At 37.0% G+C, this 102,231-nt stretch overlaps 1 protein-coding gene across 1 annotated transcript; it reads right to left on the bottom strand.

Moving 5' to 3' along the window:
• Nucleotides 1-6,359: 6,359 nt before the first annotated feature.
• On the bottom strand, nucleotides 6,360-68,912 carry NME8 (NME/NM23 family member 8). Its single transcript, XM_063114702.1, has 15 exons — nucleotides 68,880-68,912; nucleotides 68,744-68,801; nucleotides 68,441-68,547; nucleotides 57,670-57,741; nucleotides 53,558-53,674; nucleotides 50,354-50,420; nucleotides 49,421-49,488; nucleotides 47,128-47,220; nucleotides 45,799-45,989; nucleotides 37,922-38,097; nucleotides 15,957-16,101; nucleotides 15,190-15,297; nucleotides 13,241-13,392; nucleotides 8,328-8,472; nucleotides 6,360-6,597 (listed from the first exon to the last, which is right to left on the bottom strand). The coding sequence occupies exons 1-15, from the start codon at nucleotides 68,910-68,912 to the stop codon at nucleotides 6,360-6,362; spliced, it is 1,770 nt and encodes a 589-aa protein (XP_062970772.1).
• Nucleotides 68,913-102,231: the final 33,319 nt, after the last annotated feature.

Here is a 102,231-nt window from a genome sequence, read left to right as displayed (position 1 = left end):
AGCTTTTCATGTGCTTGTTGGCCATTTGTATCTCTTCTCTGCGGAAATGTCTATTCATGTCCTTAACTGAGTTGTTTGTTTGCCTTTTGCTGTTGAGTTGTAGGAGTTCTTTATATATTCTGATATTAAAACCTTATCAGATCTTATCAGGTACATGAGTTACAAATATTTTCTCCTATTGGGGGTTGTCTTTTCACTTTCTTGATAATGTCTTTTGATGCACAAAGTTTTTTATTTTAAGGAAGTCCAAGTTTTCTTTTATTTTGTTGCCTGTGCTTTTGGTGGTGTATTTCATAAATCAGTGTCTAATCCAAGGTCCTGCAGATTTTCCCTTGTGATTTCTTCTAAAAGTTTTATAGTTTTAGCTCTTTAATTCATGTCTTTGATCCATGTTGAGTTAATTTATCTATGTGGTATAAGTTAAGTGTACAATTTCATTATTTGGAATGTGGGTAACTGGTTTTCCTGACACTATTTATTGAAGAAACTATTCTCTTCTAGTTGAATGATCTTGTACCCTTGATGAAAATCAACTGACCACGTATGTGAAGTTTTATTTATGAGCTCTTAATTCTATTCTGTTGGTTCATATGTCTGTCATTGTACCTGTATCATGCTGTTTTTATTACTGAAGCTTTGAAATAAGTTTTGAAATCAGGAGGTGGGAGTACTCCAACTTTGTTCTACTTCAAGAGTATCTTGGCTATTCTGAGTTCCCTGAAATTCCATTATGAGTTTTAGATTTTTCCATTCCTGTAAAAAACATCATTGGGATTTTGTTAAGAGATTGCAATGAATCTGTAGATCACTTTGGGTAGCATTGCCATCTGAATAATACTAGGTTTTCCAATTCATGAGCACAGAATATGTTCCCACTTATTTATGTCTTCATCAGTTTCTTTCAGCATTGTTTTGTATTTTTCAGTGAAAAAGACTTCCACTTCCTTGGTTAAATTTATTACTAAGTATGTTATTCTTTTGGATACTATGGTAAATGAAATTATTTTCTTAATTTCCTTTTAGATTTTTCATTGCTACTGTATAGAAACATAAGTGATTTTGAGGCATTAATTTTATATTATCTGCCTTTGCTGAATTAGCTCAACAGTTTTTCATAGTTCTTTTTATTAGAATTTTAGAGTTTTCTAGATATGACATCATGTCATCTGCTAATAAGAATAGTTTTATTCTTCCGTTTCCAATTTGGATGCTTTCATTTATTTTTCTTGCTTAATTGCTCTGGCTAGAACTTCCAATAAAATAGAAGTGGCAAAAGTAAAAGATCCTTGTGTTGCTTCTCATCTTAGAGAAAAAGCTTTCAGTCTGTCACCATTGAGTATGATATTAATTGTAGGATTTTCATATATAGCCTTTATCATGTTGAGGAATTTCATTATATTCCTAGTTTCTTGAATATTTTAAAATCATAAAATGGTATTGGATTTTGTCAAATACTTTTTCTGCTTCAATTGAGATGACTTCTAGCTTTTTTCCTTTCTCAAATTAATCACACTGATTGATTTTCAAATGTTGAACCATCCTTCCATTTCTGGGATAAATATCACTTGATCATCATTTATAATCCTTTTAAGATGCTGTTGAGTTCATTTTGCTAGTATTTTGTTGAGAATTTTGTCATCAATATTTATAAGATATATTGTTCTGTAGTCTTCTTTTCTTGTAATGCCCTTTGTCTGGCTTTGGTATTAAAGAAATGCTGGTCTTAGGAATGAGTTAGGAAGTGCCTCCTCCTTTTCAATTTTTTTAATGACCTTGAGAATTGTTGTTAATTCTTATTTAAATGTTTAATAGCATTTACCAGTGAAGCCATCTGTTTCTCACCTTTTCTTTGTTGGGAGGTTTTTGATTATTGATTTAATCTCCTTATTTGTTATAGGTCTATTCATATTTTCTATTTCTTCTTGAGTCAGTTTCAGTAGTTGATGTCTTTCTAGAGATCTGTGCATTTCATCTAGTTTATCCAATTGGTTAGCACACAGTTGTTCGTAGTATTCTCCCACAATCCTTTTAATCTCTGTAAAGTGGGTAGTAATGTCCCTTCTTTCACTTCTGATTTTAATAATTTGCATATTGTCTCTCCTTTTTTTCTGTTAGTCATTCCAGCTAAAGGTTTGCCAAGTTTGTTGATTTTTTCTAAAAACCATCTTTTGATTTTGTTGATTTTCTCTATTTCATTTATCTTCTCTCTATTATTTATTCATTTTTTCTTTCTGCTGAATTTGGATTGAGTTTGCTCTTCTTTTACTAGTTCCTTAATGTGTACCTTTTGTTGATTGATTTGAGATTGTTTTTCTTTTTAATGTGATCATTTACTGCTCTAAATTTCCTTTATAGCATTGCATCTCATAAGTTTTGGTATGCTGTGTTTTCATTTTCATTTCTCTCAAAGTATTTTCTAATCTTTCTTCTGATTTCTTCTCTGACTCAGTTTTAAAATTGTGTAGCTTAATTTCCACAGATTTGTGAGCTTTCCAGTTGTGTCCCTGTTATTGATTTCTAGTTTTATTCCATTATACTTGGAAAAGATACTTCATATGATTTCAATATTTTTTAAAATTATTAAGACTTTTTTAAAACATATGGTCTGTTTGTTGAATGTGATATGCACAGTTGAGAAGGATGTGTTTTCTGTCTTTGCTGAGTGGAGTGTTCTGTATATGCCTGTTAGGTCTAATCGGTCTATAGTGTTGTTAATTTCCTCTATTTCTTTATTGATCTTCTGTCTGTTGTATCCATTATTAGGAGTGGGATATTAAATTCTCCTACTGTTGTAGAACTATTTTTCCCTTAAATTCTGTCAAAGTTTGCTTCACATATTTTGGGGCTCTTTTAGTTCATATATGTTTATAATTGCTATATCTTGTGATGAATTGAATATTTTTCAGTATACAATGGCCTTTTTGTCTCTCATAAACTTTTTTGACTTAAAATATATATTTTTTCCTGACGATAATAAAAAACTTTCTTTTCTGTAGTTTTCGAAGTTATTTTCTTAGTGGTTACTTTGGGGATTATAATTAACATCCTTAAATTTATAACAATCAAGTCTGAATAATTCCAACTTGGTTTCAAAATTAGATTTTCCCCCTTCCCCAGGGTTTTTATTTCTTGATGGAAGAAGAATTTGTGTTCAGCCACTGTTTTGACAGATTTTCTTGAAAGCCAGCTTAAAAACAACAACAAACACAACAAAACATCTCTCCACTCTTTGCAGATGTGCTGGAGCACATCTTTAATGCTTAGCCAGATAATTTACGATTCTCTTTCAGCCCTCACTACCTACGTGGAGTTTACAGATCAGCCAGTGGTGAAAACTTAGTCTTCTCAAGTTTTTTTTTTTTTCCTGAGCATTCTTTTTTGTCTTAGGCATGTGCATAGCTTTGAAAATTCCCAGGGGTGCACTAGAGCCTTTAAATGCCCTAATTTCCCAAAGAAAATCTTTCCCTAGGTTTTCCTCCCTGGCTTTAGGTTGAGACATATATATATATATATATATATGATACATATATACACACACACACACACACACACACACACATATCTCAACCATAAACTTTGGCCCTAGGTGACTGTAGGTTTTTCAATCACTGTACAACGTTTTCAAGCAATGCCCACCACTTTTCCGTCCTGAGTGGTTTCCAGGTTAGGTAAAACAGACATGAGGGCCTTGTTCAGGCATCCTCCAGAAATGTTAAAACAGACAAGCACAAAATTAATTTATCCACATAAAATAATTTGTGAGTAAGATCTGCTCTGTTCTCTCTGGAACCGGGATTAGGGTCCCATACTGCGAATGTAGGCTTCTATCTTCAAGACTGTCACCAAGCTGCAGACATGGTGGGACAAGGGCAAGTGAAAATGGCACAAAGTTTTCATATCATTTCAAAGTTGCCTTTGTGTTGAGTCACCATTCTCTTGGTTACTGTGAACATTCGATCATTTTCCAGAGTTTGGACAAAGTTGGTCTCAAAGTCTCTGGTTGTTTTTTCCATGTTTGTGCAGAGGGATGGGAGCTTGGAGCTGGCTACTCCACCACTTTCCTCACATCATTCCAATGGAGCCTTCTTGATTCTCTCACTCTGGACGGTCTGACTTACTCTCCATTCAGATGTTCTTTACCCAACATGACCAAAACATAACTCATGGTATTTCCTTCTAACCTGCTTCTCTTTTCTGGGTCCCCTTTCTGGGAATGGTTAGATAATTGTCTCAGTTATTCAAGCTGGGAAGCTTTATCTTTTCTCACTTCTTTGGTAGGGTGATAGTCAATTACCAAGTCCTGTGGATGTAATGCAGCCTTTGCAAAATTATCTGATCATTCCTCTTATCACTAAGCTCACTATTTCTGCATTAGCTCAGGCTTCTGTCATCTTTCACTTTGATTCTTGCAATGCCTCCTGCCTGGCTGGTTTGTATCCCCTTCTCCCTCTCTCCACTTGTTATGTGTATCTGCCCAAAGCAGTCGTGCTTACCCCTAGTAATCCTAAAATAAATGTTCATTTTCTATCTCCTGCTCGTAGAGGCATAAGCTCCTTTAGGACAAGGTCTGTGTATATCCAGCCCTGAAACAGTGTCCAGCATGTAGCAAGATCCGATTCCTGAATGTCTGAAACAGATCCACATACTAGCCCTTAGAGTGATACGACATTGTGTAGTATACAGATAGCAAGACAGAAACCAGCAAAATGTCTTCACTCACAAGCACCAAGAGTATTATATATATATATATATATATGAGGGTACTGAAGAAAGTTCATGGAAAAATTAGAATTACAATAATACAAATATTTTCATGAACTTTTTGAAGTATACATGACTGTTTAGAAACTTTAAAAACTAAATTCTCTTTCTTGCTTCTTCATCTTTGATTTTGAAAATCCTACTCATTTTTCAAGGTCAATTTTATTTTTGACCTTCGCTAGCCCCTACCCATGAAACATATACTTGCCAGTTCAGCACTAAATTACACAATAATTGGAAAATCCCTTTATTGATCATAACACTCCTCCCACCACAAAAGGGAGGGATGCAAAGATGTTAGGAGAGAGGCTCATTGTTAACAGAAGCTACAAACAAAATGTAGATTCACTGACAGCGCCCTACCCCCACCAGTCATTCATCACTGACTTGCTCCATAATGTACTGTCTTATGGTGGTTATGATTAGATATTGACTGTGAGTTTTGTCGTCCTATTAGATTTGCATTCCCTGAAAGTAGTAACCTTCATTCATCAGTTTTGTATTTACCAAGAATTCACAGTTCAAGCAGACATACAATGCATATTTCCCCACATGAATGTTCATGGGTTGTGCAATCATGCCTTGGTCTGTAATTGACTCAGACTTATGGAAAAACTGTACTATGCTAGAACTTACTTTTATTTTATATGTCTAATATTTTGATGCAGTGTTCTTATACCTGAATAAATCATAGCCTAAATGACAGTGTTAAGAGAACAATGCGCTCTTCGCTCCCTGAGGAATCTTGTCAGCTGTAGAGGGGTTCCTGCATTGCACAGTGCTTTCTCGTTATGCTCTGGAGGCTGATCCCCAATTTGGCCCGTCCAGGTGGGGAGAGCACCCCGCACATGAAGAGGCTCTGCTCTCATACTCAAGGCAGCAGCCAGAGCCACACAGTGGACGTTTGTGAGCCTGCTCTTTGAAAATAAAGAAAGAGAACATGTTTGACGGGAAAAGCCATCCGTTTTACACTCCATCTCCCACACTGCTTAGTAAACAATGAGACTCGATGCACATACATATTATGTAGCTACTTGTACCCACTAAGTACCTTTCTGCCAAAAAATAGAAATGGTTTCCATTTATTTTATAATTTCTAATACTCAATTTTACGACATTATCATATATCACCCACAGGTAGTTTGTAGGTTCCAAGTTCCCAAATACTTAGACAGTAGAGTTCTGGCTGCTGAATGAGACTGGCCATTCACAGTGGAGAAGTGCAGGGGACTCGAGGAGAGGGACTGCATGAGACACTTTGTGTCATAGCAGATGACAGAAACAGCTTGAGACCAAGGCTTGCAAACCCAGGAGTGCCTCTCTCACTGCACTGTCTCCTTTCCTGCTGCCTGGATGCAGCTGCCTCAGCCTCGCTACATGACCCTGGAATGCCCCAGGCCACTGGCATCTGCAAGGCTCAGCTTTGAGGCTGTGAGGCTGCTATGGAAAAGCATGGTGTGTCTGGCAGCAAATAAAGTTTGATTTAGGAATATGGAAAATTTCTGTTCTTGCCCGGACAGGCTTGTCCTAGGCTCAGTCACTACCAGAAACAAAGAAGAAATAATAATTAAAGAGGTACACACTTCATAGTACATACTTTAGTTTTTCTCAGGATTCTGAGGAACAGACTCTTCAAACAATCTACCAATGCACTCAAATGCATCATAGGCAGTAGATGACCCATGGACAGCATTTTTCAAAGTACTTATTCCAAACTGGGCTCGGATGGAGTCTGGAGACAGTAGTCGTGCTTCTTCTGGGTCTGTTGGACCCATCAATCGTCTCCACTCTGCAACTGCATTCCACTTGGTCATAGCCATGACCAAGGATGGACCCCTGCAAATAATGATACTTTTGGAAGATGTGGGCTATTTACAACTGTAGAGATTACATACACAGCTAAAGATAGAGTGCCACAGCTTGGTCCCCAGCATTGCAACTTTGTGTTCCTTTTTCTTCCTCTTCTAACTGGTTTTTGTGCTAGATGAGTGCTTGAGTGTTGTAGTTTAATTCTAGAGAATATTTGTCAGTGGAGTCTTTATTTTTTTCTACTTTGGGGTCCAGAAATACAGACATTGTGGTGGACCCAGAACTTGTTGCTTCATGGTTGCCCTTCAGCGTCTAACCCCTTCAGGGATTGCCTCCACTGCACAGAGCTGCCTTGCTCAAGCCACCCTCACTTCAGGTGGCCCACCTCCAATGACTGATGTGATTGTGTAGAAGCCTGTTCACTTCAGCCAACACAGGACAGCTCTCATGGGCCAATCTAGCTCTGGTCCAGCCTGCACTGCATCGTGACATCCCCTTCTTCCCCGTCCTGTTTCCTTACCCTCCTTACACACAGTGCCCTTAATCAACAGCCAGAACACGAAACTCTGTCTGCTTCCCAGGGAATGCAACCCACAATAGAAATGAAAGATAATGTGTTTTCTAAACCATCATGGTACAGTTATGCAAAGACCCTAGGCTTCTGCTTATTATTTATTTGTATCTAATCACTATTTATATTCCATTCAGTCTTTTGTCTGGACTCTATACATTCAACTTTTCTAAACTCACTGACAAATGGTGAGGGACTAAAAAAGAAAGATGTGCATTTAAAGAGGCCTCTCTCTTTCTCTCTTGCATATATTTGCAATTATGTATAGTTTTTGCATATATATATATATATATATATATATATATATATATATATATGCAATAAATTTTAACTCAAAGTAAATTAGTAAGGGTGTTCAAATAACTGTGAACTCTAGCTCCAGGCAGCAGGCTATTAAGAGGACACACTCTCGGGCTCAAGGCCCAGCCATGCACTAGCTGTGTGACTGTGAACGAATTCCAGCACTGGTCCTCTGTTCCCTCATAGCCAAAGTAGAAATTTTAGTAAAAACTACTTCCTAGAGTTGTCATAAGAGCTAAATGAGATAAAGTGTATATAGCTCAGCACAGGCCTGGCATTAAGTAAACACTCAGTAAATATTAGCCTTTAATTCCTATGCAGTGATTGTAAAGGAATGTGTTGCCAGGAACAGATCCGTAATGTGGAAGGAGGAAGTTTTAAAACAGCGTATTTAGTATCGTAATATTCATATATTGTGTATCCATAAGAAATTTGACAAAGTATCTACACATGTAAAAGAGATGTGAATAATGACAGCTAACGTTTGTCAAGTGCTTAATATGTGCCACACACTGTTCCTAGTGCTGACAATGTGTCAATTACTTAGCCTGTGGGGAAGTAAAATTATTATCCCCATTTTACAGATAAGAAAACTCAGGCACAGATTAAGCATGTTAGCAAAGCAGGAATTTAAACCACAGCCTCTATATCTAACGTGAAGACCTAAAGAAAAGAGGAAGGAAGGAAGAGGAAGACGGAGAAGAAGGTAGAAAGGGAAGGAAGGAAATAGAAAGAAAAATGAACCCTGAGAGTTAATAGGATGTCTTTTCATGAATGAGATTAGACATTGTTTCAATTAATTTCTGTATCTTCAAAGTTTCTATAGTGAACATTTACTACTTTTATGATGCAAAGAAGTATATATATATATATATCAGAAACTTACTCAGATAGCATTTCCAATACATCTTTATAAAAGTCTTTTCCTGTTATTTTTGAGTAAACTTTATCTGCTCGCTCTCGAGTTAGGAGCATTTCCTTCACCTGTGTCAGATCAAATCCATTCTCCTTAATACTCCTTAGGATCTCCTCTAGGGAAAACAGATATTTGGTAATCTTGCAGATTGCTCCACTTTTGCTTTATATTCAAGTAGATTGCAATAACTAAGGAAAATGATAGTTTTACTTGCATACTGTGTTTTAAAAATCCAAAACTATGCTAAACTAAATTAAACTTAAAGAGCACCAAACTGACATTCAGAAAAACTTTAATATGTTAATATAGATGTTCAGTCTCTGAGATCCACCTTTCCAGAAACCACCTGAAACACCTGGTGGACTACAAAAGGGGGAGGAAAAGGGATGGGCTCTCATGCTAAGAATAAAGACATGTTTTCACCTCCATACTACAAATGCTTACGAATTTCTTGCTAGGTATGAATTGAAAGGGAAATCCAACCTGAACTCTTCTCCTTCAGGAAGCAGAGTGCCACCGAGGGAATTAAATAAAATAAATCTCATCGAAATCTTGCCAACAGCCTACATTGTAAGGACTACATTCTGGAGACAAAGTTGAACCAGGTGAGAGACAGAACTTTCTGGTAAAGCAGCCTGTTAGCTCCAGATCAAAAGACTTAGAGGTCCTGGGGTAGGTGCTGAAGGCAAGCGTGATCATAAGCCACAGAAAGCCTGAAGAAGGCTGGACTTCTGCTGAAAGGGAGACAGCCAGGATCTTCCCTGAGACAGGCAGTGCAGATACAAATGTGTGTGAACAGATATTAATTGTCTGATCAGAGAGCCAGGCCTCTGAATGCATCATGAGAAGGTGATCATTATTACAAAGAGTATTGTAGGACGTTCCTGGAACCACAGGCAAGAAAACTATGAACTGTCTCTGGGGAGGTCAGGGATGAGTTCTCAGAGATGCTGCCTTTGTGTTAACAATGGAGGAAATAAAGTGTGATCACCAAGCAGACAAATAGAAAAAGACAGTGCCCTCAGCGTGAGCAACATACACCAAGTTCAGGGGGAGAAAGAACGTGACAGAGTGAAAACCTACTGAAGCTGAAGTTGGTTAAGTAGTTAGAGGAAGGATTAGGAACAGCTATGCCTTGTAAAGAAATCTGGACAACAAGGAACATTTAAAGCATTCTAACTAAGCAGGAACATATTCAGATTTGTATTCTGGAAAGGTAATTTCCTTTTCACCATGAAGGATAAATTAGCATGGGGATGGGTACATGTGACATTGCAAGTAGACTGCAGACACAGTGTTTGAAGGCAGACACAGTCCTTAGAAGGCACTACGTCTCAAAAAGGAGGCATCTTGGAAAAGAAAAGTCACTTGCAGTACATGGGAATGGACAGAAAGGAAGCAAGTGGCTGAGGTTAATGTCCTAGATGAACAGCATTGCAGAATTAGATGGATTCCCCTCTACCAGGTCCTTACCTATCACAGAACCAAGAGAACATTCTGAACTGAGAAATTGAGCCAGACAACCCAAACCCTCACAAATCTTTACCGAACTGCCATAGAAGATAAAATTAAAATTAAAATTATTTTGCTGGTTAAAAAAACTTTTCTTCCTCCATCAAAGAAAATAAGTAGGAAAGAAGGAAAGAAAGAAAGAAAGCAGAAGGCTGACAAGTCCAAAGAAAACTGCAACACACACTCTAACATGAATTAAGCAGTTGGGACATAAAAAACACCATAAATCAGAACATCAAACTCAAAAGCAGAAACAGCCAAGCAATAAGTAGATGTGAAATAAAAGCTGACTGCTCTCAAGAGATAAATTAAAGAAAAAGATAAAATAAATAAACAGGAATAAAGACTAAAAGTTCTTAATAGAGGATATGACTTAACATATCCTGAGGAGATAGAGAACAGGAAAAAAAAATAGCCAAAGGCAGGAAAAACAAATAACAAGACTATAATATGGAAAGTGATGGATATAGAAGTTAGGCAAATTGTGTGTGTATTCGTATGTGTGTCTATGTACACATATGTGTATATATAAAATTAAATACTTTATATTTATTTAAGAAATTTGACTTTATCATACCAGACGAAGAGAATATTTTGAACTACAAATTAAGTCAATCCAAACCCTCAGAAACTGTGAGAGAATCCTCTCTTATATCCAGTGAAGTCCAGTAAAGGAGAAAATCAGAACAATGGAACAGAACTAATATTTGAAGTTATAAGCCAAAAAAAACCATCTTGGAATAAACGAAGACATTAATCCAGACATTGAAAGGGGCTAACATGGAACTAGAAAAATAAACCAAGAATAGTCAAATCTCAGAAATATTTTAGTAAAACTACTAGAGAGATAAGAAAAAATTCCCTGTTCTTCTGGCAAAACACCATTTCATTTAAAAAGGAAGGAAAATCAGGATGGCATCAGATCTCTTAAGGGCAATACACAAAGCAAGAACAGAAGTCAAGTAACTCAAGGAAAAAATGTGAGCCTAGAATGTTATAACTAGCAAATATATAAATAATGTATTTTCTAACAAAGTATGTTTAACACAACTTTAAAAGATGGGAGAACAGGGAGAGGGGAAAAAAAGTAGATTAAGTCCACTAATTGTCACAAAGGTCATTGAACATCATTTAAAGCAGAAAAAACAAATAGAAGCTCAAGTAAGGAAAGAGGACTCAGGTGTTTCTATGAAAGTAACTGCTGGAACAAACAAACTTCTCAAACACAAAAGAAACTGGAAAAGACCCACAGTGCAAAACGACAGGACATGAAAAATAACACATGAAGTAAGCATAACTTAAAGTAATGACAGAGTTTAAGGAAGGCATGTCATTTCACAAAAACATAAATAAGTTTATCTCGCCTATTAAAGTATTTTCAAAGCGATTCATAAACAAAAATCCAACCTTATTCTGTATATAAGAGATACACCTCAACAACGTGATTCAAAAAGTCTAAAAATAAATAGACAAAAATGTACCAGGCAAATGCAAGTAAAAAGAAAGAAGAGTGTGTGGTCTTGATGTCAAACAAAGCAGAGTTGAGGTTCCAAAGCATTAAGTGGGACAAAGAAGAACCTGTATAACGCTAAATGCCAAAATTCACCGTAAATAGTTATGAACACAACAGCCATCATTATAAATCAGAAACTGCAGAACAGTGAGCAACATACTAAAAATAGGTGGCTACCGCATCACCAGGAGACAAAGTCGTAGCAAGATGGCAAAAAATAAAGAAGATATGAACCCAGCAAACAGCAAGGTAAGTCTTATATTCAAACTTCACACCACGATATTAGAGAACACTCTATTTTCTCACACACACAGAATCTTCACAAAAATTTATCATATGACAGTTGAACAAAAAAATATAATTTCAATAAAGAAATAATGCAAACAACATTCCCTAACCACAACACACTAAAGATAGTAATAACAAAATAAAATTTCTCTTCCACCAGGACACGTTTTTAAAAAAACTTCATTGAAAATAAATTTATTTACTGAATAACTCAAAGTCCCAAGGGAAAAACAAACCAAAATTGGAAAACATCTAAAAAATAATGATAACGAAAATGCTATGCATTAGAATCTATGGGCTACACTTAAAGCCGTAATCAGAGGAAAATGTATAACCTTAAAATTTTATATCGATAAAAACAAAAGAATGAAAATAAATGAATTAAATATCCAACTCAAAAAGCTAGAACAACACCATCAGAAAACTACTAGAAAGTAGAAGAAAGAAAATAATAAAGATAAAACCAAAAATAATTTCTTAGAAAAGAGAAAAACAATAGAACTCATAAATCAAATTCTTGTTTGAAAGAAAACAAAATAAGAAATGGCAAAGTAGAAATAACCACAGAAACAGAGGAAATGTAATAATTATAAGAGATTACTTTGCAAACTATGTAGATGGAATGGATCATTTCCTAGGAAAATATAATTTAACAAAATTAACTCTTGGAGAGATGGTTTAAATAGATCAATTACCATAGAAGAAACAGAGAAAGTGGCCAGAACATTATCTCACAACAAAGCAATGGGCTCAGATGTTTTCAAAGAAAAATTCTAGCAAACCAAATACCAACTCCCGTGCTGCTAAAATTCTTTTAGAGCACTGGAAAAGAAGATGGTCACATATTTAATGAGTATGCCATTGTCATCTAAACCTGATAAAACCTTCACCAAAAATGAAAAGTACAGATCAATCTCACTTTTAAGTTTCAATGCACTTATCAAATGGCTAGAAGAGAGGAAATCAAATGTCCTCTTCACAAAGAAATGATTAAGTTTGGTAATGATGAATGTGCTAATTATTCCAATTTGATCATCACGCTTTGTATACATATATTGAAATTTAAATTCAACTCTGTACCCCACCAATATGTTTAATCAATACATTTCAATAAAAAGTTTCAATGCAAAAAATCTCAAATTAAATATAAACAAATAGAATTCAAAAGCATATTAAAAAATACATCATGACTACATGGAGTTTATACAGGCATGAAAGGATGGTTGAATGTTAGAAAGTTCATTAACATAATTTTCCATATTAATATTATCAATGGAGAAAAAACCCATCATCTCCATCAACTCTGGAAATAACTTCAGCAACATTCAATGCCATTTTTGATGACAAGAGAGACAGAGAAAAGGATGAGGAGGTACAGAGAGAGATTAAGATCGCAAACGACAAAGTTAATTGTTGGGTAGGGATGGAAGGATTCATTATTCTCTCAACTTTTCCGGTTTTGAAATTTCTATTTCTTTTCTGTTGTCTGTCCTTCCATTTATGAATTTTGAAAACTTTCACAAAATTTGGACAAAAATGTATAGATTTGCTTTTATGTTTAAATATCTACCTCTTTGCTCACGTGTTACATGAGGTTTAATCACTGCTAAAGTGTTCTGAGGAGGAAAGAAATGCTGTATTTCCCTTTCAGCGGTTTCCGATGAATCGCTTCCGTACAACTGGTTGACAGGCAAGCTTTCCATTGCAAACTGTGCACATAAACTTTGAAAAAAAAAGGCAGGTTCAAAAGCTGTTATAACATAGCATCATAATGTAACACTATTTACATAAGTTGTTCAAAAGTTATCAGGCCACTCTTTCCACATCTAGGCATTGTGCAAAAGGAAGTAATTACAGACTGGCCTGGGGCACACTACTTCCTTTCAAGGAGGTGATATTCATTGGGATCAAATCATCACGGTAATGGGTACTGACAGACACCTGTGAAAAAACGAATGGCTGCCCTGTGCAGTGAGAAAGCTTAGACAGTAGAATCCTTGTTGCGCTACATGCTGGCTGTGTGATATCCAGCAGTTACTTAACTTCTCTGTGCTTTAGCTGTCTCAAACATAAACATAATGATAAAACCCATCTTTGAAGTTGATTTTGAAGATGCAATCAGATGATGTATTTGAAATATATGTTGCATATTGAAATCTCAATAAATACTTCTTCCCCTGCTTTCACCTTTAAATATGATCAAACATTAGATGGCATTTGACTCTACTTCAAAGACGCCAAATTATAAATCTTGAGTCCAGGAGACACTGTAGTGGAACCCTCCAGGTGAGCACGCACAGCAAAACAGAGGAGCTGTATACACACCTTAGTCACTTAGTTGCCTTTTCGGTTATCATGTTGACTGTCTCAGTATCACAGTGCTTGTGTGCAAGTGACCCTTATTTTACTTAATAATGGCCCCCAAGTGCAAGAGTAGTGATGCTGACAATAGTTATAATTGTTCTATTTTATTATTGGTTACTTTTAATATCTTAAAGTGACTAATTTATGAATTAAACTTCATCATAGGTATATACTTATATGAAAAAACATAGTATATTTACTGTTTGGCACTATCAGCAGTTTCAGGCATCCACTGGGCATCTTGCCTGAGGGGGAACTGTCATACTTGTCTGGCACATGAGCAAAGACATAAGTGAGTAGGGCTAACTTAGGGGAAAACGTGATCATAACCAGTCAGATTCAAGTATATTCTACCCAAAAGAAAGCACTTGAAATTTCATGTCACTGATGCTTCATAAGCACTGTTATTTATTGTGTCAACCTGCGTGTCAAGTTTGCTGTGCCTTAGAGAATGTCCATGTTCTTGCACACTTGAAGGGAGAATATCTCTTCCCCTGAATTGAAACCTACCCTGAAATCAGCACCAAGAATTCAAGTAAATTGAAATTCAATTTGTTTACATCAGCTACATGCTAAGTATGGAGATGCATGAGATACTATTCCATCCTCCAGATGATACCAAGCCCAACAGCTAAGATATAAAAAAAAATATTGAAAGAGTACCACCATGTGCCAGGTAATATGCCAGTTGTTGGGCTAATTACAAAGTTTAGCTGATTTCTGGGACTCATCAGTGAACTAATTCAGTAAGTGTTCCCACCAAATTGCAAATTTAGTGAGTCATCATTGTCTTGAAACTCTTGTGATCAACTAAAGACCCTGCAGCTGCTGCCATGGCCCTTCTCAAAGGAATTTCTTCTAAATTGTGGATGGGGTGGATATTTCTCCCAAGAGATGGCTTGTGGGCTGGATACCCACTTCTTAGCACCCACCCCCAAACCAAGCATCCCACAACCTTCTCTTGCAAAACTCTGGCTATCTTCAGGTGGGCATTGGGCTGGACCTCCCCTCATAAGCAATCCACTCCTTCCCCAGGAAAGTAGCTTTCTAGAGAAGCACCCTTGGACTAGAACTGCGGTTCCTGTGCCCTGCACCTAAAAAGAAATTAAGATGGATCCCATGAAAAAAGTTAGGGACTCATGATACAAATCCTACCTCTGTGGGAAATGTTCATTAGCTTCTGCAACAGTTCTTGGACCCAGTAACTGTTTCCAGTGTTGCAAACCATTGCCTCTCAATAAAACAAGGGCGAGAGATGGACCTCTGTTAGAGAGGAGAAAAATTAGTAAAAAATTTCTAATAAAAAATGATGAAAGTATGGTTCAGCAGCTAATTATATATAGGCAATACACATGCATGCTGATTAAATAGACTAAAAACATGTCAAAATCATCCCTTTACAGCATTCTGAAGTTAATTTCTGTTGGTATACTTTCAAGAGCACATGTGTAAAGGGTGGAAGCAGAGAAAGAAGGGGGAAAGGAGGGTCTGGGTCCTTGCAGGTGGTTCCTTCGCTGTTCCCGTGCTGTCTGGATTTCTGCCTCAGTTGCTATTTCAGTTATTTTTCTAGAAACCAGACCGATTTCTAGTATGTCATTCTTCTCTTAGAACTAGTGATCTGCAGGATTACAAAGGCCTTGAGAATCGGTCTGTCGTCTGCTTCAGTTGGATTATGTGGCACACCCTGGATTTCTGGCATTCAACCCAGCTGGACTCCAGCAACTCCCCCTGGCACCTTCCCATTGCTCCAGTGACATTTCAGGAAGACTTGAGCAGTGATAGGAGCGGGACTTATGTAAGAAATAGACTAAGAACCTATTTACAGAATTGAGAGGTTTGGCAACTTGAACAGAAAGCAGAGTTAAGAGAAATTTTAAACGACTCAAAAATAAACCAGACCACTTTCTAAAGCTGAACTCTACCTGGTCATGTTTTCTATAAGTTTCCCAAAATAGTCTTCATTTTCATATTCCTTACACAGTGTTGTTGCTTCTTCTTCTGATAATACTACTTGTCTTTGCATCAGTATTTTAAAGCCTTCATTTTCAATAATATTCAAAACTTCATCTAAATAAAAACAGTTACCTAAGTTTTAAACTGGTAAGTTACTGATTACATACACAATACATAATATATTATCATAAGGGTATATAGTGCATTTCATTCTCATATGAAATTTAAAAGTTTGCAAAAATAGCTCGTTAGGTTTTCATTTCATTTAAGGTGAATAATACTTTTTATCATATCAAATTATAATGTTATTCCCATTTTTTTTTTTTGTCACACAGGGATCAAACACACACACACACACACACACACAGAAGTATCCTAGTAAATACTTTCTCTGGATGTACATGTGTGTGTGTGCCGATAATAACTTAATAGCCAACCAATGCAAGTATATAAATCTATAAATAATTTTTATATTAAACAGTCCTTATTTTATTTGTCTTTTGGGGAGAAATAAGTTGACTGGATACCCAAAAGTATTTCTCAACCACCTTCTCTCTTGCTTGATTCTCACTAGAGAAGCCTTGAAAATCCAATACCCACATCTCCATCCTTTCTTGTGGATAGTACGGCAACATGATCCAGACACAGTCAATGACATATAAAGGAGATATGCTTGGGATTCTTCTGAGCGAGGCGCCCAGGCAGACCCTCTCTGCCCTATACCACCTTCTGATTCCTGCTTTTGAGCACTGGAGGGATGTTGCTGGAGGGAGCTGTGGAGGCCACCCTGCACCAAAAGAAATAAGCCCAAGCACAAACGTTGACTCAGAGCCCAGACAGCTTTACGCCCCTGATCAAGGCCAAAAAATGCATCCTGACTGATATATTACCTCTCTCCCACTGGATAGGAAATAAGGTCAATAAACTAGAACTAAGAAAACAACTGTGGAGTTTCCCAAAGTAGCTGACTAGAGAGGTCTGGTGCTAGTCCTCTCCCCATAAAAAGAGACCAAAGCAACAGACAAACAGATATGTTTTGACCAGAACAATGGAGAAATATGCTGCAGAGCACCAGGAAAGTGAAGAGATCCTTGTGAAGTGTGGAAGAAGGGAAGGACCATAGAGAGCAGAGGAGGGCATCCAGCCTTGACCTCCCATAAGGACCTGCCCATAACCAGGTGGACAGAAGGTAAGCTGAAAAATACCCCAGATGTTCCTACTACCTCAAGAGAGTCCCCCAATCTTTTGGGACCCAGACCTAGTTGGAGAGTAGCTGGAAGTTAGTGCAGCTGCAGGCTTATAGTGAAAGCCGAAGGAAATTAAAACCCCTCCTGCCCTGAGCGACTGAGACACAGCACTGCCTGGGAGCTGAAACCGCAGAGGGAATGCACCCTGCCCTGGACCCAGTGAGTCTGACTCCCTTTGTCGGGAGGCCCTGCCAGCATTCTACTGTGTTCATGTGGGTGCCAGCGGGACCAAGGCACAGGCTGCCTGGAGCCTAGGACAGACAGAAAGACCAAGACCCCAGCATCTGAGCCCACACAACCCTTCCCCGTTAACTGCTACCACCCTCCCCCCTGACCTGGGGTCAGGCCAAGCAGCTGTGGGTGGGGAAGCTGCTAGTAAGCGGTTATTCCCCGTGTTTGCATGTACCAGTCCTGCACAACTCTTGGTCCTGGTGAGTCCACAGGTGCCCACACTGACAGCCAGCCTAGCAGTGGTCCCTCCTCCCCACTCCTCCACAGCTCTAGGAAGCTGCTGAGTCCTGCAGCATCTCTGCAGGCTTGCTCCAGACTCAACAGCCAACCCAGTAGCCCTCTATAGAGCTGCCAGGACCTGCTGCAACAGTATACACCTGCTCACCGACCAACAGCAGACCAGGTAAGGGCTCTGACACCCCAAGTCAGGCCTCTGCAGAGCTGCTGGCCTTGGCTGCACCCTTGCAGGCTTGCATCAGGCTCAACAGCTGATCATGCAGCCCCCTTCAGAGCTGCCAGGCCCTGGAGCAGATGTGTACACCTACTCCCAAATCCACAGCTGATTTGGTAGCAGCTTTTCTTCCCTACAGCACCCATCTAGAAAGCCACTGGATGCTGCAGCATGTATAAAGCCTCGATCCAGGCTCAACAACTGAACCGGTAGCCCTCTACAGAGCTGCCAGAACCTGCTGCAACAGTATACACCTGCTCACTGACCAACAGTGGATCACCTACCCCAACAGGAAGCTGCCGAGGTCCCTACCACCTAGGCCACAAAGACACCCACAGACAACTTTAAGATTGAATACAGTTGAAGAAGTCACTCACCCAGATCCAAACTTAAAATGCCCAGCCTGACTGTTGATACAGAACCCTTCTACAGGAAAGAGTCTCCCTTCAAAATCTACTCCTAGAATTAAAAGAAGTGACTACACTGCCAGATGCCCAGACATCAGCACAGAGGTATGAGAAACATGAAATAACAGGGAAACATGACTCCCCCAAAAAAGGACTACAATTTGCCATGACCAGACCCCAAACAACAGGCAACTGATGAATTGCCTGGAGAGGAATCCCAAATGGCAATACTAAGGAAACTCAAAATGACAGATGAAAAAATAGAAATCACAATATAGTCAAAAAGAAATTCAAGGACATGTAAGAGAAATTCAACGAAGAGATACAAACAATAAAATAAATCAAGCAGGAATGCTGGAACTGAAGAATTCATTCAAAGAAATAAAAAATACAACTGAGAGCATAGGCAGCAGGCTAGAACAAGCAGAAGAAAGAATCTCCAATCTAGAAGACTGGCTTTTTGAATTAATACAGTTGGACCAACAACACTGATTTGATCGTCACATATTGTACACAAATACTGATAGCCAACTCTGGACCCCATAAATATGTAAATCCATTATGTTTCAATTTAAGAAAACATCTGTAAGGAAAGAGTAAAGCAAGCAAAGTATTATCCATGTTAGCAGTTTAAGGGATAACTTTCCTCAGAAGTACCTCACATAAGAAAAAGAAAATGAGAGTATTTATATGGTACTTAACATTCAGAAAGGTAAATCACATCCAGTCCTAGAGGACACTGAAGTGGATTTTTTTTTTTTTTTGCATTACTAAATTTTTAAAAAGTTTTCTCATAGACAGCTTAAAAGGTAACAACTAATTCTCAAGTAATTGGCACATGATAGCTTCTTGTAATGACTCATGATAAAAGCTGAGGGGAAGTATTCAGGGAAGGTAAATCTTCATAGAGCTAAAGAAACTTGACTTAATGGCAGAGTGGATGGGTTGAACACCCTTGAGAATCCTTCATAAAGCCTTATCTCATTTGTTCTCTCTGTTAGATGAACCCAAAAGAATTATAAACCAGGTATACAGAGGGTCCACAGTATCCAACTGTTAAATTAAAAAGTGTTGGGGAGTACCATTATTTGCAAGATGATATTGAATTCCCTTGACCTCACCACTAGAGGACTAAGTTCCACTTAAAATTCCATTTTACATAATAATAAATATTGTATTTTGTTTTTATTGTTTGTATAGTGTTAATGAGGATTTTCGAACATCATGTCCAGCATTCCAGTGATGCCATCTGAAACACTATTCAATGACACATATGGAGATATAGATAAGGGCATGTTACAGTTGTATGGAAGTTTCGTGGACTAACCTGATCCATAAAAATCACACTTCAAAGCCCAGACCACCTTCATCTTACTTCTCATCAATCACAGACAAATTGCTAAGCACGGTAGTTAGCAGTCAAATAAATGTGTAAAAGTCAGTTCCATCTTCTGTATCTACATGATCTTGAAAAAATTTTGAAGAAAAAGAAAGGGGAAAAAATTCTACAAGAATCTGAATGAAACACCACCATCAGCAACAACAAAAACTGAGCTATCTACAAAGAAACAAAAACCAGGCTGACAGCAAGTTTTTCCTCGGCAATACAAAGGGCCACAAGTCAATGGACCAAAGTCTGTAGGTTTGGGGTGGGGAATTTATACAAAAATAAAAAATATGTATAGCCAAACACATTTTCTTTCACATATAAAAGTAATCGAAAAACATTCTCAAATATGCTAGAGCTCAGAAAACAAAACAACTAGGCACATATTTTTTTTTAAAATGTGCTTAAATATGTGCTCCAGCTAATGAGAAATTAATGGACATTTTAAAGACTCTGAGAAGCACGAAAACCAGTTCATACAGGGAAAATTCTAAACACCTCTGTTGTAAACCTGATTATAAACAAAATCTAAATCGCAAAATTTTATCAAAAGATAAAACATGTATTATAAAAATAACTTAATAACCACTGTTGGTGTATTAAAGCCTCAAACAACACTAGCAGAAACAAAGAGCACAGAAATTGGTAATGTGGTTGGATTGAGAATGGAGAGAGAAGAAAACTCTACTGAACTTACAACATAATGGTTCGCTCTTGACTTTGAAAAATAATTAAATATGAGTATTAATATTCTTCAAATAAAGTAAAACCAATCATAAGTAGAACTGAAAAAGTGACATTTATCTTCCAAAACACTAGAAAAGATAACACAAAAGATTCTTATTCCTTATAGCAAAATACAGAAACTGAAGATTACAATAAGGAAGCATAGAAAACAGAAATAATAAAAACAGCTGCACTAATAAAACTATATGAACTAAAATCCTCTACTAATTAAAAAAGATTCCCAGATTAAGTCCAAACCTTTTCCAAATTGTATAGGTAGAACACTGAATACTAAAATTTATGAGTCAAAGCTAATGTAGGAATGTTTTCATTACCAAGCAAAAAGAAATTATAATAAATGGATGAAAATGCGATGCAGTTACAAAAGGAACAAAAATAGAAACCTAAGATATCAAAATAAATGTAAAGGGATTAATATAAGTAAGAACAAAATTAATTACGAAAGAAAAACAATCAGAGTGCTTTTTGAAAGAGATCCTAATGCTGTTGTTTTTTTAAAAGTGAGCTTCTAGCAAATCTAATCAAGCAAAAACTGAGAGCACCCAAATAATCCCCATTGTTAGTAAGAAGTGGGTGCAATGGCCCGTCATGATGTTAGTACAGTTTTTGGTGGAATGCTGATACGTTTGAAAGCCAAGAAATGGGGTCCTGCGGCTTGGATCCAGGGACCCACCCCTCCTCCTGCAACCAGGCAAGGAGCATGCCAAAAACACCACTTCCGTGTGGGTGGCCCACCACAGCCACCACCATAGCCATGGCTGCCGCAGAAGCAGCTAGATGCCACAACCACCTCGCAGATAGCCTGCCAGACACTCGAGTGCATTGACACAAGGAGAGTCACCAATGGAGACCAAAGAAAAGAAAAGGTCCTCTCTCTCCACAAGGCCCATTCCAGAGTGACAGAAGAAGCATATGTTCTCTGATAATAGTGGGGGACCTGAACACCCCTCTCTTAGCACTGGACAGATATCTAGGTAACAAATCAACAAAGTAACTGTTACTCTTGCAGAAGGATAGAAGAAATCTAGGGTTATCAGAGGTGGGAGGGTGGAGGGAGAGGGGGATGAGGAGAGATTGGATGAGGGGCATAAAGAATAAATATGATTTGTAATAATATATATGCTAATAATATTGATTTTATCAGCATACATCAACGTTGAACCCCCAAAATACGTATAATCAATTATGATTGAATTAAAAAAAAAAAAAGAAAACCAAGAAATGAATGAATTTCAAGAAATGCATGAATCGCCAAAAACTGACCTAAAAAGTTTTAAAAACTGGAACAGATAAGTAACCATGGGAGAAATTTAAAAAGTTGTGTAAAAGCCTGCCTGTCCCCTCTAAATCAGGAATCAGCTTGCATTTATTAATACATTTTAAGTTATGTATAATTCATCGTATGTATAAAACTCTCCCAGAGTGCTTAATACAAAGGAAGGTTAGAGTAATCCTACCACAATACCTAAAAGACTAATGAACAATATTTTAACTAAAATAAATACCTGTCCTACCAAATGAACTTCAATAGCATGGTGTATACCATGAGTTGGTTATTAAAGTTTATTCTAGGAACCCAACACTAGAACACTAGAAAATCTGTGACCGTCCCATCAATAAGTCAGTAAGTCAAAGAAGAAAGAGTATTTTATGTTCATCTTATTAAATATTTTTTAAAAAGCATTGGATTACATTAAAAATCTTTTTATTTTACTTTTATAGTAATCTAAGAATAGAAAGATATTGCCTTAAGCTGATTTAAGAAAATGTCCCTGAAATCAAAAGCCAATGTCATAATTAAGAACACTTGAGATATTAATAACTGTCAGAGAAAAAAAAAAGGCAAGATGTGACCATAACTGCTGTTAGCTATTTAACATTTTCTGAAAGTAATAAACAATCTGTAAAGATAAGAAAATTGAACAAAATGGATAAAATAAATGTTTGCACATAATCTATGTGGAAAAGTCAAGAGTCTATTTTAAAAAGGTAAAACAATTTAGAATCAACATTAATTCAGTAAGGTGGCCAGTAAGAAATAAACAGAAGCCATGGTCTTTCTTGTACAGGAAAAAAAAAAACAGGTGGAAACGATGACATTCACCATTAACAGCAACAACAGCAAAACTAAGAATAACCCTAAAAAGAAATATCTGGGCACTAAAACAGCAGCTATAAACAACTGACATTTACTGAGTGCATACTTTGGAGTAGGGCACTTTACATTTATTCCTACATTTAATTAAACATAATGCTATAAACTATGTAAAGAAAACTGTTATACTGAAGTAAAAGATATAATAGATGAACTGAATAAAGGTACATTATATTTCTTGAAAGTAAATGAGAATAAATGAAGCTGTCAATTTTACCTAAGTTACGTAATCCACATAGACTTTGCTCTAGAATTTCCTGGAATGATCCAGAACAATAAAATGTCAATAATAGCTAAATATTTATTGAAAAAAAGGTGATGGATGACCACTTGCTACCAAAAGGCAAACACAGGTAAACCTGAAATGACCAAAGTTGAGTCTGGAAGTCAAGCTGTGGATCAGTAGGGAGTGATGTCTAACAATTAGTCGCACATTTTGCTTTTCCTCACTTTAATATCTTCATTGTCATTCTCAAACAGTAACATTTGCATATCACAGTAGCAATATGCTATTAACAGCTACTATCAAAATTCTTCATATGAGAAAACAGTATTTGTTTGGGAAAAAGTATTTCAACAAACTTTTAAGAGTAGAAGGTGAGACCTTTGGAACTTGGTTAGAGTGGGTATACTTTGCTTAGAAAAAAGGAAAGGATGTGTTTGCTGCCCGGGAGCGGGAGTCAGGATGTCAGTGGCTACCCAAACCAACAAGACCAATTTGGACACAGAAAATGTGCCAAATACTGTTGAGAGCTCAGAAAGGAGGACTGATCATTTGAAACTTGGATCTGGCAATCTGGAGGTCACTGGTGCACTTGACCAGAATAGTTCTGGCAAAAGGGAGAGGATAAGAGTTAAAAAGTCAATTCAGTGAGTATAGACCAGCCCTTGAAAAGTTGCCTATTTTAGGGAAGCATAACATCAGGATATCAGCTGAGGGAATATTGGCATCCAAAGAAGTTTTTCTGGTTTTGTTTTTATTTTATTAAATTATGTTTATTAATATGTAGAGCATGTCTCTGTGCTAATAGGAAAATCCAGTCTTGAAGGAAAAAGTGATGTTGCAAGAAAATAAGTGGCCTTTGCAGGTGTGAGGTACGTGGAAAAGCGGGCAGAGATGTCACTCATGGAACAAGAAAAGGGCCTGGCCTTTGGTAGATCACGTACACAACAGGGTTGCTTGCCTTCTCTCAGACAATAATATTGCTTTTTACTTTACATAGAAACCAGGAATCAACAGATTAGAAACTCCCTCAACTTCCTCCCACCAGACACATAAATTGGACCTGCATCTATCTGGTTCTCTTTTCCTCTTGCTGTATGGAAGGGAAATCTCTTGTCTCTAAGGCCAATCCCATACCTTTGCTACAGAAATCATGTCCTTCTGGCTCTCAATGATCTTGTCCTGTTCTCTTTCTTTTGTGTATCTTTAACTGTTCCTTCTCTACTGGTTGGTTCCTTCCCACAAGCATTTATATATGATCAGATTTTTCCAATCTCAAATAAAATAAATAAAATAGGTCAAATATCACTTATTTAATTATGGATAGCTCTGATTATGTTTCCTTTAATCTCTCACCTCAGTTTGTAGTCTAACTTCTACAGCAAGCACACCTCTGAAACTGTTAAGATCCTCTCTTCTTGGCTAGCTCAAACTGAGCTTTTCAGTCTCGGCCTAAGCCATGCTTCCTCCAAGAAGCTTTATGTAGCTTTCCCTTTGCTTGGCTAAGCCATCCCATCCTTATCCTTCCAGTTGAATATGGGCTACACGACCCAACGAAGTGCTCACCCAGTGCCATGGCCATGTCTTATCATAGCACTTTCCAAACTTTACTGTAACTACCTACTTATATGGCGTATTGTGCAACAGACCATTGTTATTAATCAAAATATAGGTTATGCTGTTTAGCAAATTAAACCTAAAATCCTAGCAGCTTAGCCCAGCAGAGACATTCTCGTTGCCTGTATGTATTCCATGTTCATAGTAAAACTGCAGGGGTGGATCTGCTCTTCACAGTCTTTCATCAAACTGAGATTCTACCATCAGCACTTGCATCAGCTGGAAGGCAAATCCTCCTTGGTCACCATAACAGGGGACAAGGGAAGAGAAATGGAATATTAATTGTAACATGGGCTTTTTATTGCCTTAGCCAAGAAGTGACACACACTGCTTCCCCTTACAATTCATTGGCAAAACTAATCACATGGCACCATTCAAGTGCAAAGGACTGAAGAGTACAATCTTCCATTTGCCCAGATTGCAGGCTATGGGGGGTGAGGAGTGGGGTGGGGAGAACAGTCATCTACCATGACACTAATCTCAGCATCTGCAGTAACTCTTTCTTGACATTATATTTTCAATACCTAGGACAGTATTATTGGCCAACTGGTAAGTGCTCAATAAAAAATTTTAATTAAATAAATGAGCAAAGACTTTATAAGCGTAAAAGAATTAGAACTTTACATGAGTGGATTGTGTGGTATGTAAATTATATCTCAAGAAAGATGTTATAAAAAATCATTAGAAAAAAGAATTAGAAAAGTCTCAAGTAGACTGATAGGCTCAAGTAAATAAAATTTAAATGAAAATGAAAATTAAGGTCAAACATTAAACATACTAAAATGACAGAATTGTTCAAAACAATGAGAAACACACTAGCTCCTGATTAATAGGACATTATCAGCAAACTGAGATAAAAATCATTTTAAGTTGCATAGAAAGATGTCTAACCTCATTTTTAATCAAGACACACATATTTAAACAAGGCAATTCCATTTTCTAATTAAACTGATAATGACCATGAAGGTAAATTACCTAATACTAACAAGGTTGTGAAAAGACAGGAACTCTCAATATTTGGGGTGATAGGGAACAAATCAGTATCACACTTTCAGAAAGCAATGTGACAGTATATATAAAAGTCTCTATAAATGGTCACATTTTTTCACACAATAATTTTATTTCCAGTAGATTAGAAATAGAGTGAAAGCCATTGACAGATAGTCATTAGAGCATTAATTCTAAAAGTAAAAATTTGAAGACAACTTAAATGGCTAACAATAATGAAATGGTTATGTAAGAACTTAAAATACATACAATTTTGTAATATATGAACATTAATATCTTGTTTTTAAAGAATATTTAGATACATAAATAAATGCTCAAGATATAATGTTAAGCTGAAAAAGGCAGTATACTAAACTCTGTGTGTATGTACACATATATGTGTAAAGTCTAGAAGGAAACAGACCAAAATATTAATAAGGTATTATGGAAACTCATTTCTGTTAAATTTATCTGTTTTCCAAATGTTATTTAATAATGACTTTTACTATTATTATTAAAAGGTCATTTAAATGATTTTTCAAACGGAGTCTGTAAAGACTTTTTAACAACACAGAAAATATGTTTTTAATTTTATGAAGTTGCTAAAGCAGGATGCAAAATTGCATAAAGATGTTATTTAAAGTATTAGTTTATAATTATACATAATAAATCACTGGTTTAAAATACAGAAAAATGTTACTGAAGAGTTAGTTCTGGGAGGTGGATGAAAATTGTATATAATGAGAATTTACTATTTTTCTAATCAGAAAAAAAAAATAGTAATCTTTATCTTTTCAAAAAAGAATTTGTAGGAAGTCCAGCTAAGATAGAGTAAGCATGCTCCGACTAATTAAAACTAAAATCCCTGCACAGAATATATACAATGAGTGAAGAAACTGAAAAATAAATAATTGCAGGTATATTAGAAAGGTAAATGAAAACCCAAAGAAAATTCAATATTGAGATGAATTTTCTGGGATAACCCCCCACCCCCCATATCTCTCAGCTTATACTAAAGGCAGATCAAATACTGGAACTGTGCAGAGGGCATGGACAGATACATGAGAAGCTTTCTCTTCTGGCAGAAAACTAGATTAATAGATTTACAGCCAGAAAACAAAGGAAATGAGTCCATGAGACAGACCCAGAGAGGATGGGGGCTAGACAAAGTAATTCCTGAAATCTGTTTTGACATAATAGTCTCACCCCTGAGGTGTGCATGTGCTATGCTAATATAAGGAAATGCAACAAAAGCTTGAGAACTGAACAACAGTGTAGACCACTACCCAGGGGATTTGGTCCCTGTGTTGTGTACAAATAAGGCAGTCCAGAATAGCATTGCAAAAGCTTTGAAAATAGAGCTAACATTGGAAATGGCCCACAGTAGTGGGTTGGGACCTGTGGTCTGAACCCAACCTGGCTAACTTACTTATAAAACAAACAAACAAATCAATGTTCTCCAGGAGATTTTAAAGAGATTCAGTGTTCCGTAACATAATATCCAAAATAACCAGCAACCAGGATACAATCCAAAATTATACAACCTATAAAAACCTAAGCAAATATTAGCAACTATAAAGTGAAAATACAATTGATAGACAGCAATCCCTTCCTTACCTATAGGAATTTTCAGATAAAGAATTTAAAGCAGCTTTTACAACTATGTTTCATGAAGTAAGGGTAAACACTCTTGAAATGATTGAAAAGATAAAAGTTCTCAGCAGAAAAATAGAAGCCCAAACTCAAAGATAAGCTAAAGAAAAGTATGCTCAGATACATTGTAATACAACTGCTAAAAATCAAAAATAGAGAAAAAAATCTTGAAAGCAGTCAGACCAAAAAAAAAAAAAAAAAAAAAAAAAAAAAAGAAGGCATACATATTACTTATAAGGAAACTATGCTCCTAATGACTGTGGATTCCTCATTAGGAAGCAGTGAGGGCAGAAGGCAGTGGCACAACACTTTTTAAAGTCCTAATACCAAAGAACTGTCAACTCAGAACTTTTGGGGGTAGTGGGGTGGGGGGTGGTGAGCCAGTACAGGGATCAAACCTTGGACCTTGGTGTTGTATCAGTACCACGCTCTGACCAACTGACCTAACTGGCCAGCTTCCCCAGAATTCTATATCAGTAAAAATATCTTCTAGGAATGAAGGCAAAGTAAAGATATTCTTTTATGAAATAAAACTTGCCAATAGACATGCTCTTAAAGAAATGCTAAAATTCTTTAGGTAGGAGATAAATATTGGAGGAAATGTGGAATTTCAGGAAGAAAGAAAGGATGACAGTAATTTTCAGGGTAAATATAATAAAAAAAGTTTTCTCCTCTTAAGTTCTATAAAATATTCATCACTGCTAAAAAGCAAAAAATTACAATATAGTCTGGTGGAGTATTCAATATATGTAGGGGTAATACACATGACAACTACAACAGATCGGGGAAAGAGTAGAAGGATTTATATGGTTTTAAGTTACTACATCTCACTTTAGTGATAAACTTGTAGCTGTATGTACTTTTAAAGTTAGGTAGATACATTGTAATCCATAGAGCAACCACTAAAAGAAATAAACAAAATATATATAGTTAAAAAGTCAATAGATAAATTAAAATGGGACACTGAAGAAGTATTTAGATTCCAAGAGAAGGTAGGAAAGAGGAAACAGAGAAAACAGTTCCAAACTGTATCAGTTAATGGCATTTAATGTAAGTGGTATAAACATAGCAGTTAAAAGACAGATTGTCAGAATGGATGTTTTTTAAAAAAGAATACATTCTATGCTCATGGACTGTAAGGAGAGACTTTAACAGGTAATGGAAATGATTATGACAAGCCAGATGCAAAATGGGGAGAAGGGAATGCAGCAGTCCCAGAGGAAATAAAAGCAATGAAAAATAACTATGTTTTTCACCTCTTTTTCTTCTACTACAAAGGAGAGGTTATGAGTGCTCGATTTCAAATTTACCCAGAATTCCAAGCTTTGAGCTAAGATATGGCTTAGATGACAGATTTGCTTGGAGGTGACGTCCTAATCTGAGGCCTCTGGGTGTTGTAGGCAGCATCCAGGAGACGCCAGCCATAAACCAGACCCAAGCGCTTCTAGCCTCTTTGTCTAACATGAAAGAGGCAGCAGTCATCCGCCGACTCAGGCTGAAGATTCGTGGCTCCAATTTTTTTATATCATCTGTGTATTTAATGCTTGTCATTTCCCATTAATGGGATGTTCTTTTCTAGAGAACATGAATGCTAGGAAATGGATTAGCCAGAACACGTCTCTTGCATATTTCAAGTATTCCTGAGTCGGGGTGGAGACATGTCCAGTCATGTGAAATTAACTGTTTGCAGAATTCAAGAATTAAACTGTATTAATAAACAGTTAGCTATTGTTACTGTGTATAATATAAACCTTTCCATAAACTTTTTGAAGGACCTTCATACACCTATACACAATAATAATAGCTAACACTTATTAGGCATTTACTTCGTTTCCAGAACTTTAAATGTGTTATCACCTTTAAGTCTCACAACTCAATGAAGTAGGTACTGTTCTTATCTCAGTTTCACAATAAAAAAGAGTAAAGTATTGATACATATTGCAACACAGTTTAAAACATCATGCTAGGTAAAATAAGCCAGACACAAAAGGACAAATATTGTATGACTTCACCTGTATGAAATACCTTAAACAGGTAAATTTATAGAGACAGAAAGTAGATAAGAGGTTGCCAGGGGCTGGAGGGAGAGGGAAATTGAAAAATGATTGTTTCATGGGTTTTACCTCTAGGAGACCCACTGGGTTGTCATCAGGAAGATCAAAGAATAATCCCCTCATTTTTGAGCAGAGGGAAAGAAAAAGTAAACGTTTAAAAATAATGCCCAGAGGAAATTTAATCATTTTGAATACAGCCCAAGAGTTCTCATAAAAGTTTCTACAGAGAAGTACTTTACCAGAGCCTTATCTGATCTGGGGAAAGGGCAATCAGACAACCGCAATCCCTCTAGCCTTCCTGTCTCACATAGGGAAAAAATAAAAAGGCTAAGAAATGCTCTGGATTTCATGGTCCAGGGATTCAGACTGACTGAAAGCTTGGATTTAATCATAAGATTACAGAATGCTTCTCCTCCACAACGCCTTACCAGTACATCAACAGGACTCCAGTATAATAACAATGGATTTCAATTGACAGAGTTACAAGACACAAACTCTATTTAAGGAAGAGTTCTTAGGGAAACCCAAAGACAACCCAGGGGTGGGGGGAACACTAAACTAAAGGGAACTGAGGCTCTGGAACCTATGGCTACAGTAAACATAAAAGTTTAGTTACCTCAGTTCCTGTTATCTGATATATTATGCTTGGTTTTCAACAAAAAAATTTCAAAGTATGCTAAAATGCAGGGGAAAACCCACAGTTTGAGGAGACAAAGCAAATATCTAAACCAAACTCTGATAAAACAGATTTTAGAATTAACATAGCAGGTAGGGAATTTAAAATAATTATGATTAATATGTTAAAGGTGGTAATGTAGAAAGTAGACAACATGAAATAACAATGAGTAATGTAGGCAGAGAAGAGGGAAACCAAAAAAAAAAAAAAAAAAAAAAAAAAACCAAAAGGAAAGGCTAAAAATAACAAAAACACTAATAGACATGAAACTCCCCAAACTGAAATAGAAAGAGAAAAAAAGAATTAAAAAAAAAAAAAAAAAAAGAAAGAAAATAATATCCAAGAATTGTGGGACAATAACAAAGGTATAATATATACATAATGGGAATGCCAGAAGAAGAAAAAAGAAAAAAGCCAAAGAAATAGTTGAAATTGTAATGGCTGAGAATTTTCCACAACTAATGACAGACACCAACCCACTGATGCAGGAAGCTCAGAGAACATCAAGCAGGCTAAATACCAAAAATTTAAACCTATGCATATTATGTTTAAATTGCAGAAGAACAAACACAACAGAGAAATCTTGAAAGAAGCATAAAAAACAAAAAACTTTTCTGTAGAATAGGATAAGAATTACATTGGACTTCACATCAGAAACCATACAGGTAAGAAGAAAGTGGAGTGAAATATTTAAGGTATTTGAAACAAAACCCCACCAAACTGGAGTTCTGTACCCAGAGAAATTATCCATCAAAATTAAAGGATAAACAGAGACTTTCTCAGACAAGCAAAAACTAAGAGAATTTGTCACTTGTAGACCTGACTTACAAGAAACATTAAAAGAAATTCTTTAGGGAGAAAAAAATAATATATGTTAGAAACTCAGTTGTACAAAAAGAGAAGAAGAGTATCAGAGAAAGAAAAAATAAAGGTACAATCATATATTTTATTTTTCTTACTCTTTATCTAATAGATAACTGCTTGTTCAAGGTAATAATAGCATCAATGTATTAGGTAATTATGACTTATGAATACATGAAATGAATTAATACAATGTTATAAGGGACAGGATGGAAAAATTGGAAATTCTCTGTTATATATGCATTATGCATGAAGCAATATAGTGTCATCTGAAAGTGGACTTAGATTAGTTGTAAATATATATTACAAACTCTAGGGCAACCACTAAAGTTTTTTAAAAATAAAGTGTACCTGACATGTGTATTAGTGTGCTTGGGTTGCCATAATAAAATACCTCAGACTGGTGCATTTTCTCACAGCTCTGGAGGCTAAAAGCCTAAGATCAAGGTGCCGACAAGGTAAGTTTCTGGTGAGGCCTTTCTTGCTTGCCTGGAGGTGGCTGCCTTTTTGCTATATCCTCACACGGCCTTTTCTCTGTGTGCATGCATGAGGAGTGAGCTCTGGTATTTCTTCTTAAAATGACAACAATTCTATCAAATTAGTGACCCACCCTTATGACCTCACTTGACCATAATTAATTCCTTAAAGGCCCTATCTCAAAATACAGTCATATTGGGGGTTAGGGCTTCAACATTATGAATTGTGGCTGGGGGTGGGCAGGCAGGCAATTCAGTTCATAATAAAAAGCTAAGAGAGTAGAGAAAATAGAATAATATAAAATGCCCAATTAAAATCAGAGAAGGCATGAAAAGAGTGAGATTAAAAAAGAGAAAGAAACCAAAAAGAATTGCAATAAGTAGAAAACAGTCACAAGCCTGGCACATGTTATTCCAACTGTATCTATAATCACTTTAAATGTTAATGGTCTTAATATGCCACTTGAAAGAGATTATCAGAGTGAAATAAAACAACTAAATAATATGTTGTCTACAAGAAATCCATTTGAAACATAAAGACACAGATTAAAAGTAAAGGGATAGGGAACCTTATACATGCTATCACTAATCAAAAGAAAGCTGAGTAGCTATATTAATCAGAATAAGAAAAATTATCAAAGAGGGACATTTCACAGAAAGAAACAAGTCAATTTGCCAAGACATAACAATCAATAATGTACATGTACCTAACAGAAGAGCATCAAATACATGAAGCAAAAGCTGATAAAATGCAAGAGAAATAGGTAAATTCACTATTCCAGTTGGAGACTTCAACATCCTTTATGAGTAAATGGCAGAAACAGCAAGCAGAAAATCACTAATGATATAGTAATCAATCAATTTGATATAGGTGACATTTACAGAGTGCTTCATCCAACAACAGCAAAATACATATTCTTCTCAAGCTCTCATGGACCATTCACCAAGACAGACCACATTTTTGGCCATAAACCACATCTTAACAAATTTTAAAGAATAGAAATCATAAAACATATGTTGTGAGACCACAAAGGAATTAAAACAGAAATCAATTACAGATAGCTAGAACATTCCAAAATATTTAGAAATTAAATAATGCAATTCTAAATATCATATGGGCTAAAGATAAACTCTCAAGAGAAATCCAAAAGTATTTTGGATTTCTAAATGAAACTAAATGAAAATGAAAACAGAACTTATCAAAATCTGTGGTATGCAGCAAATGTGGTGCTAAAAGGAACATGGAATGCATGTATTAGAGAAAAAACAAGATCTAAAATCAATAATCTAAGCTTCCACTTTAAGAAGAGCAATATAAACCTAAAGCAAGTAGAAGAAAAAAATAATAAAAATTAAAGCAAAAAGCAGCTGGATGGGCCCTCTCACAGCAGGCCTGCCTAGCTGCCCTGCCCACTGCCCAGAAGCAGCTGCACAGGCCCCCTCACTGCAACCAACCTAAGTGTCCATCAACAGATAACTGGATAAAGAAAATGTGGTACATATGCACAATGGAATACTATTCAGCCATTAAAAAGAATGGAATCCTGCCATTTGCAGCAACACAGATGAGTTTGGACAAAGTTATGTTAAGTGAAATAAGCCAAGCACAGAGAGAGAAATATGTTCTCGCTCATACGTGGAAGCTAAAAAATAGTTGATCTCATAGAAGTAGAGAGTAGAACAGTGGTTACTAGAGACTGGTGGGGGGAAAGGGAGGGGGATGAGGTAGGAGGAGAGGGTGGTGAGTGAATAAAAAATAGTAGAGAGATAGGAAGAATGGATGTAGTGTTCCACAGTAACATAGGGGACCTACAGTTAAGAACCAAACACTGTGTATCTTTCAACAGCTAGTCAGGATGACTTTGAATGTTCTTAAAGCAAAGAAATGACAAATGTTTGAGATGATGAATATTCTAAGCCTGATATGATCATTGCACACAGTATGAACATACCCAAATATCATATTGTACTCCATAAATATGTACTATTATCATAGGTCAATTAAGAAAAATAAATATAAAAGAGAGAGAAATAGAAAGTAAAAGAGGGGTTACCAGAGGCAGGGAAAGGGAGGTGGGGGAGGGGGAACCAGAAGAAGGTTACTAGACCATTATAAAGTTATAGTTAGATACAAAGAATAAGTTCTGGTGCTGTAGGGTGACAGTAGCTAATAATAATGTATTAAATGAAAAAAGGACCTTGGGTCCTCAAAACAAAGAAATGATAAATGTTTAGGCAATGATAGGATTAGCTCCTTATACAATATATGCATGTATTAAAAAACAAACTGTACCCCATAAACATGTACAATGAAAAGAATAAAATTTTAAAAAAAGCAAAAATAAATCAAATTGAAAACAGAAAGCCAAAATAGAAAATTACGAAAACCAAAAGTGGCTCCTTGCAAAGACTTTAAAAAAAAATTATGAACCACGCTAACCAAGAAAAAGAGGAAACCCAAATTAATAATATTGGAAATAAAAGAGGGGTCATCATTACAGATTCTAAAGGCATTAAAAATATATATTAAGAACAGGTCTTTGCTCACAAAATTGCTAAATTTAGATCTTCATCTAAGTTAGATGAAATGGACCAATCACTTGAAATACACTACATAGCAAAACTCACATAAACAGAACCAGATAATATGTATAGGCATATGTTTATTAGAAAAATTAAATTAATCATTAATAACATCCCCAAAATTAGAGCAGCAGAACCAGATGGTTTCACAGGTGGGTTTTACAAAACATTTAATGAAGATATGATGCCAATTCTCTACAATCTTTTCCAGAAAATAGAAGTAGAAGGAATACTTTTGAACTCATTCCATGAGCCCAGCATTACCATAATATCAAACGAGATAAAGACATTGCAAGAAAGAGAAACGGCAGACCTATAGCTCTCATGAATGTAGATGCAAAAATTCTTAACAAAATACCAGCCAATCAAATCCAACAATATATATACAAAATCACACACCATAGCAGAGCAGAGTTTATTCCAGGTATGCAAGGCTGGTTCAACATTTGAAAATCAATGAACATAATCTCTGTATTAATAGGCTAAAGAATAACAATAATGTGAGGGTATCAATAGATGCAGAAAAAGCATGTGACAAATCCAACACCCATTTGTGACAAAAACTCTCAGCAAACTAGAAATTGAGGGAAACTTCCTCAGTTTACTAAAGGACGTTTTCAAAAATCCTACAGTTAACATCATACTTAATGGAGAGAAAATAGAAGATAAAAGGTAAAGGTATTTCCTCTCACCACTCCTATTCAACATCATATGGAAAATCCTAGCTAGAGAAATACAATAAAAGGAAATAAAAGGAGCAGAGATTGGGAATGAGGAAACAAACCTGTGTGTGTTTGTTTCACAGATGGCATGATTGCCTATGTGGAAAATCCCAAAGAATCACCAAGGACAAAAAAACTGGAACAAACAAGAGACTATTATAGCAAAGTTGCTGGTTACATTAACATACAAAAGTTAACTACTTTTCTATGTACCAGCAATGAACAATTGGAATTTGAAATTTAAAACAATACCACTTACACATTAGCACTAAAAAATCAAATACATGGGTAGAAATCTAACAAAATATGTAAAGGATCTAAATAAAGGAAACTACAAAACTCTGGTTAAAGAAATCAAAGAAGATCTAAATAAATGAAGTGATGTTCCATATTCACAAGTAGGAAGACTCGATATTATTAGGATGTTAATTCTTCCCAACTTAATCTACATGTTCAACATATCCCAGTCAAAAACCCTGTAAGTTATTTTGTGGATATAGACATTAAAAAACTGATTCTAAAGTTTATCTGGGAAGACAAAAGACCCAGAATAGACAATTCAATATTTAAGGAGAAGTACAAGGTTGGAGAACCAACACTACTTTAAGACTTACAATAAAGCTACTGTCATCAAGGCACCTTGGACTCAACAAAAGAAAAGCCACATAGATCAACAGAACTAGATGGAGAGCCCACAAAGGGACCCACAAAAATATCGCCTACAGATTTGTGGCAAGCAAGAGGCCATACAGTGGGGAAAGGACAGTCATGTCAACAAATGATGCTGGGACAACTGTACATCCACACACAAAATAATAAATCCAGACATACACATTACATGACGCACAAAAATCAACTCAAAGTGGATGACAGACCTAAATGTAGAACACAAAACTATAAACCTTCTAGAAGATACACAGAAGAAAATCTAAGTGATTTTGGCTTTGGCCATGAGTTTTTAGATATCGTACTAAAAGCCCAATCCAAAAAACAAAAAAAACACAAAAAAAACAAAAAAAAACCCCACCAAAAAACTAATAAGTTGGACTATCTTAAAGATAAAAAACTTTTCTGTGAAAGACACTATTAAGAGGGCCGAGCCCGTGGCGCACTCAGGGGAGTGCGGTGCTGGGAGCGCGGCGACGCTCCCGCTGTGGGTTCGGATCCTATACAGGAACGGCCGGTGCGCTCACTGGCTGAGTGCCTGTCACGAAAAAGACAAAAAAAAAACAAAAAAAAAACAAAAAAAACACACTATTAAGAAACCACAGAGCCAAAAACTCAAAGAAAATATTTATTAAAATGTGTGATAAAAGACTTGTACTAAAAATATACAAAGAAATTTACAACCTGGCAATAAGAAAAAAAAAAAAAAGACTCAATTAAGAAATGGACTAAAAAGATCTGAAGAGACACACCCCCAAAGAAGATACAGAGATGACTAGCAAGCACATAAAAAGATGCTCTGAATCATAGGTCATTAGGGAACTCTAAATAAAGGCAACAATATACACCTGCAAGGGGTCTTTGAAAATTTCATGGAAAATGTATATTATGAAGAAACCATGCATGGATTGAAAACCTTTTTTCACAAAATAAACTCCTGCTAACTTGTTATAACAGATCTAAACAGAAGGTAGTTTGAGGCACTAAGAAAAATAAGGCATCAGTTTGAAAAGAACACCTATCAGAGCAACATGAATGCTGCTAACACTGAAGCAAGAACAAACCTCAAATTTATGCTGAAGCTTGGGGCAGGTAAATGGCAACTCTACTATTTCTTAAGTTTTCTGTAAATCTTAAATTATTCTAAAAAACAGTCTATTCATTTAAAAAATACTATGTATGTATTAAAAGAGATTCAAAAGGCAAAAAGACAGAGACAAAACAAAACAAAACCTTCTAAAAAAGAAAACTGAAAAAGATTTCACTGGTAAATTCCAGGAAACATCTAAGAAAAATGCAGTGCCAATTCTACACTGTCTCTTCCAGGAAACAGAAGAGAAGTGATTACTTATCTCATTTTATGAGGACTGCATTACTCTGACACCAAAACCAGATGAAGACATTACAAGAAAAGAAAATGACTATCCCTCATGAATACTGACACAAAGTCCTCAAAAAAAGATTAACAAATCAAACCCAGAAATCTGTAAAAACAACATACACAATAGCCAAGCAGGGTTTATCTGGAGAACTGCAAGGCTGCTTCAACATTTAAAAATGAAAATAATCCACCACGTTATCAAACTCAAGGAAAAAAAGACAATCATATTGATACAGAAGAAAGTATTTGAGAATATACAACGTCCATTCATGATAACAATTCTCCCCAAACTAGGAATAGGAGGGAATTTTCTTGACCTAATAAAGGGCGTGGATGGCTAACATTACATTAAATAGTAAGAGACTGAATGCTTTCACTATCAGATCAGGCACAAGGCAAGTGCGTCTCGCCACTCCTATCAGCATCATACGGGAGTGCTAACTAGTCCAAAGAGGCAAAGCAAAAGAAATAAAAGGCATACAGATAGAAAGAAAGACGTAAAGTGTCTCACTCTGCAGATGACATTATTATGTACATCAGTGGTTCTCAGCCAGAGAGATCTTGCCCCGCAAGATTCATTTGACAATGTCTGGACCCATTTTTGGTTGTCACAACTGGGGTTGGGGTTTATGATACTGCCTCCAGAGAACAGAGGCCAAGGATGCCCTAAACATTTTACATGCACATGACAAAGCTACCCTCTCCCACCACTCCAACAAAGAATTATGTGGCCCCAAATGTAAGCGGGTCTGAGATTGGGAAGCCCTGGTCTGCACAGAAATTCCCAAGACAACTAAGTCAAAGCTCCTAGAACTAAGCGAGTTCAGCAAGCCGGAGAATAAAAGGTCAATATATAAATATCAATTGTGTTTCCACACACTAGTGTAAAAAAAAGAATTTATACTGTTAATTTATGACCTGTGTTCTCACTCTGTCATATTCACTCTGCTACGTGAATATGGGATGTGGTTAAAAACAACTCGCACTTAAAGTGACAGGCGCTTTATTTATGTTTTCTCATTTTCATCTTCTGAATTTTACCGATGAATAAATAGATTTTGTAAAAAATCTTCTTCAAGTCATACTATTCATTAAGGTTAAGCCAAGCTTTGAAATGAGGCATCTTCAGACAAGACATCTCCCAATCTTTATTTTGTAATAATGCCTGCAATGTCAAAATCTACTCCAACAAATTCACAGTTTAGAAAATGGTTTGTAAGCTCTTTAACTCCAAAATGTTTTATTCATTATTACTAAAAAATTAGTAAATTAATCTTAACCAAATTTCTTACTTAAGGTGCTTTGTCTTCAATGTCAAATTTTAAAATAATGCTTTTTCATGTAATTATACTAGGGTTTATTCAAATCCCATCTACAAAACACGTAAACAATTCACACTTTATTTTCTACCTGTTCTTTCTTGAAAAAGATCTGGTCGAAGTAAAGCCAGTGTCTTTTCTAATTTCATGCCTTTCGTTTTTTTAAAATCAGGGAAGAAGAGATCCATGAACTTAGAAACATCAGCTACATCCTCTTCAACATCACAAAACTGAGATACGTGTTGTCTTTCCAGATATTCTTGTAAACTGTTGAAATCCAAGATATAAGTATTATAATCTGAAGTTTAATAACTGTGCCAACAAACTAATCTGATAGTATGTTCAAAAATTACTTGAAGTTGAGTATAACAAATAAACATTGAATTTCATGTAAGGATAAATTGTATGTCCCTATAATATCCAAGAATATATTTAATTCAACGTTTCATTGAACTACTCCAAAAACTAGTTGCATGATATCATCTTTGCTTGACTTTATGAGAGAATAAACAAAGACTAAGATAAAATACGTTACGTTTTTAGGGGAAAATTTTTTTCTTTCCTTTATGTAGAGCTTTCCAGAGGGTTTTTCTCCCCCTGTCTCTTTTTTCTTTTAATTTTGTCTTTGAACTAAGGGTTATTCAGAAGGACATTTCCAAATATACATTTTTGGTCAACTTTTTATGGTTTATTTCCTATTTCACTAGATTATAATCAGCAAATGTGTGTTGGAAGTTTTGAATTAAAAATTTTGCTACGATTTTCTTTGTGAACAGAGAAAATTTATTTGTGATGTGTAAGGCTGTATATAAATTTATTTTTTATATATTGTAGATCATTTGATTATACATTCTTTATGAACTATGTATATTTCATTTCGCTATGTCCTTGCTTATTTTTATCTGCTAACAGGTATTTTTATCAAGTTCTTATTTTTTGAATACTTTTATCTTTATATACTTAACTGGGTACAGAACTCTTCGTTGGTGAGTTTTTATTTCGATTCGATACTTTAAATATTTCACTCCACTTTCTTCTTACCTGTATGATTTCTTTTTTTTTTTTTTTTTTTTTTTTTTTTTTTTTTTTCGTGACCGGCACTCAGCCAGGGAGTGCACCAGTCATTCTTATATAGGATCCGAACCCGCGGCGGGAGCGTGCCGCGCTCCCAGCGCAGCACTCTACCAAGTGCGCCACGGGCTCGGCCTTACCTGTATGATTTCTGATGTGAATTCCAGTGTAATTCTTTTCCTATTCTATAGAAAAGCTTGTTTTCTATGCTTCTTTCAAGATTTCCCCGTTGTGTTTGTTTTTCTCCAGTTTAAATATAATATGTGTAAGTGTAAGTTTTTGGTATTTAGCCTTCTTGATGTTCTCTGAGCTTCCTGGATCAGTGGGTTGGTGTCTGTCATTAGTTGTGGAAAATCCTCAGCCATTATAATTTCAACTATTTCTTCTGTTTTTTTTTTTTTTTTTCTCTCTCTCTCTTTTTTTCTTCTGGTATTCGCATTATGCATATGTTACACCTTCATTATTGTCCCACAGTTCTTGGAGATTCTTTTTTCATTCTTTTTTCTCTGCATTTCAGTTGGAGCATAATTTTTCTGTTACCATACCTTCATAAATGTTGCCTTCTACACTATGCCCTTTTTTAAAATCAAGTTTAGCTCTTTTAATGATCAATTTTAATTCATTATTTTTCCTGTTTTCTTGTCATCCCTTTATTTTCCCTTTGTTCTTGTAAACAGAACATAGAGGAGTAAAGCTGTTTATTTTGAAAAAATTTAATTTGACAGAGAAGTTGCAAAGAGTCCAACAATGATCTGCCATGTATGCCCCTCATCTAGATTCTCCAGCTGTTCTTTGTCACATTTGTTCTCTCTCCCTCTCTCTCTTCTGCTCTCATCCCCTTGTTCACCTGTGTGTGCATATGAGTGTGTGTGTGTGTGTGTGTGTGTGTGTGTGTATTTTAACCATTCACCTTTAAACGCTCCAGGGAATTTTACACTGATATAAAACTATTATCTCATAAACAGTCCATATACAAATTTCATCAATTTTCTAATAATTTCCTATTTATAGTTTTTTTTTTTTCTAATCCTGAATCATACATGTAATTGTCCTATCTCCTTAGTCTCCTTTAATCTCTAAGAATGCCTCAGTCTTTTTGGTCTTTCATGATATTGTTGATACTGTGTTTTTGAAGAGTCCACACCAGCTGCTTGGTAAACTGCCCCTCATTTTGGATAGTTTCAAACTATTGGATGGCCCAGTAGTTTCCTATTACATTCAAGTTATGTATTTTTGGTAGGAATACTGCCTAAGTGATCCCATGCCCATCTTGGTCCATCACAACAGGAGGTCATGATGTTGGTTTTTCCCATTAGTCATGATATTTATGGGGTTATGGTGGTATCCCCAAGTTTTCTCCACTAAAATCTACAATTTCCCCTTCACAATCATTAAGTAATCTGTGAAGACATGATATGAAACTGTGTACATATTTTTCACACAATGTGGGTTTAGCACCCCTAAATGATTCTTGTCTGTATCACTAAGGTTTTTAATTTAGTTCATTTTTTTTTTACCTTAACCTGGTAGTCTCTATATTTAATGGAAGAATTAATCTATTCATATTTAGAATAATAAGCATACTCTTGACTTTAATTCTTCCGTTTTACTTTATACATGCTAGTTATTTTAAATTGTGGTTACTTGTTTTTCCCCCTTATTTTGCTGTTCTGAGCAAGTTGCTACTCCTTTCATGTTTTCTTCTTGTTGTTGTGGAAGTCCCACTCTACCTGTTTCCCACCTGTCACCTGCTCTCATTGTCAAGCATATATGTTGCAAATATTTCTTGCATTCTGGCACACTAATTCCCAATTTAACATCTCATCTATGCACCCTTCTGCATAAACAAAAACCTTACACGACTCAGTCACCGTCTTCACCTCAACTTTCCTCTCCCCTCTCTGAGTCCTCCAAACCATTTTGCTGCACACACCCAGCACCTGCTAGGTTTTGTTCAGATAATTTAGAATATACCAGAATTTCCTTCTATTTCAAGAGTCCTTCATTTGCTGTTATATTACATAACACAAAATTATGTGATGTGTGTGTGTGTGTGTGTGTGTGTGTGTGTGTATCGACAGATTTCAAGGTTCACTGATAATGTGTATTTTTTGTGTCTTTCCTTTCCTGTCATATTTTTTTGTTTGGTTGAGTCTTTCCTCAAACATTTTCCAGAGAAGGGGTATATAGGTGATATATTCCTAAGCATGTCTGCGCTCAGTAAATAATGCAGGGGTTGTAATCTTTTTCTCTTGACAGGAGTCTCGTGAGGAGTCCCGTGCCAGTCAGGTGTTTCTCCCTTGTAAGTAACTTATTCTCAGGTGTTGCCAAGTGTGGAGTTGGTGAGATGGAGCCACATCGAGTGCAAGGGGAAATTTTAAACCAATAATAAATCCAACTAAATGTCAGACTGCTTTTTAACATTACCACGCACCAACAATTCTAAACAACGTTAGCAATAAAATACTCTGCGAAAAAATTTTCGTTCATCTACATTCTAAATAATTCCTGTGGTTAGTGTTGAATTTTAATAACATATGTATGCTTCGAGTTCACACATCTTTATTACTTGTCCCTGAATAAACAATGTACTCTACAAGGTACACTACATGAAAGAATAAGTTCCAAAACAACGAAGCGAGTGGCAGTATGGTAATTTCTGGGAATTTACTGTGAAATGGGAATTTTATATATCTCTGTCTATTAAACATAACTACAAAGCAAAAATCAATTTTGAGAACATCACTAACAAATCCTCAAAAATTAAAGCTTTTTAAGAACAAAAACTGCACTTCATTTCTGTGATAGACTTATATAGATATAGATGTTCTTTTCTTTATAAAAAGCACATTAATATAATTAAATAGTACTCATCTATCAATTTTTTCATTTTGGATATCGTAATATTTACTTATGTTTTTTACTCATGTTTATACATATATACAAAAATCCATAAAAGACCATTTTCACTGTCCACATTTCTCTTCTGGTATTATTATTTACCTTATTCAATGATTAGTACTTTAAAATAATTTGTCATTTAGAGGAGGGGATGTTAGGAAAATTACCTAGTGCGGGTTTCAAACATATTCATTGTACCACTGCCCCCTTGTTCTGTCTGGAAACAGTATGTAGTGTTTCCTCCTAGTATATTCCTGCATTTGTGGGTTTTTTGCATCGATCAAACCTGGACCACATGAGGCCTTGCAATTGACACACCCACATGTTTCTTCATTCCAGGGAAAATTTTTTTCCTATTATTTGTTGAATTATAGCTTGTCCATTTGTTCTTTCTTTTCCATATGGAATTCTTCTGATAAGCACATTGGTCCCCCCCAGTATATTCTCCCAATTAATTATCTCTTTCCCCTTGATGTCTTTCTCATATATTTTTCTGTACTTTGAGCTACTTCTTGCATTTGATTTTCAAGTAATTAATCAACTTGAACTCAAACAACTATCACGCCCTTAATTTCTCCACCTAACTTACAGTTCAAATTACAATTTTTATAATTCAAATTTGAAAGTTTTTTTTAACTATGTACGTGTAGCATTTATATCTCAAGCACTATTATTATTATTATTATTATTATTATTATTATTATTATTATTATTATTATTATTATTTTATTTGGGGATGTTTCTGTCTCCTAAGCAGTTCTTTTTCACTGTGTTTGTGTTGTGATTTTTGGGTAAATCTTTCTTCCTCTGGCTGCTAGGCTCCCTTGGGTGGGTAGTGGCTTTTCTTTGTTGGCTCACTGGGGCTTACGTCTGGTTTTTTGTGTTAAGCGGTGTAAACGCTGCTGCAGTTGGAAGGCAAGGTCCCTCCAGGCTACAAGCTTGTGCTGTAGACGTCAGCAAGCCATTGTTCTCCTGCAGAAACAATTAGAAAAAGCCCCGAGAGCTGGACTTCAAGGGCAGGGAGTTTAGAAATCCTACTCCACTCCATCTTGGCCTTTCAGGAGTCAGGAAGACCCAGTGAAGTCTGCAAGAGGTCCCTTGGGAACCACAAGTCTGTGTTTGTTGTTCCCAAGTTCTGAGGTTGTCTCCCGGTTCTTGCCTCCCAAGTTTAAACTCAGGCACTGCCCAAGCTCTCGGCAGAGAAAACACCACACCGTCCTAGGCTGGGGTCTAAACAAAGCTCCAGGCCTTACCTCCCACCAGCTGCTTATTGGTGCAGGTTCCTTTTGATTTTGGAGAGGCAAGAGAGTTCTGGAGATAGGAGCAGAGAGTCAGGGTACAGAATTCAGACTGCTTTGATCCCAGAAACACATTTAAAAATTATTTTAAGAATTGTATCTATTACCTTTAGTTTACATGAGAATTTCACAGAAGAAAAAAACAGCCTTCTATAACTAGACACATACAGGGAATAAGAGAGAGGTTACCAAGAATAAAATACAGTTGTCTCTTGGTATCTGTGTGGGACTGGATAAAAAAGTCCACAGATGCTTACGTTCCTTAATGGCATAGTATTTGCAGATAACCTATGCACATCCTCCCATATACATTAGAATATCCCTAGATTACTTATAGTACTTAATACAATGTAAATGCTATATAAATAGTTGTTATGCTGTATTTTAAATTTTATTTTATTTCTTATTATTGTATTGTTGTTGTTGTTGTTGTTGTTGTTTCTGAGTATTTTTGATTTGTATTTGGTTGTGGAACACCTGGCTGTGGAGGACCAATCGTCGGCAACTTCTATGGACGGAGAAATACAAGGTATTATAGTTTTTCCTCTTATGGGTAGAAAATGTCATCTTTACTCAGTCATAAAGGTATAAACCTGAAAGCCACCTCAGAGATTATCTAATTCTTCCCTGTCTTTGTACGTCCAGGGCTTGGCACATAGTGGGACTTGAATGAATATGGGGTGAATGGATGGATGTGAATAAGTGAGCCAGAACGAGTGAATAAGTGAGCCAAGAGGTCACCTGCAAGTGCTTGTGTGACTCTGGGCAAAGCAGCTAAGGGAGCCTGCCTTCCTCATCTGCAGAATGACCAGAAAGCAAAGACAAATGACGTTGTCTTTTGACTTATTAATCACAGGCTGAGTAAGAGTCAGACATGTAAACAGAAAATAAATAATGTGGCAAACAGCAATCCTGAAGGAATATGGAAGGTGCATGAGAAGGTGGGTGCCTGTGCCATTTCCCTGGACCTCACCTGGTCCTCCCCTGCTCCTCCTGGCCAGCCACCAGAGCGGGCAGGCCATCACTGACATGGAGAAATTGTTCCCAGGCCATGTAAATTCACATACTGTGAGTGTTTCTCTGCAGAAATAACCAATCCGACAAAGCCCTGGGCTCTGCTGCCCTGGACACAGCCCACATCCTCAGACAGGACCACCGATCACTCCCAGTCTAACTGCTTTGATTCTAACTTCCCTTCTGCCTCCGCCTCCACCCCACCACCCAGAGAGAAGGGTGAGCGGGCTCTGAGATGGTGGAGAGGAAGCAGTTAGAGGAAAGGGAACAGATGTGTAAAAGCCCATGAGAGTCTTTGTCTTGCATCCTCCAGGTTCTGGGTCTACTTAAAAGACAACAGACGAAAGTGGCAGCACCTATCAGGTCCACACTCCAGAACGAGCACAGGCAGAACCAGCAAGACCAGAGCACGTGTCACGCCATCCCATGCAGCCTCGCGTGGTCACTGCGCCGAATAAACATGGGCCGAAGGCAAATGGGGCCTCTAAGTTCAGAAAGAAAATACTGCAGACTCTGCCAAGCAAGGTCCGCACGTCTTGTTCCACCCCGACCCTGACAGTGAACGGGCCTAACTTGCTCATGTGGCTGTGGGTGTTAAGCAACTGGAGTTAACAGCTCCTTGAAGTTGGACGTCTGGAGACGTCACAACAGAACCAGTGGAATACCAGTCGCATTGATGAGTGTTTTACAGAACACTTTTAGTTTTTTGAATAGCTCACAAATTCTGGTGTAAAATCTATCTTTTTAAGCCCAGTAAAGCCCATGCCAACCTTCCCTCTGTCCGCTCATTACCATGTTCTCTTAGAACCCTGAAAGTAACTACTACTGTCACAAGCCCTTGGTCACCAGTTGGTTTACCTTAGGAATCCCTCTATTCTGCTTAAATTAATGATATTGGGACTAATGGTACTAGGTTGTCCCGCTACCTACAGAGCAGGACATAGCAAGGAACCAGCAGATGCAGCTAGTCAAGAAAAGCCACTAATTCATTGATAAGAAAGCAAAGAACTTCCTGGAGATTCTCAGCCAGAAAATACAATGGAGACGTGCTGCCCAGCAGGGGGAGACACACCCCGTGAAGCCTCAGGACCCAGAAACTAGACATGTTCTCCTCACCCAACTTCCTTTCAGGCACAGCCCTGACAACTGCTATGCTAAGCTCTGTATTCCTTGAGTCTTCTGAGGACTAAAAGGCACAAATGACAGCACCTAAAACCAATATTCTGTAAATGACTTATGCTCGCTTTCACATATTTTAAAACCCACTAACACAAACATACGACCTTTTTGTTCTCAGCAATTTATGATCACTACCTGTGTTACACACGAGAGCATGTTTGATGTTTTTAAGGCACAGGGAAGGCGGAAGAGGAATATGGGCATGTGGGAGAGGAGACTGGATTGGGAGGGATTATGCATGTTCCCAACATGCCCCTCAGGCCCCAGGCCGTGGTGCCAGACCGGTGTGCCCAGCTTTAGAAAGGCAAGCAGAGAAGATTCTTCCCTTTCTAAAGCTCTTGAAAAACTTTCAGGGAAAACCCAGCTTTTCTGAATATACAGCACTGGAAGAAATACTTGTGGCTTCAAGATGAAACATTTGTCCTCTGGTGTGAAGACGTTTGGGCATTACGCTTCATAGCCTGACAACACATCGTAAGAGGTAAAGTTCTTGGTCATGAGGTACCTGTCCCATTTCTTCCTCGTCACTCTGGGTGGGGGCTTGGCTTCCACCTCAGGCTGATCCTCAGAGGGTTCTTTAGGTTCACTTTCAGGCCGAAGTTCTTCCCAGGATTCCTGCTCTTGACTTCCATGAGATATAACTAGAACATAGCTTAGGCCAGTTGTCATAAAAGAAAGGAACTCTTCAAAGTCAGGCTACAAAATAAAATGAAAAACTGCTCACTTCAAGCTCCTGAAATGCATAGACTGAAATGGTGGCTACTACCCAGGTCTAGCAAAATCTTCTCCTTCACCACCACTGCACAGGGGAATTGCATCTTTATAAACCTGCTGTTAACAGATACATTTTTGAGGGATAGACATTCACAGCTAGCAGGAATTGATCTTAAAGACAGTCTAACAAGTATTCTCAAACTCTAGGATGCTCCCAAGTCATCTGGAGGTCTTGTTAAAACAGATTTTTGGATCCTAATCCCAGAGCTTCTGATTCAGCAGGTTTAGGGTGGGGCCCAGGAACAGGATTTTGTCACAAGTTCCCAGCTATTGCTGGTGCAGATGCTCCAACCCTTTCCTTTCACACAGGTGGAATCTGGGGCCAAGAGTGACGGTTTGAGTGGTGCAGGGATTCCACAAAGCACTATCTGGTAGAACATTCTGTGACAATGAGCTTGTTCCCTGCTCTCTCCAATGCAGTAGCCACGTGTGGCTATGGAGCACTTGAAATGTGGCTAGTGCAACTGAGACTCTGAATTTTTAATGTTATTTAGTTTTACTGAATTTAAATTCAAATGGCCACATGTATTTAGTTGGCTACCACATTAGACAGTGCATTTCTAGAAGCTAGGTCTCCCAACCCACAAGCCAGTACACTTGCCAACACACAGAACTGCCTTCAGCCAAGACAGAATCAAAAGAAAATAGCCTGAGAGAAAGGCCTGTAGGTGAAGAAAGAATAAAGCCCTCCTGTGAAGCTTGCAGCAAGGAGCCTTCAACTCAGGATAAAAATCTATAGGAAAAGACTGGATATTTCTTCTAGGGGGATCTTGGCAGATCCTGAGGGGATCTTGGAGGACATAACATAAAGAGGTCTTCACTCCAAAAAAACAGTATAGCTGCCACTGTTTCTACTGGAGATTTCTTCAGAGCCACAATCACCTGTCAGGACACCAACTGGGACACCTGGAGCTTATTTAGTTGGCCAGACTTACTCATTTGCTTGCCTGTAATGAAGATCTAAATCTTATGGGAATACACTATGTGTGTGTGTGTGTGTGTGTGTGTGTGTGTGTGTGTGTGTGTGTGTGTATATATATTTTTTTTTTAACTTTCTTACCTGGTCTTCCATTGCACTATAGAAGTCCCTAACTTGTTCTTCAGTGAGCACTGTCTTATCCTCTGTTGCTATGACAAATCCTGCATTGGTGATCTTCAATTAGAGAACAAAGTCAGATCCAGATGTGTCATGGGATCACAGGTAAAACAACTAAAGGATTTTTTTTTTCCCCTAAGCTTGACAAACCATACAGCTTTGAATGCATTTCATGTAAAAACCTCAGCAAAACTCATAGGACACTAGCTTTGAGGCAGCTCAAAAACATGCAAAGACCATTTTCGTGCCCCCTATATATATATTCGAGTGTTGAAGGCTTGACCAGAGACTCTGAAATATTTCTTATTAAAGTGAATTGACTCAAAACGTGAAAAAAAAAAACAAAAACTTAATTCCTTGGGAAAATATCATAGCTTTTTGAATCATTAATAAAGATAAACATATAAGCACCTCTTAACCATCTATTTTCAAAATCGTTTTAGCTTTTTTTAAGCATTAATTTGTGAACCTTTAACTCATAATCTAGTACAATTTACTCTCATAGCAACCAAAATGTTCCAATTATTAGGAAGTATAGAATTTAAAATTTAACCATGTTTTACTTGTTTTAATGATAATTTAATTTAATGACAAAACTTGCCACTCAAGTGCAGTAAAATGTAACAAAAATAAGTTTAGAGGCAAACTATGGCAAGCCCAATGAGGTACTAAACAATTAAATAAAACTGGAACCTGGGTTCAAAGCAACTCAGTAATTATACTGAACGATACGAGTAATGTAGCTCCATTTGCTCTAGGAGTCTCCAGCACCAGGCACATGTTGCTTCTGTTATAAAAGTGAACATTCTGCTGATTCACTGGTTTGGTTGATGTCGCAGAGCATCCCTTCCACCTCAGCGCCCCTCTTCTAACTAGCATTCCAATCTGAACCACTTCTAAAACCCCACATCGCGTCTTTGCTAAGTTACATGGTGCCTGACAACAGAAAATAAAATCTAAGCAACATTTAAACTGGATAACTTCTCCTTTACTATAGTTTTAAAAATGCAGTGTGTTCATTTTCTTCTTATTCAAAACATTCCTTATTTTCTTTCTGTCCTGTTGTGTATCCTTTTACTGTATTCCAGAGAGGTGAGGTCTTTAGTAGACATTCATTATGCCTGTGAAATGTTGTTTATTAAAAAAATTAAAAGGAACTGATCGTTAAGAGCATTGACTTAACTAAAAGAACTATGTAATTTTGAGGACTTTCACCACAGTGGCTATTAAAACGTACTCTACTAAGGAACAGTAAATGGTTTGTATGTGATTTTACTTTTAAAACACTTTATATAGTATAAGGCTCTATGTGAGGGATGGGGGACAGTTTGGTGCCCCTCCCCACACCCACATACACACCAGAATCTGGGGGGAAAGGCTATTCTGAGACTGATACTAATTAAATCCACCTATAATTGGAAGAGATAGCATATGTCCTGTGGATTTAACCAGTGCTAATGCTGCTACAGCTAAAGAACAAATGCACTATGGGAAATTCATCAAGAGAGCTCCACCCCCTCCTGGCACAGCTCCCCCTGTGATCTCCTCTATTGACCGTGCCGTATTCTCTCAAATTTCAATATAATTTTTTTGTTTCAACACAAAGTCATTTTTCAGGGGTCACCAAACTATAGCCTGCAGTCAAAATCTGGCTGACCACCTGTTTTTGTCAAATAAAGTTCATTGGAACACAGCCACTGCCACTCAGGTACATGTGGTTTACTGCCACCTTCTCCCTAGGACGGCAGAGTTGTGGTTGTCCAAGAGCACATGCCAAGCAAACCTGAAAATAGTTACTATGTGACCCTTTACAAGAAAGGTTTGCTGACGTCTGAATTAGAGTGTAATTTTCCTCTATTAAAAAAAAATAAGGTTTCTTTTGGCTCTAAAGCAAAATGCTTCCTTAGAAGGACCATACATTTGTAACAACATACAAAGAATAAAGCAAGCAAATGTAAGTTTAAATCAAGATTGCATTGTTGATAATTAAACAAGAATATCTGTTACAGTCCAATATAATAACTGTGATTTTTGCTATTTATGTAGGATACTGGTAGAGCAGGGTTATTTAAACAAGGATGCATGAATAGACGGAGCCATTGTAAAGATATAAAATGCTCAAAGCCTTTAGAGGTGCCCAGCACCTGTAGTTCCTCATGTTCCATTTTACTCTAAATGATAAGCTCGTCTCCAAATTAACAACTGAGGGGCTGTTATTTTGCAATGAATTTAAAGTATTGCTGTCAAATATACTTACGTTTTCTTTAATTTCTAGAGCTTTTCTCACGGCATCAGGTTTGATGATAGCGATACTGTATTGTTCCTCTAGAAAAAAATGAATTTGATTTTCTTGCCACAAATTCTGCAGAATTAAGGATCTGGCAATTAGAAATGTAAATTCCACATCTCCAGTGATTTTTTGACCATTGATAGCTTTGTATCTTATTATGGCATTTCAACTACCAAAGAATTTCTACTTAGGATCAAAGTGTAGTTCCTATATTTCCACTCAGGGGAAACATTCTGAACAGTTTTTAATCAAGAAGAAGAAAAAAAAAAAAAAAAGAGTAGGTAAGCACTGGTGGTTTGAATGCAATTGATATGCACTGGAATCACACCCATGATCCATCTAACTCAGTGTCACCGGTGAGCGAGGTTTCAAATGTGTATTAAGCAAGTAAACATGACAAGCTGACAGATTTACCATCTATGACCGTGTCTGCATTCTTAGGTTGAGCTCTTAGTGCAATCCAGCTCACTGATTGTGGCTGTTTGCCTTCACTCCCTCTGGAGAATGAACCTGGACGCGTGCACGCACACATGCATACGCAGCTAATCCAGTTAAGGCATAACATCATTAACAGCAAAGCAAACCAAGAGTGTGAATCATCAAAGAAAGTATTTCCACAAGTTTGTGGAAGATGTTAAGGATGAAATAGGAAGCTGCTGTCCAGATTAGTCACAGGAGACAGGAGCTGGGTAACCTCTGAAAGGCTCTAGACCCAGAGACCACAGGAAAGGCAGAGGGAGCAAAAGAGGTTGTCTTTCGATAGCTGAGTCTTGCGGGCATGAGTCATCATTTTTATACTGATTAACGCTGATGTTGGCACCAGCTTTTTGCTGCTGCAGATGATGTTGTAATGAACCCCCGTGTACAAAAAAGTCTTGCTGTTACTTTAAATTTCCTTACCAGCACTTTGATAACGGGCATCCCCAGCATCGTCTGAATCTGAGTCTGTTAACAAAATTTCTTGGTACTGTGAAAGAGAAATGCAAGGAAAACAGTTTTGTTTTAATAAATAGTGAAAGAGTTTTCAGAAATTTTGTTTCTGGTAAATATTTATAGCCCAACGAATAGAAGATAAAGTGGAAAAGTGTCTACATTTAAATAACACTACTTTCCCTAGCTTTCCATGGAAATGAAATAAAGAATATTTTTAAATGGTGGGGGTAGAGAGACTATCAGAAATAATGCATTCATACAATCTTAAAAATGGCAAACAAAAACCCTTAAAATTCAAGAACATGAGGGAAAAAAATAAGAAAGATGCAGAGATTAACAAATAAGAAAGCAGTCAACACATAATTGCCATGTGAAAAATCAAAAGAGCATTTTATAAGTTTCCAGATCCATTCCTGACCATTGCTGTTAGTAAATTTGGAACAGAAGGATACCTCCTTAACTTCTAATAAATATCTTTCTCAAACCAATAGTCAGTATCCTATTAAAGAGTAAAATACTAGGAAGGTTCTTAGCTTCCAGGGAAGCTCTGAATATGCTTCTGTGATTCTGTGAACTACCTGGAAGCTTTCATTTTTACATATATACATGCATACATATGCCATATTTACATACACAGTCGTGTGCCTCATAATGATGCTCTGGTCAACGATGGACCCCTTATACCAGAGTGGTGTCAAAAATTCTAATGGAATTGAAAAGTTCCTATCGCCTAGTGATATAGGCATCATAATGTAGTGCAAGACGTTGCTCACGTGTTTGTAGTGATGCTGGCTAGGAGCAAGAGCCTGCACCATACAGAAGGTGTACGGTAGGCAACACCTTCTAGGTTTGTGTACGTACACTCTATGATGTTTACACAAGGATAAAATCACCAAGTGATGCATTTCTCAGAACGTATCCCCGTCTTAAGCAATGCATGCCCGTATACATTTTTTTTCTTGCAAAAGAATGCATCATTTCAGATTCTCCAATGGACTAAAGATCAAAAAAAAAAAAAAGTTTGGAAATCACTACATTGAAAGAATTCACTCCTATTATAATAATCTGACTGTGTATTTGCCAGACCCATGCTGGCCAATAAGGCAGCCATTAACCACATGAGACTACTTGAACACTTGAAATTAGGCTAGCCCAAATTAAGATGTGCTATAAGCGTAAAATACACAGCAAATTTCAAAGGTTTAATATGAAAAAGAATATAAAATACCTTATTTATAAGTTTTATTTTGAACACATTTAAATGAGAACATTTTGAATACATTGGATTAAATAAAATATTGGTAAAATTAATTTTACTTGTTTGTTAATGTTTTTAATGTGAGTACTAGAGAATTTTAAAGTATGTATGTGGCTCACATTGCGGCTTGCATTATATTACTGTTGAACGGGTCTGTGCTGGACGAGGCATTAGATAAGAGCTAAATAACAGAAGTGTCCAACAAAATGGAATGATAGAAAATAAACATAAGATATTGATGAATTTCTTACATAACCACTGTTATTAATTAAAACAGAATGTCATCCTGTGAGAACAGTGAAAACAATAAAAGTAAGAACAAGACAAATGAGACGGAAAACACAGCCACAGAGCAGGGCACACATTTGGCTGCTGCACAGACGGCGGCAATTCGGTGGGTGTGTTTGGGTGTCATTGCGCCTGGCTTCAAGCTCTGGTGTCACCACCTACAAGTTGCCTGTTTTGGAGCAAAGAGCTTGATGTTTCTAAGCCTGGTCATAAGATCACCGGAAGGATTCAATGATGAGACACGTTTGCAAACCTTAGCAAACAGCAAGTCCTCCTGATTGTTAGCTCTTAACAATTTTCAAAAAAGTAAGGGGAAGTGGGAGGCGAGAGGGTGAGAGAGGAAATAGTGAGAGGGAGAGGGCGGGTCCTTGAACAACAAACTTGACAAATTAAAGAAAACATCTCATATGAGAAAAATCACTATTGTAAATGTAAATTTCCCATTCATTTGTCACTTTTCCATCACAATGTTCATTTATTTTTCTTAATGCTCATGAGGTACTGCGCACACTATGGATATTAGCACATTGATGCATATAGTGCAAACTTTTTTTTTCTTTTTCAGTTTGCTCCTTTTCTTCCACATATTAGGGTGTACTTGGAAGTTTTAAATACTAATAAAACCTATCAATCTCTCCTTTTTGGTTTCTTTGTTTCATGTTATGCTTAGAAAGCCTTCCTTGACCTATGACAATATAAATGTTTGCCAATATTTTCTTCTAATACTTTAAATTGTTTTAATATTCAGCCCTTTAATACATCTGGAATTTATGTATGTATATGATATGAGGAAATGATACACCTTTTTTTCTACAAATAGTTAATCCAATATGCCTAAACCTGTTCATTGAATTTTTTATCCTTTCTTGATTTGAGCCAACCTCTTATAGCAAATACGTGTACTAGTCTGAGACTATGCCTTCTCATTGTTTCTATTTTGCAACATGTTTTGGCTAGTACCCCTTGCTTTTTATTTGCTTGTTTGTTTTGTGCGTGTGTGTTTTAAATAACACCAGTCCCTCCTGTTTCCTCTATCCATATATATATATGATCACTTTCCTATGTGGCTTATTTATTATGCTACTATGCGCATTCTTCTTAATTTTAAACTGTTTTATTTCTTATATTATAGGTAACAATAACATTACACAGATAATCTACTACACAAAGGATGTTACCATAAGATTCCTGTTAAAGTGTACTCTTTTTTAATTCATCGATTTATCCCGTTTTTTTTTTTCTTTATCAATAGAGGTAGAACACGTTAAATAATATACCACTCTATGGATTTTTGATAATTTACGACATAAATTGTATACATTTTACATAATCTATTCACTGTAGCTAGGCATTAGGTTGATTCCAAAATTTTAATATAGACAACACTGCAATAAACATCCTTTCTTATGTTTGTCCCATCTTCTTAGGGCAGATTAATGGAGAGTAATTGCTGAGTCAAAAGACATACATGTGCCGTTGATTAACGTCGCCAAAATGCTTCCCAGAAAGTTTGCACTATTTAGAAACCTAGATAGTTATAAATAAGGTTAGGAAAAATGCTTTAGGAGAGCAACAAAAAAGGTAATGCATTTAAAAATTAAAATAATTGTTCATTAAAGCATTACCTGAGGGCGAACCATTTCACCCGCTGCAATTTTCTTCTCTTCATTGACCAAGCTAATAACTTTTTTATTAACAAGTGGTGCATTTGCACCCTGGATCTTCGCAATAATCTTGCCATTCTATAAATGAAAAGAAACACGAAGAATGCTTTCATTTCCACAGTAAGTCAAAATTAACACTTAACCTGGACTGAGTTGCCCTCCCTTCCCCCATCCCCACCAACTCTCTTTTACCTGCTATAATCAGCCATTACAAAGAAAGGAGTTAATGGTAAGAAAGTTCTCTGTGATTCGGTAAGCTCAGCTCTTTGAGTGCTACCTCCCATCTGTCTGTCCTCCAGCACCTTGCACGTGCACTCTCTCCTGAGGCATCGCCATTGTAAATTTGAGAGTTTAAGGATGGGCCTCCCAACATCACCTTCCCAAAGTTATTTTTGACATCACGCCCCTTGTTCATCTTTCAACACATATTTACTAAGCTTCTGTCTATTTACCAGGCATGAAGGTATGGAATAGTCGGCCTGGTGCCTCACCTCATTAAATCACACAAACACACACACACACACACACACACACAAACACACAAATCCAAAAAACAAAACAAAAAAAACAACCCACAAACACATGTGAAATAGCAACTGTGACAGGTACCAGCAGGAAAGGTGCAAGGAGCTCACAGCAACTACGAGAAGGTGTCCTGGGCAAGGAGCTCAGGGAAGGTGCTTCTCAACATCAGAAAGTGACTCTTGGTTTAAAAAGTGAAGATGGGTAAGAGATAACTAGGTGAAAAGGCAAACGGAATTGCAGAAGTGAGAGTCCTAAGGCAGGAAGAGAATATAGCAAGGAGGATGCTGGTTGAGAAAGTGAGGTGGAGCCTGGGATGAGATGGAGCCCAACACCTAGGGGGAGCCAGACCCTGCAGAGCTTGTGGGCCATGGAAGGATGCAGCCTTCATCCTAAATGTAGTCAGAAACCTCTGGAAATTTCAACACAGGCTGTGACCACAATAGAGCTGTTGTTTGTTAAAATCATTACACCTGGTGTGTGGAGAGCAAGAGGCTCTTGTCAAGGTTCGAGGAGGAGCAAGAGATGATGTCTGCATGCAAGGGAGGAGATACTCCAGAGGTGGAATGGGGACGATGGTGCCCAGTCCATGGCAGCAGTGGTGGCCATGGAAAGAATGGAAGGAAGTGGATGAGGGTGAGAGAGACTCAGGCGGTGACAGGTCCAAGGTACAATTTGGATTGGGTGTGATGTAAAGAGAAGACCCTAAGATGACTCTTCTGTTTTTCTCTTGAAAACTGGATAAATCATGAATTACAATGTTATTCAGCAAATGAGGAGACACCAGAGGAAGACCACGTGTTGTGGGGAGGAGGACCTGGTGTTGGACAAGTTCGTTTTGAGATCCCTTTCAGAAAATCAAGAGGAGATGTCACGGCACCTGTTGGGTACACAAGTCTGGAGCTCGAAGTACAGCATTTAGCTGAAGATGCAAACTCGCGTTATTGACATACAGGTGGTGGTAATTGAAAGTGTGTGTGGAGGAAGTTTTCTAAGGAGCATATGTAGCACCAAAAGGCCAATATTTAATGGCTCAATAAAGAAGGGTGAACCTGCAAAAGAGAAAGAAGGGGGTAGCCTCCAGGACAGTGAAAGCAAAACCAAGTCACACCAGCCCAAAGAAGCGAGTGTTGCAAATGGAGAGCACGGTCACCAGATTCAACACATTTGAGAGGTACAGAACAAAAAAGACCTGAAAATTTCCATTGTATTTAGCAACGGGCTGGTCATTGGATACACTAGCAACAGCAACTTTGGTGGAATAATCAGACAGAAGTCAGATTGCATGGGTTGAGAAGTTAATGGGATGGAAAAAATCGAGTAAAAATAAATATGAAAACTCTTCTGAGCAGTTTGATTGTGAGATGAAGAGAAGTGGGTGGTAGATAGAGAGGGCACAGCATCAGAAGGAAGCATTACTCTTAATTGGGAAGATTTAATCACATTCCAAGGCCAGCGAGAAGGATCCAGATGAGAAAGGTTTAAATGAAACCTGAAACTCTAATTTCCATTTCCTACTAAAAGGAATCTTTCAACAATTCTGTGAGCTTTCTAATATTCCTTGAAAAAAAACATTCTTGCTGAAACTTGCTGGGATGAAACTGTTGTCAGCTAAGAAAGCTGACCACTACAGGGGGCTGCTGTGACATCTGAATAAACAAGCAACAGGCTTGTTGGCTTTGCAGTCAGAGAATAAGATTCTTAATGATTATGGATGTGGAGCAGTGGGAGATAAAAATGTCTGAGGCATGACTGCAGGAGAGATGGGAGGAGATGTACAGGAAGAAACGTTCACTGGCAGTAAGGGGGTCAAGAATGGAAAGGCCAGGGCTTTGGGTGGGTTGCAATGTGGACACTGAGGTCCCCAGCATGACGGCAGGACTTGGATTTGAGCGTAAGACTTTGATCCATGTGTCTTCAGTCATCAATAGAACTGATTTGAAGGTCAGTAAATGATGGGAGTGACGTGGGGGAGAAAAGATGTAGCCAAATAAAATGAACCCCTAATCAGCAGGGAAAAGAAAGTTATTGAAGTAAGAGAAATACCAATTCTACTCCTGGCCCTGAGAAACACAACCTGAAAACTGTCATCACTCCTGGGGTGCAGAGAAAATGTCTTAAGGAAGGAGCCAGATACAAGGTAAGTCAAGGAAGTGAAGCAAAATCTCAGAGACATGGTCAAAGATCTCAGGAAGTTTACTAAGTGCCTATGTCAATTCTAGAGGTCACAGAGTGAAATGGCTTAGGAGATTTGGGGAGAATTGGGGGATTGGGTCAGGAAAGAAATGCATTAGAAGAATGACACTGCATGGCTGGGAGGAAGGATGGACTTACACTTTGGGCACTGATTACAGGGATTAGAGAACACGGGCTGGATGGTCCATTTGAGGAGAGTGGGCATGTATCTGCTGGGCAGACCTGGCTCAGACGTCAGGGTGAAGGCTATCCCAGAGCTCCAGGCTCTCCATGGTGACCCACCCACCCGGCCTTCCTTCCTGAGTCCCTTGTTCCTGACGGCTACCTGCTGCTGGAGTCTGTTCATTGTTCCATGAGCCCATCAAGCCTATTTCTGTCTTTGTGCAGTCACTCATTCTGGAACCCTAAAGTACATCAAGGCCTGAAACAGACTGTATTTCTACAAAGCTTAAAATATTTATTACCTTGTCCTTTACAGAAAAATTTGGCTGATCGTCATCTAAATCATCAAACTCTACATATCCAATATAGAGCAAGATCCACAATGCATTTTCTTCATTCAATTCAGTAATTCAATCTCTTGAAATAGTTGCAAGAGTATTGCTTAACATAAGCAAAGTTATATCCAAGTGGTGTTTTTAAGTAATTATTTCTAATATCAAAAAATGACAAAGTACTCAACAATATAGGAATAGTCCACATCCCATCTATCTCCTCGGTGAAGCTTTTCTCTATTATTCCAATTCTCTAACTCTGTAGCAGCTAATTGTGTCACACAATTTAGCAGTTAACTGTATACTCTCCTTTTAGAAAATAGCACTAATATTTTTCTGAATGCTTGAAAAATATAAAAAGTATAAAGAAGAAAAATATGCACCCTCTCCCCATACATAGAGAACTACCATAATGCTTTGGTGAATACACTTCCTATTTTCTTTCTATTCGTTTGTAAATACAGAGATAAAAGTAATATGTATTACAAAATAGTGATATTATAGATACTCCTTTGTATGTGTATACATGAATATTTATAACCAATTCTCTCCTTCTGGGTACCTAAGAAATTTCTAATTTTTCACTCCTGTAAATAACTCATTGTACAAATAGTAAGGGTAAACACCATCATTTTTTTCCCCCGATCAACTCTTGTGTGTGATACTCTAATCTGCTCAACCCATTATGAGCTCCTACAGGTCAAACTATAACATATATTAATAGAAAAGCAAAGACAAGGCAAACGTCGTGCAATCACTATCAGCAACAAACAACTCCACGGTCATTCTACAAGGCCACTTATTCTTCAACTGCAAGTTGGAATCTGATAATACCATGGAGACAATAAATATTATACTTACAAGACTGAAGAGAAAAACAGGCTCACATTTATCTCTGAATGACTGCAAAGTCACAATGCTGTCAGCTTCTGCCTGAAAAAGTGTAAACATTTTATACAACAATAAACGAAACTACATCCAAGTCACTTAATACTCTATGTTCAAATAATGCAGAGGTGCATGCAATCATTTTTTCCCCTTGAAACATAATTGGTTACACATATCTGTGGGGTACAGAGTTGACTATCAGTATTTACATACAATATGTACTGATAAATCAGAATAATTAGTATATTCATCATTGCAAAACATGTTCTTTGTGTCCATTAACCAATTTGTCCCTAACTGTGTACAATCTTTATTTTCATGTTTACTGCAGCGTTCTCTGGGTGTGCTGCTGTGCTTGTCTTTTGCTCCCTCATTGCCTGGTCCCGCCTTTCCTTCCCAGCCCAGTTCAAGTGTCCTTCCTCCAAGAAATCTATCTTGTACCCTCCTGCTGTGAATCATCTCTCGTTCTACAAAGTACTTTCCTGCCCCCCTCCCAGACACTGGTTGTCCCTTTCCATGTTGTACCACAGGTGCACATGAGCTTGTGCCAATGCTTTGCTGGGGGAGAGCTGTGTGCACAGATGGGGCATGCTGCACTTTCCTCAGCCTCTCAGCCCCCTCAGTCGTCCCACTGCCACACATCAAGAGGAGGTTCCCAAATGCTTCTTGAATAAATGGCTGGTCAAATTTTAAAGTCTTTGATTTTTATGTTTGTAATTTTCTTAAAGTTCTCCCACAAATTTCAAGTTGTCTTAAATTGATGGTAAACAACTATATATTAAGTAATAGTGTCTTCCTCCATATTAACATAGCATTCCTTGGTCCAGTTGTCAGAATGTGATCATTTGGTAAGATCTTTTAAAAGAGTTGGTGTCTTATTCAGTTGGGGGTGCTGTAATCAATTGCCATAGACTTGGTGGCTTAACAACAAACATTTATTTCTCACAGTTCTGGAGGCTGGAAGTCCAAGATCATGGTGCCAGCAGGGTTGGGTGCTTGGCAAGGGCCTTTGTCCTGGCTAAGTCCTCACTTGGAAGAGATCACCTCTCTTCTTTTCTTTAAGGGAATTAACCCTATCCTAATGACCTTCCAAAAGCTCCACTTTCAAATACTATCACACTGGGAGTTAGAGTTTCAATATATGAATTTTGGGGGCAAACATTCAGTCCATAGCAGTTGGTTTTTGTAACCTAAGGCAATGGTTTTCAAACTGGGATTTCTGGAGATTCCTCGATAACTGCAAAGGACGATGGAAGCAAGGTCCCCAAAGCCTGGAGTCAGCAGCAGGGCTGTGCTGTGATCTATTTTTCACAATATTGGGCTCTACATAATTTTCTTTTTTAAAAAGAAAAAATGTTTCTACTACTTTGAAAAAGAAGTAGGGAGCTGAAAGAAACTAATCTATATTATTAAAGTTCAGGAGGCAAAGATTATATTTAGAAGTAGTCTAGGTATCATCACTACAATATTTGCATTATAATCAGTAAAGTATTAAGAATTAAATGATTTAATAATAATATTATAATAACTATAGTAAGATTTACTGAATTTTCATATGCATATATATATATCATGCTGTAATATGTGTGTATATATATATAATTTATATATATAGTACTTAATGTTAGTCTTTTAGAAAGGCACATAGCAGAAAAAAATTTTATACTACATTCAGATCAGGGTGATTTTAATAGGTAATCAACCTCATAGGTTTTAATTTTGAACTTAAATTTACAAGTTCAGAAAGGGTCCCTTTGCGTGGTTAACTGCAGAAAACAAAATGTCTGGCAGAGGGAGACCCTCAGGTTTTGCTCCCAGTGGAGGTTTGGAGAACTAATTTTCTTCCATCTTTTATGGGCAGGTCATACCATAAAAACAGCATCAATCTATGTACTATCATTGAGTGAGTGCAAACAGAGCAGAAGAGAAACTATTCAGGGACACTGCACACGTATTTTTGTTGTTAAATTCAACCCATGCTAGTATTATGAATAGGACATATTCTGCAAAGACAGTAGTAGCACTTCCCAGTGGAATAGATACATGAATGGAACTGACTTGCACACACAGGTTGAGGAATTCTGTCTGTCCCGGCTACTGCTGGGTGGACACAGCCTGAGACAGCTGGGGTTGGGGAGGATGTGCTGTTAGGGAGCTCTTCTCACACAACATCTCCTTTACCACCACTTCTTTCTTGGAGCTGCTCTGAGCTGTGCTGAAATGGGAACCCAACAAACTCTGTGTGGTCTGGTTCTCCTTCCACACACTTCTCTGCCTCCCCCACTGTGCCCAACCCACACACACAGTCCTGTTTTTTACCTACTCAGACTCTATAAACAGGAGCAATTTAATGATTCCTTGGAGCTCAACATCAAGCCCACTTCCAGCTTGTCCAAGGACTCCTTTCCTTACCTCTATACATCCAACTTCCCTTCCAGGCAGCCTGACTGGAGAGCTTCCAGGGACCCCAACAAGTGAACAGGGCACCTTCTTTGTTGATGGTCTTTCCTCATTGACCCCAATTTCCTATTAGACACCAGAATTTTCCATGACCTGTGCACGTGCACTCCTGCCACCTTCAGACAGACTTCTCTAATGCCAGCTGCCACGATTCAGAACAATGCTCTGACCCTTGATCCTCCGTGACCCATCTGCCAGCTGTCAGACACCTCCGTACTGTCCTTTAACTTCTTGTACCATCCCCTCGAAGACTGCATGTGGCAATCCCCTTTGGGCCCTATTTACTACTCTCTGCACTGGGTTTTTCTTCCCTGCCAAGAATTAAGTCCACAATTACACCCAGCTCCTTCCAGGTGGTTCTGACTCTTTAAAGTGAAGCAGGATGTTGTGGAATCTTGCCTTCTAAAAAACTACAAGTCCAAGAGAATAAAAAACAACCCACGGACTTGGAGAAAATATTTGCAAAACACATATCTGATAAAAGATCATTATTCAAAATTTATAAAGACTAGTTAAAACTTAACAACAAGAAAACAAACAAGCTGATTGAAAAATGGGTCAAAGGCCTTGGTGGACACCTACTGAGGTTTGTGTCTGCAAATAAAAAGCTTTGCTGTTAATACACATGGTAACCACCATACATAATATACAGGTACAGTCATCCCCCCTTATCCACAGATTCGATTTCCTCAGTTTGTAACCTACAGTAAAAACAAAACAAAACAAACAAACAAAAAACACAGTTCAAAAATATTAAATGGAAAATTCCATAAATAAAAGTTCATAAGTTTTAAACTTCATGCCATTCTGAGTAGTGTGATGAAATCTCACACCATCTGGCTCTGTCCCACCAAGAACCTGAATCGTCCCTTTGTCCAGCATATCACATAATCTTGAATGTACAAGCGACCCACCCACCAGTCACTTAGCAGCTGTTGCAGTATCCCAGTGATTGTGTTCTTCATGTAACCCTTATTTTACTTAATAATGGCTCCAGAGCACAAGAGTAGTGATGCCAGCAATTCACAGATGCCAAAGAGAAGCTGTAGAGTGCTTCAAGTTCTCAACTTAATAAGAAAGGAAAAACATTGTATTCTGAGACTGCTAAGGTCTATGGTAAGAATGAATCTTCTATTTGCGAAATTGTTAAAACAGGGGGAAAAAAACAATGCTGCATAGTACATACAGGGCTTGGTACTATATGGAGTTTCAGGCATCCTGGGGGGGGTCTTCGAAAGTGTCTCCAGTGGATAAGGGGGGCACTGCTCTGTATAGATGGAGAATAACCATATGAAAAGCTGCTCCCGTTACATATCATCAGGAGAATACAAATAAAAATGCCAACGAGACACCCCTACGTGCCTATTAGAATGGCCAAAATCCAGAACACTGACAACACCAAACTCCGATGAGGATGTGAGCACCAGAGACGCCCATTCATTGCTGGTGGAAATGCAAAATGGCACAGCAACTTTGGAAGATAGATTGGCAGTTTCCTACAAAACGAATCACAGTTTTACCACATGATCCAGCAGTCATTCTCCTTGGTATTTACTCAAATGAGTTGGAAACTTATGTTCACACAAAAACCTGCACACATAAATTTATAGCAGCTTTATTCAAAATGGCCAAAACTTGGAAGCAACCAAGATGTTTTTCAGGAGATGAACGGATAAATATATAGTGGTACATCACACAATAAAGGTTACTCAGGGCTAAAAGCAAATGAGCTATCAAGTCATGAAGAGACCTGGAGGAAACTTAAATGCATGTTACTAAGTGAAAGAAGCCAATCTGAAAAGGCTACATACTGGTGATTCCAACTATATGACATTCTAGAAAAATCAAAACTATGGAGACAGTTGAAAGATTAGTGGTTGCCAGGGGTTGGGGGCAGGGAGAAATAATTAAGCATAGCACAAAATTTATTTCACAAAATTTAAAAAATCTAGTGTGTATTTTACACTTAGAGTATATTGTAATTTGCATGCTAAGTTTTAATCAAAAATAATTGATCTTTAATTAGATTTAATAAAATTCAAAGTCAAAATAGTAGATTCACATACCCAAGTTGTCTCAAACTTTAAAAGTTGTATCAGTTTTTAAATTTAAATTTAAAATTAATAGAACTTGAGAGGCCTGAGAGCCTTGGCAACCATGTGCCCAGAGGCACAAGCATGACTGAGCAGGTAGGGGCCCCTGCTGCTGGACCCCACCCCTAGCCCAGTGAGTACATGCTGACCAGAGAGGCCACCCTGGAGAGTGCATGAGCCGCAGCAACCATGCGCTCTGAGGCGCCCATGTGGGAACAGGTAGGCACAGCCCAGTCCAGTACCCACGGCCCAGAGAGGGCAAACCTTCTGCCCACAGACACTGAGGCAGCCATGCCAAATTGGCAGTCCTGGCAGGATCCTAGCCAGATAATAGGGTCGAATGAGTGGACCATGAAATCCCTTACCACAATGAAAGATATCAGAAATATGAAAAATCAAGAAAATACACCACAAAAGGGTAATAACTCTCAAACTCTAGATCCTATAGAACAAGAAGCCCTTGAAATGACTGACAAGGAATTTCGAGTGATAATTCTGAGGAAACTAAATAAGATACAAGAAAACTTAGCTAGACAACACAATGAAATGAGGAAAAGTATACAGGACCTGAAAGAAGAAATGTACAAGGAAATCAATGCCCTGCAAAAGGATGTAGCAGAGCTTGCCGAGCTGAAGAATTCATTCAACAAAATAAAAAACACAACAGAGAGTTTAACCAGCAGGCTTGCAGAAGCAGAAGAGAGAACTTCTGACCTTGAAGATGGGCTGTTTGAAATAACACAGGCAGACAAAAAAAAAAGAAAGAAAGAAAGAAAAGAAAAAAGAATTAAAAACATTGAAGAAAATCTAAGAGAGATATCAGACAAACTTAAGTGCTCAAATATGTTAGTCATGGGCATTCCAGAAGGGGAAGAAAAAGGAGATTGCACTGAAAACATGTTCAACAAAATGGTGGCAGAAAAATTCCCAGGTATAGGAAAAGACACAGATCTTCAGATTTAGGAAGCTCAAAGATCCCCAAATGTATTTAACCCAAAAAGGTCTTCTCCAAGACATATGATAGTCAAATTGGCAAAACTCAAAGACAAAGAGAAAATCTTAAAAGCTGCAAGAGAGAAGCATCAAATCACCTACAAGGGAGTCCCAATCAGACTAACATCAGATTTTTCATCACAAACCCTAAAAGCCAGAAAGGAATGGGATGATATTTTCAAAATACTAAAAGACAGAGATTGCCAGCCAAGAATACTCTACCCCGCAAGGCTATCCTTCCAAAATGAAGGGCAAATAGTATATTTCTCAGACAAACAAAAACTGTGGTAGTTCACCACCACACAACCACCCTTACAAGAAATTCTCAAGGGAATACTGGGTTTGGTACCTGAAAAATAAGTACCACTGCCATAAAAACTCAAGAAAAATCAAAAACCACTAGTAAAATAAAAAGGCTAATAATGGGGAGAAAAAAAAGTTTATCTACCACCCCAAGAAACCAACAAATATAGAAGATAAACAGTAAATCAGACAGAAAGGAACAAAAGACACTTAAGACATCCAAGCAAAAATAAATAAAATGCCAGGATTAAATCAACACTTTTCAGTAACAACTCTCAATGTAAAAGGAATAAATTCCCCACACGAAAGACACAGACTGACTGACTGGATTAAAAAGGTGGACCCAACTATATGCTGCTTTCAAGAGACTCACCTCAGCTATAAAGACACTTATAGACTAAGAGTGAAAGGATGGAAAAAGATATACCATGCAAACAAGAATGAAAAACGAGCTGGGGTAGCTATTCTTATATCTGATAAAATAGACTTTAAACCAAAAACCATAAAAAGAGATAAAGAGGGCCACTATATAGTGATAAAAGGTTTTATCCATCAAGAAGACATAACAATCATAAATATATACATGCCCAATATCAGAACAGCCAGATTTATAAAGCAAACTCTATTAGACCTAAAGAATGAGATAGACACTAATACCATAAGGGCAGGGGACCTGAAAACCCCAGTATCAGTATTGAACAGATCATCTAGGCAAAGAATCAGCAGAAAAACACAAGATCTAAACAACACTCTAGGCCAATTGGACTTGGCAGATATCTACAGAGCATTCCATCCAACAACCTCAGAATGTTCATTCTTCTCATCAGCACATGGATCATTCTCCAGGATAGATCACATGTTAGGTTACAAATCAAGTCTCAACAAATTCAAAAAAATTGGAATTATCTCATGTATTTTTTCAGATCACAATGGATTAAAATAAGAAATCAATAACAAATGAACTTCTGGAAACTATACAAACACATTGAAATAAAACAGCATTCTACTTAATGACATATAGATCCAAGAAGAAATTAAACAGGAAATCAAAAATTTCTTGAAACTAATGAAAACAATGATACATCATGCCAAAACCTGTGGGATACTGCAAAAGCAGTACTAAGGGGCAAATTTATCACATTAAATGCTTACTTCAGAAGAATGGAAAGATGACAAGTAAACGACCTAATAGTTCACCTTAAAGAACTAGAAAAACAAGAACAATCCAAACCCAAAGTTAGCAGATGGAAAGAAATCCTTAAGATCAGAGCAGAACTTAATGAAATTGAAACCCCCAAAATGATACAAAAGATCAATGAATCAAAAAATTGGTTTTGTGAAGAGATAAATAAAACTGACAAACCATTAGCATGGCTAAGTAAAAAAAGAAGAGAGAAGACCTGAATAACAAAAATTAGAAATGAAAAAGGTGATATTACAACTGATACCTTAGAAATACAAGAAATCATTAGTGACTACTATAAACAACTATATGCCAACAAATTTGAAAATCTGGAGGAAATGGATAAATTTTTGGACACACTCAAACTACCAAAACTGAGCCAAGAAGATGTAGAAAATCTGAACAGACAAATAACAATAAAAGAGATTGAAGCTATTATCAGAAGGCTCCCAACAAAGAAAAGCCCAGGATCAATTGGGTTCACAGCAGAATTCTACCAAACATTCAAAGAGGAATTGACATCAATTCTCTACAAACTATTCCAAAAGATTGAAACAGAGGCAATTCTCTCAAACTCATTCTATGAAGCAAACATCATCCTGATACCAAAACCAGCTAAAGATACAACTAAAAAAGAAAACTACAGGCCAATATCCTTGATGAATATAGACACAAAAATCCTCAATAAAATACTAGCTAACAGAATACAGCAACACATATGCAAAATTATACACCATGATCAAGTGGGATTCATCCCAGGGATGCAACGTTGGTTCAACTTATGCAAATCAATAAATATGATATACCATATCAATATAATCAAACACAAGGACCATATGATTATCTCTATAGATGCTGAAAAAGCATTTGATAAAATTCAACACTCCTTCATGATAAAGACTCTCTACAAGTTAGGTATAGATGGAAAGTATCTCAACATAATTAAAGCCATATATGGTAAACCCACTGCCAATATCATACTGAATGGGGAAAAGCTTTCAGCTTTTCCTTTAAGAACAGGAACTAGACAATGATGCCCACTCTCACCACTCCTATTCAACATAATGTTGGAAGTACTAGCCAGAGCAATCAGAGAAGAGAAGGAAATAAAGGGCATGCAGATTGGAAAAGATGAATTCAAGCTGTCCCTGTTTGTAGATGATGTGATCCTATATATCGAACAGCCTAAAGCATCTGCAAAAAAACTCTTGGAGTTGATAAGTGATTTCAGCAAAGTTGCAGGATACAAAATCAACACACAAAAATCAATAACATTTCTATTCTCCAATAGTGACCATGCAGAAAAGAAATCAAGAAAGCTTGCCCATTTACAATAGCCACCAAAAAAATAAAATACTTAGGAATAGAGTTAACCAAGGATGTGGAAAATCTCTATAATGAGAACTACAAACCACTGCTGAGAGAAACTAAAGAGGACACAAGAAGATGGAAAGATATCCCATGCTCTTGGATTGGAAGAATCAACATTGTGAAAGTGTCCATACTACCCAAAGTGATATACAAATTCAATGCAATCCCCATCAAAATTCCAATGACATTTTTCTCAGAAATGGAAAAAACTTTCCAGACATTTATACGAAATAACAAAAGACCACACATAGCCAAAGCAATTCTGAGCAAAAAAATAAAAATAAAAATAAAAATAAAGCTGGAGGCATAACACTACCTGACTTTAAACTATACTACAAAGCTGTAATAAGGAAAACAGCATGGTACTGGCATAAAAACAGACAGGCTGATCAATGGAATAGAATAGAGAATCCAGAAATCACCCCACACACTTACTGCCATCTGATCTTTGACAAAGCCACCAAGCCTATATACTGGGGAAGAGACTGCCTCTTCAGTAAATGGTGCTGTGATAACTGGATATCCATGTTCAGGAGAATGAAACTAGACCCATACCTCTCACCATATATCAAAATAAACTCAAAATGGATTAACGAATTAAATATGTACCCCGAAACAATAGAAGTTCTTAAAGAAAAAATAGGAGAAACACTACAGGAAGTAGGACTGGGCACAGACTTCATGAATGCAACCCCCAAAGCAAGAGCAACCAAACGAAAAATGAACGAATGAAATTATATCAAACTAAAAAGCTTCTGCACAGCAAAAGAAACAATTAACAGAGTTAAAAGACAACCAACAGAGTGGGAGAAAATATTTGCAAAATATACATCTGACAAAGGATTAATATCCAGAATATACAAGAAACTGAAACAACTTTATAATAAAAAACAAATCACCCAATTAAAAAATGGGCAAAGGAGCTAAATAGGCATTTCAAAAAGGAAGATATATGAATAGCCAACAGACACATGAAAAAATGCTCAACATCACTCAGCATTTGGGAAATGCAAATCAAAACCATCTCACCCCAGTTAGGATGGCTAATATCCAAAAAGACTGTGAATGATAAATGCTGGCGAGGTTGCGGATAAAAAGAAACTCTCATACGCTGTTGGTGGGACTGCAAAATGGTGCAGCCTCTATGGAAAATGGTATGGAGGTTCCTCAGACAATTGCAGATAGATCTACCATATGACCTAGCTATCCCACTGCTGGGAATATACCCAGAGGAATGGAAATCATCATGCAGAAGGGATACCTGTTCTCCCATGTTCATTGCAGCATTATTTACAACAGCCAAGTGTTGGAATCAGCCCAACGTCCATCATCAGATAGGTGGATATGGAAAATGTGGTATATCTACACAATGGAATACTACTCAGCCATAAAAAAGAATGAAATACTGCCATTTGCAGGAACATGGATGGACCTAGAGAGAATTATATTAAGTGAAACGAGTCAGGCACAGAAAGAGAAACTTCACATGTTCTCACTTATTTCTGGGAGCTAAAAATAAATGAATAAATACACAAATAAACGGGGGTGGGGGAGATGGAAGAAGACATAACAATCACAATTCCCTGAAGTTGATACAATAAGCAAACAGATATGAGGTTGTTGGAGGGGAGGGGGGAGAGAGGAGGGAGGGAGTTTTCGGTAATGGGCCACAATAATCAACCACATTGTATATTGATAAAATAAAATAATAATAATAATAATAATAATATATTAATTTGAACTTTAAAAATTCAGTTCTTCAGTTGGACTAGCCACATTTCAGGTGCTCCATAGCCTCTTATGACTTGTGGCTACCATACTGGACAACAAAGATATAATCAGTTGTAGTTTGATATGAATAAATTGAATAGTTAATACAGTTAAGACAAATGAGTTTGGCTGTAACATTTTAATTCCTTGTTACATATGGGTAGCAAATAAATGAGAGAAAAATCACTACCATTGGAAAATTTGATCACTGGATAAAACACCAGGATAATGCTCAATGACACTTGTTAAACAGCTTTTATAGCCCTTATTTTAAGGGACACACACTGAACATGTGGCGTGGTGAAAAGAAACAGGTCAATAGATACTGTCTTTATACTTTCCTAACATTGGCAATCATGGTGAATAACCTCAACATTATAGGAATGGAATAAAAATCACATTTATTCTTAGATTCGGTGGAACTAAATACACAGTAAAACTGCCAAGCAAACATTATCTATTTTGAACAACTGAAAGGTTATTTAAATTAAGACAAAAGTTAAAGTATTAGAGGATACTTAAACACTTAAAGTAACAAGAAAACAATGTTTAATGAAAATAAAATCCTTACAACAGCAAAATGTAGAATTTCGTCTTCATTCAATTCATTTTTCAATTTTCTGAATAAAGTTTGCATTGCTTTGCAAGGTCCACACCAGGCTTGGTAAACATCAATCACTAGAAGATGACAATATTTATGAAAGAGCGAGTCAAGCAATCTAGAATAGCAGCTTATCCCAATGCTGGAGCAGGGGCCAGGGCAAAGACGTGGCAGGCTTTCACGCTCAAATTGGGGAGTGGCCCTCTGCGAAGGGTGCCATGAGGTGCCCTGGGCCAAACCCCAGGTAACCAGACAACAGGGCCTCCCCAGTACCTGTTAAGCCTTTGTTCTGCAACATCTCGTCCCACAGGCTTTGACTGTTGATGACAGTCTGCAAAAAGGGAGGCACTGTCAAAGGTCTCCAACTAGCAATGCACTGAATGAAGAATTACTGACATGTCACACCCACCTGCAACTGGACTTCTCGCTTTTTGCTCGCCATTTACCTACTATCAGATGAAAGAGGAAAACAATGCACAATGTTTAGGAGGAAATTTAAATAATGTTTTCTTTATGCACTCAACCAGCATGTTAACGTACTGTAGCACTTTTCCTCCACCAAATATTGGACAATGCAGTCTCACTTTTCTGGAGAGGCACACAAGGACCACTGCTTGCTGGTCTCTGTGCTACACACTTGCAGCTGCCACGCTGCCTGTTGTCCCAGGAGTCCTGGAGCAAGGTCAGATGTGAGCAGGTACAGTGTGACAGTTTTGCTCACTGCCTGAGGTGGTGTGGAGGGTGTCCTGCATTTCCGTGTGCACTCCCTGTGAACAAGCCGATGGCTTTTGCTCAGGCCGCCCCTCAGATCCGCCCACTCCAGGGATATGTACATGTTAGAACTTCCTACAGGTGTTAAATCAGTGGGGCCAAAACTGCCTATTCAGAGGCATCAGGGACAGTTTAGAGAGTGGGTCTGACTGTGAGTGGGCCATAAACACCAGGAAAAACAAAGGAGTGACCCAAACAAGACCATATCCCAGCAAAGGAGCTGGATGCCCGGACAAGCCTTACGCGACACGGGTTTCCTCTTAGCTAGAGCGGGACCTGCAGAGAAGAGCAGGTGGCCGGGCCGCCGCCGGGCTTTCTTCCCAGGCTGGTCCAGCCAGAGGAGGAGGAACAGGACTCGGGAGCCCGGCTTCGCCAACGTCTCCTGCCAACCTTCCCGTGGCCCGCGAGCCCCCCGCCCCAGGCGAGGGTGACGTCTCCAGGCTCCTGGCCCAGCACGCGGGGACACTGGACAGCGGGAACAAGAGCAGCTGGCTCTTGGCGTCCCCGGTCTTCTGCCTCACGCTGCAGGGACAACGAAGGCCTGTTTCCACCGCCACGGCGCTCCCCTCCTGCAGCTGCTCCGCCAGCCTGACGCTGACTCGGGTCCCCACGCGCTCCCGTCCCCTCCCAGCAGCGTGCACCGTCCCCGGTGCAGCCTGGACCGCGCCTGTCCTCGGCTTTGAAGCCCCCGCGGCTGGCCCTGCTGTGCGGTGGCACAGGCACGCTCCTCAGCTGCAGCAGAAGCTCTCTGAATCCAGCCTCAGTCCCCGGTTTTTTTTTTTTTTTTTTTTTTTTTTTTTTTTTTTTTTTTTTGTGCTATTTAGAAATCATTTTTAGACTTACAAAAAAGTTGCAAAGTTAGTACACAGTTCCCTCAGCTTCCCTATATTAGCATCTTTTCAAACCATAGTGTAAGTATCGTGGAAACCGGGAAACTAACACTGGTACAAGGCTTGACTACTCTCTAGACCGACCTTACACACATCTTTACAGTTTCCCCAACAACGTTCTTCTTCTGGCCCAGGATCCAATCGCGACCCCCACACTGCATGTAGTTGTCACGTCTACTCCAACCTGGGACAGTTCCTCTGGATGGTTTTTGTCTTTTATAACTTTGACACCTGTGTCTTTTTTATTTCCCTGATTATGCCATTTGTAGAATATTTTTTAAAGTAAAAAAATTTCTTACTTGTGGTTGAAAAACACATAAAATTTACCAACTTAGCGATTTCTAAGTGCATGGTGCATTAGTGTTAAGTACTGTGAAAATGTTGGTTTATTTTATTATAGGAGAGTGTAAATCATAAATGCCAGAGCTCTCATGAGCATGTCACTCCTGAGGGGACCCAATAGTTTGTTCACTTCTTGCACACACTGGACATTATCCTTCAAGATTCATTGAAGTGTTGTCCTGCACTGACCTGCCTTTTTCCGCCCTCACACAGCACTATGTATCATTCTCATTTTTTTCTTGGAGCATAAGTGTATTAGTGCCTACTTCCTTTGTGTGTTTTCAAGACCTTTAAATATATATAAAGACCCAGAAAAGAGGAATTGAGTGGTACAGTCATTTTTACTTTCTTAGCGTGATCACCATTTGTACATAAACACTCAAAAATTAGTTAGAAAATTAGTGCATTTGGAAATAGCATATATTCTTGACACACTTATGATCTCTTTACTGAGGATAAACAAAACTCCTATTTTTAAATTTAAGCCATAGGGCCCAGGTAATTAAGTAGACTATAAGAAAAATAAATAATTTAAGAACATATTTTAAGTCCATCACTTCAGGTAGAGATAGAAGCAAACTAGTCTTCTATCTAGAACTCTACACAACTTTTTGTTCATTTCTCCTACCTCTTTTAGGTCAACAATGTCAGGTTCTGAATTCCAATTTTAAAAGTCACATGAATAATAATACTGAAGTAGATATTTTCTTTTCCCATTGAATGCAAAATTAAGGCACTGAGAATAATGAAAACTCATAATATTAAAAACTCAGACTGAAAGAACCTGTTATTTCTGCGGCCGATTGGGAACTGCAAGATTGATGGATCTGGATCAGAAAAATAATTTTGTGCAGTTTCTACTTCTGAGTAAATTTGCTGGACTGAAATTAATCAGGAAGAGGCTTTGAACGTTCCTATCTGGTCCTGGCTTAGAGTCAGAGAGTTGCAATAAACCAAAATAGTAGCCACCCCTCTGCACTCCAGGCACTGATTCTGTAAGGCAATTAGATTTTATTTTCTACCCATCACTATTTTTATTGCTATATTTATTGACGATCGCAATTCTTACTAAAAAAGAAAGGCATGTGTGGGAGAGTGGAAGAACTGCTTGTGTCATCTTGAGAGTCATAAGAAGTGGTATGCTGGTAAATGTTAACAACCAGCTCTTTTGGGAAAAAAAGAAGTATAGAGTAAAATATTACAAATTTAATTGCTATAAATGTGTCACACACAAATGAAAAATAATTATAAAATATATAATACTCTCTATTGCAGATTTCATATAGCCAATTGATTTTTACAGAATGTTTTCATTGTTTTTTGTTAAACTCTTGTATCCATAGCCAACTTATGGTTGCAATTCATTCATAACTTGCCAGATTCAGAATATGAATAAATGCTTATTTACTCTGAGTCAGTAAAGAAATTGCTCATGTAATCAATGAATGTGTGTAGTTCCAGTAGGAATGTTGGCTTGATATTTTCATTTATTTTAATGAGTTTGACAAAGTGAAACAATAAAGATGTATGTTTGAATTTCACCCATTCGTCAAATATTTTTCCAGTATTTGCAGACTATTACCTGATTCTTGTCAAATCAGATAATACTCCGCAAATGCTGGAAAATATTTCTCAACTGTTGGCTACTATTTACAATGCAACAACTACAGTTGATTAGAGTGTGGTGTTGATAACACCAAAGTCAAGGGTTTGGATCCCCATACAGGCCAGCTGCAAAAAAAAAAAAAAGTCGCAACTACAGACACAACATACTTTTAATTTTAATCTGCATTAATAATCAACAAAAAAATCAGTGATGAGGAATTGATGCGTTTGGGGTATTTATTACCTTTGTTTTAAATATAAATAATTTAATTGCTATTTATGCAATTTAATATTTTATAATGGCTGTAAGTAGTAACCAGCTTGCCTAATTCCTGAAAATCTAACAATTGTTCTCATGAGCTGGTACAAGCTGGTTCCAAGGCACCACTGGATAATAATCTCAAATGAAGTCCTATGTGGGAGCAGAGATAGGAGCTGCATTAGTGTAAATGCAGGACAAATATAGCATATAAATTCAGAATATTAGAGAAGCAAGCAGTGGGAGGAGAAGAGCCAGCCTCTGACAAGAAGGGCAGACCCGAATGTCTGCCGTTTCATCAGAACTAGTTTGCAAAGTGCATTCGATCAGCAACCATGTGTAGATGAGAAAAAACAAGAAAACCTAGCTCCTTGTTATTTGGCAAATAACAGATATTTACGTGAGTGAAAATATAAATATGTATACGTATCTGTGGGTACTTCAAAAAGTTAATGGAAAAATAGAATTAAAAAATGCAAATCTTTTCATGCACTTTCTGAAGTACTCTCATATATGTACATGAGTTTAAAAAGTTAACAACAGCAGCAACAACAAAAACAACATGAGGTTATGAAAAAAACAGCAATAAAAATTAGGCAATATAGTCTTCAGAATTAAAGGAGAATGTTTACTAATATAAAATTTTTAAGTTCTAAACTTATTTCTAAAAATTGCTTTAGATGCATCTCACAGATTTTGACATACTGTGTTTTTTATTAGCATTTATTTATAAATATTTTCTAATTTGCTTTCTGGGGTTTTTGTTTGTTTTGGTTTTTCCTTTTTCCCACGGGTTATCTAGAAGTGAGCTGTCTAATTTTCAGATGTTGGTGAAACTTTTCTAGGTGCTTTATCATGCTGATTTCCAATTTAATTCTGTTGTGATCAGAGAACAGATTATTTAAGATTTCCATCTTTTGAAAAACTACTATGAGTTGTTTAATGGTCCAGCCTAACGTATACTTTAGTAAGCCTTCCATACGCACTTGAGCAGAATGTGTGTTATAGAGTTTCTGGACGTAGCATTCTACAAATATCATTCGAGTTAAGGTGACTGACGTTGCTCAGATCGTCAGAAGCATTTGTTGGAGTAATTGTGCTAACGATTACTTACAAAGGTGTGATAGAGTCTCTATCTATGACTGTGAATTTGCATATTACTTTCTTCAGTTCTGTCAATTTTGTTTATATATGTTGAGGTTCTTCTATTAGGCACATATGTCTTTCCAATTGTTACATCTTCCTGTTGAGTTGATCTTTTTCTTCATAGTGTCCCTCTGTCGCCAGTAATAATCCTTGTCTTAAATTCCATGTTGGCTGATATTAATATAATTACTTCACTTTATTGTGCTCACTGTTTTTCATTCTTTTACTTTCGATCTATTTATTTTTATATATTTAAAGTGCACATCTTCTGAATATAGTTGGTTTTTACTTTTTTATGCAGTATGAAAAATCTCAATCCTTGCCTTTCTGTTGGAGCATCTAGTCCATTTAATGCAGTTATTGATGTGGTTGTATTTAGGTCCACCGTTTTTCTATTTGTCTCCTCCGTTTTTGTCCTCTGTTCTTTAGATGCCTTATTTTGTTTAATCAAATATTTTTTATTATTTAATTCCTCTTTTAGTTTTCCAACTATATCTTTTAACATTATTTTTTACTCATTGCTCTTGTGCCTATAACTTATTGCTACCTACTTAGAATTAATTTTGAATTTATTTAGGTAAAATATAGAAAACATGTTACAGTATATTTCCACTTATCCTTCCCCATTTTTAACGTTATTATTGTTATAAGCATTATATTTATACACGTTGTAGATTCATCAATAAAGTGATATAATTTTTGCTTTAAACTGTCATGTTTTTTAGAGAATTCAGATACACACACGAGAGATAGAGAGACACAGAGAGAGAAGAGAGAGACAGAAAGGAGTTTTCATATTAACTCGCTAACCGACATGCTCCCATATTTACTATTTCTGGTCTTCAATTCTTCTCGTACATCAGAGTTGCAATCTGGTATCCTCTCCCTTCAGCCTGGAAAACTATGGCATTACTTATAATGCGAGTGTTCTAGTGACAAATTCTCTCAGTTCTGTTTATTTTAAAATATCTTTATTTGCCTTCATTTTTAAAAAGATAGTTTTACAAGATATAGAATTCTTGATTGGCATGTTTTTCCTGCCCTTCGGCATTTATCCTGCATGGAGTTTGTTAAGCTTCTTGGTTCATAAGCTAAACTTTTTCATCTAATATCAATAGCTTTAGATGATTATTCCTCCTAATATTTTCTTGGCTGCTTTCTCTGTTTGTAGTCTTGTGTTTCAGTCATGCACATGTGAGTCTGCATGATGTTGTCCCACAGGTCTCTGTAGATATGTTTGGTTTTCTTCTTTTAATCCATTCTTTGGAGTGAATAACATATGTTCACCTCTTTTCAAATTTACTGAATTATTCTTTTGTCATTTATCATGCATTGAGCCATCTAGTGAATGTTTTATTTCAGTAATTATACTTTCCACCTTTAGAATGTCCATTTTTAATAGCTTGCATTTCTGCTGAGATTTCCTTTCTAGTCCATTAATTGACATCATAATTTCATTAATTTTTTAACTTTTTTTGAATTTATTAAACATATTTTTAATAGCTGCTTTGAAATCTCTGCTAATTATAATATTTGGGCTCATTCTGCACAGCAAAGGAAATAATTAACAGAGTGAAAAGGCATCCTACAGAATGGGAGAAAATATTTGCCAACCATATATCTGATAAAGGCTTAACTACTACAACTCGATAGCAAAAAACCAAACCAAACCAAACAAAAAAACCAACAAAAGACAAAAAACAGAAAAAATCCCCATAAAACCCAATTTTAAAAACAAGCAGATAACTTGAATAGACATTTCTCCAAAAAAGACACACTAATGGCCAACACGAATATGAAACAATGCTCATCATGACTAATCATCAAGGAAATGCAAACTAAAACCACAGTGAGATATCACAATAAAGGCTTCTCAAGAAATTAAAAATAGATTACCATATAATACAGCAATATATATATATATATAACCATATATAGAATTAGCATATAACCCAGCAATCCTTCTTCTTGGTAATTATCCAAAAGAAATGAAATCAGCATCTCAAAGAAATATTTTCACTCTCATGTTCATTGTCGCATTATTCAAAATAGCCGAGGTGTAGAAAACCTCAGTGTCCATCAATGGATGAAAGCATAAAGAAAATGTGGTATATATTTTTCTTTATGCAATGCAATATTACTCACCTTAAACAAGGAAATCCTACCATGTGTGACAACACAGAAGAACCTGGAGGACATTATGTTAAGTGAAATAAGCCAGTCACAGAAGGACAAATACTGCACGATTCCACTTAGATGAGCCATTTAAAATAGTCAAACGCATAGAAGCAGAGAGTAGAATGGTGACTCCCAGGGGTTGGGAGGAGGGGAATTGGGGAGCTATTGTTCAACAGGTATAAAGTTTCAGTTAAGCGAGTTCAATAGGTTCCGGAGATCTGCTGTACAGCATTGTGCCTATCGTCAATGAGAACGTAGCGTATACTTAAAAATTTGCTAACTGGGTAGATCTCATGTTAAATGTTCTGATACAATTTTAATTTTTAAAAGCCCTTCAAATTACACACTTTGAAAAAAGTAAAAAAGAATCTTTTGAGAGTCTCAGGCAGAGGCTGCAAGTCATCTTTTGGTTCAGCCTTGGGAGTCTCAGAATGGCGTTTGTTGCATTCTGTCAGTCAAGTAAATCACAAAGGCCAGCTCAGATTTAGAGGAAGAGAAATGAGACTCTCCCTCCCGGTGGAAAACAATCTCAGAGCCGCCAAAGTTCGCTGCCAATATTCTTATTCAGTAACATGAGAATGCACTTCAATTATGGCTATTGAAGTGGTGGAAGGTGAAAAGTAGGAGACTCCATAGTGACGATAAGTCCACTTACAATTTTTTTGGTTATGGAAACAAAAATAACATATTATTATAACAGTTAAAAATGTTCACTACAATCCCGGCTATTTAACATTATCCTGGTAATTCTAACTAATGAAATATGACAGTAAAAAGAAATAAAAACTATCCCATTGGACAAGGAAATGACTGTTTTTACTATTCGCCCACAAAATTACTCCTTTTTAAAAAAATCATATATGTGACTATTAGAGCTAATCACAAATCTTAGTATCATCGTTGGATACAAGAACATCATATAAAAATCAACATTTATCCTGTATATCTTTAGAACTGAGGATATATCTTTATATACCTTTAGAACGCACAATATCAAAAAGATTTGTAAAAAGTACCTGAGAATAAAATAATAAGAAAGAGGCAAATACTTTATGAGGAAAAGAATAAAATTTTATTGGAGGTCATAATGCAAGGCCTGAAAAAAAGAAAATCTACCATGTTCATAGATATAAACACTCAATATTTGTCTTTTTTTTCTTTAACTTTGTACCTTTAAATTCATCAGAGTCATAACACCAAAAGATTATCAATGAACTAGCAATGTAATTTTAAAACTCGTTTTGAAGTATAAATGCCCAGGAATAGCTAAGTCTATTTTCCATATGACAAAGGGGTGTCCATTTACACATCTCAAAAATAAATTCCAGATAGAAGAAATTCTATATCTTAAAACCAAAAGTATAAAATTATTAAAGTAATATAAATGTTTATATTTTTGCAATTGTGGTATGAGATCTTAGACACACAAAAAATCAAAGGTCAGGAAAAATACTGATAAATTTTATGACAAAAATATAAAAGGCTTATTATAGCTTTGTAGTATAGCTTAAAGTCAGGTAGTGTTATGCCTCCAGCTTTATTTTTTTTGCTGAGCATTGCTTTTCGTGGTCTTTTATTGTTCCATATAAATGTCTGAATAGTTTTTTCCATTTCTGAGAAAAATGTCTTTGGAATTTTGATGGGGATTGCGTTGAATTTGTATATCACTTTGGGTAGTATGGACATTTTCACTATGTTGATTCTTCCAATCCAAGAGCTATAATAACCAAAACAGTATGGTACTGGCATAAAAACAGACACACTGACCAATGGAATAGAATAGAGAATCCAGAAATCAACCCACACACTTACTGCCATCTGATCTTTGACAAAGGCACCAAGCCTATTCACTGGGGAAGGGACTGCCTCTTCAGCAAGTGGTGCTGGGATAACTGGATATCGATATGCAGGAGAATGAAACTAGATCCATACCTCTCACCGTATACTAAAATCAACTCAAAATGGATTAAGGATTTAAATATACACCCTGAGACAATAAAACTTCTTAAAGAAAACATAGGAGAAACACTTCAGGAAATAGGACTGGGCACAGACTTCATGAGTACGACCCCAAAAGCACGGGCAACCAAAGGAAAAATAAACAAATGGGATTATATCAAACTAAAAAGCTTCTGCACAGCAAAAGAAACAATTAAAAGAGTTAAAAGACAACCAACAGAGTGGGAGAAAATATTTGCAAAATATACATCTGACAAAGGATTAATATCCAGAATATATAAGGAACTCAAACAACTTTACAAGAAGAAAACAAGCAACCCAATTAAAAAATGGGCAAAAGAGCTAAGTAGGCATTTCTCTAAGGAAGATATACAAATGGCTAACAGACATATGAAAAAGTGCTCAACATCACTCAGCATCCGGGAAATGCAAATCAAAACCACATTGAGATACCATCTAACCCCAGTTAGGATGGCTAAAATCCAAAAGACTATGAACGATAAATGCTGGCGAGGCTGCGGAGAAAAAGGAACTCTCATACATTGTTGGTGGGACTGCAAAATGGTGCAGCCTCTATGGAAAATGGTATGGAGGTTCCTTAAACAATTGCAAATAGATCTACCATACGACCCAGCCATCCCACTGTTGGGAATATACCCAGAGGAATGGAAATCATCAAGTCGAAGGTATACCTGTTCCCCAATGTTCATCGCAGCACTCTTTACAATAGCCAAGAGTTGGAACCAGCCCAAATGCCCATCATCAGATGAGTGGATACGGAAAATGTGGTACATCTACACAATGGAATACTACTCAGCTATAAAAAAGAAATACTGCCATTTGCAACAACATGGATGGACCTTGAGAGAATTATATTAAGTGAAACAAGTCAGGCACAGAAAGAGAAATACCACATGTTCTCACTTATTGGAGGGAGCTAAAAAATTAATATATAAATTCACACACACACACACACACACAAACCGGGGGGGGGGGGAAGAAGATATAACAACCACAATTATTTGAAGTTGATACAACAAGCAAACAGAAAGGACATTGTTGGGGGGAGGGGGGAGGGAGAAGGGAGGGAGGTTTTGGTGATGGGGAGCAATAATCAGCTACAATGTATATCGACAAAATAAAATTAAAAAATATATATATATAAAAGGTTTTAAATTTTTGAAAAGACAAGTTACAGACACATTTATAAGCAGTTATCAGACATAAAGCTAATATCCAGAATAGAAGTCTTGCAAACCAAAAATAAATAGCCAACACAATAGACAAAGTATACAAACAGGATCTTTACAGAAATAGAAATTTAAAATAACTATTGAAAATTAAGTAAATACATCCATCCTTGCTAGAAATCATAGAAATTGTGATTAAAGCAACATGGCATACTGTTTTTCAGTAATCAAATTGGTAGAAATTAAGGAGCTCAGTAGGGTCGAGTATAAATAAGGAACATTTTATACACTGCAGTTGTGAGAGCAATTCCATTTCTTGGTTTCTACCTGAAAGCCACACTTTGTATGCTCAAAGAGGCATATACAAAGATGCTTATTTCAGTATCGTTCACCAAAGTAAAAGCATGGAACGACTTAAATGTTCAACAATGGACAATGGTTAAATAAAACATGGTACAGTTGGCCCTCCCGATCCCCAGGATCTGCATCACAGATTTGACCAACTGCAGATTGAAAATTCTAAAAGGTAAAATAAAAAATAACAATAGAATAATTAAAAATACAAATAAAAAAATAATACAGTATAACAACTACTTACGTAGCATTTACTTTGTATTAGGTATTATAAATTATCTGCAAATGATTTGAAGTATACAGGAGAATGTGTGTAGTTTATATGCAAATATTATGCCATTTTATATCAGGAACTTGAGCATCCATGGATGTTGGTATTCTCAGGTGTCCTGGAACCAATCCCCTGTGGATACCAAGGGAAGACGATATATCCATACTATTGAATATTACATCCATGTATATGAACTGTTACATACTGCAGAAAGATCTATAGGTACTGGCATGGAAATATCATCAGGTTATATTTTTGAATGAAAAAAGCAGGTGGCAGAGTGTCACGAGTGATATGATGCCGTTTATAACAAACAAACCTGTATACTCTCAAACCTTACACTAAATATACGTGTTTATTTATTAGCTCAATATTTATTTAGTGTCTCCCATGTGGCAGGCATTTTTAAAAATACAGTCATTATAAAAATGTGAATATATGCATTTAAATCTATATAAAGGTCCCAAAGTACAGATCAGATAACAGTGGTCACTGTATAGAGAGGGGACAAAGACTAGGTTATGGGTCGAATGAGCCATTAGTGGTAGTTGCATCATTTGGATACTGACACCGAATATAGTCAAGTATTAGTTGTATAATTAAAACACATTCTAAAGAAATAATTTTTGATGTTAGAGCAACATTACTTATTAAAATAAAAATTGAGAGCAACATAAATGATCCAAAAAGAGGAAATGATATTTCCTCTTTTTATATTAAAAGATATTTAATATGATGAATATGATGTATGCATTGAAAAGATATGAAGTATTTATCCTTAGGTGGTGACATTATGTGACATTTTTATATGTTTATACTTTTTCTTTATTTTCCACTTTTATGCAATTATATTTATTTTACAAAAAGCAGTACAAAAAGCAGTAAAATCTTATTTACAGAAAGCAGTATTTTCAAAATCCATTTTTTTCAATAATTTTCCAGTAGATTTTCTTTGATTGCCCTCGGGTTCTTTTCCAAATACGTTCAACTATTTTGACTGTGATGATTAATTTTCATTTTATCTGGGTTTTCCTTGCTACTTTAATGTGCTATCTCACTTATTTTCTAAGTATTGCCTTTTTCCTAAGCTAATATGTGTTTTTTTCAGAAACATCTTGAGGCTACCCTGTCTCACTTTTACTACATAACTCAGTGTTCTCCGGGACATGTTTTCTCCTCCATTTTAGATGGGAAAGGGCAGAGACTTTGGAGTAAAGATTTGGGTTTGCCTTTACCCTTTCCAACCTTGATTTTCCCATCTTCACATGGGGACTAGAGCAGCACGTTCTGGAGGTCAGTAATATCAAAGGCAGCCAGTGCCTAAGGAAGCGTGTGCTAAAGAGTCTGCATGCTGGTTTACTTCTACTTTCTGGGGTTGTTTCCTTCTGAGACAAAACCTCATGACAGCTAAAGAATTTTAAAAGATATCAGTTATCCCAGCTAGTATGATAACCGAAAATGAATGTTCTAACAAGAATTCAGGGGAAGTTTATGGATCCTAATTTCTAAAATGCTAAACTTCTTAGGAGCTCTGAGAATTTTCTCTCTTGCTACTGTTCTTTAATTTCTTCAGTGAAATCTAAATCACGAACCTTCTTTTTAAGACATTCTGCTTGAAGCCCTTGTGTAAATTTTTTATTTGCACGTGTGGGTATAAAAACAGCTCATGACATTGTTTACTGTCCTGTCGGAATTTTGTAATAAACGCTGAGATGCAATTCTCAGGCCGTCCATACGGTGGCGGTATGCACCCCTCCGGCGGCGGCGGAGACCAGCGCACGAGGAAACCAGACGAGTGTCTCAGCTCTGACCACATCCTGCTGCCAAGGCTCGGGGTCCCTCCCTCCCGTGCCCATTCGGAGGACTAATGCTAACTGAAGCACTGAAGATATAAGAGCTCTGAGTTCATATCCCGAGGCTCGGCACTGTCTCCCCTGTTGCCCATCATCTTACACCCCAGTTCTAGACCCACATCCCTGTTTGGAAGATGCACGAAGCTCTGGGATTCACACTTACCCACGTGGTCCTGCTGATCAGTCGTTCCCAGTCCAAAGAGGTTCTCAGTTCAGAGCGGGAGGGACTTCCTAGCAGCCTGACACTGCAGCCAGAAAGCAAGTTCCAGGACAAGGTGACAAACAGGGGGCGTGTGAGCCAGCCCCTGCACCCCCTTTGGTAGCTGATGTCACCAATCATGCCGGTTCTACTCAGCCTCTTCCCGCCCCCACCCTCTCAGCAGAGCCCCCAAAGCTCCAATACGGGAGCTTCCTGGGCTTTAGAGTTGGGGGCCTAGTCCCAGAACCTCCTGGGATTCCACCCTGAGTCTGGAGGTGTTGTCGCACGTTCACCACGAGTGGCAGGAGTGGCCTCTCCGAGATTAGTCTCTGCGCCAAGCAGGGAGACCTCTCCTCTTCTCCAGTATGAATCCCACCGCTGTCTCTGCCAGGCTCCCAAGGATCCCAGATGGTGTTTTGTGTTTTCAGCCAAATTTGGTATTTTTATTAGTGTCATTATGCCATAACCACCTTTTCTTCTTTCCTGGAGTACTTTCCATAGCATTTTTATCTGATAGCACATTAGTTAAAAAAAAAAAAAAAAAATCTCTATAATATCAAAATGATAACTTTCTTCAGAAGTGAATGCAAGATTCAATTTGAATCAGGATCCCAAAATTTCTAGGAGAGGCGCCTGCCATCCAGAGTGGGGAAAGGAGGCCTAGCAGAATAGCCCTAAGAGTAGAAGGCGAAAGAGAAAAAGCAAGAGTTTGCTAGATCACGGCGATCCATCACGCTGCCTTCAAATACAGGCCTTCAGGATTATTTTCCTGAGTCCAGAACAGCATCTAGGCTTAGCACAAACATCCCCAACCAAGGAGGCTTTTCTGGGAAAAACAGCGCCAGCCTTGCCCTGGGACAGAAGTGCAGGTGAGCGCAGTGGTGCATCCGTAGCTACCTGCCAGGACAAGGGGCCCTCAAAGAGTGGAAAAGCAGGAGTCAGACTGCAGGAGGTGCCTGACCCCCGACAGGCTCAGCTGTGGGCAGAGCCGCAGCGAGGGACCTTCTGCCACTGAAGGGAGGTGCGCCCGCGTGCGAAGCCACCAGGGCCTGGAGAGGCCAGCAGGTGACAGCAGTCATGCACGGCTGGCGGAGGCTCGGTGAGAACCTACCGGTTTTTTTGTTGTTCATTGTAACCCCCCAAATACTCCATTTGTTGTAAATACTATATATAAAAAGAGTATTTCTAGTACGTTCCTCCAGATATTACAGGAAAGATACTGCTCTTCACAATGAGTGATGGTGACAATTCCATAGTGGAAAAGTTACAAGCAGCAGGTTGTGTCCCATACACAGAAATTATTTCTAGCTTTTGTAATCTTTAATCTGTAAAGTAATCCATACTTTAATCTGATATACTACTGAGCTGTTTCTGAGGGTTTTTTTAAAACCATCATATGTTGCAATTTTTTCTTCCTCTGTTTTATTTTCAAAATACACTTAATCCTTGCTGCTTTTCTCAGCTGCGTTTCTGTGAGAGAATTAAACTCAAATATTTATTCAAGTTCACTAGAAAACTTTGTAATGCTTATTCTAAAAAAGTGCCAAAGCTCATGAAACTGGCTTCTGTCATTTTTAGTTCCTATGCTTTAAAACCAGACACATTTAGACCGGTTACGTAAGAATCTTAAAAACAGTGAGTCTTACTACAGTGATTCTATTTTTCTCTGATTTACATCTTAGCATAGCCTTTTTGTATCCTTTCTCTTCCAATTCTCAAATTATCTAATTGAACTGCCCAATTTAGCACTTAATTATTTTGTTAGTCCATTTCTGTTGCTTATAACAAAATACCTGGAACTCAGTAATTTATAAAGAAAGAATATTTATTGCTTGCAGTTTCAGAGGCTGGGAAGTCCAAAGTCCAGGGAACACATCTGGTGAGGGCCCTGCTGGTGTGACAGTGGCACAGGGGTCTCACAAGGGAGAATGGCAGAGCAGAGAGAGAGCTAACCTCAGTTGATTCCTTTTAAAGCCATCAGAATGACACCCATGACCACCATTAATCTATCAACTCATTACTCAGTGAATGAATCAATCCATTTACTAGGCACAGTCCTCACAATCCAATCACCTCTTCAAGGCCCCACCTTTCAATTACCATAATAGGATTTCCCACTCTCAACAGTTACAGTGGGGATTAAGTTTCAATGACTTCGGGGTGCCATTCAATCCACTGCGATTATATTGATATACAACACTAGCTTATTTAGAATTGTTTCCCTCTAATCATTTGTCTTGTCTTCCTTAAGTAGATTGTAAACTCCTGTAGGCAGGAATTGCTAAGCACACATTCATTTTGTTGACAATTTCTAAAAATTAATTCAATTAGAACAGCCAAAGGTAACCCCTACTGAGCGTTACATAGAGACAATTAGGTTCAATTGCTCCATGAGCTCAATGATTTCTTTCATGTGAGTCATCAAACCACCATACTTCATCTAAGAAAGCATTGTGTACCCACACTTCTTGTAGATAAGAATCAACCAAAGCAATCCAGGATACACTTTGGAATGTACAACAATTACTATTCCTGAAGCTATATACAGTTGCTGCTCTTAGAATTAGAAAGGATTTCACATCTTACAGACGTGGAAACTGAGGCCCAGACCTGATAAGAAAATAGCCCAAGTACAGAGCTTCAAGGAGGAGGGTGTATTTGGAAATTAAAGCAAAACATTGCTTTTTCTCAGATTTAAAATTTAAAAAGAAAAAAGAAACATGCAATTTCAACATTTAGTGCAAAGCTTGAAAACACACCCTCTCCTTTACTCACTGACATATCTCAACCCTTCCTCATCTGAGACAAAATTGTGGGGAGTCTGCATATGTCTCCCCTCTCCACCCCCCCTTCCCTCCCATCCTATATTCTGTCATCTTAGTTAGGAAAGAAAACGACTGAGAAATATAGTGCTTGCCTCTCCCAAGAGAGCTTGCATTTTTGAACTTTCTTTTATAATTTTGGTAGAGGCTCTCAGTGCTCCCCCATGTACTGCTCTCATTTCCATCTTGGTTGCACAGGGAAGTCTATGGTGTTAGTCCCCTGACAGTTAGGCAAAGTCGTGTGACTTATCCCAACCAATGTCCTGGGATTAGAAATGGCACATTTAGTTTTTATGCTGAGCGTATTTAGATATTGGCATAACCCTCTCCACATTCCTTCATCTTTTATTCCTCAGTAAACACAAGGCAGAAGGAGCCTGGATCCCTGAGTCACTGGCTGGAGGACAACCTTAGCTAAACTGCATTGGCCTTTGTATGATAGATCAACTTTCAATGTTCTATGCCAAAGAAATTGGCATTTTATTTATTACCTCAATGTATCCTAGTCCACCCTGACTAATGCATTTATATGAAGAAATACATATTCATCATAGCAAATCAAAATGAGAAAAATCAATATTTTGATATTCAGTATAACCACACACACATTTCTTTATACATTTATATGTAAAAATCAGAGCCTATTGTACCTATAAAAATTTGATTTAGGTGCATATTACACAAAACCTTAATAACAATGGTTTAAAAGGATAGCATTTATTTTTCTCAAGATAAAATAAGTGTTGCATAGAGGCAGTTCAAGAATGGTGTATTGTCCACAAAATATTATCAAACTCCTGCCTACTGAATAACCTTTTCCTCCTGGGTTGCCTGGCCTCAACGACTTTACCACTTATTAATTATGCAGAAAAATATGAATCAAATGTGGCATAATGAGTCCTGGGATGGCATGGACAACAGGTATAAGGAGCTTGGTGTTGCTGCAGCAAGGTACAAGGTGGGCACTGTGGGCAGAGCTGTGTCAGGCAAGCCAAGGGCAGATCTGGAAGAACCTGGGAGGTTCGATGAAGGGGTGGAATATCTCCTGATGGCAAAGGAAACCACTGAGGGGTCCTAAGGGGAGCTAACTGATCATTTTTGTGCTGGGGACTAGAGAGTGGGGTGGAGAGTAGAGGAGAGGATGGGACAGCAGGGGCCCGAGAGGCCACTGGGGCCCTCCAAGTGAGATGGATGGTCTGTGGTGAGATAGCAAAGGAAAAACAGGAAAAAGCATGTGGATTCATAAGAGGCTTAGGAAGTACTTGATAACACATTTAATCAGTAAAATTATTTAATCTTGCACCTCAAATTAGGTACATTTATGTCTTAATAGCTTGTATACATTTCCTATTACTGATAATTTCTCCAATTTATAAAGCTTAAACAAAAAAAGGAAATGTTAACTCAGGTTACAATCTGATTAAATAAATAATATTCTTTGATTATTTTATCTTATTGATTAATTACTACTTCAGAACTTTATGGTTTTCTTGAACTATTAGTATTATTAATTTTTAGTGAGAAATGTGATTGAATGTTTCGATTGTGCTCTAACCAGTTCAGCTAACTGTAGTGCTTTGGGAGATCTGTGATAAGTCAGAAGTCATGCCCCATGTCCTGGAATATATTATCATAAGACCATTTCCAAATATGCAATCACCAGAAAAAGTCATAAAATAACCTAGAGTGCTTCTTGTAACCCTTACCCTAGATTCCTGTTTGCAGGATGTAACCTAGTAACAATCCAAAGATCTATCTATACGCGTGTACTAGCCAATAGAAAACCTATGTTATGATAAGGGAGGCTGCTGCCTTCCATCTCTTCTTTGACTCTCCTCCTTTCTTGTGATTATAAAATGCTAAGTTCTGTTGGTCCCCTTTGGAGAACATTCCTCAAGGCAACCTAACTGTTTTTCTGGTTGCAACTGTTCTATTGGCTCAATAAACCCCATGTTTTATATGTTCGGTCTCAGTTTTTTTTAGGTAAACAATTGTTTGGGGAATCTTGATTTAATACTGTGTGATAAAGTGATTCAAATGTCTGGTTCTAAGTTTTAAATTTATTTCAGTGCTGGCAATACTTCTATAGTGGATGGAATTATGTCCCCCCCAAACTCACTGAAGCTTGAATCGTGTCCCCCCAAGTTTTATATATCAGAAACTTAGCTCCCATTGTGACTGTTAAGAGGGTGGGAAATCCTATTATGGTAACTGAAAGGTGGAGCCTTGAAGAGGCGATTAGATTGTTGGACCGTGCAGTAGTGAATGGATTAAAAGTGGTGGTCAGGGGCGTGGTTCTGAGGGCTTTAAAAGAAAGCTCTGCTCCACCATTTTCACAATGTGATACTCTGCAGACACTGTTGCCACCACCAAGACCTTCACCAGCTGTGCTCCCTGGACTTTGGGCTTCCCAGCCTCAGGAACTGTAAGCAGTAAATTTTGTTTTCTTTATACAATACTCAGTTCTGTGTATTTTGTTATGAGCAACAGAAACAACTTCCTCACAAGAAAATGTTATTTGAAACAAAAGAAGTTTCTGATTGGCTGCACTGACTCTATCATAATACTCATCTTTCAATATCATCCAGAAATTATGTAAAGACTTTTTAGAATTATTCTAATTTTCAACATCCTAGAAAATGTCAACTGGTTTTTCTACCAAATAAATCAGGAGGGTTTGCATTTAACAAATCACCTAAAAATGAAACTCTTTGGAAAATTTTTAAACAAAATAGAAAATTTGTAATCCTAAATATTTTTTAAGTGTGTAATTTTGAGAGGGGTTATACGTAATGCACATTTTCACCATTAAAACCGTGTTAATTATGGAAACATTTTGAAATATCAGTTTTCATGTAGTTCTATCTCCTTACCATGGACTTTTTCAAAAAGCAGTACTTTTCTCACTGTTTTAAAACATCATTCTAATTTTTTTCAAATATGCTTCTTAGATAGTAAAATGCTGACAAACACATGTTCTCTAATTGAAAACATTTTATTTTACAAAATAAAAATGAACTTTGCCATGAGATAACCACTGACTAACATTCTGTAACCACGGGTTTGTAAGTTGCGTTGGAGTGGACATACTGGTCTGTCAGCATTGTTTAGGAATAATAATTGGATTTAATGCTCATACCACCTGGTTTCGCTGGAGTCCAGGGATGAGGAGAGAGAGTGGGTTTAACGGTCAAGGCTGGCACGAAGCTGGGATGTGCCTGTGTGACCAGCTCCCCATAAGGGACACCCAACAGACCTTGAGCTTCTTGGTACTTTCACATACATGTGATGGTTGAAGAGCTAGACACAAAGCCTGTCCTGTGCAACCCAGAAATAAAAGGACAAAGAAGCCACTGGGGGGGTGTTGCTAATGATGCATACAATAAACTTTAATAAAACACAATGTCTTTCCCATGTTTTAGAGAAGAAAATAAACAAAATTAAAAATATCTGACTTTTTCTTCTTGTAACCTGTCAAAGGACAAATTACAATATATTTAAAGATCTCAGTGGGCTTTATTACAATTCTAGAATCGGGCAACACTTCATTCCATAAATAGAGTAAGTGCTCCCATGAGCCAAGCAGAGGAGGTTGGTTTCACAGCAAAGGCTGAAGAAAGCAGAAACAAAGAACAAAAAGTAGACTGGTCATTTCAATGTTACTTTCTTTGTAAAGTAGGGACAGGGAGACAAAATAATAGAAAAATGATTGATTATTTAACATCAGGTTACTTCAGGCTATTTTTGTGTATTTAAGGGTTAAAGCAGAGGGAACTTCATCATTAGGCCTATTGAAGATTTAAACTGGCCTGTTTGGCAAATTGGCTGTTACCTGTTTCTTCTGATTTCCCGGAAGATCAGACCACTATTAGTTTAGGTTTGGTGATGTGGGATTTAGCAGGGGCGACTCTATTTTGATTTTTACTTTGGTCTTGTTGGGCACAGTGCAGGAACTTAGCCCAAAACAATGGCCTCCTGTAACTTTTATTTGACAAAGCTCACAGATCATTTTGCACACCTCAGAGAAGGTGTGCATAACACACTGGAGATATAAAATTGCAATATCCAGGAAATATCTGGGCTGGAGATAAGTATTTGCAGATAGTCATTGTAGTAGGGATATAACAGTAAAGGAGGTGGCCAAGGAAAGTGTGGAGTGTGAGAAAGTGAGGGGCTGGGGGTAAGGCAGGAATATGGACTTTTAGGAACAGCTGGAGAAAATGAGGCTCATGAAGGAAAATGAGAGGGAGTAGCCCAAAAGGTGAGAGAAGCAGCAAGAGGGAGTGATGTCCTAGACCTCAAAGGAGGGGACAGGTGAAGGCAGCAGCAGTCAGTGCCATCAAGTGCTATAGCATGGTCAGGTGAAGCAAGGGCTGGCCACATGGGACACCGCTCACGTGCACGGGGCAGTGGTGTCGGCGTCACGGGAGAGTTTCCAGTGAAGTGGTCTGGAAAAGTCGTTTGGGGAGAGAATGTAAAAATGGGAGTGAAGAGAGAGAATCGCAGCTCTTTCTGGAGACATAAGGGTGAAGGAATGTAAGAAGAGAAGGGACAACTGCCAAAGGAATGTGGGTGGCGCAGGGCTTGTCTCTCTTTCTTTAATAAGGTGGAAGAGGTTGACTGTGCTGCACTTGCACACTGATCTTGAGCAGTCAGGAGAGCAGAAGCTGAGGAAGTAGGAGACGGGAATGGCCAGTGAAGGGAACAGCCTCCTGTTTTTCTCTGTCTTACTTATTTAAATAGTTTATGCCTTTGATGACTTTTCTAACATCTCTGTGCAAATTATTTCTATGGGCAGAGTCTTGGAGGATTGCTGTGGTTAAAAAAATATTATCATTTAAAAATCTTTATGCAGAGGCTATTTCTTATCTAGCCAATGTATAATTCCATCTATTTAAACATTTATATAAAATGCAAGAAAAAAATAAAAACGGATTAAAGCATCCAGTTTATGCTCATCTGAACAGTCCCAGATAAAAGTAACATCTCATTTGCAGTTGTTGTTCAGGCAGAATAATTTCAGACTTCAGTGGAAGGAAATCTACACATTTCTGCCCTATTTAGAAAACTGCCTTCTTGAGCGCTTGTCTTTTTTATTCTATAATGTTTTATATATATACATATATATATTCTATAGTGTTACATATGTTAGGTAAAATATATATTAGTTTATCGGAGATTCCTTCATTAAATTTTACTTGTACTGTTTCTATGGAAACACAAATGTCAGTAGTAGAAAATAGTCAGTTGGGCTTCGTTCAAGTAGGAGTTCAGGTTTCTATGTTTTTTCTTTAAAGGAAAAAAATGTTAAGAAATTGGCCAATTTATTTTTTTCATTAATTTACTCACCAGCAAATATTTACTGAACAGGAAGATATTATTCTACAGCCTGAGGACACTGAAAAAAATACCATTTAATTCCTTCTCTCCATGATCTCACTGCCTGGTACGACGTCATAGCACGCCTGTGACAGAGGCACAGATAGGATGACAGAGGAGTGGGTTAACAAGGTTAGTAACTCAGTCTGAAGTCAGGGAAGGGGCTTCACGAAACTCTGGCACGTGAGCCTTTGCAACAGATAAATAGAAGGAATTGAGTATGCCTTGCCCTCTCCGTAAGTGGCTGGAGGTGAGAGCAGAGGAAGGTTCAATAGAGCTGAGCCCAGAGCACAGGGTGAGGGAGTTGGGCATAAAGAGGATGCTAGGGGAAGGGACTTCACAGCAGAGAAAACTGTCTGTACAAAGTCACAGAGGGACGGAAGCATGTCAGGAAACTGTGGACGTGGTGCTCTTCCTGAAACGAAGGCTCCATGTGAGGTCATGAGGATTCCAGAAAGGAGAGCTAGAGCTGGCACAGGGGTTTCCATAAGCATGAAAATAAATGGGGGCTTTATATGGAAATAGTGTGAAGCCTCTCAGAGTTTCAAGTGGCAATATTTACAATAGATGGATGACATAAAAGGGTTTTGATTCTAGAAAATCGCCAGTGTGTCAGTTGAAGTAAATGTGGTTGGGGATGTGAAGCAAGAGATAAGGAGATAGTCGGGGGCCTATTGCAGCAATCCAGAAGAGCAGGCAGAGCTAAGGTCCTAAACTAAGGCAGAGGCCACAGGAGAGGGGCAGGAGAGAAGCCCTGGAAGGTATTTGGGAGTTGGTATGAAGAGACTTGAGGAATGCCTGTTTGTAGGGTGAGCAAAGAGGAGAAACCACAGAAAACTCCCAAGTTTTAGGTTTGGGGTAGGTGAATGATGCCTTTCACATTGAGAAACACTCTCCTTCCACCAGTCTTTAATCAGGCTTCTCTGAATCCTCTGCTCATCTGAGCCTGTCCTTGGGCTTCCCTCTCTATCCGTATAGAATACAGTTTGACCAAGAATCTTGCTAAGTCAATTCAGCAAAAAACCCCTACCCTTGATATATGACCACCCTCAATATCTTATCACCCTTTCCTGCCTTCAACAAGAATTCCTTTTAGGCAGTTTAGCAAGAATCCCTTACCCTTGATGTTTCCTGTAGTAATTTTCCATCCAATGACCCCTACTCTGCTCCTTGGCTGTTGTATTAGTCCATTTGTGTTGCTATAATAGAATACCTGAGACTGGGTAATTTATAAAGAAGAGAGGTTTATTTGGCTTACGATTCTGGGACAGCTGCATGTGGCACAGGCCTCAGGCTGCTTCTACTCATGGTGGAAAAGCAGCAGGCAACGGGCGGGTACAAGCAGATCACATGGCAAGAGGAAGCAAGAGAGAGAGAGGTGAGGTGCCAGGGTCTTTTAAACAATCAGCTCTCATGGGAACTAATAGAGTGAGAACTCATTCATTAATCCCCCCTCCCCCAGGGAGAGCATTAATCCATTCATGAGGGATCTGCCCCCATGACTCAAACAGCTTCCAGCAGTGCCACACTGGGGATCAGATTTCCACATGAGTTTTGGTGGGGACAACACATTCAAACTCTATCAGCTGTAAATCCCAACTTGTCCTTGTTGGAGTTGGAAAAGCCCAATCTCTCTCTTCCACTGCAAGACCCCATTGCAGAGGTCCCTGTACCTACCACAGTAATCTCCCCTTAGACAGGGTCTTCCTTATTGTCTTTAGCAAATGTCACTGAATAATTTTTTCCTTAACAACATGAATGAGAAATGTAAAAGAAGGATCAGATCTGCAAGGAAAATAATGAGTTTAGGATTTTTAGAATGACGAGATGGAAGAAGGGGAAGACTTATGACCACTATTGACAGTTAAACCCACAGATATGGTGATTTCTCAGGAAACAAATAACAGGACAAAAGTCCTTTTCCAGTAGCATTAGCTTTGGGTCATCATTGTTCTGTTTGATCGATAACTTTGATAAATAAAGCTTATTACATTAAAGCTTTTTCTAACTAAATCCCCCCCCCTAACACTCCCCCCAGCCCCCCCCACACACACATTTTCTGTGAAATCCACAAGAGGCAATACTGGGTAACATTGGTTTTTGCAACCTTGGGCAAGTTTCTTAACCTCCCTGAACTTCACTGTCTATACTGGAGATTATAATAGAACCTTTTTAAGGGCTTCTGTGAGGATTCCATGATTTAAACTATGGAAAAGTCTTAGAACAATCTTTAGCATATGGGGAGCATTTAATAATTGTTATTTATTATCAAGCAGAGATATAACTTTAAAATATTTTCATTAGTATTTATGTGTCTAATTTTTATCTAAAACTCGCAAAAGTATCTTTTCACAAAAATTCCTGTCATCACTGAGTAAGAATAGAATGGAGAAGGCAGAGAAACGGTGACTGGGACATAGTGTGGGCTTGGGGAAGAGAAAAGAATTACGTAGCTGAAATGTCTTCAGGTGATAGATGCCAATATCCTTTTATACTGATGATTAGTTGATTGATTACCAAATGAGAAAAACAAAATTTGATTACAGCATCTGTGTTTAGGTCATCTACGCATCATTATATTATCTGAGACAAATTGCTCAGGTCACAGAATAAGAAGGTCATGAATACCTATAGCATGTTGTTATATATTAAATTCCTGTGGTTCTGGCTACGGTGTAGTCAAGGATCAGATTTATTCTACTATCTGAAACAATAAAAAATGGACAAAATACATGTAACAGTAGTTTTCAAGACATTAGACGGCCATCAAGCAAAGACAGGGATCAATCAGGAAATAAGATGAGACCCATGATTGCCCCAGCTTACTTCCTTGTGAAAGTTTCCAGTTTTCAATGTAAGGAAGGGAAACCCAGGAAGAACCGGGAAGAATCGCTGGGTTGAGGAGGCAAAGCTGAAAATTCAGGCAGCTAGAATTTGCAGAACAGGGTGACAAAGCAAAAAGGAGAGAGAGCAAAACAGAGAGGAAGCTGCAGGCGTTTACAGATCCTTCATTCTCCTCCCCACAGTTCAAGTATTCAGCTGAGTCCAGAGAAAGGAGAATATGAGAGGACTTGTGGGAACTATGTCCAGTATTCACAGAGTTTTGGAATAGTACATGTTCCCATTAGACAGGCTGAAGAACCTAATTTGTGGGACACAGGTGCAGAACTCAAGAAGATCTTGCTAAAACAGGAGGGAATAAATAGCCCTAGACTGAGCACTGTTCTGGACCTAACAAATCTTAAAAACAGCACCTGAAAGGATGAAACTGAACCTCAGAAGAAAGCCCAATAATATTTAGAAAAATACAAAAATATCTAAAAGTCAACCAGATAAAATTTGCAATAAATGGTATGAAATTAAAAATTGTCATAAGTTGGCTGATTGGCTTGGTTGGTTAAATTGTGATGTTGATAACACCAGCATCACAGATTTGGATCCCCTTACTAGACAGAGAAAAAAAAAAATTGTCAGACATGTAAAGGAGCAAGAAAATATGACCCATAATGAGGAGAAAAATAAACCAATAAAAACTAATCCAGAACTGACACAGACACTGGAATTAATATATAAGGATATTAAAATAGTAATCATAATTTTGTTCCCTATATTCAAAAAGCTCAGAAGAGATATCAAAGGTATAAAAAAGACTCAAATCAAAATTCTAGAGATGAATACTTTGAGATACAAGATGAGATTATTGGCAGATTAGACATTGCAGAAATAAAGACTAGTAACATTGAAGACATAAAAGAAACTATCCAAACTCAAATACAGAAAAAAAAAATTAACTTTTTAAAACTGAAAAGTGCATCAGTGCAGTGAAGACAGTGCTCAAAGGAAAATTTATAGCTGTAAACACTTACATTTAAAAAGCAATAGGCTAATGAGGAATTGTTCAATGGACACAGAATGATTGCATATTGTAATGATGAATAAGCTAAGTATACTCATCTAACCACCACATATTCTACACAATTATTGAAAATCAACGTTGTATTGCACATGTATGTATAATAAAAAATGAAATAAAACGTAATTGATTAATTAATTAATTAATTTTAAAAATAAAAAGCAATAGGATCTAATATAGGCAACCTAACTTGAAAGCTCCAAGAACTAGAAAAAGAAGAGCAAAATGAACACAACACTAGTAGAAAAAAGAAAATAATAAAGACTGCAATTAACATAAATAGAATAGAAAATAGAAGTGATAAAACCAAAAGTTTGTTCTTAGAAAAGATTTTAGAAAATGACAAACCTTTAAAATAAATAAATAAATAAATAAAAATAAAAATAAAATGACAAACCTTTAGCTAGACTGGCAAAATAAGAGAGAAGATACAAATCACTAAAATCAGAAATGAAAGTGGAAAAATTACTACTTACCTTACAGAAATACAAAGGATTATTAGATATACCATGAACAATGGTTTGCCAATAAATTGAACAACCTAGACAAAATGCTCAAATTCCTTGAAACACATATATTACTTAAAATGACTAACAATGAAAGAGAAAATCTCAACAAACCTATAGCAAGTAAAATAGTGAAATCAGGAGTCAAAAATCTCACCATAAAAAAGGGTCCAGGACCAGATAGAATTCCAGCAAACAATTAAAGAAGAATTAGTGCCAATCCTTGTCAAGCTCTTCCAGAATATACAAGAGGAAGGAACACTTCCAACCTCATTCTATGAAGCCAGTGTTGCCCTGACAGCAAAATCAAAGACACAAGACAAGAAAATTACAGATCAATATTCCTTATAAATATTGATGTAAAAATCCTCAACAAAATGCTAGCAAACCAGATTGAACAACATAGCCAAAGGATTGCTCACCATGATAAAGTGGGATTTCTTGCAAGAACACAAAGGTAGTTCAACATAAAAAAAAATTAATCAATGTAATACATCAAATAGAATGAAGGAAAACAGCTCACATAATCATTTCAATTGACACAGAATATGCATTTTACAAAATCCAATGCATTTTTATGATTAAAAGAAAAACACTCAAAAAACTAGAAATAGAAAGGAAATTCCTCAACATGATAGAGAACATTTATAAAATGCTTACAGCTAACATCATACTCAATGGTGAAAGACTAAAGACCTTTTCTCCCAAGATCAGGAACAAGACAAATATACGCCCTTTCATAACTGCTACTGAACATTGTTCTGGAAGCTCTAGCCAAAACAATTAGATAAGAAAAGGAAACAAAAGACATTCAAACTGTATAGGAAGAAGTAAAACTATTTCTATTTGCAGATAACATAGAAAATCACAAAGAATCCGTGAGAAAGTTACTAGAGCTAATAAATAAATTCAACAAGTTGTGGGTTATAAGATCAATACAGAAATAATTTATTTTTCTATACACATGCAATAAACATGTGTTTATTAATCTAAAAATAAAATTAATAAGGTAATTCCATTTATAGTAGCAGCTAAAATAAATTTTGAATAAATAAATAAATCTAGGAATAAATTTAACCAAAAAGGTAAAAATCTTGTACACTGAAAACTACAGAATATTGCTGCAAGAAATAAAAGATGACCTAAATAAATGGAAAAACATCCCATATTCATGGACAGAAAGACTAATATGGTTAAGATGCCAATACTACCCAATGCAATCTATAGATTTAGCACAATTCCTAATAAAATTCCAACAGCCTTTCTGCAGAAATGGAAGTCTATCCTCATGTGCATATGAATTACAAGGGGCCTAAAATAGCTAAACCAATCCTGAAAAAGAAAAAACAAAGTTGGAGAACTCACATTTCCCAATTTTAAAACTTACTACAAAGCTACAGTAATCAATATAGTGTAGTACTGACATAAGGAAAATATGCAGATCAATGCAGTAGAATTGAGAGTCTAGACATGAACCCATACATTTGTGGTCAATTGATTTTTGACAAGAGTGCAAAGTTCATTCAAAGAACTGTCTCTTCAACAAATGGTGTTAATACAAATGGGTTTCCAAGTGCAAAAGATTGAAACTGGACCCCCACCTCACATCATACACAAAAATTAACTTGAAATGGACCAAAGACCTAAATGCAAGAGCTAAAAAAGTAAAACTTTTAGACAGAAACATAGGAGAAAATTTTTCTGACTTCAGATTTAGCAATGGGTTCTTAAATATGACAACAAAAGCATGAGCAGCAAAAGTAAAAATAGATAAATTGGACTTCATCAAAATAAAAGCTTTTGTGCACCAAAGAACATTATCAAGATCGTGAAAAGACAACCTACAGAATAGGAGAAAATATTCACAAATCGTATATCTGATGAGTTTAATATCCAAAATATGTTTTTAAAACTCCTAAATCTAAACAACACAAAGACAAACAACCTAATTTAAAAATAGACACAAAACACGAATAGACATTTCTTCAAAGAAGATAAACAAATGGCCGATAAGCACATAAAAATATGCTCAACATCACTAATCATTAGGGAAATGCAAAGAAAAACCAGAATGAGATACAACTTTACACTTACTAGGACACTATTTAACAACAACAACAAAAACTACATGCAGAATATAAGTATTGGCAAAGACGTTGAGAAATTTGAATGCTTCTACATTGCTGGTGAGAATGCAAAATGGCACAGCCTCTATGGAAAATAGTTTGGTAGTCCCTTGAAAAGCTAAACATAGAATTACCATAGGATCCAGCAATTCCACTCCTAGTTATATTCTCAAAAGAACTGAAAATAAGGATTCTATTTTAAAACAACATGTATGTGATAAATATATACAATTTTATTTGTCAATTTAAAAAGAAAACAGGGATTCAAACAGATACATGTACACAAATGTTCATTGTGGCATTATTATTATTATTATTATTTATTTTATTTTTTTTTTTTTTTGTCTTTTTCGCGACCAGGACTCAGCCAGTGAGTGCACTGGCGATCCCTATATAGGATCCGAACCCGTGGCGGGAGTGTCGCCACACTCCCAGCGCCGCACTCTCCCAAGTGCGCCACCGGCTCGGCCTTCATTGTGGCATTATTAACAATAGCCAAAAAGTTGAAACAACATGTGTCCATCAGCGGTTGAATAGATAAAAAAACATGTAGTTTATCTATATCAGGCAAAATCATTCATCCATGAAGAGGAATGAAGTTCTGATACATGCTATGGGATGGATGATATCTGAGAACATTATGTTAAGTAAAATAAGCCAGATGCAAAAGGACATGTATTGTATGATTCCTCTTATATGAAATACCTAGAATAGGCAAAGGCATGGAGGCAGAAAGTAGATTAAAGATACTCAAGGCTATGAAGGAGGGGAAGATTGGGAGTAATTGCTTAATGATTACATGGTTTCTGGCTGAGGTGATGGAAAAACTTTTGAAAATAGTAGTGATGGTTGCACCACACTGTGAATATAATTAATGCCACTGAATTGTACATTTAAAAATCATTAAAATGGCATATTTTGTGTTTATATATTTCACCAGAATTTTTTTTTAAGAGAAAAGCATATCAGCGACCCAGGGAAAAACTTCAAAAAGCATAGTATACATGTAACTGGAGTCCTCAAGGGAAAGGATAAAAGTCAGAAAATTTTTTCAAAGAAATAATCTCTTAATTTTTTCCAAATGTGATGAAAGGTGTAAAACCACAGATCCAAAAAGCTCAATGAATTCGAAACATAAGAAATATGAAGAAAACTATGCCAAGGCATAATCAAGTTTTTCAAAACTGGGAATAAAGGTAAAATCTTAAAGGTAGCAGGAGAAAACAGGAAATACTATGTACAAATATCAAAGATAAGGATGTTGATAGTTTTCTCATCAGAAACTAAGTGAGAAGATACTGGAGCAACATCTTTAAAGTACTAGAATAAAAGAACTGTCAACCTAAAATTCTTTTCTTTTTGTTTATTTTTTTGGCTTTATCATTTTTGTAAAAATAAATTTTATTTTATATATTTGAGGTTTACAAAAAGATGTATATATCATCCTGCATAGTTACTTTATTTTGGTAACAAGAGCAACTAAAAATCCCTAATGCAATACAATTTTATTGTATATATTCCTCATGTGGTACCTGAAATAACAAATTCTTAGAATATACAAATGTGTATGTTCCACAGAAATGAATTCTTTCTATTTTAAAAAAATTTCATATAATTATGTTTGCTTTTACCAATTCTGATCTTTATGTCCTATGCCATGTTTTCAGCAATTTTATTTTTTTAATAAGGTTTTCAATACAGACTTGATTTCTGAAAAAAAAATTTTTTAGACTGATCCAGAAAGCAGAAAATCAGTAAAAATGTAGTTGAGCTCAACAACACCGTCAGTCAACTGGACACATGGGCATTCAACAACAGCAGAATACACATTCTTCTCAAGTTCACATGCAACGTATACCAGGATAGACCACATTCTTGGTCATAAAAACACACTTTAACAAATTTAAGAGCTTAGAAATCATACAATGTGTGCTCTAGACCACAACAGAATTAAAAGAGAAATCAATACAGAAAGATAATGGAAATTCTAAAATATATGGAAATTAACACACTTCTAAATAACATGGTTTGAAGCAGAAATTTGAAGAGAAATTTAAAAATATTTTGAGCTAAATAAAAATAGAAACACAACTTATAAAAGCTTGAGGCGAATGCAGCAAAAATAGTGCTTAGAGGGAAATTTATAGCACTGACTTCTTATTTTAGAAAAGAAGATCTAAAATCAATCATCTAAGTTTCTACCCTAGTAAACTAGAAAAGGAGGAGCAAATTAAATTCAAAGTAAGCAGAAGAAAAAATACAATAAAATTTGTAGCAGAAATCAATTAAATTGAAGACAGGAAATCAATAGAGAAAATTAATGAAACCAAATGCTGATTTTTTCAAAGGATCAATAAAATTGGTAAGCCTCTACCTAGGCCAACCAAGAAAAAAAGAGAGAGGACACAATTTACTAATACCAGAAATGAAAAAGGGGACATCACTACAGATATCATGGACATTAAAAGTATAATCAAGGATTACTATGAACAACTCTATGTTCACAAGTTTTATAACCTAGATGAAATGAACTAATTCCTTGAAAGACACAAACTGCCAAAATTCACATAAGAAGAACTAGAAATCTGAATAGGTCTATATCCGTTAAACAAATGAAATCAATATTCAATAACCTTTTAAAACAGAAATCATCAGGCCATATAGGTTCACTGATGAATTCTATCAAACATTTAAGGAAAAAATTGTACCAATTCTCTACAATCTCTTCCAGAAGACAGAAGCAAAAGGAATCCTCCCTAACTCATTGTATGAAGCCAACATCACCCTACTACCAAAACCAGACAAAGCCATTGCAAGAAAAGAAAACTACAGACCAATATCTCTCATGAACATAGTTGCAAAAGTCCTTAACAAAATATTAGCAACTCAAATTCAACAATGTATAACAAAAATTATATACCATGTTCAAGTGAGATTTATCCCAGGCATGCGAGGTTGGTCCAACATTCAAAACCCATTACAGCAACAGACTAAAAAAGAAAGATCGCATGATCATATGAATACATTCAGAAAAAGCATTTGACAAAACTAACCCCCATTCATGATAAAAATTCTCAGTTAATTAGGAATAGAGAGACACTTCCTCTACCTGATAAATAATATTGAAAGGTGGCAGAATGTGCCACTTCAAAATATGCCAATTTTACATAAGGTTCCTTCAAGCTACAGGTTATTAATAAACAGCAGATTCAAGGAAGGCGTGCCGATCTTTTCCTTTTCTTCCGAAAACAGGAGATAAAAATTTCATGTGAAGAATGCTTTATACCAGGAGAAAAGAAACATTCTTCAATAGGGAGTCAAAAACAGAGAATTCTGTACAAACAGACCTCTTTAAGATAATTCCTACCTTCCTGTAGCTTCTTACAAAATTTAGTACTTTTCCACAATTGCCTCTTTGTTCAACCTAACACAAAACCGTGCAGGCTTGCCACTTCTTTGGGTCTTCGTTTCCTTATGAGAGCTCCTGTATCACACAAAATCTATATTAAATTAGTGTGGTGTGTTTTTCTGTTGATCTCTTATGTCAATTAAATTCTCAGGCCCAGCCAGAAGCCTAAGAGGATAGAGGTAAAATTTTGCCTTCCCTACAATATTTGCAAAAAAAAAAAAAAAAACCTGACAGCTAACATCATACTTAGTGATCAGAAATGAGAAACTTTCCTGTCAAGATCAGGAACAAGGCAAGATTTCCTTCTTACCAGTTCTTTTCAGCATCACACTGGAAGTCCTAGCTAATACAATAATACTAATAAGGAAAATAAAAAGTATACTGATTGAGAAATAAAAGACAAAATGATTATGTCATCTGTCTGGGTTTACAGATGACATAATCATTTATATAGAAAATCCAATAAAATCAACCAAAAACTTCCTGTAACTAATAAGCAATTATAATAAGGTTGTAGGCTACAAGGCTAATATACAAAAGGCAATTTGTTTTCTACATAGAATAAACAAGTTTAATTGGAAATATGTGCAAGATCTATATGAGAAAAACTATATAACTCTGATAATGAAAGAAATCAAAGCAGAACCTAATAAATGGAGAGATGTTCCTTGCTCATGGATATGAAGACACAATATCATCCAGATGTGAGTTCTTCCTAACCTGATCTATGAAGTCAATGCAATCCCAATCAAAATCTCAGCAAGCTATTTTGTGGATCATTGACAAAGTGATTCTAAAGTTTATGCAAAGAGGCAAAAGACTCAGAATAACAAACACAATGAAAAAGAGAACAAAGTTGGAGAACTGACACTTCCCAACTTTAAGACTTACTACAGGGGTCTTCAAAAAGTCCATGAAAAGATTCATTATATCTTTTAATTTCATTTTTTCCATTAACTTTTTGAAGTATCCCTGTAAAAAGCTACAGTAATCAAGACAGCGTGGTATTGGTGAAAGAACAGAGAAAGAGCTCAATGAAACAGAATAGAGAGCCCAGAAATAGACCTACATAAATATAGTCAACTGATTTTTCACAAAGCAGTAAAGGCAATACAATGGAAAAAAGATAGTCTTTTCAACAAATGATGCTGGAACAACTGGTCATGCAGATGCCAAAAAAACGAATCTAGACCTTATACTCTTCACAAAAATGAGCTAAAAATGGGTCACAGCCCTAAATGTAAAACACAAAACTATAAAACTCCTAAAAGGTAACCTAGGAGAAAATCTAAACGACCTTGAGTTTGGCAATGACTTTTTAAAAACAACTCCAAAGACATGATCCATAAAAATCGATAAACAGGACTTCATTAAAATTAAAAATTTTTGATAGTGTCTTAAGATATTATCAAGAGAAAGACATTATGAAGAGAATAAAAAAAGACAAGTACAGACTGGAAGAAAATATTTACCAAAGATATATATGCAAAAAAGATATATATGATAAAGAACTGTTATCCAAAATATACAAAGAATTCTTAAAACTCAACAATATAAAAACAAACAACCCAATTAAAAAATGGGTCAAAGGTCTTAATAGATTCTTTACAAAAGAAGATATACAGATGGCAAATAAGCGCATAAAAAAATGCTCTACCTCATATGTCATCAGGGAAACTCAAATTAAAACAACGAGATACCACTACACACCTGTTAGAAGACCAAAATCTGGAACACTGAGGTCAGGGATGGTTGTGGGATGCAGACACCAGCGGGGCGGTGTGAGCAGGAGGGAAGAACGGGGCTGTGCTGGGAATGTCCGAATTAAGACATCCCAGAAACGTTGCATGGCGTCTGATTACACAGTTGTCTGTCTCTTATTCTTATCTTCCAAATATATGCAACAAAGACAATACAAATAATAACACTCCATTTATTGAGTCTTTGCTACATGCTGGGGAATTGCTCTTTGTGTCTTCTATAATCCCATTTCATTTTCATATTGACTCTTTGAAGCAGGTTCTATTCCCATTCTACATAGGGGAAGCCAAAAGCCATAGAGATCACAGGACTGGCCTCCTGTAAGGAGAGGGTCCCGAGGCCCATCTCTAGATAGTCTCTGGGTGATCTAGACCTGTGCTGTCCAATATATCAGCCAGGAGCCGTGTGTGGCTACTGAAACGCAGCTGTTCAGAATTAGGATGTGGCTACAAGCATTAAATACACACCGGATTTTGAAGACATTACTATTAGTAAAAGGATGTAAAATATGTCACCAATAATTTTTATATTGATTACATCTTTAAATGAAAATATTTTGGATAGAATGAGTTAAATAAACTACACCTTAAAATTAATTTTACCTCCTTCTTTTTAAGTTTTTGATATGGCAACAAGAAAATTTTAAATTTTGTATGTGGCAATTACCTATTGCTGCATAATAAATTACCTCAGAATCAAGTGGCTTAAAACAACCATTTCATTATATTGTAAAAGTGTATGGATCAGGAATTCAAGCAGGATTGAGTGGGCAATTTTTCTGCACCGTGTGGTGTGGACCGTAGTCACTGGTGGTACATACATGCAGCA

This window comes from Cynocephalus volans, chromosome 11 (assembly GCF_027409185.1).
Source record: "Cynocephalus volans isolate mCynVol1 chromosome 11, mCynVol1.pri, whole genome shotgun sequence".
Lineage (NCBI taxonomy): Eukaryota > Metazoa > Chordata > Mammalia > Dermoptera > Cynocephalidae > Cynocephalus > Cynocephalus volans.
Note: the sequence above shows the minus strand (reverse complement) of the source record. Positions and strands in the feature narration are given on the sequence as shown.

Excerpts from the sequence above, each read along its gene's own strand:
- NME8 (XM_063114702.1), bottom strand. The coding sequence starts at position 68,912 with ATGGCGAGCAAAAAGCGAGAAGTCCAGTTGCAG. Across the intron at positions 50,421-53,557 it reads GTGAAATGGTTCGCCCTCAG|TACCAAGAAATTTTGTTAAC; the intron begins GTAATGCTTTAA and ends TCTCTTTCACAG. Across the intron at positions 6,598-8,327 it reads GTATTGGAAATGCTATCTGA|GGGTCCATCCTTGGTCATGG; the intron begins GTAAGTTTCTGA and ends CATTATTTGCAG.